This window comes from Liolophura sinensis, chromosome 4 (genome assembly GCF_032854445.1).
Source record: "Liolophura sinensis isolate JHLJ2023 chromosome 4, CUHK_Ljap_v2, whole genome shotgun sequence".
Lineage (NCBI taxonomy): Eukaryota > Metazoa > Mollusca > Polyplacophora > Chitonida > Chitonidae > Liolophura > Liolophura sinensis.
The window spans coordinates 6,860,682-7,004,860 of record NC_088298.1 but is presented as its reverse complement, the minus strand read 5'-3'; the positions used below and the strand labels follow the sequence as shown (position 1 = coordinate 7,004,860).

Here is a 144,179-nt window from a genome sequence, read left to right as displayed (position 1 = left end):
AATCCCAGGGAGAGTTTATATTAATGTCAAATTCGCGAGCGTTCTTGAACAATCGGCAGACTATATTATATCCCTTTGCTAAGTTTCAGTATAACTATTTCACAGCCTGGAATGGTATGGGGGAAGACAAATAGGACCCAGGTCATTTGTTACAGATCTAATGCATATTCACAAAGAAAGTATCACCACCATATAATTGCAGGTCGGTGAAAGTCCATGCTCTTGAAATCCCATAACGTTGAAGTCTTCGTGCAAATGCTGAGAGTAACCTCGGTCGAAATTAGACGTCATTGTACCCGAAGGTACTATTTGTTCACTTGTTTCCAGTATCAATATGTGCTGATGCTGAATGTATTTGCCTCAGGTTTACGGGGCCTATAAAAAGTCTTTCTCTTACCCCTCTATCAGTAACGTGGACACTTGGAGGGACACCATAAAGGAGCAGATGTTTATATGTGCTCTGTTGTTTTCACGGATGTCACATATACCGCATATAAGTTTGAAAGTTTGTTATTAACTTGCCAAATGTCCTTGGCCACTCCGTTATCTGTCATTCATAACACCAACCGCCTTTGTATGAGTAACAAATTCGCGAGTAAGGCGTTAAACTATTGTCAAATTAAGCTACGACATGTAGGTATTTAATGGTATGTAACTAACTCTGGTCGTTAGCGAATCATATACTATAAGTATGAACCACATCATTGTCTGGTTTTGGTTTCCGGTGTATAACTACTCAATTGTTCGTGAGGGACCTCTGTGGCTGAGATCGTTAGCGTGCCCAGAACCCAGAGCGTGCAATGACCCAGGAGTCTCTCACCAACTCGATCGCTGTGAGTTCGTCTAGCTCAAATAGGCTTCCTTTCCGGTGGAAAGACGGCGTAAAACACCAATCAAATAAATAAATAAACACATTAAATGTCCCTATTCTTCTGCATTCACTCCCGTATTCCTGTCAACTGCTTCACAACCCAGTAAGTAGAATGTCACAACGAACGACCAGCTGAAAAGGAGATCGGTAGTTTGTACAAGAGTGCACAAAATGCTTAGTTTAAGCAATTTTTGATTGCAAAAAATCAAAGGAATTCAACATTGTCGACGGGAAACGTTTCCATTTATAAAGAAGGAAATTGGAAGACAAAAATTATATCAAAAATATAGCCTGATGATGGTCTGACATATATATATATATATATATATATATATATATATATATATATATATATATATATATATATATATATATATATATATATATATATGCGCGCACGTTGTTCTGCGATACCTCGGTCGCTGACGCCATGACATCGTCAAGCAAGTTTGCACTGGTGCAGACAGCACGTCAGACGCACTGCACACGGCATGGTGGTGAAATGTACTGTTTATGCCTGAGACGGCAGCGACGTCGGTCCCAAAACGTTGACGTAATGGCTAGAGACAAAACCAGAATCTGGGCTAAGATTCCGAAAGCATTCCTTGGTCGTCGGGTGACTTCAGTGACATGCAGATTCACAGAAACCATAGACACTCGCGGTGGAGACACCCGTTACTGAGCCTGCCAACCTTCATTTTGACCCTTCCTCTGTCAATTGTCAAGGTCATTGGCGGATTGCAGGTTGGCAGGCTTTGTAAGGGGTCCGTCGGCCACGAGCGTGGCACCTGAGACGTCAGTGACGTGATTTGAATAGCCATTTTTTTCTGCTCATTGACAATAGGTTGTTTTTCGACCTCGAATACATATATATAGTTAAGCCAGTATAGTTAAGTACTTTTGTTTAAACATAAGTACAATCCCTAATTTCGTGTCAGCTTTTATACAAGTCATTTCCTCGCGTTAAAGTCTAGGTCACCCTGCTCGACGTATTTATGTATAACTGTATATAGACGCTCCGTTTACTGTCATTACTCCCTCGTCCGCCTCACCTATGTTTTGTGTCATTCCTGTATGATGAACGGCTCTTACTCACCACATAACAACTGGCGTATGTCTGAGCTCAGTATAATTCTGACAAAATAATGACAATGTTTAAACCTCACACGACAAAACACTCAGCCCGGCAATTCTGTCAGCAGATGATTTCATCAGGTGTAGCAGTGTAATACAAATGTAAATGGAATGTTAACCGTACTACTGATTGAGCGAGTGATTTGCGCAAGCGAGTTGTAAAGCAGAACATCCATGCCCAGTACGGAGTTGGGAATGACCTTGGTCACACGATACGTATGTTGTAAATATCAGATTTTTTGTATTAACTCCATCAATCAACAAAGTAACTGTGCACAGACATCATTATACTGTTCTTCCATTTTTAGATACATGCTGTCTTTTTTCACATTCGAGGTCGAAAAACAACCTATTGTCAATGAGCAGACAAAAAATGGCCATTCAAATCACGTCGCTGACGTCTCAGGTGCCACGCTCGTGGCCAACGGACCCCTTACAAAGCTTGCCAACCTGCAATCCGTCAATTACCTTGACAATTGACAGAGGGAGGGTCAAAATGAAGGTTGGCAGGCTCAGTAATGGGTGTCTCCACCACGAGTGTCGATGGTTTCTGTGAATCTGCATCTCACTGAAGTCACCCGACGACCAAGGAATGCTTTCGGAATCTCAGCCCAGATTCTGGTTTTGTCTCTAGCCATTACGCCAACGTTTTGGGAGCGACGTCGCTGCCGTCTCAGGCATAAACAGTACATTTCACGACCATGCAGTGTGCAATGCGTCTGACGTGCTGTCTGCACCACTGCAAACTTGCTTGACGATGTCATGGCGTCAGCGACGGAGGTATCGCAGAACAACGTGCGCGCAACCCAATCCAGCGACGGGCGTATCGCAGAACGACGTGCACGCAACCCCGTCCAGAGACGGATGTTTCGCAGAACGAAGTACACGCAACCCAATACCCCGAGGACAATTTCTTACACTCTGTGGGTTTATGCAACGATTAATCGAGCGGCTTCTACTGCTCGTGTCTCAAATGAATCCACCGATCTTGGGCAGACGTCGCTACCCGTGGACGTCCAGAGCGCTGACGATTTTTCTGGCGTCGGGCGAGCGCTGATATGATGATTGGGTGACAATGCATCCGTCTCGCGACCTCCTATTTGCGTTAATCATGCTGCAAGCATACTAAGCGCCTGGTTACTTCCGTTTAACGTCAGTCATGGCATTAGGACGTATTCCTTTTAGGACTGAATAGCTGAACGTTTCCGATTGTTTAAGTGTGACTATCCAATGACACACAAAACTGGCAAATCATAGCGTGCATAGTCTTTAAATACCCACATCGTGTCAAAAGTGTCACTTGGCCCGTGTGCTTCCTGTAACGCGTAATTAAATCTGTGATTGCGTATTCCAAGGTCGCCAGTAATGAATATTCATGTACGATAAGTACTTGTATAATCTTATTGGCTCAAACAGTTTTAAAATTCTGCAAAGTTTAATGCACATTAACCGAGTATATATTCCTACGTTATTTCTTCTTGGGGCCTAGGTTGATTCATAAATCAAATAAACAAACGATTAGCTGGATTAATTTGAAGACATTAAATTTTACCAGCTGTGTTCCTCTCTGCTTGTTGTTTGCTGCACACATGACAGTAAACCAGGGACTCCACGACTGGCTCTTTGTGATATCACCATGAGTGTGCTGGATGATATTTCTGGTACCGGCGTCACAGGTAAAACGATAACCTACGGCTAACGCTATGTTGATGGCTAATTGGGTTGTTTGCGGGGACATTTTTTCAAAGTGCTCATGAAAAACTTCGGTCACGCAGAGCAGGATATACGCTGGATTAGAGCTGATCTGAAGTGGAAGGAAGAAAGTCGTCTGCCTATATGACAAAAAGAATTTGCATAGGATAGAAAACTCTTTTGTGCAAAGATAAAAATATCACTAGAGAAGTACACAGCTTTGGTATAGGGCCGTTTGTAATCAATTACAGCAGCAAAATTAGAGCTAAGGACTATCTAAACGTATCTCTGATGCTGGGTGAATTAGACGTATGTTCTACCTTATAGCGTAAGCTAGTAATTAGTGGTCTTGTTTCATTTAGAACCGACAAGACGGCTTTTGAAGGAGTTTAGTCCTAGTTTTATCTTCTGAGCCATTCTTGGATTGTTAACAGACTCAAGTTGAGACAAGAAATCTACGCTTAAAAGTTTGGTAAACGTGGCACCTGTGCCGCCATGTGGTGTTCACGAGAGGGTCATCCAAAAAGAGGAACGGATTTGGGAACCGATGGACGGCTGCCGTGGATTTGTTTCCGTGTTGACCACTGGGTAATGGGTAATGTGGAGCACTACAGCCTGTTGGATGGAAGGTGGGGAAATATGAAGGGGGTTGTGTATGAGAGGGCGGGGATGGGGGTGGAAATTCGACGTGTTATAGCCATTTTTTGTTTATTTTGTCCCAGTTAACTCATTCGCGAACCAGCCGCGTTATGTGTTATTCATATTGACCGTGCTGTCAGGATAACATTGCCTGGGCCAGGAACAAGCACAATGGCTCATTGCTGTTACATAGCTTGATATCAAACATCCTCGTTGTGTGTGGCGTGACCTGCTTAAACACGCCGAGGCCTGGCATTACAGGCCTCAAATCGAATAACGTGTTAATATTAATATAATATTGCTGTAAATCCAATCGTTGGTAGTGTGACTTCTTCATACGACTTCCCCACAATTCTTTATGTGCTTTTCTTGACCGAGACAATAAAGTATTTAGGCCCGTCGACCTAAATTTTAGTTATTCATCCGTTTTTATTTAGCAGTTAAAACAGTTAGTTTTTAGAAAAAAAATAAACTATTGGGGAAAATAAATAAGTATATACATAACTGGATTTATTTCTAGTGTTATTAACTTCATAAGTTTGATAACTTACATAAGAGAGAGGTTATGTGCTTGGATGAGTGACCACTTTTCTTATTGAGTGCTTAAATATTCATGTACTTTATTTTCACAATAATTGAAAAACAAACGTGAATAAATAGGCCTACTTAATCAAAATGACCTTGGTTGAGACTTTACATGCCTATTCTGAAGCCTAAAGAACAGACGGATTAATAAATCATTTTTTCTTACAAAAAAGTTGCGAACCTTAGTATTCACATTTTTGGAAATGATTTTTATTACTCTAAAACACTCTCACCCAAAAAAAAGAGGAAAAATTTGTTTGGAGATAATCAGAAAATACTTACAGAGATAATAGAACATAATATACAGAATTAGAACATTGTCATTTATTTTATGGCTGGATGTGTTTACGTTAGTCTTTCATATGTTTTACGTTATCTATGTATAAACCAGTTGATGACATTTTGAGTGTGGAAAAAGCATTAAGCTTATGACTTCGGAACTTCGTATTTTTCACTTCTTCTCCCTGATATACCACTGGCGAGGACGCTAAGTAACAGTACAACCCAGGTTGAGTATATCTATTAACGGTGGCGGTATCATGTCTGGTGTCATTGGCATGGCTTGTGGGTGAGACATTTAGGTGATCCTGTTACAAAGATACACTTTGATAAAAGAGGAATACAATAATAGTTTAACCATTAACATCCTGTGTTCAGCTTATACTTTGCCCAATCTAACGTCTCCAGTTTCCAAACGTACTCATTTATCTTCACACCATAAAAACCAGCAGTATCAAGATCTCAGAAAAACATATGACCACAGTGTAGCTTCTATTCCACCAGGTCTGGGTATAGACTGCTGTCAGCCATAGCTTTGACCTTCCAGGAAGATCAGCATTCATTCGGTAGGGTATTGGCAATTTTCTTCAGCGTCAACGCAACGCCATTACAAGAAATAACTGCAATTAAATATAATAACACATAAAAATGAGAAATCAAAGACAATTAATCTAAAACAAACCTTACGCAAAAGAAGCACACGTTGGAAGAAAAAATGAAAAGAAAACTAACCACTGAGAAAATATTATTGGGTATGGTAAACAAAGCCTAATGAGTGCACATATATCTAGCCTTTGAAAAATTTCGGTTCCAAGATTTTAGAACAGGCCACCCAGTTCTACGTTAGTTTGGCCAGGGCGTGATTTGTACATTCCCAGATTAGGACTGACTGTTGGGAAATTGTAACCGTCCTTACAGGCCACAAAGTGCTAAGGTATACGGCTTCAGTCGGCTACACCACAATTACGTGTCACTGTGAATAGTGTATTTTAGAAAAATTACCACTGTGGACGGCAATATTGACCAAGGAGGCCAGGTGATGCTTTACCTGGAAATGTCGTCGACGTCTTGAAATGATAATTTATGAATCTCTTGGTAGCTTGATTACGTCCACACATGTACGTCTTGTCTGTACTTGAAATAATTACGTTAGCTCCGTACTTGACTCGGACTTCCACACGTATTCCTTAACCTGACCGCCGTCCCACGAGTAGTATTACCTTGAGTAAGGGGTATAAAACAGTGATGAAATGTAGGAAGTAAGAGAAATAAGATAACGGTGGCTATTAGAATTCGGCAGTGGCCAGTTTGACCAGTGAGACTAACAACTGGATTGTGTGTTTCAAGGAAGTGATTGTTGGTTGGATTGTGTTTTTGACTGGAGTGTCCGTTTAAGTGGGATGACTGACTGACCACATGGTAACGAAGTCTTTTTAGACTCACTGTAGTCTTAACTTGTGGTATTATATCTAGACCTGAACTTAAACATAAACTCTCAAGTTTACGATGAAGGATTAAGAACAGTGGCAGCCAGCTCGTGCTTTAATAAACTCTCTGGTCGGGTTGATTATACATCAATGACAGTGACGCAGGATGCAGTTGCAGAAATACGCTCCCAAAACTGCTAACATAAAATTTAACATCAAAAGGAAGAATGTGAACTTTTACTACCTTTACGGGTGAAACACTGCATAATCCGTTTTCGTCCGATTTGGGCACGATCCAGGTTTTATAGATGCTCCTCAAACAGACAAGATTATCTGTGAGACGTTTGTCTTTTATAACGTACAAGTCAATCGTTAAGGTGTGCTGGCCAGCTTGTATGGCAGATTGGGAATCCGGTCTCAAATCCACTGGACAATCATCATGAGGCGTATTTCGCACACGTCACGTGTTTGATGGAAACGATGGTATGATTATGCCAATTACCGTAAGTGGTTTTCAATGTCGTGAATGTAAAATCGGCTGTCAGACACATAAACTGCTAAATACGACCACAAAACAGACACGTTTATCGCATTTATCTCCCATAGCTGCCATCTGTTAACGTCTTACTATAATTTGTCGGCTGTCTAATTTCGAAGCCGTATGCCACTATCTGAGAACGTAAATAAGGAATAAAACAATCATGGGTAAACAGAAAAACATAAAGAGGGGGCTAAGCCACATGGGTAGAGAGCTGTTTGCAGTGAACGTATTTCTGGTGCTGGATGAATTAGAATTATGTTCTAACGTTACAGCGTAAGCTAAAAAAAAGTAGAGGCCTAGATTTGATTGGAAGTGAAAGTGTTAGAAGAACGATTTTGAAGGAGTTTTGTCATATTTTTTTTTATCTTCTGAGCCAGTCTGGGATTGTTAACGGACTCAAGTGGAGAGAAGAACTCCTCTACGATCAAAAATTCCATCCAAAATAATCACGTTGGTAAACATGGCACCATGGTCGCCAAGGAGTATTCACGAGAGGGTAGTCCAAAAAACCTAACTTGTAGAGCGAGCGGAATCGAGAATCGATGGAGGCTTCCGTGGATTTGTTTCTGCGCGGACCATCGGGTAATGTGGGGCATTAATGTGGAGACCTGTTGGATGGAAGATGGGGAAAAGAGGACGAAGGTTGCGTTTTCTGTCAGTTTCTTCCCCTATTGGTTCGAATAATCTCATTATCGGGCAAGTCGCGCGTGTGTTATTCGTATAGACCTTGCCGTCAGGGTAACATTGCCTGAACCAAAATCTAGCACAACTGCTAATTGCTAATACACAGCCCGACAGCAAACAGCATTGTCGAGTGCTGCGTGATCTCACTAACTGCGACAAGGTCTGGAGATACAGGCCTCACATCGAATAACGCGGTAGTACGAGCATATTAATCCTGAAATCCCGATTGTGTCCCGATTTTTTCAAATTATTTCCCGATAATTCATGATGTGCTTTTCTCGAACAAGTTATGAAAAAGAGACAAAAATGTATTTGAGTGACTAAAACGTTATAGATATTCGTCTGTTTTTTCTTCTTCTTTCTAGGCAAAAAGTTTACCTGACATCTGGATGAAATGATTAGGGGCGATTGGTTGTAATCAGTACCCTGTTGACACTTTCGCTCTTTTACATGACGTGTGTAATTCTGTCTGTTTTAGTGTAAGACTGACACTAAACTGACAATCAGCCAGTTTTGGTATGTAGGCGCATGCTTGGTATGAAAAAAATGGAAATTTTCTAAACGGCCGGTATGAGTTTTATTGATGTTTGTCAATATATGTGAAGGCTTTCGTGGCTGTTTTTCCATATGTTCTCCCAGGGCACAAATATGTATTGGTCATGAGTTACATGTGTTTGTTGCTGAGATACAGCGATAAATGTTAACATTACGAGTCATGATTTGGATATACCAAATGATAGATCTTATTGTATGGCGGGTCTCTTGTATCCATTTACTTTGTGTCTGTTGGAATTGACATTCTATAGATTTTCAAACTCTGAGTTGGCTTGCTCTCTGTGACGTCACTGACTGTGGTGAGCGACTTTCATGATACCAGCGACCAAGGTGTATCAATGGATTGCGGCTGACGGCGAGGAGTTGAGGGCTAATGGGGTTGTTTGCGGGAATTTTCAACAGAGAAACAACTGCTTGTGAGGAATTAGTGTCACAGCTGGATAAGAGCTGGTCTGAGCTGCGTTATGTGAACAACTGCCGTTAGCTTCTAAATTTAGCTTGCCACTGTTTACATATGCTGAGTTCAGGGCCTGCTGTCTGCTTCTGCCTTAGAATGTTCCATAATACGCTCAGTTCGGGGCCTGTTTGTTTACAACAAGTGTTCAAGAATTTTCTTATTCTAGAAAAATTCACCAGTCTATATAAGACCTATGAAAGCAGGTCAAAAGGAGAGAACGGAGAGTTATTGAGAGTTTTTGGATGCTTTCGCTGTGTGTTACTTTAGTAGGCCCTTTGTGCTGAATTTTGGTGTCTTTATAGCCCCTGGCTTTGTTATATCATATCTCCACCGAGCACTTGTTCAGTCTGAACTTGTATATTTAATTTGTGCTCTTGTGTACACAGTGCTTATTAGTACACGGACCCTGTCGGTGGAGTTTTGTGTATATTTCGTCATACACTCAGTTATACTGTGGATTTTCCCTCTTGTGAATATTGCCTCTGTGCATTTGTGCCTTTGTGGTTTTCAGCGTTGTGGAATATATGCGTCCGTTTGGACTTGACACCGTTGTGCACGTAAGTACTTTAGTATTTGTATAGATACTGCTATCCTTTCTTGTTAAACTTAAGTACTTTAGTAGTTGTATAAGTCTTGTTATCTGTTCTTGTTAAACCTAATAAATTGTTGAAAAATAAAATCTGCTGGTTTTGGTTACTTTTTTGTGCGGCTAAACTGTCGTGTATTTTGAACAAGCCATCTCTTTATAATACAGACAGTTTGGGTCGTAACAGCTGGCAGGACGAGGTCTTCTACCGAAGTCTACAGTTATAATTATGATCTAACATTACAGCCTAAGCTAAAAAAAAAAATAACGAAAATGGTCTAGACTCGCTTAGAGCCGACAAGAAGGATTTTGAAGGAGTTTATTCATAGTCTTAACTTTTGAGTCAGTTTTGGATTGCTAACTGACTCACGTGGGGAGAGGAACTCCTCTACGTTCAAAATATCCAAATAATCACGTTGGTAAACCCGACACCATGGCCGTCAAAGGAGTATTCACGAGAGGGTACTACAAAAAGCTTAACTTGTAAAGCGGGCTGAATCTGGAATCGATGGAAGGCTACCGTGGACTTCTTTCTCGGCTAACCATCGGGTATTGAGGAGCACTATGACCTCTTGGATAGATTGTAGGGAATTAGTAAGGGGTTGTGTAATGGGCGAAGTCGCCGTTTCTGGCCAATTTTTCTCTCATTTCGTCCCAGTAATCTTGTTATCGGGCCAGTCACGCGTGCCTCATTCGTACGGACCATGCTGTCAGGATAACATTGCCCGGGCCAAAAACTAGCACAACTGCTAATTGCTATTAAATAGCCCGATAGCAAACAGCATCATCGTGTGCTGCGTGAGTTGATTAAACACGCCAAGGCCTGGCATTACAGGCCTCAAATTGAATAACGCGTTAATATTAACATAATAATGTGGAAATCCAATAGTTGGTATTGCGATTTCTTCATATGACTTCCCCATAGATAATTGTGTGCTTTTCATGAATGAGTTATAAACAAAGACAATAAAGTATTTAGGTCCGTCGAGAAAGTTATATATGTTTATCTGTATTTCCTTCAGCATACAAACAGCGTTTTAGAAAAACTGAACTAGTGGGGAAAATACGTAACTATATACATTGAACTGAATTTATTTCCAGTTGCGATGAATTAATGGTTTTGTTAAGTTCAATAAGAGAGAGATTATGTCCTTGCTTGGTTGACCAGTTTTGTTTTTGAATGGTTGAGTATACGTTTACTATATTTTCACAGTTATTGAAAGGACCCGTGAATAAATAGGCCTACTTAATCAAAATGAGCTTGGTTGAGACTTTACATGCCTATTCTATTAGTAACCTGAAAAACACACGGATTAATAACCATTTTTTCTTACAAAAAAGTTGCTAATCCTAGTATGTACATTTTTAAAACTGATTTTAACTTCTAGCTAACAATATTACTTGAAAACATTCCCACCTGACATTTTCTTCTCAAACGGAGGATAAATTTGTTTGGAGAAAATCGGGCAATACTTACAAATGTATCAATGATAAATGTACTGATATCCTGTGTATGGGTGGGTTTGCCTTGGTCTGTCTTATATTTTACGTTATTATCTGTATGTAAGTCAGATGATGACATTTTGACTGTGGGAAAAGCGTTTTTGACATTAACTTTTGAATGGATACAAAATAACAGTACAACCCAAGGTCAGTATATCTGTGAAAGGCAGAGGTGCCATGTCCGTTGCCATCAGCGTGACATATCAGCGAGATGTTTAGATGATCCTATTACAAAGATACACTTTAGGAGAAAAGGAAAAAAAAACAATAGTTTAACCATAAACACACTATGTTGAGCTTATATTTTTCTAGCTCTAAAGTCTGCAATTTCTAAACGTACTGGTTTATGTTAAGATATACAACGGTGTCAACATCTAAGAAAACAACAACATAGCTTCCATTTGATCAACTCCGCCTGCCTCCGTATAGGGTGCTGTCATTCATGGCTTTGGAGAATTTCCAGGAAAATTAGCATTCTACCATTCCGTAGTGTATTGGCAATTCTCTTCAGCGGCAAATCAACGCCATTATAAGACTTCTGTAATTACTGCAATTAATTATAATACCACATAGGAAGGAGGAATCAAAGATAATTAAGATAAAACAAACTGAATGAAGCCTAAAGAAGGGAGTGCATATATTTTCCGTCTTTCAAAAAAAAAACTGGGATAATTGAAAATTTGTTGGCTGTACAATGCTCAGTTTTTTATTATTGTTTCCGAAACCTCCAGCAAAGATACACAAAGAGGCGCCAAGTAGACCACATCAAAATGCGCTGTAAACTGCAAACAACACATCCACAGACAATGTCGCCGTCACAACCAGAAGGCCATGCCCATACAAGACAATTTAATTTTTTTGGCTGCCTTCATGATGAGACACGACTTTGCCATATCATGGAAATTGGTGCTCCTTTCTATCGTTTTTATAGCCAAGGACGTAGGTACTATATATCTTCGCAAAGTCGCCTGAAGTCGTAAGAGAATCGTTTCATCACAAACCTATTGTATTAGGAGTAATTACTTGAACGCACAGGCATAATGCACCCTGAGGGAAACCTTAAGAGCTGACTATGGAGTAAAATTGGGACAAATTATGCTGAGAATCACTTTATTACCTCCTCAGATAAAAGACAGATAACTTCCTGTAGTTCCGCACCAAATAATACCGTGTTCCCTCCATCGCGTGCATTCACATATATGCATTAACTTTCATGTCGGTGGCCAGGCTAAACTTGAAATTTTAAGTTTAAGATCTTTTAAGATACTTCCGTTTAAGAAATAATGTTCGTGATACTGCAAATCTCTCTCCAAACACTTGCAGACAAATGTGATGTAAACTTCGTCAATCCGGCGTCAAATCTACTGAGCAATCATGATAGGGCGTATTTCGCCCACGTCACGTGTGGAAGGGATGGTACGATTATACCAAATACCGTAAGTGGTTTTCAATGTCGTAAATGTAAAATCAAAACAGGGACGTTTATTGTTACTATGCTCCATAGCTGTTATGCGTTAACATCTTCCGATAATTTGTCGGCGAGTAACTAATGACAAACTATGGCCAGTTTGTGTCATCCACTGGCCATCAAGTGTGACGTATGTGAAAACCAATGCAGGATGGAAATTCAAACCTCCGGCGCATGTCTGAGTATCAACCTAATGATCTGTGGACTGAGTGTCACGTGTACTTCCACCTCTTCTTTGAGTGTACCTCAAACAATGTACCTGTTATTAGGATGATGTGATTGGGAATCCAAACCCTATTACCGCTTCCTTTTTATTACCATTACGAGTGTTGGTGAAGTGTTTACGATGTGAAATCTTTTTTCGCTGCCAGCCTGCCAGGTTTGATGCAGAGGTGCATGGCTGGTATGAAAATAATGGAAATTATACGAAATTTGTGAGATGTAAGTCAACCTTGAGATTTTTATGGCTGTTTTCCCGCAGATTCTCAAAAGGCATCAGTGTTTACCAGCCATGCTCCGGGGGGGTTGAATTACTGCGATAAAGGTTAACATTGTGTCTTATGGACGATCAACAGGGGTCTTAGACCTGTACTACACTGGTCTATCTAGACACGTGGTCTTCATCACAGGTGCGCTGAAACAGGGTGTTAGACCTGCACTACATTGGTCTATCTACACACGTGGTCTTCAACATAGGGGCGCTGATACAGGGGTGTTAGACCTGTACTACATATGTCTATCTAGACACGTGGTCTTCAACACAGGGGCGCTGATACAGGGGGGTTAGACCTCTACTACATTTGTCTATCTAGACACGTGGTCTTCAACATAGGGGCGCTGGTGCCCATTTTGCCGGATCTTTTAACACGGTTGATTGCTACATGTTATTTCCAGTGCAAAATTTAATTTATTTATGTCATAATTTTCAGTGAGTTTTAAGTGTTATCATTTGACGGTCCTGCTTTATCCATTTCCCTTGTGTCCTTCTTTTTTCTTCTGGAATCTGGAAATAGATTTCGTTGCTTCAAATCATTTACTGATTGTAGCCGGTAAAATCTGATCTCCACTACCAGAAACAAAATAGGGTACAAGACTTGCATTAAGGAAAAGAAAACATTAAAATGAAGTAGGCATCCCAAAGAAAAAGAAAGAACATTAAGAACTGTACAGAAAATAGTTGAATTTATTTTTTGTTTAACCTTTACAATTTATTTAACCCAGTAAAACGCATTAGAGTAGTTTATCCTGTGGTGGCCTTTTCTGTCCACAATGCTACCAGTGACGTCACATAAGGTTTTTGCTACTTAACACACATTAGACTGACACGTTTCATCGTTCAAAGTGCATATACATGTACATCTATGAATGTATTCGCAGATTTGACCTTGAAACGAATTATTTCAAGCAAAAAGTAAGAAAGTGACGTAACTGATAGCGTACGGATCACAACAGACCGCGTTTTACGTTGCTAGAAAAATTCTAAAAAAATAAATGCCACTATTTTACTGAACAGTTTTAAGTGGTCTTTCATCTGATATATACTTCATTTTATAGTGGTCTTTTTCTTTAACCTGAATATAACATGTACGTATGTTAACAAAATAAAGGATAGGGTGTAAATAAATTTGGTTTGACGTTCAAGAACAATTACGTTATAACTCCTGATTGGGGACAAATATATAAAGTGGTTCCAAAGCAAAGAAAACGAGAACAAGTAGCATACATCTTCGAATTAGATCTGTGCCGTCTTCAGCCGTAACGGAGTAAATGCAAAGACAGCTTCTGATTGGATAATAATAATCCTGAGTACACAACAGTCCTAAGAGCGGCGTGTAAGAGCCAATTTACCGGTCTAACCATTGACAGGTTGACAGGCTCAATGGCTGGTTGTTTCTTCCGACCTCAAATTAGAAGATCTAGCCGACAATCTGTAATTGTCGGAATAAAACCAGTGAGACAGAGTCGTTGCGCGTCTGTGTAAATTGGTCCTTAGTGCATTTTGAGGAATGATGATATTTATATGGACATGTGGATTGTTCCAAAACGCAGATTTCTTTGCCATAAGTCTTCGTGGTGTGTTAACAAAACTTGTTCAACATAAGAATCTGCTGCTTTTGCGTCGTATTTAATTGTAAGACCTGACTACATTTTCAGAAATCTTGGGCGTATTATTTATCAAAGCTCTGGAGATATTTGGGATGTTACCATAAGCAAGTCATTGCCAATGAGCATTGTCCTGAAAAAAGCAGTCACTCCTGTTCAGTCGATGCTGATCAAGAACCCCTTTTATTGGAATGGCCCAATTCCCTGTATGTGGAATCGATACCATTTTGGTGCGTGGATACAAACTAAGCGGATACACCTCACCAATGAATTTAACTCAATGTTACTTTATAGGTGCGGCACCTCAGGGACGACTGTATTTTGCAATGTATTCGCTTGTGTCGTCTCAGTTGAACACGTATTTTGACCAAAATATGATAAAGGTAAATATAAAAAGGAAGAAAATGATGAAGTAAATGACGGTGGCGATAAACAATAAGAATAAGATGACAAAGAAAGAATTTGAAAAACAATATGTTTGGGGACTTAGTGATGATAAGTAAGAATGGAAATGTGGAGAAAGTGGGAAAGTCGTCATCATTTGTTGGAAACTGCTTGTACAAAAATATGAAAATACGGCCACCAGAGTCAATATTGATCAGTTATCTCGATCACCAATACTCAGCTGATCGGGCCATCGCTTTTCTTCAGCAAAACCTCTGACCTTTGGCAAATTACTGATAAACTCTCCCACATGTGACGTACCGACATGTATACCATGTTGGTGAATATGAAGCGGCCTTAAACGAGAGTTAGACTGTGCAAACGACAAGACAGCCATTCCTTACTGTCATGAAGAACTCACGCATCAACACTGTGGGCAGGGAAATCGTGTGTCCTAACGACTGTACGGCATCACCTCATTCGATCATTTGGGGCAGGACTCGCTTTCCCGTCGAATAACGACTGTAAGTCATCACCTCACTCGACCATTTGGGGCAAGGCTCGCTTTCCCGTCAAATAACGACTGTAAGGCATCACCTCACTCGATCATTTGGGGCAAGACTCGCTTTCCCGTCAAATAACGATGGTAAGGCATCACCTCACTCGATCATTTGGGGCAAGACTCGCTTTCCCGTCAAATAACGACTGTAAGGCATCACCTCACTCAATCATTTGGGGCAAGACTCGCTTTCCCGTCAGATAACGATTGTAAGGCATCACCTCACTCGATCATTTGGGGCAAGGCTCGCTTTCCCGTCAGATAACGATGGTAAGCCATCACCTCACTCGATCATTTGGGGCAAGACTCGCTTTCCCGTCAAATAACGATGGTAAGGCATCACCTCGCTCGATCATTTGGGGCAAGACTCGCTTTTCCGTCAAATAACGATGGTAAGGCATCACCTCACTCGATCATTTGGGGCAAGACTCGCTCTCCCGTCAGACAACGAAGGTAAGGCATCACCTCACTCGATCATTTGGGGCAAGACTCGCTTTCCAGTAAAATAACGACTGTAAGACATCACCTCACACGATCATTTGGGGCAGGACTCGCTTTCCCGTCAGATAACGACTGTAAGACGTGGGGCAAGACTCGCTTTCCCGTCAAATAACGATGGTAAGGCATCACCTCACTCAATCGCCTTGTGCACGACCCACTTTCCCAAGCAAATAATCTTAAGGTTTCATGTCACTCGATCACTCGAAGCATGATCGGCTTCCCAGGCAAATAACTATTGTAAGGCATCACCTCACTCGATCACTCGAGGCATGATCCGGTCCCCAATCAAATAAATAAATTAATATATGTTTTTATGTTAATGGTGCAGATAATGACTGGTCTGTAAATGCAAACACTAGTATCTCCCAATTATCTGAAATCTGTTTTCTCATCTATTGACTTATCACATGAAATCTTATCGCTTTTATCTAACCATCCTTGTTAATATTGTATATATTTGTACTTCGGACGTATATTAATGCTATAGAAAACATATTGGTGATATGGACGTGTAAGTTGCTACGATTTAAGCATTTACATAATTTGTTATAATAAAACTCTAACCGAAGTAAATTGCCAGGAGACCGAATTTCATCGTCAACTAAGACACTGTCGTTGTTTCTGTGGTTTTACTCGCCATGCTGTAGTCTACTATATTTGTTGTTGACGAAAGATATAGGGACGAATATAACATTTAGATGCATTGTGTTATTTTATGAATAACAAAAGTGGATTCGCCGTGCTGTATAACTGAAATACTATATATTACTATATATGCCAAGATGGCAGATATGCCATCTTGGCTCTTGAGAGTATACATGTGAAGTTAACGAGAGACAGGAGTTGCAAAGAGGTTTAGATTTAACCACAGTGTTTCTTTTGACATGTGAAACAATTAGATTTATCATGCTGCATAGCTGAAGTCTCATGTTGATGACACGACGATTGGATATGGCATCTTAGCTGTGGAGAACATACTGACACTGAACCGACCAGTCGATTACGGTTGGCGACGACCAGGCCATTACGTCCCATTTTCTCTGGCGTAAATTTGACAGTGGACTTGAAAATAACCCTTAAGTACGTTCTTAACCGTACACGTCTGTCGTTCATAAAATGTAAGAAGTTAGGGAAATATAAGGGTGGCTGGTAGAATCCAGAGGCCAGTTTGACCAGTGTGACTGACTCTATATTTCGTCCTAACTTGTGGTGTTATTCTTGGACATGTATTTGAACTCAAACACAAATTTTCAACTTATTAAGAAAACAATTAGTACTACGTTAAAAAATTCTTAAGGTTAGTGACAATGGGTGCGAACTCATTGTTTCTCTGCCTTATTAACATTCAGATGAAGTCATCAGACCCCGAACAACCGGAGTCAATGTTCTCGGACGGAGCAGTAAATATGGTGTCCTTTCTATGGAGATTTCATGATGACGCACTATGTCACCACTGCGGTAAGTATGGTGTCTTTTGTATGGAGATTTCATGATGACGCACTATGTCACCACTGCGGTGAATACTGTGTCTTTTTGTATGGGGATTTCATGATGACGCACTATGTCACCACTGCGGTGAATATTGTGTATTTTGTATGGGGATTTCATGATGACGCACTATGTCACCACTGCGGTGAATATTGTGTCTTTTGTATGGGGATTTCATGATGACGCACTATGTCACCACTGCGGTAAGTATGGTGTCTTTTGTATGGGGATTTCATGATGACGCACTATGTCACCACTGCGGTAAGTAAGGTGTCTTTTGTATGGGGATTTTATGATGACGCACTATGTCACCACTGCGGTAAGTATGGTGTCTTTTGTATGGGGATTTCATGTTGACGCACTATGTCACCACTGCGGTAAGTATGGTGTCTTTTGTATGGGGATTGCATGATGACGCACTATGTCACCACTGCGGTAAGTATGGTGTCTTTTTGTATGGAGATTTCATGATGACGCACTATGTCACCACTGCGGTAAGTATGGTGTCTTTCGTATGGAGATTTCATGATGACGCGCTATGTCACCACTGCGGTAAGTATGGTGTCTTTTGTATGGGGATTGCATGATGACGCACTATGTCACCACTGCGGTAAGTATGGTGTCTTTTTGTGTGGGGATTTCATGGTGACGCACTATGCCACCACTGCGGTCTTATTGTAAAATACTTGTGCGGCCAACACTGAGTATTGGTGACGTAATAATAAAGATGACAAAGGCTTACTATACAGTAATGAAAAATAATAGATGTGATGGTTGACAAATGGACAGAAAAAATGAGACTGATCGTTAGAAAATGGATAAAATTATAGGAAATCGGCGGTAGTGATAATTTGAAGCGTGTATCAAAGATGACAAATGTGTTCCCCATGGAGCGTCTTATCATCATTCGTTTTGTAACATGTAAGTGTTTCTGGTTTCGTGTGTTAGGTCCCCGGTCTATGGGGTTGCGTGTTCGAAACCTACTGTCACCACAGTTGTTCGATGATTTACTCTGGGAACTCATGTTTCCTTCACCCACAATCCTGACCGCCGTCGTATAATTGAAAAACCCCACGAGCATGGAGTTAAACACCAATCAAATAAATAAACAAATGAATGTCATCCTCTAGAGATTTTCTGGCAGTCTAGCACGTTTTAATGACCTAGATTCGATGATCGCAGGTCAGTTCCCAAAGGGTCCGATCATGTATAGATGACCACCCGGGGACTGGTCAGCGATGTACCTGATAGCATGTGGGCTATCTAGCCTCTCTTAGAAATCACCACTAGCGTGAAAAACACATTCCGGTGTCATCGCATTGGATTTGATTAATTAACATTGTTTGATATCTCGACTGCATCACTAGATCTGACACGTATCGAATGCTGATTATTCTCGTTCTTAATATTCATATAGAAATAACATTACTGAGTTAAATGATATGAGTTTTTTTTAAACCATTATAATTGTTGGTTCATCGATATAGACAATACATGTTTAAATGTGAATGGTGGGTCACTCACATTTAAAGTGAAAGACAGCACCTGGCTAATCTCTATGTCCACTGAAAGACTACTATTCAACGTATCCTAAACCGGCATTAAATATTTCTTAGATTTTTTTCCACCCAGTAAAAGTTTAGTGAAACTTCGTCTTGCCACGGCGTCAGCGCGTCTCCATTATCGACATCAAAGTGACCCCACGTTTACTTTAGGTCTCTAACATGGAAGGTATTTCCCATATACTAATCTAAGCAGTATCCCATGAGAGATTAAAGTTGTGGACTTTGGTGATGAAGGACCAAGTGATAAATAGCTTTCTAGGAAATTGAACACACTACAAGGATACTTCTTCCACTGGTTGAGCTGTTCATACGGCAGGCCTACCATAACATTTATACAGTTTACGAGTAGCCTGCCAATAGGCGGCCGGGGTATTCCCAGCTAAGGTCATAGCCTACGGAGGGTTTGTGCAGGTACCGGTAATTCTGACCCCTATTAAATGTTACAATATTACAATATGATTGTTGTACAGTTGGATTCATGCTCAATTCTGACACAAATGACAATAAATCTAAGCACCACTGAGGCTGATCTAGGCTGGATTTTACGCTTCAGTTTTGTAGTGGTGGCTTCTAAGATGAGAGCACTGCTGACCTAGTTATTTATTATTTGATTTATTTACTTGATTGGTGTTTTACGCCGTACTCAAGAATATTTCGCTTATACGACGGCGGCCAGCATAATGGTGGGAGGAAACCATCCGCAGGTTGCTGGTAGACTTCCCACTTACGGCCGCCTGACCTAGTTAGCGCGGACGTCATAAAAAGCACCTCGGCTTAAGCAAGGCGTTTCAATAATGTTATTTTATTTTATAGAAGAAAACAGAAAAAAGAACCCTCTTGTATACGAGAAAGACAAGGGTCAAAATTTAAATTCTTCACTTTTCATAAATTAAGAGAAAAAATTATAGGATAAGATTTAATTAATTTGAAGCATTGTCCGATGAGATGCTGTTTTCTCATTCCCATAAACCTTCAGCATCTCTAATGAATTTTTCACTGACTGTTACTTGTTATTTAACAACTCCATACTGACTCAACGCTAACATGAACGACAAAAATGTTTTTGTATAATTTGAACAGCGTGTCTAAGTGGGCCTAAGGCCTACTGAGGAGATGAATGCGTTTTGGGCCGAGACGGTAGGCCTATGCTGCTGTCAGACATAGTTTGTGATACCGTAGTGGTAAATTATACGACTTGTAAATCAACTGATTTTACGTCTGTGGTGGTCCATAAATGATGCAGGCCTGTCCCACAACACTGGGACACATAAATAAATCGGTTGCACATACATAAATCATTGTAATCGATCGCAAAAATGGTATGTTATGCAGTAGTTCTATGTGATCAAATGTCACATCATGGACTGAATAGGTAAAGGCTACGTCGCTGCTTAGTCCGCACAATCTGATAGTAACGTGTTTGATTGGATAAAATGTTCAAGGTGGCTACCTCAATTCACACCAGCAATTTGTGCAGTATTGTCTTTTTTCCCTACATGTTATTTGGTGAAATCTCATTAAAATAATAAAGTATGAAACTTTTTCGAAAGCTTGATTATCTTGCTTTGGATGAAAACATGTTTTAGCCCGGTGTTGTCTTGTCCTTTAGACTTGTCTGTTTCTAGATAAGCGACGTCTAGTAAATTGCAATTAACATCACGGTATTTTTTGTACCTAATCAAGTCTAAGTGATGATGATAGGAGGCGTTTATGTTACTTTTTAAACATTTTTATGCACAGTTACAGAAAAAACACATAACTGAGCTAAACTGACAAGAGGCCTTCTTTCACCGACTACGTGTGAGGTATTTGCCAACTATCACACTGTTGTCGCTGCATGCTCTAGATTTCCTTTCCTTGCTGTGGGCTTTCACAAAGTAGAAAGGATGACCAGAAATTTAAAATATTAGACGACAAAGTTGGACTGGTTTCAAGTTACATTTGTAGCATAAACTGAACTTCTAGCCGACTCAAATCCGCAACTGATAGCTTTTGCAAAAGTGTTTTAGCCAATGATTTTGAGTTGGCTTGCACTTAGTATCCCATATGACAACGAAAGCTCCAAGCAGCAGTTGGAATACAACGATGAAGAAAACTGAGAAAGTTTTCTTGTTTTTTTTTCATGTAAAAATATATTTACGTGTCTAGGAACTTTTATATTGTGCACACAGAAGGAATGTATGTATGTATTTATTTCTGCGGAATTTTTCACTTAAGCCTTTGCGGGTAAATGATATTGGTGGAGGAAAACCGGAAGGCCGGGGTAAACCTCCTATCATGGAGTTTGTCAAGCTACAGTTGAAGCAGCATCAGCTGACTAACAAGCGATCTCCTGATATCAACTCCATCTACTGAAATCAACTCGATCTCATAAAGCCAACTAGATCTGATGAAATCAACTCGATCTCATAAAGCCAACTAGATCTGATGAAATCAACTCGATCTCCTGAAATCAACTCGATCCCCTGAAATCAACTCGATCTCCTGAAATCAACTCGATCTCATAAAGCCAACGTCAACGCTTTAATCATCAGAGCCATGGAGGACAGGAATTAACTTACAATTGTCGGATTTTTCGTATTGTTGATAATGTTGATGGGGACACTGATACTAACGAACACATCATCATGCAGACTGGTTAGTTCTTCTCAAAAAGCGCTGGATGTTATGTATGATGTGAAAGGCTTTGCAACTACACGTTGTTGCCGTTATTATGCATCAAGGTTATGCGGTTATCCTCAAATCAACTATACCGGAAATTTTGTACAAGACATCGATCAGCATAAAGCCACTCTAATTTTTGCTATTATCTTAGATTAGCCCAAATAACTGCATATACCTTTCACAGAATATCAAGCTCATCTTCCTACGCATGTAACCGTTCAAAATAGGTAATAAGACTCGTAAAATTTATAATGTTGGTAGCTTTATAACTTTTTGTTTTTAATAGTCATTTATTACTGTAAATATTTCAGGTACGAATTTTGTGACAGGCAATAACTTACACTATTCTTGATAAGTAGAGAAAATTTGATTTGACCAGCATATATGGATTTTTTTTCAAAACTCTCCGGTACCGGTATAGCCTGTCGGATTAAGCTGTATTGAAAGTGATAAATCTTTTATTAGATGCCCACATATTCACTAATACATTGAGTACAAACTGTGTTGTTTTATTATAACAATTTACTTAATCGAATACAACTTTTTTCCACTGAAAGTCGATTTATGTAGGAAAACAGACATGATGTTTTAAACCTTTCTTGTTTTGTGCGCTTGTCGCGGTGTGTTCTGTTTTTATTATTAACAACTTTTTGACATCATGGTGTTCAGCTCTACAAAAATGCCTCGCCTATAAATTCTTCGTCATGAGTGAATGCTACTTCCATTACCTCTGTCCTCCCACATGAAATATTATGAATACAAGGTTTATCTGGTTTGCGCAATGGCCTGTCAACGGCGATGAGGCACGAACTGATACCTTATGGATGTGAGCACCACAATACCGATGTTTCTACTGCAAACACAAGCCCATGTGTCATAGTGTTTATCCTATAGTGGGTTAGCGGTTGGTGTGTGTGTGGAGGGGGGGGGGGGAGGGGGTCGGTAGTTAACGCTGTAGTTAGAGTTGCCGTTATGCGCTGGACGTCTCCTGGGGCACATGCATTAAAGGAATATGCCCGGGGAATAAAATAATAGCCCTCTGTTGATTCGGGTTGTATTGCTGTCCATTGAGCAGCATTAAATCGGCTTGATGGATGGGCAGCTGTCAAAGCGAGCAGAAAAGCAATGACAAAGCCAATGTAATGGGCAACGTAAAACCCGTCCCAGAAATCATTTTGATTTGCTTGCTTACGTCACAAGCCCGACAAACATACAGTCTGTCTTCCCTTGTAGACGCACAAAAAAAATTTGGTATTCTGCCACAAAAAAAAAAGAAACGTACCGATTGATAAGAGCAGTATATCTTAGGGTTGACTTGGAGATGATGAATTATTATACACTGTCTGCATACATATGTCATTTTCTGCAATCGGCAATAACGGCAAATGTGAATAAATAAAAATACATATGTTCTTTTGGGAAGGGGGAAAAGGAGAGTAGGGGTGGGAAGATGTAGAAACAAATAACCTTATAGCATAGCTCAACGATATATACATGTATGTTATCAACAATAAAATATTCTGATCTCTTTATTGCGGATTTACTGTTTCCGGTCTTGACCCACCGGATTAGTCTAAACTTCCGTTTATCTTCAGTAGTAGTTAGTCGTCTCATGTAGGCATAGCAATGGCCATGAGGAGAGTTGTGGGGCATTGACAGCTATGAACATAGCTGAATGGATAAGCAGTAAGGTTCTCCCCATGGCTGATTTGATACCGATTTCCTCCCATCATAATGGTGGCCGCTGTCATAAAATACCAATTAAATATGTAAATAAATTGATGCTGAGGAACGAATGCGTATGTCTCAGGACTGTTACGTACAAATCCTACTCCGAGACCCTAACCACTAAATTCGTGCTCTCGAATCCAGCACCGATCATGCGGTTGTTAACAAATACAAAGGATTGTAGGCGTAAAAACAGGCATTTGTATACCAGTCGCCAACCACAATGAACTCGTTCGGGATCAGTAATCGCAATGCCAATTCCCAATACAAAGTGTAACACAAACCACAAAAGAATGATATATTTATTTATTTGATTGGTGTTTTACGCCGTGCTCTAGAATATTTCACTTATACGACGGCGGCCAGCATTATGGTGGGTGGAAACCGCGCACAGCCCGGAGGAAACCCACGACCATCAGCAGGACTGTTGAAACGTGACTGATCTACCAGCCCATTTAGTACAAATGGATACGACCTTTTATTGGCCACGGGCACCTTCGGTACAGAAGTAATATAATGAAACAAGGCTTGTAGCAAGAGTTACATCACGACCTTAAACGACGAGGTCCGCACGATTCTTGTAAAATAAATAAATAAATAAATAAATAAATAAATAAATAAATAAATAAATAAATAAATAAATAAATAAATAAATAAATAAATAAATAAATTATTAAAGCCACGAGCCTCGAAAAAGACATTCCTATGTACCAGCCGTCAACTATAATGGATGCTCTGGCTCAATGTCCTCAACACCTATTTCAATAAAGCTCGTTCACATTGTGCAACTGTCAACGGATTCGAATCGCCTAGTGAAAATAAAGTTCTATTTTATTCGATTGTGGCATTTGACAAATCGCATCGTGGAAACGCGACTTTGGAATAGGCATGTCCTGTAGTCAATCCAAGTTTTGAATTAGATGAATCATTCTGAATATTTGACTATTGACCACTGAATATTGATACTATATATCGAGCTTTGCTGGTTAATAGTGAGTCTTGACGTACCAGTACGTATACTCACCAACACTGAAGAATAGCCAAGAATATACCCCGTACGTTTTATTACGGTATTTTTATGACGGGAGCTGTAAACCACCATTCGACAATCTTATTAAAAACATTTGTTGCTTATTACGGAATTTTTCCTGTCGTGTAAAACGGAACATTTCCGTTAAAACCACGGGTAGCAACCACTGGAATTCCTTTACTTATTCCAGGTTGTACATGAGATTTTTGCTTCAGTACGCGTGTACTTCACTGCTATGACATGCTCACTTTGATTCCGTTATCCTAGTTATACATCAAGAAGCCTATGAATAAATCAAAATGCAGACAGGAATTAGTTACGAATGGAACGATTTAAGCGTTATCACTATTATTTATAATCAGCATAGCGATGATGTCAACCTTTTTTACCTTTAATAAACCAACAACGTAACATGCCGGGGTAAAAAATATATTGCTGTCATCGTGGCATTTCGTGTAAAATGCAAACGTTGAAAAGAAGTCAAAAGAAGTTAATTCCCAAAGGATGTTGTCGTGCAAATGTCATTTATTTTGGAGCCTGTTGGACAAACTTATATCCTTAAAAATGATCGGCTTATTCTTTATCGACGAAAGATGTGCAAAATGTTAAGTGTCGCCCACATCGCTTCAGTCAATTAAGTCAATCCTATTTTGACCAGTTAGATCCGATTTTGGCACAGTTTTCATCATTTTAGATGAAATGTTATTTAGATTTTCTCGCTAATTCTTACCGTAAAATATCTTGTTTTTTTTTCTTAGCGTGACCCTCAAATATATTACTCAAGCTGATGATACCTATAGAGCAAAATGCGTGGTAAACTTTAAACGTTCTCTCGGGTTTCATCAAGTCTAACGCGGCTGAGACCACTGTGGGTTTCGAACCAGCGTCCTCAGAGTCTGGCACTAAATCGCCAGCAATACATGTTAACCGGCTAGACCACTCGACCAACAGGCGTTCCAAAAAAATAGAAGGTGGTTGACCGGTAGATTTACAGCGAATATGTATTACCCCGCTGATGATCACAAATGAGTGAGTGAGTGAGTGCTTTGGGTTTAACGTCGTACTTAATAATTTTTCAGTCACATGACGACGACGAAATCCTTAGAATGCATGTAATATGCCTCCTTGTCGCAGGGCGGATTTCCACCGCTCCTTTATCTCGTGCTGCTTTACTGAGACGAAAGGAAGTAAAGCGCCCCGCCCGAGCCATTATACTGATACGGGTGAAACAATCAGTGCACTGTCCCCTTCATGCTTAATGCCAAGCGAGGAAGCTGCAACGTCCTCTGTTAAGGTCTTAGGTGTGACTCGACCCAGAACAGACCCTGGATCTGCCGCTCAATTACAAATGACACCACTCCTCAAGGTGAATACATCAGACAGGTTTTAGATGTCATTTTTGAAAGTGGATTAAGTAACTGTATTATCGTTAAAAGGGATTACACTATATTCAGAAAATAGTTAGAATGTACATTTTGTCAGTGAGTTTAAAGGAACTAACTTCTGTATCCTTAAATATTCATCGCAAGCGTCACTCTGGGGATATTATTTCAGTACTATGGGCATTTGTATCACTATATAAAAATAAATGTACCAAGATATATGTGAAACGGCCCCATTTCACAGAGTTTTTGTAAGTTGTTTGATTTTAAATGTCAGGAAAATAGTTCTTAAATTAGTCCATGTTCTCAGTGATTGGAATCTTACAAGAAAACACACAACATGTGTTGCGTTGCTCCCGTATTTCGTTATTCAAGCAACTTATTAAAATCAAGGGGCCTCTGTGGCTCAGTCGGTTAGCGCGCTAGCGCAGCCTAATGACCCGGGAGCCTCTCACCAATGCGGTCGCTGTGAGTTCAAGTCCAGCTCATGCTGGCTTCCTCTCCGGCCGTAAGTGGGAAAGTTTGTCGGCTACCTGCGGATGGTCGTGGGTTCCCCCCGGGCTTTGCCCGGTTTCCACCCACCATAATGCTGGCCGCCGTCGTATAAGTGAAATATTCTTGAGTACGGCGTAAAACACCAATCAAATAAATAAATAAATAAATATTAAAATCAAATCTCAAACAAACACAACACAGCTTCCAGCTCTGAACCACGCTCCCCACTGACACACAGACAGCTCTTTAATGCGCAACTCGTACCTTACATCATAACAGTCATGTGATAGTCATGTGACCTAGTTTCTCTCGGCTCTGTGACAGCTGATACACAACAACATAGAGTGTGCTTTCGTTCACCTATAACACTGACCATCACCATATTAGTGTTAAATTCTTGCGCATGGCGTTATGCAAAAATCAATCAACTTAATATCAGTCAATCCACTTGATGCATGCATGTATAATGGGGTTTTACGTCCTACTCAACAATTTTGCCGCCATATGACGATGAGGAGTCATTAGGTGTGTGTAAATATACTTTGTCTTCTTGAGGCATGACGAGTGCATGCCGTGAAAATGCCACCGCCACCCTGAAGTATCATACCGAAGACACCAGACATGACACCTCACCAAGTCACATTATTTTGACACTGTGTCAACCAGTCCTGTTTTCTTGCTCTAACCTCTCAGTGCTGAGCGCCAAGCGAGGCAGCAAACAGTGCGATTTTAATGTTTGTGTTATGACGGGATCTGGGTTTAATTGATCCCACTTATCCCGACCTCGAGGCGGACGCTCCAACCATTAGGCCATCGAAGCGGTTTCAACCCACATCAGCTGCAACAACGCCATGGCTGTCAACGAATCAGTGGTGGTCCTCATTCTGCTCAGTGCGACAGTCAAAATATTTCATATCATGGCTCAAAATTTTTGGTCCATTTTAATGACGGCATACACGCTAAGGTTTTCCAGATGCACTTTTAAAGGTTGCCCGGCCTTTAAAATAATTAAAATAATAAGACCAGAGCAGCGGCGACAGTGTGATAAATAGCTAAATGGTCACACGTAATTAAAGATGTACAGCGTAGAGAGTAAGACCGGAGCAGCGCTGACAGTGTGATAAATAGCTAAATGGTCACACGTAATTAAAGATGTACAGCGTAGAGAGTAAGACCGGAGCAGCGCTGACAGTGTGATAAATAGCGAAAAGGTCACACGTAATTAAAGATGTACAGCGTAGAGAGTACGACCGGAGCAGCGCCGAGAGTGTGATAAATAGCTAAATGGTCACACGTAATTAAAGATGTACAGCGTAGAGAGTAAGACCGGAGCAGCGCTGACAGTGTGATAAATAGCTAAATGGTCACACGTACTTAAAGATGTACAGCGTAGAGAGTAAGACCGGAGCAGCGCCGACAGTGTGATAAATAGCTAAATGGTCACACGTAATTAAAGATGTACAGCGTAGAGATTAAGACCGGAGCAGCGCCGACAGTGTGATAAATAGTTAAATGGTCACACGTAATTAAATATGTACAGCATAGAGAGTAAGACCGGAGCAGCGCTGACAATGTAATAAATAGCTAAAAGGTCACACGGAATTAAAGATGTACAGCGTAGAGAGTAGGACCGGAGCAGCGCCGACAGTGTGATAAATAGCTAAATGGTCACACGTAATTAAAGATGTACAGCACAGAGAGTAAGACTTCATCAGTGATGACAGTGTGATAGCTGTCAATTTACCCTTTTCATAGAATTGATTAGTCCGGATTGACCTGATGTCCAGACATTAACGCTAAAAGACCATTGTCCAACGTAAGCGACAAGTTCGACTATCCGACCATTCGCAAACCATAAAGTCAAATCTTCCTTCCAAATCGATAATCGCAAGACATTTTCAGAAGACTCCGGTTCATATGAACCTCAAAGAACATTGCAAAGGACATCAGACAGTTTACTCTGCATTTATTAACTGATTTCATTGGCATTTAAAAGAGAAAAAACTTTATACTGATTATACTGATATGGGTCAAGCAGTCGTTGCACTATCCCCTTCATGCTGAACGCCAAGCGAGGAAATTATAATTTCCTCTTTTAATGTCTTAGGTGTGACTCGACCCAGGATTGATCCTGGATCTACCGCTAATAAGCCTTTTTTGAGCCACCCCTTACTATATATCCTATTTGCATTATAATAGTTTAAATAAGGATATTATCAAGTATACCAAAGAGGTAGTCCCAAACACCCATCATACAAAACATTTTTTCAAGTGTCAAGAGATCGAACAAGTTTCAATGATGTCTCAAATACGAAGACGAATCCTCTCTATCTGGCATGCGAAAAAGTTCAAACTTTAAGTGTAGGGTTAGTACAGGCACCCAAACCATATGGATATTAATTTCTCATAAGCGACAATGTTAACGTTTAGTGCTCAGTCCCAAACATTCCGCGGTCAACATTTAGTTATTGATTTATTTGACTGGCGTTTAACGCCGTACTCAAGAATATTTCACTGATACGAGAGCGGACAACATTGTAATTGTAGGAATTCAGCACCAAATGATATAAGCATTGCCCAGCCTGTGAGAGAGCAGATGTAAAAACCCAAGGGCACGTCACTCGCAGCCTCATCACCACCTGTCTCCTTGTGTTATGTCGTCCAGAATGTCAAACATTCATGACAAGAACACATACCCGCCCAAAGTTTTGCATTATTATCATACAAAGCACAGAATTACATTCGTAAACGGAAATGTAAATAGGCCACTGAGTCCATACACAAATAAACGAAGTATTCTAGTCGGACTAATATTGCAACTGTTTATATTAGCATGTTTAACATCTCACGTGACGTCGGTGAATTTCGACCGATGTTGACACTGGACAACGTCTTCAATGGACAATAGCATTAACCCACAACCCTTAAGTCCTCTACGTAATTTCCTTCAGATAGTCTGTCTACAAACTGAATCCCTAAAGACTAGTCTAATTTAAGCCGTCCTTAGATTCAAAGCTAAAACGTCAATCGGGATTGATGTGTCGAGGTCACGTGATCACCTGGGGTAGTCTGACAGAAGCTGTCCTCTCTAAGCTGAAAACTTCCGGTACTTGCGTACGGCGCATGCGTATGCATCAAAATAATCCCAAGGCATTATGCTTGTCAGTAATCGAAGGACATCGACTTTGACCCCGTAGACTGTCCTGTGATTGTTTTTCGCCTCCAAGGATGGGAAAACAAATAAGTAATAGGCCTAAATATCGTAACGCCAGGCAGCGTCTGACAGTCGAAATCATTGCACAGTGAATGAATGACCTCCTCACTCACCATACCTGTCATTTAGTTGGTGATTTGACTAATGTGAATAAGTACATGTGTACTGTTTTGTACAATTGTGTCTGCATAAACAAGGTTTAGTGCACATTGATTTATTTGATTGATGTTTTACTCGGTAATCAAGAAAAAGTTAGCAGGTTGCTGGCTCACCTTACCACGACCGGAGAAAAAGCCAACATGAGCTGGACTTGGACTCAAGACGACCGCATTCTCGATACGTCCCTGAGCCATTGTGCTGCGCTAACACGCTAACCACTTGGTCACAGAGGACCCTGCACACATTCAAAGCACAAAAAAATTTGTACGCAAAAGAACAAGTTAATGCATATACACATACACACACATACATGCATACATACTGACAGACATACTGACAGACATGTATGCATACATCCATACATCCATACATACAGACACACATACATACATACATACACACTTACATACATACATACATACATACATACAGACTTACAGTATCTGAACTGAACATTTTAAGCAGTCTGTTTCACACTAATCTGGTATCACCTTTAGTCATAAAGAAACGTGTATTTAAGCTTTTACGGAAATACATATCATTTAATGGGCGATTTAAGCCACCATGTAAATACACAGTGTAAAACATGCGTTTAAACATTAGCAGTATTTGTTTTGAGATGAACCTGTGGCGATCGAACTTGTCTGTAGCCAGATAACACTCTGATTTCAGTGCTTAAGACAAATTGATCAATTCAGTTACAGGTAAGTAATGGATTCACTCGATTGTGTTGGCTAGAACGTTTCTACATGAAACCACGTGGCCTAGGTTTCTTAATTTTACTTTTCCACAAGCCTCTGATTGCAAATGAAGTAGCGTCCAGCGATCTAGTCACTTAGTCCAATTTTCGGCGTTTCGAAGTCTCAGTGCGCTAATTAGGTTCCTATTTTAGGTGCAGCCGATGGATAGCCATTATCATCCAGTCATGGGTTTATTAATCGGCCTGATTGCTCGCCACGGCCCCGACTTAAGTGCCTCTAGCGAGTCTACCAATTAGCTGATAGAGATGTCGTCCCTCACTACCACATATCTGAGTGACAGTGGCCAACACAAGGGGACTGTATACCTGCATTGGCGGTCACATCCATGTGTAAATGGTTTCCACAGTTCAAGTCCGCGTTCCACAAAATTTGTTCCTGTATCAAAGATAAACAGGCGCAAGAGTTTTATATTTCCAGATCCAAGAAGTATTCACTATATTAGTCTACAAATCATTGTCAAATATAAATAAAAGCCAATACAAGATTTACTTATTTGATTGGTGTTTTACGACGTACATTGGTAAATCAGTGTCTGAAGGCCAGTGAGTGTATCGGTCAGTTAAACAGTGTCAGTCGGCCAATGGATGTGTGAGTAGTCCAATGGGTGTGTCAGTCGTTCGGTCAGCCAACCAGTGTTAGTCGGTCAATAGGTGTGTCAGCCAGCCAATCGCCGTGTGTCGGTCGTTCTGTCGTCAATGGGCCAATGGATGTATCAGTCAGTCAGTGTGTCAGTCGGTCGTTCGACCGGCCTATTAGTCTCAGTCAACCAATACGTGTGTCAGTCAATCAATAGGTGTGTCAGTCAATCAATAGGTGTGTCAGTCAATCAATAGGTGTGTCAGTCAACCAATATATGTCTCCGTCAATCAATAGGTGTGTCAGTCAATCAATATGTGTGTCAGTCAATCAATACGTGTGTCAGTCAATCAATACGTGTGTCAGTCAATCAATACGTGTGTCAGTCAATCAATACGTGTGTTAGTCAATCAATATGTGTGTCAGTCAATCAATAGGTGTGTCAGTCAATCAATAGGTGTGTCAGTCAATCAATAGGTGTGTCAGTCAATCAATAGGTGTCTCCGTCAATCAATAGGTGTGTCAGTCAATCAATAGGTGTGTCAGTCAATCAATAGGTGTGTCAGTCAATCAATAGGTGTGTCAGTGCTACGAGCTACGACAGTGGCAAATTATTAACAGTCAATTTTGGCTCCTTGTAAATTTACCAGAGACTTGGCCTCATTGACTGTTAGCCCACAAGCACAATCCTTTTAAGAAGAATTACAACATAAAAAACTCAAACCAGGAGACTGAGAACAGAGCCTAGATTCTAAAACAACAACTAAATTATTACTTTACCTTAAATTCGACCTTTACAATACGGATATTCAATAATACATTAAATTAACAGAGTAATACATGAAATTAATCCTGTTTAGTGTTTGAGACAAGCTGTAAACGAAGCCAAAATGATACAATATTCTGAAAAATGGGCATAAAAGATGATTGATTACAAATATTTGTGCAGAATCTGTCTGAGTAGCTAATAAGCACAGGCTGCTATTTTAAGTTCCTTAATATATTACTGTCCCATTCCACTAGGGGAACCGTTTGGGTGGGTTATTCTCTTCCCAACCGTGTGTTCCTAAAGATATTATTTACACTTTGGTCCAGTCTTATACGTGTATAGGATTCGCAAAATTTAAAAAAAAAACTTTCTTTAGTCGTTATACCTATTTTTGCCTTTCTTTTCAACATACGTTTAGGGATTCGATCTCTGCCCGTTTCGGCACCAAAACTTCTCAATATGCAAGCCACTTACCGGAGCCAAGAGAGATGGTTACGTAAGTCTCATTGTCGCTTAAATTTTATGAGTGCTTAATATTAATTATATGTTCATCTTATTGTACAATACATCAACAGTCATCCGGAGCTGCTGTGGCCGCGGGGGATAGTACGAGCGCGGCGCAATAGACCAGAAACCTGTCACCAATGCGATCGCTGGTTTCAACTCCGGCCGCACATGGAAAGGTCTGGCAACAACCTGCGGATATCCATGAGTTTCCCCCGGGCTCTGCCCGGTTTTCTCCCACCATAATGTTGGTGGCTGTCGTATACGAGAAATATTCTTGAGTACGAGGTAAAACATTAATCAAATAAATAAATAAATAAATCAACCCGCCATCCAACTGTGCAAAAAACCATCAATACACTGTTTTAACATTGGGTATTATTGCCATGTACCGAGGCTCTACTGGTAGAATATCCCTAATTTATGGTCTATAGTGCTCAGGAAGTTAACCGTGCATATCCGCGAGCCTGGCCTTTAAAGAAATAAAATTCTGAATAACGGCTTAACGCCATGTCCTTGACCTTTACCCTTTGGTTAACCTGAAACGAAACAGACGACGGGCAACAAGATGCATGATGGATATTGCTGTTATCTGTTATTGCTGATGCTGCTCTTGACGCCCTCTCAAAAATGGTGTTTCCTTCCTTTATTTTACTTGACGAGAACAAAAGCAATTGTAATAATAACAACAAAATACTGTTTCGGCCATTGATGCCATTAGCTAATGGTTATGGCTGGCTGATAATCATTGACGGGAGGCAAATGCAAACGCGTAACACTCAACAAAATGACGTTTATGTTGCTACATAATTTACCATGACAGAATTTGAAGTAATCTCTTTTATCTTAGGTCGGGGAGGGGAACAGCATTGTTATTTTGTACAAATAACGGGAGCAGTGATTATTATAGGCCGTTAGTTTTATGGATTGATTCATATCTGTCCATGCTTGGGAAGCTACAGAGCGCCATACCCATAAGTACGTTAACATACATGTGTATCGTAAAGTCTTGTTGACTGTCCTTTAGGGTAGAAATCTATTAGCCAATAACTTGTACTCAGAAACCCATGTAATAACACTTCACATAAAGCTTCACAATTACCCGGTTCTCGTGGAGAAATCTGTTAACCGATTCACGACTGAACCGTCTTAAACGTTGGCCTGTCGAATGTATGAATTAGGCTTTCTCATGTAAACCGATGGGAAGACTTCAGAGACTTTCAAAAAGGCAATGCCACACTCAGGCAATTTAATTTATTTATTTATTTATTTATTTATTTATTTATTTATTTATTTATTTATTTATTTATTTATTTACTGATGTGTTTTGATTTAAGTTTCTTGTGTTTTCCAATGAGGTTTATTCTCTTGTAAAGTAAATATGGACAGAGAATCTCTACTGTATAACTTTGTCTAACTGCGCTCACCCCGTGGGTATATTCCGCTTAGTCGTCGTGTTGAGCTATATCGCCACGTTGGACTTTGTGGCAATCAAAACTCAAATTAGATACAAATTTACATTTTCGACAGTTGATAAACTTGCATAATTCACCATCTGGATACTGATTTTACTCATTCTCCTTAAACATTCCAGGTATCATTCCAGCATAAAGAAAACTGTTTCTTTTTTCTTTTTACACGATTCATGCAAAAAGAAAGAGTAAACTGTTTTGGCGTCTTGATTTCGAACTTCACATACTTTCTTAGTTCTTTAGTCGTTTGATTTGAAAGTTGTACTGAGAATTATCCCAGCGATTATTGACACGGGAAGTCCATTTAGGCTGACGGCTGATATACGAGTTTACCAGTCAATGACATGAACAGTGTTAACAAGCCATAGGCGAATAGCATTACAGAGATTCCGTTTTATCGCGTCTGCTCTCAGATTTTAAACATCGTGATTTCGAAACTTCCTCGTTGAGAACTCAGAACATGGGTATTTGCCAAGATGGGTTGGGGGTGGATAGTTGGTGTTATGTGCGTGAGTGTGTGTGGGGGAAGGGGGTGGGTTGTGCACCCGATGGCACGGTGTCACTACCTTCGCTATCACTAGGGCGGGGCGTCGTGTCTTTGGTGTCTTCGATATTGCATCCTTTACGATAGGGCAAAAATAAATGTATAGATATGTCCTCATGCAGATAAGCTTTTTATAAAGAGACATTGTCGAGGTATTATAGAGGAAAAGGGCGTTAAGCCCTCGGGGAAAAACAAACGAAACAAATCAAATAAGCACTAAGATAAATGTTTCTAGAAAACGACAGACTGCTTGTGCATCTTTTTACAGGCGGATAAAGTCTTTTTGAGCTTCCGAAGGTGGATTCATCTGATTTATTGATCGGTGCATTGTGTAGTCTGCGGCTCAAAAGCCTGTAAAGACATGAGATAGCGAGTGGAAGAGTTGAGGGGGATGTATGTAAAGGTAGCTTTGCCCGAGGTGTCAGATTTCACTGGTGTGGTCATGAATGTGTAGAGCCTGATAATTAGACGTAATATTAGTTTATTCGGCTAACTATAGCAAATATGAAAGTGTCCTATTGCAGGGCGTTGATAAACAGAAAGGCAAACGGTGCAGACGGTGTATTGAGGACTAGGATATGCATATATTACAACCTTCTGCAGTGTTGTTGTTGATTTGCACTGGCAGCTTCCGTCTTTATTGGACGATGCAACTTTCTGTCATTGTTGCTTGCGCAACTAACATATATGGGTGTTGTGTGTGGTCAGAGGAGGACGATTCCCCAGACTTCCGGTCATGCATGTACACGTATAGCGACTTTCCAAGAAGTTGGCCGTGTGTGAGGGGCACGCTGCGTGTGGGTGTTTTTCTTTTCACGGCTCCGTGATGGAGTTGGAAAGGGTAGTGAGGGTGTGAAGGAGGGGAGTAGGGGAAGGGAGTTGTTGCAATGATGTGCAAACGTTACGACTTTGCGAGGTTTGATAGTGGTGATTGTGGATTGGCGATGGATGCTTGGCGAGCGAAGTCGGTGGTAGAAAGAATGGTGGGATACATTTATAGTGCCACAACGTCACATTTTTAGATGTTTTGCGAGTTCGATCGAACGAAACTCCGCTTATGGAACTACGTCAAAAATAAAGACGTCAGTGTAGATGCCTTGGGGATTTATTCTGCCATCATTTCTACAATAATTAATGACCTATCTCATCTAAAAAAATAATTCCTTCCTTAAAGAATAAAATACTTTTGTTCATGACATTAATCGGACGTGTCGGCGCCAACCTAAAGTTTTCCGAACTGAAACCTTTTACGGTGTTCAGGATAAAAAGAAAGGTTTGTTAAAAGCTGACCCATTGACAACCGGGACCGTCTGCCATTAACATTGAATAATCTCTCATCTCGATATGAAAACAACGCAGTGTCATTTTCATTTGGCACAATGAAATATTCATGCGATAACAGGTGATAGTGCTTCAGAGATATGAACGCATCAGCTCTGGAAGGGTGCGAATGCACTTTGACTGACATCTCGCAATATCTCGCGTGATCTAGAAACACAATGCATGGATTTTGGCAGTAATAATATCAAGCACTGTATTAAATATTAACGAATGCCATTTCAAAAACTTTTTATTGTTATCATTATAATTGTTGTATTTTCCGTTTTTTGGATGTGAAATGTATGGCAAGCATTGCTCCCTCATACAGCTTTTTGATGGAATGCGATGCTATTTTATCTGTTTATTTAATGTTTAAGGCCAAATAAAGAATTTTTATTTATACGATGGCGGTCAATTTCATGGTTGAAGGAAAGGGGGAGGGCAGAGGTGGGCGGTTGGCCTGAATAAACCACCTAACTTTTGCAAGCTATTCACGAACTTTCCGACAAGTGACGTACAGATATGCAGACCACATTGGTGGAAGAAAAGTGGTATTCCACGGACGTCAGTCTGCGCAAACGGCCACATCATCGCCGATGACGACTTGTTGCCCATAAGGCCGCACAGGCCTTATGGAAGGAACAAGGCTTAAATTTTCTGTTGATGGCTTGGTACTATTTTCAAAAGACAGACGGAAGTGACAAATCCATTGCTGCAAAACAAAGTTGCAAAGCCGCTGTGGTCACACCTTATACCATTCGTGTTAAAAAGAGATGATAACATGTTATATGCACAGTCAGGATTTATAGTATTGTACAATACGGCCAAAAGGGGACCTCCGTGGCCTATTGGACTAGCGTGCCAACGCGGCACAATGGATCAGAAACCTCTCGCCAATGCCGTCGCTGTGAGTTCAAACCCAGCTCTTTTTGGCTTCCCTTCCGGCCATACTTGGGAGGGTCTGCCAGCAATATTTGGATGGTCGTGCATTTACTCCCTCCATAATGCTGGGCGCGTTATATAAGTGAAATATTCTTAAGTACGGCGTAAAACATCAATCAAATAAATAAATACACGGCCAACACTTTAGACATCTGATCTGTCAGGTTTAATCAATGAGACAAAATAACCTATTACAAAGAATGATTCTTAAGTAAGGCGTGGGAAACTAAATGAAATGTAGAAATATGTTTGATTTGATTGGTGTTTTTCTCCACACCAAAGAATATTTCATTTAACCTCGGCGGGGAAGAGAACAGATAACAGAATGGGGTGAAGATATGCCTGATTCTATATGATAACAATAATAAATTATCACATATCCCTATTACTAACCTACAGTTTTGATGGTGAACGCATATGACGGAGATGAGTTATTTCGTCCTTAATTATAGCTATACTTTTGTAACTCTGTTGATTTTGTCCAAGAACATCAATGGCTTACTCATAAACTGAGAGCAGCTCACACTGTTTGTGGGGCTTTTGTGCAATTCAATAAATGGTCTACTAGCCGTTTGCGCCGTGTTCAACCAGTATGGTGTGTTGTATCTGTGCACCTCACGTAGGAAAGTTCGCCCATAGCTCTCCAAAGGCCAGTGGTTTAACATGAGAACTCCAGCTTCCTCCACCCGTAAAACGGACAGGCGTAAGGCAACAATGAAATAAGCAAATACAATAAAATCTTAATGTATTCTAAATAATGAAAGGACGAATGTTTTAACCTGTTGTCAGAACCAGAACACACATTTCTGAACCCTTGATCAGTGCGGTATAATCCTGTCTGGGGACATATAGATGTTAAAACATTTTCAGCTGAGCACCAAATCAAATAATACAGCCTTAAATCAAACAATACGACCTCGTATTACAAATATGTTACACTGGAAACTGTTAATTAATTCTACTTTCAGGTAAATATCTCCTGTTAAAATTGTCAGTAAAAATTTAACATTGTTGTGCAAATTTTATCAATAAAACTGGTGTTTGAAAATTTGATTTTGAATATTCTGTTACCAGTTGGCGGTTTGAACCGAAATTTGAATACTTGGCTTACTATTTAACTTTAAAAAAAACTGTTTAACTGTTAAATAAAATTAAGGCACCAATCAAATCTTTGTAACATAGAAATGTTTGCTTTGTTCTTGGCGGGGAGTCAATGTTTCCAGGCGTACTGTTATGGAAAATAGAAACATGTTTGGATATGATGCTTCCTCGTTTGAGCACTTTGACAAATTATTCATCAATGTGCGTCAATATAGACCTTTAGCAACATGTTTTTAGGAGATCATTCTATACGTTTTAGTGAAACGTAAAACTATACAGACTCTTATTAAGACTGTGTGTTAATGAAGCTGGCAAAGTGCTGACAAGAAATGAGGTGCCATCGTTAATATTTGATATCAGCGCACGAGGTGACCTGCGTGTCAAATGTCCTCCCTGCTTTGTTTCACCAGACTCCATTGGCGTCTGTTTAAAACTAGTCACATGACGTCAGCGACACGAAGATTATCCGATGACAGGTCAAGTGACAAGTGAATTGCAATCTACTCGTTCGTCGCAAGACGTGTTTATTGTTTTCTTATGTTTAGTCTTGTAGGCAAGCCCATCCTAACAAACGACCCAGTTAGAATATCCCTTGAAAACATTCTTAAAGGAACTGGTGCCAATTTCACGACACGAGCTAAAATTATTTCCAGGAATGACTAAATCTATCTGACAACGCCTAGATTAATACTAATGGTGTATTTCTTCCAATGCCATATTTGTCTGGCATTTCTACTGGCATGTTTACACGTGATGTTTTTCTACCAGGTTTTGAGATGCTTTAGTACAATGACTTTCCAAGAAATCAGATTTTTTCTAGCTAGAGTTCTGAAAATATTTTTACACATTGGGATAAAAAAATGAATATTTTGTTTTTCTGTAAAATTTTCTGAATAATCATAAAAATTGCGTGGTGCGGGCAGCATTTCAAGGGAAAACATTATAAATGTCTTTGAAAATGCGGACGATTATTTCTGGCCGATAGCTATGCCGCTCTGGCCAGCCGAGATAACGCGCAATGTAGCTTCTTTTTCATATTTAGGGGCCATTAATAATTGACAGGTTCATTTCAATGTCAATCTAAAATGAACTTATGAACAACCCATGGCGATAGTAAAAGTCTTTAAGCTTCCCTCCGTGGACTGCATATCCTATTGATCTTTTAACTGATGGCTTTCAGCTTCATATTTGTCTCCATTATTCTTTTCAAGACACGACATTTTCAGTTATCCCCGGTTAAACAAACACATCCTATAAAGTGTGTGAATTTAAAGGGAAAATGACTGTGGTATAAAAGCATTAAATACTGATATTTTTAATATAATAATATATTTTATCACATTAACTTTGTATTCAATATACTTCTATATGACGTCATATTCCGTTGTTGTATCGGTGTTTTATTTGTAAGCTTCTTAAGTTGCTTATTATTAAAGGGATGTCGAATCGACGCTAATTGGCTGACAGTGGAGATAGGGTTTCCTGAGTTAAACCCTACGGTCACGCTTGAATAAATCTGCCATTCCAAAAATTCAGCTTAGACTAGATATATCTCGCCTATCTATCACACCAGCCAATCAGAATTGATTCTGCATCCCTTCAAGACAATGCGATTAACTAGGTGGTGAGTTGATTAAGCAGAACATGTGATGACATCTCGAATGATAAAAGAGATATATACCCCTTTAAGCAACTTGTGATACGAAAACAAACCAATTAAACCAAATTCACACTAAACGAACTTAGGCGAGCACTTCATATCATCTTTGGTCACATCCTTGCAGCACTTGGGTAGCTGTCTACGTTCGTTTTACGACAAGACAAGCTTGCCCTTTGGGACCCGTATGTTACACGTGGGCCTGTTTAAGCTTAGCCTGACCAGTAATGTTCTTGTGCGAAACTATAAACAGGATTTTGCAATGAGACTGTTTCATGTTGTGCATACTTAAAGAAAAGATATGAAAAGAAGGCGTATGTATCAAATATTAATAGAACTAAAGGTTGAGAGTGATGTAAAATGAGCGCAGAGAGAGACGCATGCGCTGTAAGGAGGGTGAACTTCGGTAGCACTGCAGCTTTGCAAGTTATTTGTATTGGAGGGTTTGTAGGTTTACTTGTGTGTCCCCAATGAGCGGCCAACAACGCTCGTGTTCCAATTTACCCAGTTTTAACGTTCGCTGAAAACCATTTGTCTTTCGACAATATGGCGCCCATATCTGTAAGCCACTTGTCTGACAGTTAATTCATAAGCAACTTGCCAAAGGTTTTTGGCTTGCCTGAGAACTCCACCTATACAACTGACCGTCGTCATCTAGTTCTTCGAGTATGACGTTAAGCAACCTGGTAAATGAAAAAATATTTATTTATATTTTTGATAAATGGGCTCTTGCTCAAAATATGATATATGCTAAACGCTTTGCCTCACCAAAGCACTTTGTCATAATTGTAAGTATGAACGTGGACCTCTGTGGCCGAGGTGGTTAGCTTTGCCAGTGCGGACAATGTGTAAAACACCAATAAAATAAATGAATAAATTAATTAATTATGAACGAGAGCTGCGGCGAAGCCAAAGCATGTTCCCTGCATTATATTTGGCGTAAGATTAGTCACGGTTAGTGCAAATGTATATGCTTTGGTAAAACGGTATTGCTAGGCCTCCAAACGAAATCCTTGTCATATTTTTCTCAGCATCAGTAGAGTGGAAATGGGAATTATTTCCATTTCGTTAAGCGCAGCTCAAATATGGGGAGGAGGCTTAAGTAGGAGGGGAAGTTGTTAAGTTATCTGCCCTTACGTTATCACCCACAGTGGTAACTTTGATGGGCTGACAGGCTTTAGGCGATAACGTCATGCGTTAACCTAGTATTGAGTTAGAGAGTAATTTACTGGGATGATCGATCGGCGGTTATTACCTCCCATTTTGACTTCCTCCCCCCCAGGGGGCGCTTCGCCTTGAACCGTCACGTGCTAAAACTTTCTGTGCATCTGCACATTTGTTGTCGTTACGGGTATTTTTCTGCCCCCACATCTATTCATCATGACACTTGTGTGTCTTTTGAGCGATCGTCTCTATCACAGTTGTTCTACATGTTCCATGAGCAAACACTGGCAATTGTTGGTACCACACATATTAGTTCATATATAAACATTTTTAAACTGTGCCCTTTATGGCACGCACTAGTCAGTTGGTTAGCTCTCTAGCGCAGCGGAATGAACCAGGAGCATCACACTAGTGCGGTCGCTGTGAGTTCATGATGCTGGCTTCTTCTCCGGCCGTAAGTGGGAAGGTATGGTAGCGACCTGCGGATGGTCGTGGGTTTCCCCAGGCCTTGCCCGGTTTCTTCCCACCATAATGCTGGCCGACGTCGTATAAGTGAAATATTATTGATGGGCTTTTGCCTAATATAAAACACCAATCAATTACATAAATAAATCATAGCACGTACTAGGCGGATCGACTCGGGCTCGTGGAAAAGGAGGCATCGACTATTAACAATTTTATTGAAACAATGATGGAGTAACGCAACAAGAAATAAATTCTAAAATAAATACCGAATCAGGGGAGTTTATTTTCAACAACTGCATTGCTTTACACCGCGATTCCATCCAAAGTCAATTGTTGCATTGCTTTTTACTTTACAGAATATTTCTTATGTCCTTTCCGAGGAGAGGATAAAAATGATGATAAACATGAATGATAAAACTAATAAAAGTAATAATGATGACTGAAAATAGCACTGATATATTTTTCTTTCAAAAGAAAAAAAGAAAAAAACGAACTGAAAGGAAGTAGGGAACTTTCAAGTTTAAATGATATGATATCATGGTTACGTCCCTCTTTTTTACGGTGAAGTCACCGCCTTATGGGACTGTGTGTAAAATTAACAATGGTGTGCTTTAGCGTCGGAGAATATTTAATAATGCAAATTATCCTCAAAAGAATAATTTACCTGACATATCTTGCGAATCTTCTAAGATAAATGTTTCAGGAAATAAACTCATTTATGTGTTTTTTTTTTTAATTTTTTGTATCTCCTGGCCAAGGGTTAAAACTATGTGGTGAAACCCGTAAACTGTATTATAAAACACAGATGTGTAACGGGTGTTCCTGCGCTCACATCGCTGTCATATACCGCAATGTCTAGAGAGTGGCGGAACAGCCAGCGGCTGTTATCAGACTGTCTCTACCCGTTGGGTCAATGAGCAACGATTCTTCCACAACTGCCCTACCAATCGACCGCGTAGAGTTTGACTCCGTAACGATTTCCGCTCCGCCGGAAATTCCCGAAGATGAACGAGCTCCGGGTGACAAGGGTCACGTGACTTCATCCGTATAACCGATGGCGTAGTGGCACCTCGTAGCGGTCTTGTGGGTCGATAAGAGGAAGCTGTTTAGTTGTAGGTAGACGGGAGAAGGTATCTACCGCAGGGAAGAGCTCATGTACAGTCGTGACAGAACCGAACTAAGGCACCGCACCGATTTCGATTCCAACAGTCAAAGCCGTTGATTACTTACACAGACGGGGATGACGTTAACAACAGGTACGGGGTAGAGCACATCAAAAAGGACCGAAGCAAAAAAAGACAAAAAAAAGAAGAAACTTTTCACCCTTCTTCCACTTACTAAGATAAAAAAAATTGGAGAGAAAATCCGGTTGAGGAAAGAATTTGTGGATACATTAAGCTTCTTGGATACCCGTCAGTTAAGAGTCACCAATCGCTTCCTGAGAGCGGAAAGTTAAACGGGCAGCAAAGAAAGTCATACCTTAGGAACGATTTAGGAATCGGATATCCTCTTCAACGCATTTTGGTAAGTAGTTCATCATTTTAGTAAAAGTTATTAACACTTTCTGGAAATGTGACCACTACCTTTTTATTTACAGTGACAATAAATTTAGCTGTACACTTTTATCGATAAATAATTTCATTTCAGTGTTTTTTGGGGGGAAACACAAAATGTTAAATAAAATTCACCTGCTTTTCGTCAATTTACATTGAACACCCGGGCTTTAGTGTAACTTTGACACTGTCATATCCATAACTGTCATATCACCATGGTATGGCTGCAAGACAATGGAAATGGCGTTTAAAGCAATAATCATTTAGTTCGCCTATCTCTATGAAAACGTCAAGTCAACTTTAGAGACCAATTAGTCGGCGTTCATTCAGAATTCCATCGAGTCCAATTTTTGTGATTTTTCAACATATTTGCGCGAAAAACGTGGGGATATTTTAACCCTTGCTGGTTTTGAGCTTAATAGTGATAATGCCAAAAGCATGGTGAGCACTCGTCTCATCCTCTTTACAATTCATTGTAAGCCAGAAGATTCCAGGAAATTCCAGAAATTAGAAATTCACAGCCATATACAGGCGTATATGGCGAATTTTACGTATTGCGGTGTTATATAGACGTACATAGTTTTGTACGTACCATAGCATTTGTATAAGGAAAGACATGAGTTAATTTCACTTCAAGAGAAGTTATCAAGTTTTACAGCGTACAAAACAAATGCCAGTAGTTTATTCTTAGGCTTTGTCCATATGTCATGTTTTCGTAGGCCAACGCTGGAAATATTGAAAATGTTGGAATGTTTCCTACTCTGAATATCTGACTTCCGTGTCAACTCTTGGCTTGATTAAACTAATCTCTTATTTCTTTGGGCGTGTGTAATTGGCATAAACATCAAATAGTATTATTCCTAAAAATCCGAATAACAGAACTTGTTTTTTATATGAAAATTATGAGTGGAACTTTTGTATAACTTTTGGCTATCGAAACACATGACGCTGAATTCAGGAGAAGAAAGAGCGGTGACACTTTATTCCTGTGCTAACTATTCTGTTGGCATGTCCATGCTAGTTGATTACTATTACCATTAGTAATGTAGACAAGATGTAAATTATAAATGAAACGTATGTCATACAAGATAGCCAGTCCCTGTCTAAAGCAAACCAAAGCCAAAAACACGCGCGTTGTAACGTGAGCTGGTTAATTAACGTTTGGTGAGCATTAAAAAGTACTCTTAAGTGCGGCGTAAAACTCCAATCAAATAAAATCGACTTACACGTACATGCGTGTTTGTTCTGAATTTCTATCATAAATAAATAAATAAATAAATAAATAAATATAAAGACCTGTCACGGCTTTCTGTCAGTAACGCGATACCACTGATGGCCTTATAACGCAATCATGTGGGCTTATCCAAAACTGGGAAACCTGTGTCTGTTAGGAAATCCCCCCTGGACCTACATGAAAACGCGAAGTTAAAAATTAGTCCGATGTTGGTTCGAACTAACGGCGTCATGATTAATAGACCACATTACCACATTACCGACAAGGTTCGCACTTTGATCGTGATATTAACAAGACACCTTGTTTCAAACAGAGGAGTCTCATTTTAAGAAGCCTTCTGTTTTCAAGAAAAATTCTGTTTTCAAGTGAAAAAACTTTCTTTATATTTGGAATCTGCAAACTCATCCACCCTCACATTTACTGGGCGTGGGTGCCAACAAATAATATTGTTTTGGCACGATCGCAAAAGTTTACTGACGTCATCATGACGTAGATTCTGGCGGAAGAAATTAGATGTGATTTTACCTTGTCATCTCACTCATAGTTTCACTCATACTCCGCACTATTTTGAGGTATTCACCACATTAGCAGACGCCAGTAATACACTATACGGCCACCATTGTGGGACACCTAATCTACCCTAAGACAATTACGTGGCCACATATCATCCTGGGCTTGTATGGGTATATTTAACTGTAACAAAAATGATTTTCTTGGCCCACATAGCGCAATTGGAGTTTTAACGGAAACTAAAAGGGAGTAACTCCTAGATTTTGTTTTCGCTCTTCTGTCTCATTTACGGTTATTTTCAAAACACCTCATTTATATAAGTTTTGCCGGTAAGCTCTCACCTAAGCCAGTTTCTCAAAAGCGCCATAATGCCATCATCATGAGGCCTGACTCCAAACGCCGCATTGTTACTGGTGACCGGCGTAACTTTACGACCTTTTTGTGAAACAACCGAGCAACTGAAACGTACATCATTCTTGAAAGAATATTCTTTAAAAGAAGCTGTGTATAAAAACATATACAAGGTGTACCACAGGCATGATTTCTTTGTAACAAATATGCGCATAAACATTCATGTGTAACGTGCATATATCATTTTTCTGTACCTACACGTTTAGTGTGTACCAAAGTGTGTACCTGTGATGCATAGCTTGGTTACATCGCGGGCCACACAAACAAATGTGTAAAAAAAACGGTACACATTTCCTGTTGAGAGTAACAAAAAATACGCGTACGTCGCGTGTGTACATCCTAGATCCATGTTTAGTACTTTAATTGATGGGCTGTTCACTCAACAATACAAGGATGAGTTTCTCACGGATTTTAGTCAGAAACTTTGTAGATTACCCTTCATTAAATGTTTACCGGGCATTGGTAGCTATAAGTGGTTTATCCTATACTTACCTGGCAGTTGTGTCCACTGATATAATGGGGAATAACTATAAATCACGTGTGGGAAAGTTCATCTGTTAATAGCCAGATGTTTGTGGTTTTCCACAGCACTATGGTTGCCTCAGCACTTAAACTGCCAATCGTCTTTTAAGTTAAACATATGTAAGCGTTGCACAATAATCAAATGAAATTTAATAAGTGCTTTATTATGTTTAATAAGTCGTGACCTCCCACCATAACACCTGCCGCCGTCGTATACGTGAAATATTCTTGAGTACGGCGTAAATCATCAAATAAATAAATAAATAAATAAATAAATAAATAAGTTGTGAATGAAAACAATACCCAGGGCGTACCACAAATGTTCTGTGTTTAATTTATGGACATGATGAATACTTCCTGAGCCCTTTCGTCTGCCATACCTGATTTGAGTATTGTCCCTCTGAGGGAAAGTTTAATTATTGACATGAAACCAGTTCGAATGATAATTTTAGATTCATTATAAACAGGTTTGCTTGGGAACAATGGTTATGAGTTACCTGACTTTGACAAGGAGTCTCGCCTAGATTATATCATACAATAACATGTTTACTACTTAAGGCGTCCACTTCGGTGGTATACTGGTTGGACCATCCGCCTCAAAACCGGGAGACCCGGGATCAAACCTGTGTCGAGCCATACCAAAGATTTTTAAAAAATCTTACTTGTTCCTTCCTCACTTGGCGCTCGTCACTAAGGGTGAGAGTAAGGAAACATGACTGGTTGGAGCGGTGTCAGTATAATATGAGTAGGTGAGGTGTCACGACTGGTGTCTTCGGCATGATACTTCATTGGCGGCAGCACTTTGGTGGCATGGACTCGCCCTGCCACTGTAAGACACTGAATGTGTACACACAGCTAATGACTCCTCGTTGTCGTATGTTTGAAAATTTGTCAAGTACGACATACTGCACTGTTATTTACTAATTAGCTGAATTAAAAATAGACTTTTCAGTCATCTATATCCACAGTTTGCTTTTTATTTTAACGTTTTCCTATATATGAACTTATTATATTAAATTTTTAACAATCTAAATATCGGCACAATTTTCAGCCTTGTTTAACAAATGACATAAGTTTGGGAGCTTTATTAGTGTTTCTGTAGATATTGCAATTTAAAATCTAAATATCAGCACTACATATTTCAGCCTTCTTTAACGAGCCACACAAATATCGATAGCTTGTAGGAAATAGTTCTTGTGAATATCGACTCGGTTAATAAGTGTTATAAGAATGTTCTACTTAGGTGCTTAGATTTTAACCGTAGTCTGTGTACAGGTTAATAGTTATACTACAAGGTCTGATATTTCAATTCGTTTCCGGTTTTCTATGGTTGGGTTTACGTAATGCTGTGGATATTACCCGCGTTTTGGATCATGGAACGCGCCGTGAACGTTTTCAGTTTTTTTTATAGTTCAAACTCGGCGTTTTTCTGCGTCAGTATTTTTGGAATTATTCTCAATTATCCGTGGGTTCTGCCTGATAACATAAAGCCTTTACATAATCAAAGACTCTCCACCTTCCCTGTGGCTTAAAACTGACATTTGTTCGACGTTTCCTCAGCATCTCCAAGAGTTTCCTGTGGGGTTTCCCTGTCTGCTGAGCCTCTTTGTCTGGCTAGGAGGAAACTTTTGTCTTATCACGGAGACTAAGATAGTCAATCAGAATGAGCAACATGGGTATGTCCGCCCACTACCACCCCGGCGATGAATCAACAACGTCACGCACCAGATTGGGTGCAAGGTGTTGAACCCGTTCTGCGACAGTCGCAGTATGCTTCAGTGATAGTTGGCTAAGGTCATTCTAAACATACCGTTACCTCGTCTGAGAATCATCTTAGTGAAGATAAAGGCCGGAAATGAAAGTACAATCCGATTTCGAGTCAAATACAGACGCAGTTTTATCTTTCCCAAGTTCCACGCCATAAACGGCCTGATCTTCAAGACTGTTGTGGATGTTCCACGAGACCCTTTGTCTCTTCGCATATGTACGCTGACTTGTTTTGACTTATTAAGGCAGTGGTAACGTAATTACGGGGACAGTGATGAACGACGCGTGTGGTCACAAACCGTTAGTGTAGCGTCAAGTCTCTTGCAAGCGATTATCGCCGGCGTGAGACATTCACAAACAATAACCGCACATATAAGTGCTGGTCATATCTCAGTTTGCCGAAGACTAATGCGATTTCTCATTAACGACGAAACATAAAACCCCTTGTGCGTCGCCTGGACATTTCGGCAAAGTATACATAACAGATAACGCTAAGCTTTATATCTTTGACTTTGGTCACTGTTTAGTGAATGATTGTTAGTGTGATACTCAAAGTATGCTGCCAGTGATGTATGGTCAACGACCTATAGATCCATGGAGTTCCCTCTAATAAAGGTGACCGCCCTCCGTATTTAGTTCAATGTATATACTATCTAATCATCTTTGCAAACTTCCGACAGGTACTACTATTATTTCAATTTTTATGCTCGTGATTTAGACAATACTCTCCCCCCCCACCACACACACACACTTTTCCTCTCACGTTAATACTGGCCGTAGTCGTACGCCAAAGAAATGTTCTTGAGAACGGCATCAAACACCAATAAAGTAAGAAGAACTTTTCTTTGTGTTCCAACAACCGTTTCGAACATTTGATCTCATCAGGGATATTGTGTGCTAGTGGTGTAAAACCACGATTATACACGGTGCATCAGTGTTTACTTTGACAAAAGCGGTCACTTAATAAGCGGTGGGTTCTGCATCGAATAGGCTTATAACACTTTACGCCGTAGACATTGGAGAGGTCAGATCGTAGTAAATTTAGATATATGTGTGAATATATATTTATGGTGCTGCCTCAATGAAAGACTATTCTGAAGACACCAGGCGATTAGTCAACTCACAGAATATTGACACCAGATAGATCCATTCTTCGCAAAATCTTATTTTGCTGGCCATTTAGCGAGAAAACACCAACTAAACATTTCGAATCTGTCCGGAATCGTACCTGAACCCGGATTTTCCGTATACGAGTTTTTCGATCTCATTTATGTGCCCTCTCAATGCAGTAGGGCCTGTTACAAGCTAGTAAAGGTTCCATCTAAAGCGAACCATTACAGTTTGCTATGTGTATCGGTGTACCTGAACCAATCTATAATCAAACGGCCTGATGTAAGAGGATCGCAATCAAGGCTTGTAGTAGAGCTTTCTAGGCATGTCAGCGAATACCCAGAAGACCACTTATTGGAATGTTTGCCTTGTGGAGTTGTGTCTGCCTATGCCTGCTATGCCCATAGCTCGGTTGTAACACGACTCATTTGATCAGTATATTTCCACGCTTTTCACGATCCTACAAGCCTGTGTACAGACGTAGTGTTATATACGAGAAATACAAATAGTCATCTTGTCTCGATGTATCTGGTTGTTAAAGATTTGAAAATATTATTTATCATCTTTAATTTCAGTTAGAGTGTGTAGAATTAAAATCACTCATAGATTACGCGAAGCAAATTCTCTATGCACAACATCATGTATGAGAGGTATTTTGGAGAATCGTTTAGAATGTATATTTTGAGGGATTTCTGGTTGAAATGTGTTGTGTATACCCCCCATAGCTCTTCTCATAGGCAGACAGTATTTACCTTATCCTCCTTTCTGATAGCAGTTATCTATCCGCTTTCTTAGTTACACTAATTTTCACCCATTTAAATACATGGGACGCAACACACTGTTACACGCTTGTCTTCAAAAATGTCAACCAAAATGGACATTCCAGGTCAGTAATGAGAAGACCACTTGCCAAAACAACGTTGAACACAAACCATCATACAACTAACAATATATATATATATATATATAAAAATGGAATATTTTACGGGCATAAATTTCATCAGTATACAAGTCCTGTACCATCGTAGTGGAAAAGTGGCTTCCTCCCCATGCGTATATGGGAAGGTCTGGAGCCGGTCCTGTGTGTCCGGCTTTCTACCTCCATAATACTAGCCGCCATCGTATAAGTGAAATATTCTTGAGTACGGTGTAAAACACTATGAATGGATAGTGCAAAAGTTGTTAGTTGTTGTGAAAAAATATGTGTGTGTCAGTTGCATTTGGATAGCAACTGTTCATATACGCAAACAGCCTATTTTATTCAACACGAAAGAACAGCTGGCCGTTGCTTCATATATCCTGTTTCCTTGGGCATTTGTCGCGTGTTTCCCTTTTTCTAGACAAATTTCTCCGCCCACTTACGTAGTATTAACAGTGTTACGCATGCGTGTAATGTTTCAACTTGTCCACTATATGTTATGCTGATGTTATTGATGAAACAAGTCGTCGCTAATTTACCGTTTGACCATTCTTTTCCGGACCAAATCAAAACCGAATTATGATTTGGAAAGTTTTCCCCAGTTTTGGATTAGACGCTGGCGTAAATACTCTTCCAATTTCTAATATAAACTTTCCAGAAACAATTACTTCTTTCGCGCACGGCATTGCAGTCGAATTTGTTACGATTCAGTTGTTTACAGATTTCTTTGGTCTACCGCAGAATCTCCGTTTCTGTGATGGATGTTTGATAAGATTCCGACTTTCAGGTGTATTACTCACTGTGTCATTCCGCCAGATTACTGCACTGGTATACCGTATGTGGTCAGCAGACAGCGTGAAACAATTATACGCCACATATGGCGTTTGTGTGTGGGTCGATGGCTCTAGCCAGACATGCCTTGTCATATGACAAATGTGCGGGTATTTGTAGATTCACGTGGGGCATGTATCATTTACAGTACAGAAACTTAATAGTAATGTTTTCGGATAATGCACATATGCTAAACGTGTTGTTAAGTCCCTTTTTGCTGATATCATTCCAATATCACACTGACCACTTACATCATTTCCTTATGTTCGCCGAAACAAGTTCTTGTTTCCGATCGAAACCTCATACTGTACATCGATGGATTTAGACCAGGAAATGGTCGATATAATTCCTTATTCTTCAGGATTAAAACACAAAATTCCGTCTTCTTTGCGGGGCATAAAATACAAATCCGTCTTGTTCATAGAGCATAAATCACAAATCCGTCCATGAGACAGTTTGTACATTTATTTTTTTATTTATTTGATTGGTGTTTTACGCCGTACTCAAGAATATTTCACTTATACGACGGCGGCCAGCATTATGGTGGGTGGAAACCGGGCACAGCCCGGGGGAAACCCACGACTATCCGCAGGCTGCTGCAAGACCTTCCCACGTACGGCCAGCATGAGCTGATCTTGAACTCACAGCGACCGCTTTGGTGAGAGGCTTCTGGGTCACTACGCTGCGCTAGCGCGCTAACCGACTGAGCCACGGAGGCCCCCAGTTTGTACATAACTTATACAGTATCATTGTGCTATGTGTGCGATTATCGTACAAGTACGACATCTTTGTTAAAGTGGGCCCAGTATATTTAGGGTGGAAGGAACCAGAGTGCAGCTTTTACTGAGTAAAGGCACAGAATATCACACATTATACACCAGCGAACGTGTGATATATTGTGATATTGGTGAAAGTCAAATAATCTACACTTAACTTCATGTAAGTCTACACAAAACATCACCCTCGGACTCCCATTTCCTCTAAGGCCCCAAGAACATTGCCCATTTCTGACGCTCAATTAAATTTTCACAATAAAACGCAAACCGGGCACAAAATAAAGCTGTTAACATACAGAAAAGCAGATGTCGTTGATCTCATAGAACTTTGTATCTACCTAAATCCCTTTTGGGATTTGTCAGAAAACAAATGGACTGTAAACATGAACGGACAGAATCATGGTTAACGCAGTCTACATGGGTAGAGATATCTACCTGCGCCAAGACTTCATTAATGGTTACTGTATGCGCGCATGAAATTGTGCTTTCTCGCGATAACTAACCCATAACATCTGTTACTTAATCATGGAACGGCTCATGCGAGTCATTGAATTATACATCAAGTGCGGCAGGCCTTCCATTACTAGCCCATTAACGAACCGCAGCTGTTCAGGGCCATGTAGTTGTACACAAGACAAGAGACTTCGTATATCAGTCTAATAAAAAGCCGACCGGCCTCCAGGCCAATGATATTCCATGCCGCTCTTGCCAGTGCGCCTGCATGCATGCTGCTTTAAGTCAGAAGGTTTGAAAGACTACACAATCTCGAGCGTCATCGACCGCTTATTGGTACGAAGGCCTCACGGGCAGTGAGTGGTGGGAATGCCCTTATTGGTTCCAAGGCCCCACGGGCCGTGAATGGTAGGAATGTTCAGTCCAAGGCAGAGATGCACGGCATTTTCTCTGTGCTAGTCGTTGATATACTAGCTATGTATATGTGTTACCAGCTATGAGTTATTATGACCATGCTTGCATTAACTGACAATTCATACGCTAGCTATGTGTCATGTTTGCATTTAACTGATAAATCTTTAATTTTCAGTAATTAAACTGATATGGATAATCACATTTCTAACGAAAATCAGCTGCTTTCTTAATGTTCTAAGTATTAATCTCCTTAATAACTCTACATCCGTGTCCAGTATATATTCTCTGTAACAGACCATTAGCTCTTATATCTCGCTTGCAGACTTTTTTTCATCTAATTCTGTTTAAGTCATGGGGATAACGCGTGTGTAATTTGCTATTATTTAAGAATATACATGAACAGTTAGAATAAAACCCTCACTGAGGTAAACTGACAAGAGGCTGTACCTGTGACCATTTGCCAACTTAGACATTTACTTTCACAAATTTATCGCTGGCAAATTCATGACGTGGTGCTTAGGTCCTTTCTCTCACAAATGTACCGCTGCCAAATTCATGACGTGAATGGACGTACATGTATATGCTTAGATCTTTCCTCTCACAAATGTACCCGTGCCAAGTTCATGACGTGCTTGTATCTACATATATGTGCTGGAAATGTTTATTTCCACACACGTATCGCTTTGACACGAGGCTTGATAATGAATCCGCCAATCGCTAACATGCATGTATGGGTTGTTACAAGAAATTACCTACCTAGACTAATCACGAAAACAGCAAACATCCATATATAAAATGCATTTGTTCTTAAATCGAACCGTCCCTAATTGCTTATGAAGAGGATGTCGTCTCGATTGTTTCCCCGCACTCATCAGAAGTCGACGGTCTGTTTGAAATAAGAGAGCTAGACAGAAACTTTGTCTCCGTATCACACGGAAACATAGATAAATACTATGGATGCCTCTAATATGGCCGACTCCGCATGCTGAGCAAGTAAAATAACATTGGACAACCTGTGTAAATATCGCAGGACAAAAACACATGGTGGCAGCGGTCGGAAGCAAAAGAAGCACGTGTCACGAGACAACTGCTTTAGAATATTTCATTAATAGTTAGAATGTTGATATGACAAAAACTTCTCCACTGTCCAAATGTATGCATGATCAGACGAGGAAGCGTGTAAACAACTGCGTAAGACGATATTATTGATAAGGTATGGGTTATTTCAACAACGTCTGTGCCATTTGAAACGTCGCAAAAGTTAATGACTGGAGGGTAATGTGGCTGTAATCATGTAACCTTCCAACAGGTTCAGTTTAAAACCATACATTGTGAAGATCTCGAAGCACGAAACCACGAAAAGCATGACGTACTGCGCTAACCGCCAATATAACCTATAAAATGGAATTGTATACCACTGCTGACTTAAATGACATAAGTTATTTTAAAGTTTGCAGTAATGTTCTGTAGCATCCAGGGTTATTGAATATATATTGTCTCGAAAGTTAGTGACGTCCTTTTAGGATAATTATTGCTCTATAGTTCCATCTTACAGCGCGCGGACTTGGTTCCGCGTGACGGTTAGTGATAACCTTTCTTCATACTGACGTTGTTGTCTGTTCTCATGGTATTAAAACTTGGGAACGCGATGCTAGGAACAAGAATAGTGCTGTTCGACTTTTTCAGAGGTTTGTCGTCGATTTCATTATTATTTGGGTCATATCACAACAATGTCGTTCCCCAATATCTCATTCCACAAATATTCTGTTGGTACAGTACCATTTACAGCATTTCCGCACTTGAACGCCACACTTCAACTGTCTTTCCCAAAGCAATGCTGCCTCAGAAGAATGTCACGCCTCAGACATCAAACATGATGCCTTACCCAGTACTCACACAGTTCCACCATCACATGGCCCGTCAGCTGATAACCAAGATTAACGATTAAAAAAAAATATTAGCTATGGCCAGTATTGTTTTAAACCCATCATCATTTGTGCACTTTGACTGCAATTTCTCCATGTTTAACAAAAAAGGACAACGCTGTCTAGATAGGCGATCAAATTTCTCCCGAGAAAAAAAAGTCGCACAGTTTGAGACAATTTCGGGTGATACGGGTCGATTCGATATTGAAAAAAAAAAAACAAACAAACATTTTACCGTTATCTTCAGCGACAGTGATCTGAACTTTTATCCATTTCCATTAGGACTGGACGGCATTTTTTGTTTGACAAAAAGTAACTCGGTGGTTCCAGATGGATGAACTTTATCAATGCCTCATGATTACATTCTTTGCTCCGTAACTGGGTTTGACCCGCAGTCCCAAAGGTCACCACGCACGTGAAGCAACAAATACTATTTTCTTTCGAAACGAAGTTTTGTTCCGTCCGTTATGGTGACTTAAAACGTACTCATGGAATCCTCTATCCACTCCATCATTTCCACATAAGGGATACATACCATGTGACAACAATGTACCAGCTAAATCAGTGATTATACAAGAAGCAGCTAGTCGGAAATTGCAATGAGCTGAGCTGGTGGAGAGCCAGATTTCGGACCACACACCCTCGCCAATAGCATCATGGATATATATATATCTGGAAATGCAGATTGAAAAACACTTTCGCCCCTCCGTATGCTAGCGCAGGAAGCAATGACTCTTTTGTTTTGTATTTTTTTTACCCATACAAAAAATATCCATTATTGTGACACATATCGCTCCTTTTCGAGGCGCAACAACGCTTGTTTTAAATGGAAATTAGATCCACGTCGAAAGCGGTAATTTTAATTTAACCTGAACAGTCCAGAATCTATACGTCAAAGAGACGTTCGTATACCAACCGTCAACGTTCCAGGTCAATAATCGCAAGGCCAATTCGTGCCCGTTTGCGCTGCTAAGTGGGAAGCCCATCGGTGTGAAGCTTTGGACAGCGCAGTCTCGTTTTCCTCCAGGATGGTGTGTATATCTGCACGTCACACGTGGGAAGTTCGTCAGTATCTCGCCCAAGGCCGGTGGTTTATCCCAAACACTCCAGCTTTCTCCACCTATTAACCTGAAAAAAAAATTCAGGACGGCATTAAACAAAAAACACTTTAGATAAAAATTTTCAATATAACGTTGAATCGCCCGTGTGAGCTAGATCAGAATTAGGCCTATTTCATTTACTTCCTGGGCTCAGGTAAAAACTATCACAGTTTTACATCAATAAAAAACGAACAGCTATCAATTGCTTAAAACTGAATAGAAATGGCTACAAGTTCAGTAAAAAGTGCGCTTTGCGAAAATTAATTTTAGCGATTTTCAGAATGGAGTTTGCGCTAGTGCAATGGTTCAAGAATGTTGTTTTGACAGAAAAAGTGCAAAATGTTCTTCCTCTTTGCAAAATAGCAGTGTACGTCAAAAAGTTGCATTTGTAAGAAATAATAACAGAAGGGGGGCCTCGGGGGCCTCGGTGGTCTCCGTGGTCTCGGTGGCCACGGTTGTCTCAGTCGTTAGCATGTCAGCGCGATATAATTACCCGTAAGTCCCGCTCATGCTGGCTTCCTCTCCAGCTGTACTTGGCAAGGTCTGTCATCAACTTGCGGCTGGTCGTTTACTAAAATATTCTTCAGTTCGGCGTAAAACACCAATCAGATAAATAAACAAATAACAAATAAAGTGAAAATTCTCACGATCCCCTTGCAGTGGTTAGATGGACCAACATTACCACACCAGAAATCCAGATATACACAGTTGACTCTGCTTTGTTCTCATGATCCCCACCTTATCGCTGGCTGCCGTCGCATAAGTGGAATATTCTTGAGGACGGCGTATAACGTCAATCAAATAAATAAATGCATTCCTCAGCACTTGCTCAGTTACTCTTATATTAAGCGCAAAGTGGCGCAGAGCTAAGGATACCAATGTTACAGTCTCAGATGGGACTCGATTCGGGTTTGAACCTCAGATATATATAGACATTCCATCAACTATGTCAGAGCAGCCGGTAAATACATTTGTACTTCCTCTGTTGACGAGGGGTCATTTTATTGTTAACTGATGCAAAGCCGTTTCGGTTATTAGAAAGCATTCCAATCCGGCGGCATTATGAACACTTAGACTTTGAACCTTAGTGAGCATAGGCTGTCGACAACGCTGATATAGCCATTTTCGCAGTCTAAAGTTTGTCCAAGATTACTTGTCTTCCTCAGCTATGGTATGCATACCTGTACGTCACAAGTAGAAATGTGCGTCAATAACTTGCCCAAGGTCACTGGTTTACCTCGAGTAATCTGGTTTTCTTCACCCATAAGAGTGACCGCCATCGTAGGTTTGAAAACTTCTTAAATGTGTCGTAAAACAATCAATCAGCTAATGAATTCTGTCAATTATTTATTTATTTATTTATTCATTTGATTGGTGTTTTACGCCGTACTCAAGAATATTTCACTTATACGACGGCGGCCAGCTTCTTGGTGGGTGGAAACCGGGCACAGCCCGGGGGAAACCCACGACCACCCGCAGGTTGCTGCAAACCTTCCCACGTACGGCCGGAAAGGAAGCCAGCATGAGCTGGACCTGGACTCACGGCGACCGCACTGTTCTGTCAATTATAGATATATTCGACAGAAACAAAACCGGTCAGCTTCATCACCCAATCACTCCATCGTCATCAGCCGATGACCTGCGCAAATTAAAAAATGCTCTTTGATTTCCTGAAACAATCCTTTGATTTATATGAATGCTCCATGGTCTAATTATGACATGAATTTCAAAAATACAGTTAAAAACCGTGTAGGATGTTTTACATCGTCAGTAAATCTGTCTTCTTTTTCTTTGCTCCCTACGGCGTGCTCAGACTCTGCGATTAATCATTTTAAAAGATTTTCAATTCAACTTGACAGTTAATGTCTCCTTCCAAAATTATATTGAAGACCGCAAAAACTAAACCCCATAAAACGCTCCGCAAAGCAGGCTTAACACAATAATAAGAATGAAACAGTCGTTTAACCAAGCACCCACTTTCAATCTGTTTCTAATTAATTAGGAATGTAAAGGATCGCTTGAACGGCTTTTATTTCGGGTGGTTGACCAATAGTTCGAATTCACAATAACAAAAAGAATTTCATATCATTAAATTAGAAATAGGAAGGACACCTTTACTGTACATTGTCTACTGTACATGCAATTAACCGGATGGTATGTACCTATTTACTGTTTACCTGAAATGGAAATTAAAAGTGGAAAGTAGCCCGATGCATTTAGCTGTGCGTAAATCAGAGCATATAGCATGACTTGGTTAGTTAAGCCGTTCTAATGGGGGGAGAGGGAGTATCAACTACGGGCGGTCGGTCTAATTTACTCGCAGTCATGTTGTCCACCATGGACGGATGGTTCGCGGTCTGCTAGGTAGAGGTGATTTCAAGCGGTGTTTACTGTTCGTTTTAGCCAGAATGCAAGTTAAGTCATTGATGAGAAAAATCGAAGTTAATACATCAGTGTACACAAATTCGTTTTACTTAACAATTGTTTTTCCAGCCGTACAGTTTGGGCAAATTGGGCTGAGGTATTCAATTAAGGGGTTTCTCTAAGGATTTTAACCAGCAAAAATCGCAAATAGAGATCATTATCACAATTTCAAGCCCATCAGCAGATGTGTTTACCTTGTAGCTCCGCCGACATTTTTCCGCTCTGCGCGTGAACAATAGTCACGTGCTAAACTAATAGGATTTCGCTGATTGGTTAATAATCGCCCCGCGTGCCCGATAAGTATGTTGTTATGTTTGATGCAAGCGATAAGCTTATAGATATCATATCTGATGGTGAAATCAAAAATACTTTGGGAATAGAGATAATTTACACTCAACATAGCCCCAGCGAAGCCTGCTAACGCTTTGTGTAGGGTTACAATGGCTTTTCTTTATTCCGTTAACAATGACCATTTTAGAAAGATACTATACACTATGCCGGGTTCGATATCCGCTGTGATAAGCAAATGCGCTCTTAGCGAGCCTCGCCAGACGGCGGCCCCTCAGAGTGGTGATTGTAAGCTCTTTTCTAGTCCTTTAATACAACCATCCGGCGGAGATAAGTGGACAGATAGACTTGCCAATATGATTAAGTCTAATGTCCCCCTATAAACCGCAGAACAGACTGAAGGTGACTGCCCTGACCAACCTTTGCAAAGACTGTGCCTTGGGTTAAGTTGTGTCTATACAACACCTCATGTTACTAACAAATATCCCACTGCCCATACTTGTAGTAACCAGCGGTATTATCAGCACTACAATGACTAGAACTGCAAGAACAACAGACAATAGTGATAGTGCAACTAGTATCACAGGGGGCATCCATGATCTCGTGATTAACGTGTTAGCGCAACAGTGACCCAGGAAGCTTTCCCCACAAGCGGTCGAACCGGTCGAACATGGAAAGGTCTCGTATACGTTAAACAACCTTGAATAGACCTAGGGCAAATCACACCAACCGAATAAATAAAGAAATAAATACCATTGTCATTTTTATTGCTCCGACCTTAACTACAACAATTACTACTACTGAACTACTGCTAATACTAATACCGTCAATACTACTTCTAGTACTAATACTGTTACTACTACTGCTAGCATTAATACTGCTAATACTAATACCGTTAATACTACTGCTAGTAGTAATACTGCTACTTCTAGTACTAATACTGTTACTACTACCGCTAGCATTAATACTGCTAACACTAATACTATTACTGCTATTGCTAGTAGTAATACTGCTACTGCTAGAACTAATACTGCTACTGCTAGTACTAATACTGCTACTGCTAGAACTAATACTGTTACTGCTATTGCTAGTAGTAATACTGCTACTGGTAGAACTAATACTGCTACTGCTAGTAGTAATACTGCTACTGCTAGAACTAATACTGTTACTGTTACTGCTACTGAGAGTCCTAGTACTGTTTCTACTACTGATAGTACTAATACAGCTACTGCTAGTATTGCTACTGCTAGTACTAATACTGTTATAGCTACTGCTAGTACTAATACTGCTACTACTACTTCTAGTACTGATACTACAACTGCTACTACTACTCCTGCTTTTACCACTGTCACTTCCACCATTGCTGCTACGGATAGGAGGGTAATGCTACCATTGCTACTACCGCTGTTACTATTGTTACTTCTACTGCTATTACTTCCATAACAATACCAACACCTACCACAACTACATGTACTACTATTTCTACAGCTACATTCACTGGTATATTTGTTTACTACAACTTATGTTACTACCACTTCTCCCATATTGACGTCACGTTACTATAGAAGGTTATGTCATTAGAATTGCAAGACAAACCACATGGAACTTCCATTCAGGGAGTTGATTTTTGGACCAGTAGCTGGAGACAAGGGTCAACCGATTGAAACTATCTGCATAACTCGAAAACAAAAATATTTGTTAAAAAGTTTACGGGAAACAAAACTCTTCGCTTCTCCGATACATTTACCTTATCACAAATATATTTACCGTATCACAAATACATTTAGTGTATCACAAATATATTTACCTTATCACAAATACATTTACCGTCTCACAAATAACTTTACCTCAAAATTGTTGACAAAGAAAATGAAGGCATAAATACACGAAAACGAAAATATACAAAACAAGGATATAGGCTACACAACGACTGGAATATGAGTCACTTGGATAACCTTGTCTCGGAGGCTTTTTCATTCAACGCTCAAGAGGGGGTTAAATATTATATGGCGTGGGTGCAGAATTTCCTCAGACAGCAGGGAATTTTAGAGTTCGAACTCTTTTACCTCTAAAGGTAAAAGAACGTCCTAATGTATCATGGGACCTGTCAAATATGTTAGGCAATCATTGCGCATTTACTATAACATAGGCGTCTGAAAAAAAGTTTCACTAAAAGTTATTTAGAGCAGACAAATGACGGAAAAAAATTGAGGAGCTGCACGTTCGTAAACTTGAAGTTTCTAAAGGAAAGAGGAGTCATTTGTGCCTCTGTAACACAGTATACAAGTGATTGGTAAATTAATGTCTACAAAGGTTGCCTAACATTTTTCACATGTTACAGGAGGACTATTTATGCTTTCAGCGACAAAAGAGTTCGAACTCGAAACTAGCATTTAATGCACCACCGTTCCTTCAGTGCTATAGAGTAATACAAGCCGTGATCTCCAGATAAGCTAACAAATGCGTTATTTACGGTTGATTAATAATTCTGTAGTAGCTAATTACCTTTTGTTAATTATGTTATGACTTATTATAACGTTTTGTGGTTACCCACCTTTATTAGATGTGCATTCATTTTAAACAAATTGAAAGAAGTACACCTGTCAGATACTCTGAACGAAGAATTTATTTATTTATTTGATTGGTGTTTTCCGCCCTACTCAAGAATATTTCACTTATACGACAGCGACCAGCACTGTTGTGGGAGGAATCCGGGCAGAGACGGGGAAAACCCACGACCGTCCCCGGGTTGCTGCCAGACCTCCCCACGTACGGCCGGAGATGAAGCCAGCATGAGCTGGACTTGAACTCACAGCGAATGCATTTGTGAGAGGCTCCCAGGTGAATGCACCGTGCTGGCGAGCTAACCTCGTCGACTATGGAGGCTCCTCTCTAGACGAAGAAAGCCGTTAAATCATGTGGTAGTAAGCTAGGCGTGCCTAAAGGAAAACTAAAGCGGATGAATTCAAACTAAAATGACGAATGTGTGACGATTGGTTACTGATACAAAGGTAGACACCGCGCCAAATGTTTCATGCCGCCAATGAGTCATGTAATGAGTCTATACAGACAGTAAGTGATGAATGATAAAGTCAAGCGGTCATGACAATACCGCCAATGAGTCAGATGTTCAAAATGAATGATACTCGACTCTAAGTCAGACGGCCATGACTGGTATCTGACATCCCATAAGTCAATCAGTCATGTGTAATATTCTACTAGTAAAGCATGTACATGAACAGCTGGAACAAAACTTTTAACTGAGGTAAACTGACAAGAACCTGAAAAGGGGGTTACAACCGCAAGGTATATTGCAAAAACAACTTAAAACTGCACACCACTTCCCAAGGGGATATGTAACATTAAATAAATATTAAATAAAGCAAGTAAGGCCTAAGAGTAAAGCTGTCAGCAAGGAAAACAGCTTATTCTTGGCATGACATCCAAGGCAAATTTCAAACTGGTAACCCATGAAAAAATTCTAGGTCGCCGAAAAATACGGCCATAATTGGTATCGGACTACTCTAAATCAATCAATCATGTGATCTGACTACTCCAAATCAATCAGTCATTTGCAATTTGCTACTGCTGAAGCATTTACATACACAGAATAAAGTCCTAGCAAAGGTAAATTGATAAGAGGCCGTGTTTCACTGGCTACGTGTTACAATTTGCCAACAATCAAGCTTTGGTCGCTGCTCTAGTTTTGTCCTGTATTCTGTAAGTCTTATTATCTTGTAAGACTTATTAGGCCTATGTGACTAACAGAGAAACGAGTCAGTTTATCATGACTGGTATATGGTCACTCATGCTGACGGCGATGGGCAGTATACAGTCATTTGCCAGGACAATGAGTCTGATGTTCCAAGGGTTAAATGGTAAATTGTGTACTCTTCGTGCCAGTTAGTTAAGTGCTCTGTTGGTCAGTCGGTCAGTCAGTCTACAACTCTGTCAGTCAGTAAGTGAACCAACGCACTGACAAAACCAAAAATCTCCTTTTGACTTCAAATCAATGAACCAATATCGCAGTTAATCGGACCACGTGACAATTTCATATCCGGGGTACAGTCCAATAGGTTTGTCGCTCTTCAGGTGCTTAGACTTGTTCCTGTTCACCTATTAGCATAGATTACTTTCTCAATCAACATCACTTTGGCATATTAACTGCGGGGGTTGGCCGCCGGAAATAACTTGGTATACAACAACGCCACTCCGGTATAATGTTTGGAGAACATGATTATACCATCCGTAATCATGTTTCTAAAGTCAACACTCATTCGAAAGCGGAACACACAAGGGTGTGTAAAGTGAAACTATGAGGATTGTGCGAAAAATATTCTGGAGTGACCTTAACGTAAAACCACACCCCGTGCAAAGGTTCGTTAACTTTGGGATGGGGTAAAATAAAAAACAGTCATTTTATTTTTGTAAGTAGACAGCTCATTTGAAGAAAAGAATTGGAGCAAAATGCCTTGTTTCGGGAACTGGTGGACAACAAAACACTCGTCGGGCGGCTGAATCCTGGCATGTTCACATTGATTGAAAACAGCCCCTTAAATATTTTTACATATTCTCCCTTAATGCATTATATTGATTGGAGTGGACTTTTCCCTTTGCAACGCCCCTCGTCAAGGACGCCATCGGGGGATGAAAGTGTCCTTTGCAAACACGCCTTTCGCAATGCCGCTTCGTTTCCGGTGACAATTCTCCCTCCGTTTTATAGGGACGAGTGCATACCCAATAACGACTCATATCTGGAAGTGCCCCGTCGGTGTAGTGGGTATTGCCGGCTCAATACGGGCCGGAGTCAACACCGCAGTCACTGACCCGCTTTTGAAGAAGAAGATGATAGGTATCACCAAACACGCCCACTATTAAGTCGGTTTGTTTCTCTTCCCCTGGTACAATAGCTATATCAAGACCTTGATCTAACCGCTGTCCAAACGAGATGGCGGTTCTCTTCCAATCTTCATGAACACAAAGACTGTGAAAAGAGATTTATACTCGCCCTAATGTCATACTACTGAGATTGTCTCTCAGCAAAAAAAGATACAAACTAAGTGCCTTTCTATATAAAAAGGCATTATTTCGAAACCTTATTTCAACTGTGTTGTGTACTGTTTGCTTAGCAACGTAGAGCATTAGGAAATCAGTTTGCATGTGGTTTAATCCAAAAAGGAGCATAATATGGCCGATTGTACAGTGAAAATGGATTTCGCCTTAAGCGATGATGAAAAACATATTCCCTACTTTCTGGAAAGAACACGTCGCATATAATTTTGCTAAATAACTCCGTAATTTGATGAAGAATTTTCCATTAAAGGCATTGTGTTTAGCCAAAATTTACAAGTGTGAAGGTTTGTTAAGTGTAAATCTCTGGATGGACCTAAGCATTGTTGTGGTAACATTTTCCAAAGATTTTAACGCCTGGGTTGAATTCGTTTATTTTAATTTCAAATCATTTCATTGCATGTTAAAAGGTTTTGTTTTGTTTTGTAAAATAAATTGGAGAATAGTTTGGTGAGTTTCCCCAGAGCTTCTTACTCTCTAAAGTGACATCCGTCACAAAAGTTAAAGATTTTAAGCATATCGAAAACACCAATCACTATAAAAATGTGTACGACAAAAGAATTTATTTATTTGATTGGTGTTTTACGCCGTACTCAAGAATATTTCACTTATACGACGGCGGGCAGCATTATGGTGGGTGGAAACCGGGCACAGCCCGGGGGAAACCCACGACCATCCGCAGGGTTGCTGGCAGACCTTCCCACGTACGGCCGGAGAGGAAGCCAGCAGGAACTGGACTTGAACTCACAGCGACCGCATTGGTGAGAGACTCCTGGGTCATTAAGCTGCGCTAGCGCGCTAACCAACTGAGCCACGGAGGCCCCCTAACGAAAGAATTAAATTCTAACTAACGAAACGCACCCACAAAACTGACCCCTATTTATTCCTGAGTATTGCATTGAACGGCAATCAAATAAATAAATAATAAATTGGCAGTACAACGTGCTAAAAATAAATGTATGTCTGGCCAATGTTCTCTCGAAATAAAAATAAATATATATTTGTATTCGAATTATGACATTTAACTTGCACAGTATTAATCATTTACGGGTGTGGGAGGAGGGGAGGGGGATCGGGCTCTGACGCAGGGGGAGTTAGTGCACCGGCGCGGCACATTGACCCAGGAGCCTCTCACGAGTGCGGTCACTGAGAGTTCAAGTCCAGCGCAGGCCGTCTTCCTCTCCTGCCGCACGTGGGAAACTCTTCCAGCAACCTCCGGATGGTCGTGGGTTTCACTCGGTCTCTTCCTTGTTTCTTGCCACAATAATGCTGACCGCCGTCGTATAAGTAAAATATTCTTGAGCAGGGCGTAAAACATCGATTAAATAAATAAATAAATTAACCATTTGCGTTGATGTTTAACATGTATTGTTAATGTCTTCGAATTGTTGTTCTTTATCTCAACAGATAATGATGAAAGTATGTGCTGTTTGTAAGGAAACTGACATTTTACATATACTTACGTATTGCCTATTTGATTGATGTAATACTACTGTTGTGAGATTTATGGGTGAAGTAAATCGGACTAAACCCCTTGAAATTCCGACCAAATCAATCCGGAAGAACCTGGATTCAAACTCACAGCATAGTTCGTTGTACATGTATAGCACCGCAGTGTGAAACTTTACACCTGTCCATTTCTTTTCTTGGGAGTGTGCAAAGCTTTTTCCAGCAAACAACTTTATGAAATGAAAAGCAAAGCGAATTACGTGAAAAGTTCATCATGAGATTGAATGAAAGTAGAACCATAATTAAAGGGAAAAAACTTAATTTGTAATAACATTGGCCTGCTTTATGACCCCCAAAATTTTTCAGGAGGGCTTAATCTTCCTTTGACCGACCTACACAGTGATACTTAAAAGAAATAATTCCAAATAATTGACAGTTTTTAAAACAAATTATTTCTTCTTTAATGCCCCCAAAACTAAACATTACCCGCTGAGAAATAACATAGTAAAAGTCGGCGATTAAAACGTTTACTTCTTATTTCATGTTTGATTGCTAGTTTCTTTCATGAATTTTGTCCAACTCAACATTTCAAGATAAAACTGCACCCCCCCCCCCCAAAAAAAAAACAAACAAAACAAAAGCCGTTCTGAGAGGGTAGCTGAGCGTAGTCCTTTGGAATAGCTATATGTATGCAAAACAAAGTTCTTAAGATCACAAAGAGATATACTATTTTAAGTAACTCTCTTCAGTCAAAACATACCGGCCCCGATAGCACAGTTTGTAAAGCGTCCGCTTCGGGAGTGGTAGATCCAGGGTCGAGTCACACCTAACACCTTACAAGACGAAGTTGAATCTTCCTCGCTTGTCGTTCAGCATTAAGGGGATAGTGCAACGACTGGTTTACCCTTACCAGTATAACGGTTCGGGCGGGGCGGCTTACTTAACTTTCTGTAAGGCACCTCATTGAAGCTGCACTAGATAAAAGATTGTTGGAAATCCGTCCTGCAAAAAGGAGTCACGTTACATGGATTACATTGTCGTCATATGACTGAAAAATTGTTAAATATGACGTTAACCCTAAGCAGTCACTCACTCAATCAAAATAGAAGCGATGCATATATGAGTTCTTGCCAGACGATGTGTTTTCAAATGATTTCACTGTAGTTCTTAAAGAAGAGTGAAGTAAAAAATTTTAAATATATCCAATCATGCTTACAAACGCACAGCAGTTTTAATGAAATGCTCACATGCAATGTATCAGCATATGCAAGACAATGTTATGCCTTACGAAGAACCTTGCATTGCCATAAAGAAGGTCCAAATGTAATATATATCAGCATATGCAAGACAATGTTATAGCTTCCCAAAAGAACCTAGCATTGTCATAAAGAAGGTGCAAATGTAATATATCAACAGATGCAAGACGATGTTTCGTCTATATTATATATTATCATATGCAATCTATATATCCATATATCAGCAGAAACAATACCATGTCCAAAGACCCCCAAAAGAATCCTATACAATGCTCTGAAGGAAAAGCCATATGTAACACAGACCAGCATATGCAAGACTGTTGTAGACTGCTCACGTAAACTGACAACGACTATCTCACTAAGTCGAGAGCGAATGGAGACGTTTCAATTCTGCAGCTAGATGCTTATCTACACGTAATTCCCCTTTATGGTTTAGTGTCCAATAATCGACAACCAATAGCAAAGGTCAGAATGTAGGCGTTTAATTGAACTGTCAACTGCCTGCTCTGTGCGAGCTGATGTTGAATTGTTTTTGTGACGGCAGGATCCACGCTCGATTGTAGATGCGACGAACAGACGCTGCAGATAAGATTGGCAGAGAAACCCAATGAGGATACAAAGCTAGAAATCTATACGTCGAAACAGCCACTCGTATACCAGCCGTCAACCAATAAGGACGTTCCGGGGTCAATAATCGCGAGGCCAACTTCCAAAAAGTCGTTTGACACAAATTACCAAAGAACTAAAAAAGTATATAAAGTAAGAAAATAGGATGGAATCATACAAAGAGAAGGCGTCAACAGTTTCAATGACGCGGGAAAGCCGCGTTTTATGTTCTGGGCGGCTGAGTGAAACCAGTGTTCAAGCCATGTACCATATTAGAATATAAATATGTATCTTAGTTGCAATTTGATTGCAACTGTTCATTTATTCAATGTGGCGATCCAATTGAATAGTATAAATATACAAAGCCTCTAGCCTTGGGTTAAGCGGAATTAGACATAATCATGAAGTAGAGTGCCAGATTTTCTGTACACTCTGTCCATATTAACTTACAAGAGAATTATACTCATTGGACATAGAAATTTTGTGTCCATTCCAAAAATTACTTGGAAAAAGTTGATAGTTGTCAGATACTCAAGGAACCGAGAAAGGAGGAAGCTACGATACACAAAAATACTTCACTACGGAGAATAGTGTATAAACAGTGATAAGACTCGTAGTTTGCACAAATGGTTTTGTTGTTAAAAAAAAAAACGAAACAAAACAAAAACACACCTGACTTGACCTGACGCCTCGCCCCCCTTAGGGTCTACTGGTTTGTAATGATACTATACGTACGGGTAATACAACGGAAATCAGCATGGAGTATGGAACTAGGGTTAAATTAGCGACGATAGCAGTTGATGAATGATCACATGCTTCAGGTTAAGTCCTTTTCATAGCTTTAATGTCCCACGAACAGTGAAAACCGAAAAATATACAAATTCACTGTCCAATGAAAATGTATTGAGTCTACACCTGGTTGGGAGTTATGCATTGTAACTGGTCTACGCCTTTTCTACCTAGAGCTATATTACTGAAAAACATGCTTGTGTTGTTGTCAGAACTTTATAGCAAGTCTGATGTGGTGGGCGATAAACACGGTGCTCACACAAGATATGTGCAACATTGCTAAGCTGTGAAGTGTGTGAATAGCAACGTCTTCGTGCCATGGAGTCGATGTTTGACAAAACATAACCTCGATGAAATAAGCAGCAATATGGTCAGGGCATCGCATGTCGATATGTCTGACAGTGGTTTTCTGATCTTAACGAGCATGGTACAGAAATGAACGTTTAATTCATATTTCAAGTTGTTATATAAATCGAAAATTTCTTTGTATAGCCTTGCCCATGTTACATTGTTACATACACGGCCAATTGAATGTAGCAGTTTGATAACAGACTCACAGTGCGATAAAGGGAGAATCGAGGACGACCTATACAAACGGTCCAAATGACAGCAGAACGTATCGTTTCCTTGCACGAAAAACCAAGATTTAGAGTTTACTCGGACAGCTTGTTGAGGAAAGACGTGGGCGAAAGAGAGGAAGCTGTTTACAGATAGGCTCGGTCTCAGACTGTCTGGTTTCTTGTGACGGTTTATTGAACTTGTCATCTACAGAAAATGAAAAAGTTAAGCAATTTCACTGAAGTATATCGCTGAAATATAAACGGTCAAATTAGGTACTTCCGTAAAAACAACTCCAAACCAGAAACCAGTTAATGGTGTAGCTGTTGGCGTGTACCACATGTACGCTCCAGGGAATACATGTCATACACATGTATGTTGAGAGCAGCGAAGGCAGAGTGACAATAGTCACACGTAGCCTGTGAAATGCAGCCTCTGGTGTATTTACCTCAGCGAAAGGGTTTTTATTCTAACTGTTCATGTAAATGCTTAAGAAGTAGCAAATCACATGACCCCTAGCACCAAGTTTTAAGCAGAATCAGTTTTAAAAAATGCGGGAATATTACTTGAAATTTATTAACTATGAAATATTCAAATACCCTCTTTTATACACTGTACATCAGAATAGCGTGCAAATCCAAAACTTCTTACTACTGATGGCCTTGTTAAAGGGGCCTTTGTCAAATTTTATATCGATTTGTCACATGCATGAAGTCTACAGGTTTACAATGAGTATAATTCTCTCGTATGTAAATATGGACGGAGCATCCAGAATCTGTTGAACTCATAATGCTTGATAACTGTGCAAAGCTGCTAATTCCGCCTAACCCTGCATTGCTAGGGATTACGTTCATCATTACGAGCTAGATCGCCACGTTGGATATTGCTGTAATTAAAGCGCTGTTGAGATATATATTTTGATTATCGAAAACTTACATACTTGCAGGGTACGTGATTTGAATACCTATTTGATTCATTCATCTAGAACATGCCTTGCGTCTTTTTAACGTCACTGAAACCTGTTGACTGCTTGTCTCTTATTCCATAGTAATTTCGTACGTATATACTTTATTAGTTCTTTGGTGGTGTGCGTTAAAGAGTCGCTTTGGGAAATGGCCTTGCGCTTATTGGTACGTAATGTCTGTTTTGGTTGACTGCTGGAATGCGAATGTCTGTTTTGGTTGACGGCTGGAATGCAAATGTCTGTTCTGGTTGACGGCTGGAATGCGAATATCTGTTTTGGTTGACGGCTGGAATGCGAACGTCCTTTTGGTTAACGGCTGGCATGCGAATATCTGTTTTGGTTGACGGCTTGAATGCGAACGTCCTTTTGGTTAACGGCTGGAATGCGAATGCCTGTGTTGGTTGACGTCTGGAATGCAAATGCCTGTTTTGGTTCACGGCTGGAATGCGAATAAAGTGTTTTGACGCCTATATTCACAGAGGTCAGTGCTATGGCAGATGGCCCAGCAAACAGTGATGTCGGGCCCAAGGGGTATCATTCAGATAAATTGGTCACATTAAAGGAATGGCCTGGATTTCTATAGTCGTCATTCTCACGTACTAAACTCAGATTTACGAGGCGTATGACAGACACCGGTATTCTATCTCTCTCCCTATTCTATCGAATGTATTTGGCGATATTCTACCTCTTATTGATCAATATGTACACTTTAGATGAGTTATGAAAACCCAACCAGCCAGTTTTCCAATGATCCGAAAGTCAATGTGCAGACTTTATAGCCGTGCCTGTGGATTTACTTGATTATTGTGTATAACGCGTTTATATATTTATGCATATGGTGGCATTTAACGCCGCACTCCAGAATTGTTCAATTAAGACACGTTGGTCAGTTTTTGCTGTGTAAGGAAACACCAGGCTTGTATGGAATGAATCACCACTTTTCTCTGGACACCCGCCAGGAGTCGTATTAGCCGTTCATATAACAGTCCTTATGCATGACAATGTTTAGTTTCATGTCAATATTCGCAAGACCAATTTCCAAAAACAACGTTCCACACAAACCACCAAATAACCGAAGAAATATATGAAATAAAAAATATGATATTTATTTATTTTATTGGTTGGTATTTCACGGCGGCTAGCATTATGGTGAGACGAAATCGGGCAGAGCCCGGTAGAAATCCACGACCATCCGCATGTTGCTGTCAGGCCTTCCCACGTATAGCCCGATATTTAGCATTATTGCAGTTATATATAGCATTTCAGTTTTAATGATCAGGGTGGCAACATTGTCATTTATTTATTTATTTATTTCATTCGTGCTTTACTCCGAAGTCAAGAATATTTCACTTATACGACGGCGAACAGCATTATGTTTGCCGGAAACCGGGAAGAGCCCTCGGGAACATTTCAGTTTTAGTACTCTAGCCTGGCCCACCATAGAAAACAATTTACTTATTCAGATTTTTATCTATTTACTCCTATGCCCCCCCTTGAAAGTGTGACTGTGGTCTGAACGTCTTAGTTGTCACGTTTAGCACTCAATATTGTCCATGGAAGTTTTATTTCTACACCACTTATGCCGAAAAGCCATCTATGAAGGGAGTTAATGTCACCAGCTGCTAGCCCGAAAAGCACTTTATGGAGACATTTGAGACAGGTCGCATAGGCGAATAGTTGGCCAATTTGAAAATGTTTTGATAAGTGTGCAAATCTCTTGTAGGTAAATGTGGTTAGAGCGTCAATTCTCTGGCAATCTGATTAAGAAATGGGTCACTTGATGCTTAACTCGAGGCTGGGGGATGTATATTCATCGTCTTGAATTACATTGCCAGTGTTGGATATATGAGATACACACTTTGATCAACTTATGGTACACGATTTGGATATCGATTTCATTCACTCGCGTATAATATTCCTTGCGTTTTTCCATCATCATTGAAGATGTTCCCTTCTTCTCTTTGCATGATTCCGTCCCAGTTTCGTATTTTATAGCCTTTCTTATTTTTTTGATGGTTTCTTTTAAACGTTGTTTTGAGAACTGGCCTTGGGATTATCGACCCGAAACGTCCATTACGGTTACAAATGTCTATCTCTGCAAGATATTGATATTAATTACAAGTAGGGCGCAATGTTTTAAGTCGCCCACTATTCTTATGTAATGGCGGTATCTATGAAAATTGCCAGCATCTTTTGATGACGTTATGGTGTACCGCTGGTGTTATGGGAAATTTTGCATGATGGAGTCATTTGCAAAAGTTGTGGGAAGTGGGCCGTGGTCTAGCAATTAAAGATGCTTGTTTTTTAATGGCTGTAACACACGAGGTTTGGGTTGAAAAACCGACGTGGTAGGTAATTCGTAGATTACTTCGCTCTCACTGATTGTAGGGCATTGGTGACAATAAACTGACGACGACGCTCCTTCTGTGCACTTTAAAGTTAATTTTTATTCATTTATTTATTTGAGTGGTGTTTTACACCGTACTCAAGAATGTTTCATTTTTACGATGGCAAGCCAGCATTACGGTGGGGGTGGTGTTGGGGGAGTGAAGAGGGGAACCGAGCAGACCACGGGAAAACCCACGACCACCCGTCGCGACCTCATCGGTAAGGCTCGTCCTGGGATGTTAACTACCTCGGCCACGGAGGCACCACTTAAAAGTTAATTGAAGATCACTTGCCCTTCGTGAATAATAATATATGCCATCGTGCGTTATGTGGACAAATCGTGAGTATGGCATTAAGCTAACAAATCATATAAAAGTATAAATAAATAAAAGCATAAACAATAAATACATTTTAAACTGTCTGCTTTGTTTACTAGATGGTGTCCTCTATGAAAGTTGCCCCCTTAGAATTCATCACGTGTTCACTGTCTCATATAATGAAGGTCTGTAGGTAGTTCACCGATTCCACACAATGCCATGCACTCAGAACGCGAATCAGCCATACAACCTGCGGATTGTCTTCGTAGAATGGAGTCTAAATTTCGTGCACGTTTCGTACTCAATTAAACTAATCAGGTCATTCAACGACTCAGTGGACCATATGCATAAAATCCATCATTTAAAACTGAAATGAAAGGAATTACTATTCTGTATTCCATTCTTACCAGATCCAACACAGGTAAAAACCTACTGGTATGGAAAAAATATATTTTGATTTTCCTTTGTCATTACAATTCAGGCAAAAAACCTTGCGAGAAAACAAAAAAGCCTCAACAGACAGTCATTTGCGTGTGCATTTTCCACGAATAGAGCACAATAGTTGACGCTGTTAATGCAAATTTAGTTGTAGCCAAGAAATTGCATTGATTCAGTTGATTATGAATGAACAAATATTTATATGAACTCAAAATACAGTAAATATTGTATTATCGCTTTTTGTACTACACAACGCATTCAAGCCATTTAGCTTCTTATTGACAGTCAGGTACGCATTGTGGTTATTGTTTGTCTCAGTTCTATATTATTTGTCTCAGTTGTATGTAAATACGATAGCTTTTACTGAATCAATAACATGCATATCATAGACATATTCAATGCCCGTCAGTCGCACATATAGCTTAACTAGAACAACAAAACAAAGTCTACAAACAAAGCTCTATACTCGCTTTCGCGAAACGATCGTTAAGTAACTTTCCAGTTACTAGTATGTCTTTTATATCAGCGCTTGCACTTTTTACAGTCCGGTGCTCTAAACACCTTTACCTCCTAAACACTATACACTGTCCACATTTTTAGTCAACGCTCAGCGATTACTAATTATGTTTCACACATATTGTGTAAATGTTTACAGTTTACAGTAAACATTCCACATTTGTAAGATGAATTATAAGGTATTTTTATTTGAGATAGTAATAAAGTATTGGTGCTTGAAGTACTAATCTTGCAAATTGCGTATGTACATGTTTAGGTAATGATATATCCCACTCTCCACCCTACTACATGTTCAGGTACTGATATATCCCACTCTCCACCTTACTACATGTTCAGGTACTGATATATCCCACTCTCCACCCTACCACATGTTCAGGCACGGGTATATCCCACTCTCCACCCTACCACATGTTCAGGTACGGATATATCCCACTCTCCACCCTACTACATGCTCAGGTACTGATATATCCCACTCTCCACCCTACCACATGTTCAGGTACTGATATATCCCACTCTTCACCCTACCACATGTTCAGGTACGGATATATCCCACTCTCCACCTTACTACATGTTCAGGTACTGATATATCCCACTCTCCACCTTACTACATGTCCAGGTACTGATATATCCCACTCTCCACCCTACCACATGTTCAGGCACGGGTATATCCCACTCTCCACTCTACCACATGTTCAGGTACTGATATATCCCACTCTCCACCTTACTCCATTTCCAGGTACTGATATATCCCACTCTCCACCCTACCACATGTTCAGGTACTGATATATCCCACTCTCCACCCTACCACATGTTTAGGCACGGGTATATCCCACTCTCCACCCTACCACATGTTCAGGTACTGATATATCCCACTCTCCACCCTACCACATGTTCAGGTACTGATATATCCCACTCTCCACCCTACCACATGTTCAGGTACGGATATATCCCACTCTCCACCCTACTACATGTTCAGGTACTGATATATCCCACTCTCCACCTTACTACATGTTCAGGTACTGATATATCCCACTCTCCAGCCTACCACATGTTCAGGTACTGATATATCCCACTCTCCACCTTACTACATGTTCAGGTACTGATATATCCCACTCTCCACCCTACCACATGTTCAGGCACGGGTATATCCCACTCTCCACCCCTACCACATGTTCAGGTACGGATATATCCCACTCTCCACCCTACTACATGCTCAGGTACTGATATATCCCACTCTCCACCCTACCACATGTTCAGGTACTGATATATCCCACTCTTCACCCTACCACATGTTCAGGTACGGATATATCCCACTCTCCACCCTACTACATGTTCAGGTACTGATATATCCCACTCTCCACCTTACTACATGTCCAGGTACTGATATATCCCACTCTCCACCCTACCACATGTTCAGGCACGGGTATATCCCACTCTCCACTCTACCACATGTTCAGGTACTGATATATCCCACTCTCCACCTTACTCCATTTCCAGGTACTGATATATCCCACTCTCCACCCTACCACATGTACAGGTACTGATATATCCCACTCTCCACCCTACCACATGTTTAGGCACGGGTATATCCCACTCTCCACCCTACCACATGTTCAGGTACTGATATATCCCACTCTCCACCCTACCACATGTTCAGGTACTGATATATCCCACTCTCCACCCTACCACATGTTCAGGTACGGATATATCCCCACTCTCCACCCTACTACATGTTCAGGTACTGATATATCCCACTCTCCACCTACTACATGTTCAGGTACTGATATATCCCACTCTCCACCCTACCACATGTTCAGGTACGGATATATCCCACTCTCCACCCTACTACATGTTCAGGTACTGATATATCCCACTCTCCACCCTACCACATGTTCAGTCACGGGTATATCCCACTACCCACCCTACCCACATGTTCAGGTACGGATATATCCCACTCTCACCCTACTACATGTTCAGGTACTGATATATCCCACTCTCCACCTTACTACATGTCCAGGTACTGATATATCCCACTCTCCACCCTACCACATGTCAGGCACGGGTATATCCCACTCTCCAGCCTACCAACATGTTCAGGTACTGATATATCCCACTCTCTCCATCTTACTCCCATTTCCAGGTACTGATATATCCCACTCTCTCCACCCTACCACATGTTCAGGTACTGATATATCCCACTCTCCACCCTACCACATGTTCAGGCACGGGTATATCCCACTCCTCCCACCCTACCAGATGTTCAGGTACGGATATATCCCACTCTCCACCCTACCACATGTTCAGGTACTGATATATCCCACTCTCCATCCTACCACAGTTTCAGGTACTGATATATCCCACTCTCCACCTTACTACATGTTCAGGTACTGATATATCCCACTCTCCACCCTACCACATGTTCAGGTACTGATATATCCCACTCTCCACCCTACTACATGTCCAGGTACTGATATATCCCACTCTCCACCCTACCACATGTTCATGTACTGATATATCCCACTCTCCACCCTACCACATGTTCAGGCACGGGTATATCCCACTCTCCACCCTACCACATGTTCAGGTACGGATATATCCCACTCTCCACCCTACTACATGTCCAGGTACTGATATATCCCACTCTCCACCTTACTACATGTCCAGGTACTGATATATCCCACTCTCCACCCTACCACATGTTCAGGCACGGGTATATCCCACTCTCCACCCTACCCCATGTTCAGGTACTGATATATCCCACTCTCCACCTTACTACATGTCCAGGTACTGATATATCCCACTCTCCACCCTACCACATGTTTAGGCACGGGTATATCCCACTCTCCACCCTACTACATGTTCAGCTACTGATATATCCCACTCTCCCACCCTACCACATGTTCAGGTGCAGATATATCCCACTCTCCACCCTACCACATGTTCAGGTATTGATATATCCCACTCTCCAACCCTACCACATGTTCAGGTACGGGTATATCCCACTCTCCACCCTACTACATGTTCAGCTACTGATATATCCCACTCTCCACCCTATCACATGTTCAGGTGCAGGTATATCCCACTCTCCATCCTACCATATGTTCAGGCACTGATATATTCCACTCTCCACCCTACCACATGTTCAGGTACTGATATATCCCACTCTCCACCTTACTGCATGTTCAGATATTGATATATCCCACTCTCCATCTACCAGGTGAACGTTTATATTTGACCCTGTCAGACGCTTATGTTTTTTCTCCTAAGTTTTTGTATATTAATACCCTACTTTCCTAAAGCTAATTGGTCAGTTGGTCAGCGCGCTAGCGCAACGTAATGACCCCGGAGCCTATCACCAATGTGGTCGCTCTTAGTTCAAGTTGCAGCGCATGCTGGCTTGCTGTCCGGAAAACAGTTTACTTCAACAGTTAGAATAAAGCCTAAACTGAGATAACTTGACAGGAGGTCGCATTTCACCGGTTACGTTTGACCATTGCTCGGATATCAGACTGTCGTCGCTGCTCTGGTTTTTCTCTCTATGCTGTAGTCGTATTTCACCGGTTACGTGTGACCATACTACGATATTATTCTGTGGTCGCTGCCCTGGTTTTACTTTCATTATATTAATGGTATTTAATTAACAATTAACAGCATCTTGTCAGAGACAATATCATCAACGGCCACCATATCTCTAGCATACGCGGCAGCTACTAAATCTAACATTATTGGCACTGAATTAACATCGTTTTGTCTCAGTCAGCATCGGAAGGGGCTGTTCTAAAGTTGATATTAGGAATGAATGAAGACTATCTCGATGAAGTCGTCGTACATGGGAAGTCGTCGTTCTCTAGAAACATGCGGATGGTCATGGGTTTTCCCAGGGCTCTGTCCGGTTTCCTCCCACAATAATGCTAGGGCTGGTTAACTATGTTTGTTCTTAACTACCATGGCGACGTATGTTGTAGAGATATAAAACGCACTTAGCTAGGGGCTACTTGAAACCGGCCCCAGGCCGCCGTCATATAAGTGAAATATTCATGAGTACAGCGTGAAACACCATTCAAATAAACAAATAAATCTTGCCACAACCAGTAATTGGAGAAGCTACTACATCAGATATTATCGATATTGAATAAACATCATCTTGCCAGCCAGTATGAGACGCGACAACTATACCTGACATTACGTGTATGAAATAAACACCATCTTGACAGCCAGTATGAGACGCGACTACTATACCTGACATTACGTGTATATATATACACCATCTTGCCAGCCAGTATGAGATGCGACAACTATACCTGACATTATGTGTATGAAATAAACACCATCTTGCCAGCCAGTATGTAACGCGACTACTATACCTGACATTACGTGTATGAAATAAACACCATCTTGCCAGCCAGTATGAGATGCGACTACTATACCTGACATTACGCGTATGAAATAAACACCATCTTGCCAGCCAGTATGAGACGCGACTACTATACCTGACATTACGCGTATGAAATAAACACCATCTTGTAAGCCAGTATGAGACGCGACTACTATACCTGACATTACGTGTATGAAATAAACACCATCTTGCCAGCCAGTATGTAACGCGACTACTATACCTGACATTACTTGTATGAAATAAACACCATCTTGCCATTCTGTGAATTCACATACCATTCTGTGAATTCACATATCATTGTGTAAATTCATATACCATTCTGTGAATTCACATACCATTGTGTAAATTCATATACCATTCTGTGAATTCACATACCATTGTGTAAATTCATATACCATTCTGTGAATTCACATACCATTGTGTAAATTCATATACCATTCTGTGAATTCACATACCATTGTGTAAATTCATATACCATTGTGTACATTCACATAAGACTGTGTAAATTCCCATACCATTCTGTGAATTCACATACCATTGTGTAAATTCATGTACCATTCTGTGAATTCATATACCATTGTGTAAATTCATATACCATTGTGTACATTCACATAAGACTGTGTAAATTCACACACCATTTCTGTGAATTCACATACCATTGTGTAAATTCACATACCATTGTATTAATTCCAAATTACTCGGGTCAATAATCAAAATGCCAATTCCCAATGTAACGTCCAACACAAGCCTAATCGGACTGATTCTGTAAATTAACAGACCAGTCTGTAAATTGACACACCATCCTGTAAATTGAAACACCATTCTGTACATTCACATGTCATTCTATTAATTTACATACCACTCAATAGCTTTACATACCATTAAAATGTCTAAGTTACTCAATAAATTGTTCGCTTTCAATGTTAGTCAGCATCTACTTCGTTTTATGACTTAAACCAGTGTAGATTCGTAACACGTTTTAAACCAAGTTTAACACCAGTGTAAACGTTTTCTAAGACATGTATACCTGCAGATCAGCGATTTTCTGACCGTCGCTTTACCAGTTGGCAAGTTTGGTGAATTCGATAAATCTTAACCCATTTGCTCATTGGGTGTACATTACGGAACATGGGGAAATTTGAACGGCAGTTGATACGCGTCCAACGTTCTTTCTCAAGGCCTTGCGTTACGAATGATGAAACTCTTCCGAATCAATGCTATTCATTTCCTCGTGACATATTGATGTCAGCTAATGAGAGAACAAGTCAAACAAAGCGTGCTCTGGAATACGGTGAAACAACACAATGAAGCTCATGCCCCTATCTAATCTAACATCATCACACGACTTGTCTTCTATACCAAACAAAAATACAACCCTGTCAGGCATGGAACGTTAAAGGATCCTTAATACATGCAGTGATTACCACGATATCTTTAATTCTTACTTCACAGTATAAACATTTATTTATTTAATTTAACTCCATACTCATTACTATTTTGAAAACGAGAGCCCAAGCGTGGGAAGGTCTGTCATTAATCTGCGAATAGTCGTGGGTTTCCCCTGTGTTGTGCCCTGTTTCCTACCACCACAATGCTGGACACCGTTGTATAAGTGAAATATTCTTGAGTACGGTGTAAAACACTAGTCAAATAAATAAATAAATAAATATATAAATAAAACGATATCAGCTAGTTTTATAGGTGTTATGAAACCTACAACATTTAGACACATTTGTTTATTAGAATATTTATAATGTTTGTATTTATAATAAGAAATATTTATTTATTTATTTACCAGTTTATATATTTATCTGGATTTACATCGAAGTCTTAAGATGTGGTGCTAGGGGTAGTGTAAAAAAGTACTATTTAAGCAATTATATGAAGAGTTAGAATAAAACCATAACTGAGGTAAATTGAAGAGGCCGTATTTCACCGATTACGTGTGACCGTTTGCCAACAGTCGTCACTCTGGTTTAACTCCCCATGTACTGGGGTTTCATATATACACAATATTATCATTGCAAGGTGCGGTTGACTAACACGATACGTGTATGCACCAGGTATCACTATGTTAGCCTTAACTTACAAACCCCATCTTCCAGGAAGGAATAGTAAGCTGCAAAATCCTAACGTACAGTCAAAAGTTACTATCATGTGGACGCTTGGCGCTCATCATTGAGAATGGTTGGCCTGGTGTACGTATGATGCGATTGGGTTGGGTGTCATGTCTGGTGTTTACGGTCAGCGTGAATCACAATAAAGGACAAAAGTGTTCTTGTACAGTGCTTTGTAACTATTACACTTAAACCAGGGCACAATATAACGTTCTTTGCACTATCATAGATGTATGTATAGATGTATGTGACTGGGTGTTAAGTCAGGCAGTTTGTCAGGTTAATTAACTAAAACAGTTGTTTGTTTGGTTTCCTCCAGCCCTAACTCTGATCAGTGCCATAAGTGAAAAGCTCTTATAACACTGCCAACGTGCGGATGATCGTGGGTTTCCCCCGGGCTCTGCCCGGTTTCCTCCCACCAAAATGCTGGCCGCCGTCGTATAAGAGAAATATTCTTGAGTACGGCGTAAAACACCAATCAAATAAATAAATAAATAAATAAATAAATAAATAAATAAATAAATATTACGGCTGCTTTATCTAAGGCTTAACTGTTTTCGTTTTGTAAAATGTCTCTACATGATTTTTTCACAATTGCTCTTCAATGCCAATTTCAGTAACAAGGCTATAAATTGGATACCTAGGCGATTGGAAGCAATTGCCTTTGAGTAAGCTTTAATGTGTATTTGACGGTTTCTGACTCTACAGGTTAGCCACGTCCAAATCATGTGGGAGGCCTGTAAGCCGAATAGTCTGGACGGTTTACGTGTATTGCTGGCGATTAGACGCTACTGGCGATCAGACAGTTTACCTGTGGTATACGAATGCCGGACTGTTTGTCGGACGTCTGGTTTTTGCTCTCCCTATTGCATAAACCGGTAATTTACCGGACAATGCATTCCCTATCCTGACCCCTTTGCATTGTCTTAATGTGTTTGTATATATGGCAATAATAGCATTTTGAGTACTTTTACATTTGGGACGTCCAATATACTGTAATTATCATCACTACACATTTGTTTTACATAATTCGCCCTAAGCCAGTTGGTGCTAGGTTGTGTGCGACTTGCTACCATTTAGACATTACTTGATCAGTAAGAATAAAACTCTATCTGAGCTAAATTATCAGTTAAAAGTTATTCCACGTTAAAAGTTAACTCCTCACCAGCGATAAGCTACTTATCTGACATGGAACAACATGTTGAGTATATCTCTTAGCTTTAAAGGTAAACAACTAAAGGTTATTTCATAACTTGTACAGTATTTTTTTTACATATTTTCAGTCTTTAGAACTTACCTCGATGACCTACTCCCCCGGTGCAATTCATGGCAATATGCTACTACGTTTTTAATTATTTTATCTGCTTAGGAACAGCGTTTTGCTTATATCTCTTAGGTTTAAAGCTAAGCGATCAAAGGATACATCAATACTCGTACAGCTGTGGTTATCACTGACATTTACCGGCTCCGATGGCTCAATTGGTAGGGCGTCCGCTTCGGGGATGGTAGATCCAGGGTGAATCCTGGGTCGGGTCACATCTAAGACTTTAAAAGAGGAAGTTGTAGCTACCTTGCTTAGTGTTCAGCATTAATGGGATAGTGTAACGAATGGTTGACCCGTGTCAGTATAATAGCTTGGGCGAGACGCCTTACTTGCCTTCGGCAGGTCTTCTCACTGAAGCAGCACTAGATAAAAGAGCGGTGGAAATCCGCCCTGCAACAAGAGGGCACATTACACGCACTCTTAGGACTCGTTCGTAGTTCTATGGCTGAAAAATTGATAAGTAAGCGCTCACACACTCAACTGATATCTTAAGAGCTTAGCTCCATGTACATTTGCGAAAGTTATTGGAAGCCACCATATCTCCAAGCCCACAAAGGAAACCAATAAACCTTTACCGAGAGAAAATAAGGATGAATTTAAAGTGACGAGAATGTTGTTTAGGTCTTACAGCTCGCTGTGAACTTAAACACACGTTTCCACAAAAACGAATGAAAGCTAGTGGCGTGAAAAGGTTTGCCTTGCATAAATTAAGTTCCGAAAGAAATGTTGGTGTGTTATATATTTGACTAAAATCATGAAAAATTGCAGTAAAATAGTGATCAATAAAATCGACAATGTAACCAACAAGATCATTATCATCTAAGTTTAGCATTTGTGACTTTATGTCTATGGCAGACATCTTGAACTGGTGAGGAGCAATTCCGCCTCCCCCACCCGTAATACTGACCACCACTATACGTCCTTGAGTATCGGGTTAAACGTCAATGAAACAAAAATATTACACAGTAAGGGTTGAATACCATAAATATTGCTCGAGCGAGGGAAGTGGAATTGATAAACCAGGATTGAGGAATCATAAAGAGGGTTATCATCCCACCTTTGCACGAGAGCAATAGTAAGGTATTTAATCTGCACTGTGCAATATTCTATTTATTATCTATATTTTGATAATATGAATCATTTTGTGTAGTTTAGCTGCAGAATTTGTATACAGAGTGACGTCGTACGTTACGTCTTGTATGGCGTCGTGTCTTGTTGCATGATGGACGAATGTTAAAGTTTCCTAAACTTGTATGTTGACGCCATCCCACTTATATCAACCTGGAACGCTCTAAAGCAAATGTTTCTTTTTTTGACGAGTTTTTTTTGCAACCTGTCCTGAGTGTGTTGCTAAATCTCGTAGGAGACCCTTTAACATACTGAGAAGACTTCAATGGCGAGTGGGTTTACTACACGCAGCGTTGTCGTATTGACCGGTTACGGGCTGCTCGGCGTTGAACAAGAGTCGTATTGTCGCTAATGGAATTAGGTGAGGAGAAGTACTTAGAAACTCGACTAAATCTCTCCAGACAAATATTGACACATACTGAACAGTTACGCGTCCCTTAGTTAGTGCGACGTGAAGCGCAAAGAATGGGTTGTGCCGAAAAGTGAGAGGATGGACAGTTCAGATGTCAGAACAGGTAGGTTTCATGATGCTTTCAGCTGAGTGACTGATTTTAGGAATGTCTGCTTTTACCAAGTGATTGATGTCATCAAGTCACTGATTTCACCAAATGACTAATGTAACCGAGTCAGTGATTTTCACCGACTAATGTGACTTAATGACTAATTCGGGGGAATGGCAGTTTTAACAATCAGTAACCCGTTTCACTGAATTACTGAACTCACTGAATGGCCAATTTCACTGAGAGTCTAATTTTTGCAGACAAGGGATTTGGCTCAGAGACTAATTTGATTGAATAACTGTTTTCAGTGAATGACTCGGCCCAGCCAGAAGCTAATTTCAATGAATGGCTGATTTCACTGTCATTTCATTAAATTACTGATTGACTAATATCACTGAATGACAAACTGAGTGGCTACCAGCAATCTGCGGATGGCCGTGGGTTTCGCGTAGGCTCTTCCCGGTTTCCTCCCGCCATAATACTGACCGGCCGCTGTCGTTTAATTGAATATATCTTTAAATAACAATGAAATGAATAAATAAAAGAACACCAAGCGACTACTTCCACTGTCTTGCTGTTTGACGGTTTTCAGTGAGTGACTGAATTCATTTGGTCACTGATTTTACCTAGTTACTGATTTCATGGCGTGACCAATTTTCTATAATGCGACTTATACTGCTGAGTAACTGTGTGTACATCTAGGCGACAATTCATGACCTGGAAAACTAACGGTTGTCTCGATTTCTACATGTATGCACATGGCCCACATCATTACGTGAACTTTGCGTCTTAGAGTTTCATATTAAATAGCACGCTAAAGGCGTGAGTGTGAACAGTTGCAATGAGAACAAACTCGCAAGGGACTGGCATCATGGTGACTAACACGGCAAAGCTATGTATTTTAAAAGAAAAGAGAATAAATAAATTACTTAAGGTAAGAAAAAGAATGTGACAAACTTAAACGACCACTGACAATTTTTTAGAGCATCTGGAAACACTATGTCGCGTCATCAAAACCCCTGTATCACTTAAAAACAGTTACTACTCGTCTCTTAGATGATTTCAGCTTTATCTTCTATTTCTATTATTTCTTTTTTATTTCTTTGTAAAACTGAACTTGGTTAATTTTGTCAGTAGTATTGTTATGTGTGACCTGGTATTTCTTTTGTGTCGTTGATCGTCTCACTAATTAATTGTTGAGAAATTGGCAACCGTAATTGTTAAACCGCCGACATCTGGAATGGTTAAACCAATTACAGCTGGAATTGTTAACTGGCAGCCGTAACAGTTAACCACTGGAATTGAAATGGTCAAACAACTGAGAGCAGAAATGGTCAAACCACTGGCAGACGGAATGGTGAAAACACTGGAAGATGGAATGGTGAAAACACTGGCAGCCTGAATGGTGAAAGCACTAGCAGTCGCAAAGGTTAAGCCACGGTGAAACCAGTGGCAGTGGAAATGGTTAAACCACTGGCTGACGGAATGGTTAAACCACCGGCAACCGGAATGGTTAAACCACTGGCAGCCGGAATGGTTAAACCACTGAGTGCTACCATTTTCTCTTCTGGCCGTCGACTTGATAAGTTACTGACTGACGAAATTGAGTTCATGCAAGATATATGACATAGTTATATGACATTTAACCTATTTGCTGCCAAAGCTATCTGGATGACTTACTACCTACCATGCGCTCTGGGCAAATGACTTATTGTCCTTCACTAAGTCTCTGTAGTATATGGTTCTATTTTGTTTTGTACTTCTCTACCTGCTTGACTTACTAAGTGTAATCGAGGAAAGCACACTGTAAGGCTGTCCACTTAGAAAACAATACAACTCATGCCTTGAGCTTCCATCTTTATATGGTGAAATAATTTTCTGTAACGATACAGAGTCATTTTTTCAGGTTTCGAACAATAAATGAGTTACAATGAAATTAATTAGTAAGAACATCTTTCAGTTGTTATTACCACTTGGATACTAGCAGGTAAATATATTAAAACTGCTATACAAGCTACACATTCAATTACTGATGTTACATAAATGCACTAGAGGCAGCATAGGGAAATGTCGCACCCTCTTCACCTATAATGTTACAGTTACATTTACACAACACCAACGTGTTAAAGACTCTGGCTAGGGGGTAACCCAATTTGCTCTTTCATTTTACAAATGGAACTGTGTAACTCCATGAAAACTGAACAGTTTTAAAATGCTTAATTTTAATACCAACATAGCCAAATGAGCAGTTAGTTGAATACAAACGACAAATGAGTTGCATGAACCTACCCGCTGGTACTGCCGGAGTCGGTACCGTACCACACCAACTAAGGTTCACAGGGCTCACAGTGCGTCACTGAATAGTCCGAAACGTCGACGGTCACTGTGTACATTAATGATTCATGTCTACAACCTTATGAAATTACCCTAATACAATAATGTGACCCAGAAAGCACATTATATACTACTAATTATGAAAACAATGAAAATAGTGCTAACTTCAACATATCTGCAAAATACTGTTTTATCTAGAATCCCGATACATGAAAATTATAACATCATGCGATATGAAAAACATTTTCATTCCATTAACTTTAACTTCACGCTTACGGGTGATTATAACCGTAACACAACAATACTGGCTCGATCGTCGATTTTGACAAAAGAAAACAGTGTATCGTGACTTGTACGAAATATCACCCAAAAAACTGGTGTTACCAACTAAATATACTCTTCATTCAACAAACTGATCTCATTATGATGTGGCAAAGAAGAAAAAAATAACTGTGCCGGTAACAGCAATTTCTGTACCAGTAACATCAACAACCTTTAAATTATCGTCAAAATTTACTGTTGCAGGGCTAGCATGCATCTAAATGCCACTAAGCTACACAACGAGACATTCACAAAGATCTGTAGATATGGCGACAAACTTCTTACTTACATGAGAAATCCGTAAACTTGACAAAGAGAATTGGTTCGATCGCCGCTGACCTGACTGTCAGACAGTGAGTTCGCAGACCATCACACTTCGGATGATTCCGGTTAACTTCGGGAATAGTATTTGTTTATTTATTTGATTGGTGTTTTACGCCGTACTCAAGAATATTTCACTTATGTGACGCCGGCCAGCATTATGGTGGGAGGTATCCGGGCAGAGCCCGGGGGACGGGAATAGTAACCTCGGGTACTACATAACTATTCACACACGGATGTGAAAAAATAAGGAACCAGTGAATGTGCATTTGTCTTGTTAAATTGCGCAGCAATTCAGGCTACTTGACTAACATAATTCAAGCTGCTTTACTGGCATAACGCACTTAAAGAATAACTTCCTTGATAAGACTTACAGCATCGAGAGTAAAAGGAGAGTAGCGACAGCCGTTAGACCGTTAGGCAAATGATCACGCGTAAACGGTGAAATCCGGCGTCTGGTCAATTTACCTCAATTAGGTTTTTATTCTAACTGTTTTATGTAAATACTTAAATGAGCTTAACCCACTATCTTTCTTTCACCGATTCTTGGTAGTGTTCATTGACTGAGATAGCCAAGCTGGTCAACCCACTAAATTACAAACTCACTGACAGATTTACTGACTCTCTGTAGTGCTCACTAACAGAAAAATTAGCTGACAAACTCACTGATAAAATGACTCATGTCCTTTTATTGGCTCTTTGTAGTGCTCACTAACTGATAGAAAGCCGAGCAGCTGAACTCACTGACAAACTCACTGATAGAATGGCTTATGCTCTTTCACTGACTCTCTGTCGTGCTCACTAACTGATAGAAAGCCGAGGAACTGGACTCACTAGCTGACAAACTAGTTGGTAGAATGGCTTATGTTCTTGCATTGACTGTCTGTAGTGCTCACTAACTGAGAGGCAAGATTATTAACAGCAACCCGAATGACAGTCAAAGGCTTGCTGACTGAAAAAATGACTAATTCTATGACTGAATGTTATATTGCGAACAAACGACAATTTCTGTAATCGAATTACGAATTATGAAATTAGAGCGATGCGTATGCTTCAGTATTCAAACTGATTCAGTGACTCATGACAACAGACTCACCTCATTTTTTAAATGGTTCGACTCAAATGCGTCCCAGGCAATTGGTGACTGAACATTAATTACTGACTGTAAAAGCTTTGACGTCCTCAGTAGGGTTTTACGAAGATATTCAGTGTTATATATGATTGGTACTTAAGGCTAATGCTTGACGTCAGTGATGCATTATGTGTGCGGTGCTATTACTTTCGCTTCTGAACTTTTATTTATAATGATTTAAAATAACACTTCTTTAAAACAGCTTTCGCGGGACTACTGACCACTGACTTCCATTAGCCCTTTCTCTTAACATTTGCAATAGGCGTCCCCCGTCTTCAACGCTGACATACATGTATCTTGAGTATGAGTGACACTCTGGTGTATTTCACTATCTTCCATTTGTCGTTTTAATTTCTTAAAACGAGACCAGCTACACCGGGGATGGAAGACTTTTAGTCGGTCAAGTGGCCTGATTTCAACGCCATCAATCCTGCTTTGGCCGTCAAGGCTTCACGCGCAAAGACGAACAGCGCCCCCTCGTGTCAACAAAGAGTAAATAACGGCATTACGCATCTGCTGCACGAACTCTGTTACCTGGTTAATTGGACTTAAACTGCTTCACCCGCTCTCGCATTAGGTGTCGGAAAGCCGTTGCACGGCGAATATGAAGATTGACGACTCTGTTTTCCTACCTTGCCAAGTCTCCGAGAGGAAAAACCTAACAGGTCGTCGCGTTCATTCCTCAGTGATCCAAACCGTGACATTGTTTTCCCTCTGACGTATTTTCCACTAGATCTGTTAATGTTACACCCATCAGGTGGAAATACAATAAACGCTGACGTATTCGTGAAAGTTACAGAGACTTCTGTTTTCAGTTGCTCCGGCTTTCTTTTCACTCCAGTGGAATAATTCAGCCTGATGGAACCTTAAAACTGTAGAGTTTTCATGGTTCCACCACAACCAAAAAGAACTGTAAAGCTTTAATTCAGAGCCCGTGACTCATTGCCTATGTTCAAAGGAAAGCACAGCGTCACAAACAGATAAAATGATTCTCCTGTATAATAAACCTTAATAATTAGAAATATAATACCCATGATGCCCTTGGAGTTTAATACTTAGATTATTGACCCAGAACGTCCATTTTGGTTGACGGCTGGAACGTGAATATCTGTTTGGCAGCTTAAATTCACACTTCTTTATGTTAGTCATTAAGTATCGACAGGTGTCCAGAGTCTTTGTCTAATTGTCCAATTTAAGCGGGTTTAGGCGCCATACAGTCATTATTTTGAGCTAGTTGTCCTCGTTTGCATGTATGACCAAATTCCACGAAAAATCATCTGACATTTGATTTTTGGATTGTCCACGGTTTACATACTAGAATGATACTGATTTCATTCATTGGCCGTGAACTTTTACTGTACCTTTCCATCATCATTCTCTTTGCGTGTATCTGTCCTAATGTCTTAATTTATATACTGTCTTTGTCATTTTTGTAGTTTATGTTGAATGTTGTTTTGGGAAATGGCTAAATGCTTATTGATCCGCAATGTCCGTAATGATTGAGGGCTCATATACGCATGCCTGTTTCGACGGGTATGACATCTGATCGGCGCAGGTCTGGATATAGGTGTATGCTTTTTCTACATCTCTACATTTGCATCCTCAGGTGTTTCACCTGTGGATTATGAATGCGTCCATGACCATATGACTCATGGTATACTTTTAATACCAAAGCTAACACTTATACCAAACTGATCCACCATTTTTATTTTGGTTGAATTATTATTAAATAGGTCACATCATATATTCCATGAAGATGAATTTTAGTCACGCAATGAGGTCTCTCAACATCTACCGACGCTCGGTTTGCACGGTTTCATGGTAGTATTACAGGGGCAAAGAAGTAACCAGTGCACATCATCAACAATGTTATTCTTTGATCATAGGGAATCATATTGGAGACAAAACCTTGTCAGATCATGAATTAGTTTTCTAAACGTCACCTTGCAGGGGTCGCAGTAAGTTTTTGGATGTACTCATCAATACTTTCCAAATTTCCAAATTATCGATTTTTAATGGGAGAACTTTAATGTCTAAAGTTATTCGCAGGTATGCTGTAAACAGTCTTTTGTTCATTGCTGTCCTTGATGACGTTTTGCGAGCAGCTTGGTGACGCAGCCCGATGACGTAGCCCGATGACGTAGCCCAGTGATGTAGCCTGGTGACGTAATATATATTTAGGTTTTACATCGGACTTATATTCATCGTGTTGAATTAGATCACCACGTTGGATATATGAACAGCTGCAATCAAAGCGCAACTGAGACATCTTTTAATATACTTCATATACCAACGTGGTACCCGATTTGTACAATGATTCCATTTATACGCCCAGATCATACCTTGCGTCTTTCCAACATTTTTGAAAACTGTTGACTGCTTTACTTTGAATGATTCAGCCCTAGTTTCTTACTTTAAAGACTTTCTGCGTAATTTGGTAATTCGTTTTAAGCGTCTTTTTGGGAATTAGCCCTGCGATCATTGACCCGGAACGTTCATCTTGGTTGACGGCTGGTATACGAATGTCTGTTTCTACGCATAGAGTTATCATATTCCATTGTATTCTTGCATAAACCAAGATTCTGCTTGAGGTTTCCAAGTCCCCCCCTCCCCTCCCCCCTCCCCCCTATACCATATCACAGCATTTTAAATAATTCTACACCAGGAATGTATATTAACATAGCCGCATATTTTTTTTATCTAATTCTGTTTGAACCATGTTGCTAAAGGCGCATAAGTTGTTACTTTTTAAGTATATACATGTACATGAAATTTGGAATAAAGTCCTGACAGATAAATTGACAAGAGGCTATATTTCACAGGTTACGTGTGACCATTTGCCAAGTATCACACTGTCGTCGCCGCAACTGAGATACATATTTTGTTATCGAGAACTGATATTCTAACATGGTACACGTTTTGAATACTGATTTCATTCAGTCGCCTAGAACATACCTTGCGTCTTTCTAACATCATTGAAACTGTTGACTGCTTCTTTTTGCATGATTCCGTCCTATTTACGTACTTCATATACTTTCTCAGTTCTTGGGAGGTTTGTGTTAAACGTCGTGTTCGGAATTGGCCATGCGATTGTTGGTTGACGGCTCGTATACGGATGTCTGCCTCGACGTATAGATTAACAATTTTGCAGTCATATGACGACAATTGTGACGTAATATTCATTCAGTGTGGGAGAGTAATGGTAAACATTCAACTTGGAAACCCGTCGCTATAGCGCTGGAAGAGGTGTCCCATTAAAAAAGCCGTGTTCAAATTTTTTTAAAACGTGTTTGTAATCATATTTTAAAAGAGTTGTTCGAGTTGAAAATGACTAAAGTCAAATTAATTGGCACATCAGTTCGAAGAAAAACAGGGTAAAGATTCCCGCTGAGAGGAAGTTTATGACATTACCCATGGTTTGTTTAACAGCTCGGGCAATATTCATGACCTAGCCTCATGCGTGAAAAAGATATATAATTTCACCCACTCGATGCAGTCACACGCGTTTTTTTCGCGTTTAATTTATAACATGCTGACAACGGCGAACGGCTTTTTTACTTGAAAATAAAAGCGCAAGAACAGTGGAATTAAGACAAATGTTCTTGTAGAGATTATTTCTTTATACCGTTTAGCTACCGAACTTTCCACGATTAGCGCAGTCGTTGAGCAGATGAAAACAGATGTGTTAAGATGTGACGAAATTTCTTTTAAAATATAACGGCCCCTCCAACGCCTGTCCGTGCCGGGTCTCTGGGGTAAAAAAATAGGACCTCAACCCTCTAGACAAGTTTGTTGACAAAGGTAAAAGCTAGAACTCTTTAGTGTAGGCCAGGTGGGCAAAACAGTTCACAACGTTTAGAAGAAAATTTTGTTCAGTATTGTATTTTTTGTTACATTTGACAGTATTGCTGGCAATGATTATATTTAATGGCATTTAAAGTCATCGAATAAGAACTATATGGAATGTGATCTTCAAGTTTCAGCTGTTTTTGTTATTTATTAGGTTGACGATGAGCCTGTTTCCTGTTTGATCTGATTTTTGGTGTTATTACTCTCATGTTGAGAGACAACTTTTCCTGGTTCATGTTTTCGTCAGTAACACTTCCTAATCACTGATTCACTCTTTATTCTGTCCAGTCTTTTCAAATGTAAACATATGCCTATGTCAAAAACACCACACATAAGGTTTAAATTTATTTATTTATTTGATTGGTGATTTACAATGCATTGAAGAATATTTCACTTATATGATGGCGGCCAGCATTATGGTGGCAGACCTTCCCACAAACGGACAGATAGGAAGCCATCATGAGCTAAACCAGCTCGCAACTTCTGAGGACGTCAAGAACGCGTAATATCATACAATATGATCATCATATGTACAAGTATACTTGAATTTATGATGAACCATATATTTATGAACTGATTTCACAAATGTTGTTTAGAACTAGATCATACATTTGATTTAATATATGTATTTATTTACATTTTATTTCTATGAGTTACAGTTGTGCTAAAATATCTACGATTAATTTGAATTTCCTCATTTGTACCTTGTGTGTTATAATCATGATTTAAACTTTGATTTACGTTTAATCATCGAAAACAGAGACGCCATTGGGTGCATGTATGTACCACTATAAAGAACAAAAATGAAGATGAATAGAAAAAGGTTTCTGGATATGTATCACTATCCCTGGCCGAGACAATAAAAGCATTTTGAAGTAATCCAAGCAACAAACACACGAATAAAAGACATGTCTTCATACATAGTCGTCGGGGCATGCATTAGCGCTGCACTGTGCCCCTTTACACCACTGATGTAGACTGAGTATAGGAGGCATCCGTGGTCAAGTGGGCTTCCTGTGTGAAGCCTGTTAGAAAGCTGTTGATGGTCGTGGGTTTTCAGCCCGTTTTTCTCATCAAATACTCATCAAATCAATCAATAAATAAATACAATGAATATATGAAATTGTTTGCCGTTTACGTAGAGTTTTGAATCTTGACTGTAACACTGTAACAAACGGCTTGATCAAAATGAAAATTGTTTATTTATTTGTTTATTATAGTTTATCGTACTACATAATTTATTTTTACTCACATAATAGCAATCACGTTAAGGTGTTCAATCTTTGCGTCCATACAAATATAACCAAGATGAACGTCCTAGGTCAATAATCGCAAGGCCCAATTCAATCTGAGGCAATTTGAGCACTCGAAATAAATGTAAATACGTAAAGAAATAATCAGTTGTAGATAATACTTTCGTCAGAGAAAGCTAAGTGCTACATCTATAATCTGCTGTGTCAAAAATTATAAAAGTGACGCATATAAAACACCAAAGCCTCAAGCGATATCGTTTAGATGAGTTTCGTAACGGTAGTGTGGTAATTGTTATTTGGTAGCGATGTCCGCCATAGCCATCTAACGGTTAGGCACGCATATTACACAGATAAGACCAGAACTCGGTTTGTATTACAACTGGGGATTTGCGTCACTAAAAACTCCCCAAAAGTGACAATTTCCGAGCTGCATGTTTGTTAGGCCTTTTCCAGTGGGTCGTGACGAATGAAATGTAGAAGGATTCCGGACAAAAGGGAACTGGGAGCACGGGGATGAGATGAAAGCGGAAAGAAAACCGAGTTAGTGTCTGGGGAAAACAATACCATCAATGACTAGCAGGTTACGGAAGGTTGTAATGATCACATTTTGCAAACTTTGCTTGCCGTCCACATTGTTCCATAATGTTGAAGGTCGGAAATGCGTTGTTTTACAACGTTGAAATAGATGTGTCGTCTGGGGAAAAACAATGACAAAGAAAAAGTGTGATATGGCTGTCCATAACATCCACATTTCTCATACCACTGATTTGTGGGAAATGTTCTAATGATACAAGTATTAATGATATGTTATGTATAATAGCACAGAAGCTGAATAATAAGAAAAAAGCGTAAATCTTGATAATAAGAGCTGTATTAAGATTGGCTAACCCAAGAAAACCCCGAAATAAACCAGTAACGTCTAATAAATTGCAATTAACATCGCTGCATGTGTTTGCCTAATTCTACTTAAACCAAGGTGCTGGAGGGCGTGCAAATTGCTACTATTTATCTGTCTACATCAACAGTTAAAATAAAACCCTGACAGGTAAACTGACAAGAGACCGTATTTCACCGGTTACGTGTGGCCATCTGCCAGCTATTACACTGTCGTCGCTGCTCTGGTCATACTCTCTACGTTGTTCGTCTTTAATTATATTATACGAAAATCGGATGTAAACTTTTGGTCTCTTTGCATTGCTTTCATCTGATTATTTATAATCAGCATAATATTTGGAGTATTTCTAGATCATTTCATTGTAATTAACATCACTCCACTTTTTTACATAATAGCGCTTCAGCCATGGTTCAATAGGTTGTTTAAATTACTAGTTTTATTAAACATTTATATATACTGTAAGAATAAAACCCTAACTCGGGACAAATGTCAAGAATCCATATTTCATCATTTACGTATGACCATCAACCAACTATTACACTGTCGTCGCTGCTCTGGCTTTCCTCTCTGAGGTGTAGTTGTTTATATTAACACTTACATTACCCATACATGGTGTTATGTGGAGGTGTGGCTGTTTATATTAACACTTACATTACTCATACATGGTGTTATGTGGAGGTGTAGTTGTTTATATTAACGCTTACATTACCCATACACGGTGTTACGTGGAGGTGTAGTTGTTTATATTAACGCTTACATTACCCGTACATGGTGTTATGTGGAGGTGTAGTTGTTTATATTAAAGCTTACATTACCCATACACGGTGTTACGTGGAGGTGTAGTTGTTTATATTAACGCTTACATTACCCATACACGGTGTTATGTGGAGGTGTAGTTGTTTATATTAACGCTTACATTACCCATACATGGTGTTATGTGGAGGTGTAGTTGTTTATATTAACACTTACATTACCCATACATGGTGTTATGTGGAGGTGTAGTTGTTTATATTAACACTTACATTACCCATACATGGTGTTATGTGGAGGTGTAGTTGTTTATATTAACACTTACATTACCCATACATGGTGTTATGTGGAGGTGTAGTTGTTTATATTAACACTTACATTACCCATACACGGTGTTATGTGGAGGTGTAGTTGTTTATATTAACACTTACATTACCCATACATGGTGCTATATGGACAACAATAAAATCGAATAATCACCACAATTAAATAATTTTCTTTGCAAATGACAAAGTTCAAAGCACGGACTTCGTTGCCCGAAATCAGTGTTCTTGCCTGTGTGTGGCATATGAAGGGGGTGACAATTTAATGGGAATTCCCCTCTGTTGTCCATAACGTTATTCTCAAGTCTGTCGGGCAACCCAATAACGCTGAGGTCGCTGTTTCTGCTGAGGTTTATAGCCACAAAATTTGTAACGTTCTTGAGGCTGGTCAGTGGATTATACTCTGTAGAATTCGGCTTTCACCACTTATTTAACTGACCCTCGTTGAGGTAGAAAATAAGTATGCCTACACAGTTGTTCCAACTGAGATGTCATAGCAAAAGGAAACGAAATAATTCATAACATATATAATTCAGAATTTTCAGCCTTACTTATTTTTTTCAACATTTTTTTTACGTTGAGGCTTCCCGGCTTAGCATACACTCACACCTTTTACAACAAAAAATCCTGGTAAAGTGGAAAAATAAGATGTCTTCTGAAGATCCACGGATGTTAATATACGTGCAGGGGATCTTTTTTAGACGTCTTGCCAGTGGGTTTTAACATGTCTTAAGGCCAAAATGGATGTAAAATTATGTTGGAAAACAATTAGGCTCACCTGATCTTGACGAAGACTTTTTCTGCTTTGTATGTTTTTATTTATCAGGTTGTGCACACTTTAGATACGTGAGTATGAATTATTAGCCAGCCAGCAGATTCAGGCATACCATTGTTCTTTACAACACAAACTCTAAAAGGCCTAAAGGCCTTTACTGTGGTTCTGAGACACCCTTGTTTGAAAGTAATTTTCAAATGGGACATAAAAAAAGAGATATAACTAAATTTGGCCAGAATCAATGACGTACGTGTGTGTCAACAAAGTTTTCAAAAACCGGGATAATTCGCCTGTTGGAGTAGTTTCTGAATTATTGGGGGGGGGGGGGGGGGGGCGTAATCATCAGATTTATTCGTCTCCTGTCGATATCCGAAAGAACCACAAGTTTACAACTCGTCAGTCCGGCGATCTGTCGGTACGTTAATCCGTCGATCTGTCGGTACGTTAGTTCGTCGATCTGTCAGTACGTCAGTCCGCTATTTATATGAACAGTTTGAATAAAATCCTAACTCCCGTAAGTTGACACAGAGACTCTATTACACCTGTCAGGTGTGGCCATTTGCCAATTATATTTTCATCGCTGCTGTGATTTTACTCTCTATGCTTTAGGTCTTTTTATTATATTCAAAACCATCCTGCCTTAGTTTCTCGTTTCCATGTCTTTCAGAATCAGCCACCATTAGGTGTGATCAGAAGTCGGGACAGTCACAGTATGAAGTTTACACCATGTGTTCTCGTGTTTCTCGCGTGGCTTTGCGTGGACTGTCTTTCAGCGTCGTTAGATCGCGACAGGAGGCGGTTCAAATCTTCAGTAGCTGACAGAATAGGGCACGGGTTCGGCAAAAGACAGGATGTAAATCTGCGCAGGTTTTATCCCTCAGATAATTCAAGGTAAGGAATTAGATAGACATAACTTTCTATAATAACTTGATTTTCGTGATTTTCGGTGGTTTGTGGTTAACGTTATTCTCGAAAATGATTTTGGGAATTTACAACTGGAGCGACCATTATGGCTGACGGCTAGTGTACAAAATTTCTATTTAGATGATTGTTAGATGAAAGTTATTGTTCGGCTGGGATTTATGTATACCGCTCGTAATCCATGAAGGTCCCAATGTCGATACTAAGATCCACTTTCAAAACAATGTAAAACACCGATCAACATTTACATATGAGTGAAACACTCATTTACTGACGGACGGAATGACGCACTGATTGACCAACGGACGGATCGACACACTGATTGACCGACGGACGGACCGACGGAGTGATTGACCAGCGGACGGACTGACACACTGATTGACCGACGGACGGATCAACGGAGTGATTGACCGACGGACGGAGTGACAGTCTGATTGACCGACTGACGGATCGAAACACTGATTGACCGACAGACGGATCGACACACTGATTGGCCGACGGACGGATCGACGGAGTGATTGACCAACGAACGGATCGACACACTGATTGGCCGACGGACAGACCAACGGAGTGATTGACCAGCGGACGGACTGACAAACTGATTGACCAACGGACGGATCAACGAAGCGATTGACCGACGGACGGACTGACAGTCTGATTGACCAACGGACGGATCGACACACTGATTGACCGACAGGCGGATCGACACACGGATTGACCGAAGGACGGATCGACACACGGATTGGCCCACGGACGGATCGATACACATCGACACACTAATTGACCAACGGACGGATAGACACACTGATTGACCAACGGACGGATCGACACACTGATTGACCAACGGACGGACCGACACACTGATTGACCGAAGGACGGATCGACACACTGATTGAACAACGGACGGACTGACACACTGACTGACTGACGGACAGACTGAAATATTGATTGATCGACGGACTGACCGACGGATTGATTGACCGACGGACGCACTGACAGACTGATTGACCGACAGACGGGTCGAGGTACGGACCGAGGGACGGACTGACAGACTGACTGATGGACTGATTGACCGACACACTGATTGACCGACGGACTGACCGACGCACTGATTGACCAGCGTGCGGATAAACAGACTGATTGACCGACGGACGGATTAACAGACTAATTGACCGACGGACGTAACGACAGATCGATTGACTGACGGACAGACCGATACATTGATTGACCGACGAACGGACGGATGGACACACTGATTGACTGACGGACGGACTGAAATATTGATTGACCGACGGATGGACTGACAGACTGATTGACCAACAGACGGATCCAATGGACGGATCGACACACTGATTGACCAACGTACAGATCGACACACTGACTGACTGACGGACGGACTGAAATATTTATTGACCGACGGATGGACTGACAGGCTGATTGACCAACAGACGGATCGAAACACTGATTTGCCCACGGACGGATCGATACACATCGACACACTGATTGACCAACGGGCGGATAGACACACTGATTGACCAACGGACGGATCGACACACTGATTAAACAACGGACGGATCGACACACTGATTGACCGAAGGACGGATCGACACACTGACTGACCGACGGACAGACTGAAATATTGATTGACCGACGGACTGACCGATGGATTGATTGACCGACGGACGCACTGACAGACTGATTGACCGACAAACGGATCGAGGGACGGACCGAGGGACGGACTGACAGACTGATTGACTGATGGACTGATTGACCGACACACTGATTGACCGACGGACTGATCGACGCACTGATTGACCAGCGGGCGGACGGATCGACACATTGATTGACCGACAGACGGATCGATAGACTGATTGACAGACGGACGGATCGACACACTGATTGACCGACGGACGGATCGACACACTTATTGGCCGACGGACGGATCGACAGACTGATTGACCGACGGACGGACCGACATAGTGATTGACCGACGGACGTAACGACGGATCGATTGACTGACGGACGTACCGACATATTGACTGACCGAAGGACGGAACGACGGACGGATTGACCGACTGACGGATCGACACACTGATTGACTGACTGACGGATTGACATACTGATTTACCAACAGACAGAGCGACACACTAATTGACCGACGGACGGATCGACACACTGATTGACCAACCGACGGGTCGAAACACTGATTGACCCACGGGCGGGTCGATACATATCGACACACTGATTGACCCACGGACGGATAGACTCACTGATTGACCAACCGACGGATCCAAACACTGATTGACCGACGGGCGGATCGATACACATCGACACACTGATTGACCGACGGACGGATCGACACACTGATTGACCCACGGACGGACCGTTGGACTGATTGACCGATGGACGGACTGACACACTGATTGACCGACGGACAGATCGACACACTGATTGACCAACAGACGGATCGACACACTGATTGACCGACGGACGGATCGACACAGTGATTTACTGACGGATGGACTGACAGACGCACTGTAAATCTATAGGCTATTGCGATATTCCTAGATGACTAAGAAACCATTAATCATCTCAGAAATCTGTTCAACCAAGCGGTACTGTCTGAAGGGGCTTAGTTGCGGTACTCTACTGTTATATGCACTGTCATGTTCCGCTTTTCAAAGTGCCTTAGCGCGATTCCTGTTATTTTCTTTAGCTTTGAAAACACCATCAAATCGATGGACATAACCTTTGGTACTAAAATTCCCGAATGTTGACAAGGTATCTTTTCATAGGCCATTAATGCCATCTGTATGTCATTGCGAATGGCCATGCAGAATCGTCACGACAGCGTTAAGCCTGGAGCAATATTTAACGAGTGTCAAAATATTTACACTGCCTCTGCGATAAAAACCATCATGTTGGTTATTAGCTTAGAGAAGCCTTTTCCACCTTAGCAGAAGTTTGCTTTCTTCAAAATGGCACCCGATTGACACTGGTCGTTTGAAGACGATCATTTGTCATTTTTTTACTTTCGACCCTTGGGATCTGTCAAGTTCTCGCCAAAAGCCGCGGGCGTTGTGTGCAAACCCGGGCAACGCGGCTTCGGACAAGATTCAATAATTTTATCAAGTTGATATCGAAAGCGGTATCGATCCAGGCTTCGGTATAACGGGAGCACAAACCCGCGAAGTCAGCGAGGAAAGTACCGGGGAATTTTATATTGAAGGGCCATGAGGAGAGCGGTAAACTAAGGACTGTCTGAACGACCGAATAACGGACTCTGTTTAATCAGCCGTGAATCTCTCGCCACTTAGACCCGAGCTATAAAAATTGAAGAGCAAAGATTTCTTTCTATGCGACTTCACCTTGAAATAGTCAGAAATGGTTAGTGCAGTGCGGGTAAAGTTACTCTCTGTTTCCGTCGTTTGATATTTACTCAATGTAAAAAATGTATATGTTTAAAAAGACAACACGTCATTAAGCAATTAGTTACAATCATATCATCAATGAAAACAATGTTAGAGCGGTTAATTTCACGCATTACATTAACAGAATGCTTGTATCGGGTTGGCCAGAAAAAGGAAACAACAATTTTTTTAAAATGTTTTTTTAAAGTGTTACATTTCACACGCATTATTTAATGAACAATAGAAACCTTTCTGGAAAATCTCTGAAAAATATATGAAATAATATTAGACAACACATTTAAAAAAAACTATGCTTGAAATTCACAATGATGGAGCGTCCAGAATCGAACACTCTGCTTCATAATTGGGTAACATGGGCCTAGGGGATATATATTCAGCGTGTTCAAGTTAGATCGCCGCTTTGGATGTATGAGCTGGAACCAAAGTGCAACCGAGGTACATATTTTAATTACCGACAACTTAGATACTAGCGTGGTATACGATTTGAACACTGCTTTCACTCAGGCGCCTAGAACATACCTTGCGTCTTTCCAGGATCAATGTCCTCCAATCTTAAGGGTGGCAGCCGTCGTACAAGTGAAATATTCTTGAATACGGCGTAAAACGCCAAATGAAATAAATAAATGAATTCCAACATCAATCAAAACATTTAACCCTTTTTATTTGAGTGATTTTGTCGTAAAATCCTACTTTATACACTTTTTTAGTTTGTGGTTTGTGTGAAACGCCCTTTTGGGAAATGACCTTCCGATTATTGACCCGCAACGTTTTCAGTGGTTTATGGCTATGGATTAAAATGTATGAAACTATACATCCAAACAGACATTCGTATACCAGCCGTCAACCAAGATCCAATTTCCGGTTCAATAATCGCAAGGCCATTTTCCAAAACGACGTTTAACACAGACTACCAAGGAACTAAGAAAGTATATGAAGTAAAAATAGGACCGAATCATGCAAAGAGAAGCGGTCAACAATTCTCCATGATGTAGGAAAGACGCAAGGTATGTTTTAGGCGACTGAGTGAAAATTAGTATTCAAATCGGGAAAGTGTAACCTTTAAAAAACCCTCTTTATGTTTCTAGCCTGCTCAACATGTGAGCATATCAGTTCAACAGAGCTCTTTATAAAGCTAGTTGATCACGGAGGAGTAGTATTCCTTCATATTGCAGCACACAGCATCATACTGTGTTAAGACTGTAACACAGCATCATACTGTGTCCAAACTGTAACATACAGTGAGCACAGCACATGGGGTGGACTAAGCATTCCCGAGGCCTCGTCCCTTGGAATTGTTTTAATGTGATTGTATGTTAAATGTGATGACAACACAACATTTTTCTAGTCCAGTGAGGTCTATTAAATTGCAATTAATATCACTGCATTTTGTTTTACCTAATTCTGCTTAAACCATGGAGTATGTAATTTGTTACTATTTAAGCATTTACATGAACAATTAGAATAAAACCCTAACAAGGGTAAATTGATAAGAGATCGTGTTTCACCGGTTACGTGTGACCATTTATCGGCTATCACACAGTCATCACCACTCTGGTTTTATTCTCGATGCTGTACGTCTTTAATTATACCGCACATAGTTAAAACAAATGTTTTCCTAACGGTATCGTTGGGCAAACACACAACGGTCTTTAGTAGCGGTCAGTGTTTAATAGAGTTATAGTTTTCGGGACCCGACCAGCAAACAGGACAATCGTGAGGTAATATATGAAGGGTATTGTCATGAGAGTATTTCCAGCAGGTGTGCAAGAAATATATGGGAGGTCAAGTTTGCCATGTCACATTGGAGACTCGATAACCAGTTAAAAAGGCCCCTGTCGTCTACCATAAAGTAAACGGTCGTTGTCGTGTCACGGAAATGTGCTGCAAGGCTGACTGAGAACTCTTCTTTGTCTCGGACCATCATAACTAATGGTAACAGCCTGTTTGGTTTTGTCGGGTCGTACTATCCAGCTTAGACAGTTCAAGAAAAACGACTGTCCAGAAGTGGTGATGATCCCAAACTTCTAGACTGATAGGCAAGCACTGGTCCTCGACGTCGCAGACAGCCTATGTCTGGCATATCTTTTATCACGCCTGATTTATCGGTTTAAAATTTGATGTATTTTATTCCACTTGCTGTGTTCCATCAGTGTCAGTGCTTCCGCTATTAGGCAATGGATACATAGTGCAATCCATTTTGGTATCATCAGGAGTATTTGAGACGTCATTTCGTTTTCCTTCGGAGAGTGAGCCCGGTATCTGACACTGAACAAAGAAAGAGGAAGTAACCTTGACTTGTTTCTCCCTGTGTCACATCGGAAGTGTGAATCATTACAACTTCACATATAAATCTTTCTTGTCAAAATAATAGAAGATTACAGCAGGGGGACTAAACCGAGAGCAGCGAGATAAGTGCGATATTTGGCAAACGCTCACATGTAACCGGTGAAGTACGGCATCTCGTCAATTTAATCACTTTATCATGTATGAGAACATATACAGATCATTGGCAACAACAGGAATCGATTTTTGCTGAAAACGATGTGAAAACTGAATTCGGCTGAATTTCAGTTATTTTTACACAGAATACACATTTCATTTTTTGTCAAGACTTTTTACTCATTGCTCAAATATGTTTTGCCGATTAAGCAATTGTTTATTGGTGAAGGAAATCGATGGTGGAAATGCATCGCCTTGTACAACGAACTTGGAACGGCCCATCAGATATTGAAAGTATATTCCAGTGAGTGGATCTTTTCACAAATCTAAGAATTATATACATAATTCTAGTGACTCTTTTGGCGGATATAGTAGATTTGTGAGTCAGGTCAAATGCTAGGGCTAAGCAACCCCCAAACACTCACACACTCGAATATTGAAACGGAACCGCGATAATTCCAGGAATTCTAGTCTTAGGAAGAAAACAGAAATACGCATTACTAACATTAGAATTCTAGTCTTGGAAACATCGCGGATATACGCACTGGGCCACTAATATTTGAAATCTAGTCCTGGGAATAACACAGAAACACGCACTGGGTTACGTATATAGGAATTCTAGCCTTGGAAACATCGTACCGGGTTCCTGATATTGGAATTCTAGTCTTAGGAACCGTACAGAAATGCGCATTGTTAGTTCCTAGAAATTAAGAGAAAATATGCCCTTCTCTCATGTTTTAAACTTTCTCTCCCGTCTGTTTTAAAATCTGTTTAATGCATTTGTATACTGAATCCAATGACAATACAGCCTTCTGAGTAATTCTAGATCATTGGGGTCTAATATATTGCATTCAACATAGAAACATATTTTTTTTTACCTAATTCTGCTTACGTCATGATGCTAGGGGGCGTGTAGTTTGTTACTATTTAAGGAGAACAGAAAACAGTTAGAATAAAACCCTAATGGAGGTAAATGGATAAAAGGCGGTTTTTCACCGGTTAAGTGTGATCCTTTGCCAACTACACACTGTTGTAGCTACTCTGTTTTTACTCTCTGTGCTGTGGTCTTTTTTAAATTTTTTTTTATTGGGGCCCCCGTGGCTCAGTTGGTTAGTGCGCTAGCGCAGCGTAGTGACCCAAGTGTCTCTCAACAATGCGGTCGCTGTGTGTTCAAGACCAGCTCATTCTGGCTTCCTCTCCGGCCGTTTGCGGGAAGGTCTGTCAGCAACATGCGGATGGTCGTGAGTTTCCCCGGCTCTGCCCGGTTTCCACCCACCATAATGCTGATCGACGTCGCATAAGTGAAATATTCTTGAGAACGGCGTAAAACACCAATCAAATAAACAAATAAATCTTTTTATTTTATTTTATAGAATAAAATGCATTTATATATTTGAATTCTAAGCCGGACGATCTAAGGCTCCATTGATGTCAGAGAATATCCATATTTGTTGGAAACCATGTTTACAGCCAAAATAGTTTTTGCAAACTTGCACATTACTCAAAGCACTTTAAGGAGTTCTGCTAACAGTCAAACGTAAAGATGCTAAGAAAAGTACATGTGGTATGCTCGACGTTAAAGCTATAAATATTGTTCATAAAACCCACCTTATATTCCACATACTTAAATGTTTTAACGTGTACGTAATGTTTTTCTATAGTTATATTTATATCTACTCAAGAAAATTGTCAAATTCACTAGGGTATATTTGGATACAGTTTTGAGTGATGTTTCGTACCATCTTAGCGACATTGTTTCGCTGTCGTCTTTTCCTTGTTCTGCTCGATATGACCGCCAGTGTGACGTTAAGTCAGAATTGTTCATTCTTTTCCTCGAAATCCTTATCCGGCTGTTAATAAAACCTATACTCGAACACCAGGAGGCTGTGACACAACTCACAGAAATAAAGATTCACTCCACAACACTCGGAAATGAAGATATAATTTCAGAATATGTGTTTGCCGAATAGAGGCACGGACGAATTGACAGAGGAAATAGTTGACTTTTATTTTATTTTTACTTCTTATTTTTTACTCCCTGATGTTCATTAAATATGTTCTTTGCCACTTTTACATGTAAGAATTCTGATCTTCTATTTACCATATTCTATCTATTTCGGTATTTCAGAAATGTCTTGACAACACATCGGCTGGCAAATCTTCTGTCGGAAAACAACTTATTGGCTTACGCCATTGTAGAAAAATTCATCGATTCAAATGGTAAGCATAATGCTAATACATTAAACAGAATCACGCAATCAAAAGTTATCGCTTATTTTTATCTTTTATAGATTGTATATTTTATAGTTTTCCTAGCAACTTTTTCGCCTGGGTGACGGACTTTCTACCGCATCTTCTTCGATAACGGAGGAACATCAAGTGGCTTCCTTCCAGCCATATGTGGGAAGGTCTGCCAGCAGCCTATAAACGGTCGTGGGTTTACCTGTTTCCTACCATCATAATGCTGGCCACCGTCGCTGGCTAGCTGTTCCGACTTTCAGGCCTTTCTGGCGAAGTCCGTTGTCTTACTCAGTGTACTACGGTTTCTGCTCCCCATAAACCTACACGAGCGCCGTTGTAATATACGTGAAAAATTACGGCATTATCCGCCAATCAGTCAAGTAATCAATCAGTGAGTGGAGGTAAATACAATTAAGACAACCTGCGGAGGGTCGTGGGTTTCCGCATTCTGAAACCCCAATCAAATCAGTACATTAACCCTAGCCATACGACAAGAGCCCATTGACGACAGTGTGATAGCTGGAAAATGGTCACTCTAGAAAACTCAGATTACACTATTTGCCGTATTTTCTTTCATAAGCAATTAGAATAGTTTTACTGATTTGATTGGTGTTTCACGCCGTACTCAAGATTTTTTCACTGATACGATGGTGGCCAGCATTATGGAGAGAGGAAACCGAAGGAAACCCACGAACATCCTCATGTTAGTTACAATGGAAACCCTAAGAGTTTTAACAACTCAGCCATTGGCAATGTATGTGACGCACTTTAGCTTTTCAAATTCACATCCGCCAAAGATACAGTAAACATTTCTTTCTATGTGTTTTTTTTGCAGGGGATGGTGTGATAAGCACGGATGAGCTACTCTACGACCAGGAAGATGACTCGTAGGGGTCAGAGTTCAGGAGTTACGTCATTGGGTTATCAGTGACGTCATCTGAACAGGTTGCTTCTTATGACGAAAACTTGAATCTTCAGGTCCGAAAGCAACTGCGTCGTATTTTCTGCTTGGAGACTACGTTGCTGTGTACAATGTTTAGCCATAACAACAACAACAAAGATATATACTATATTTCGGTAAATATTTTTAGACTGAATCGTGGGAAACCGTGCTATTGATAACACGTGATACTCCATGTATTGCTTCCTGTGTTTTACATTTATGGAAACTTAACGTTCGAAGCCCTCTTCAAAAGCCAGATTCAAACGCTTACCAACGTACTTAGCCGCTTTCGATTCAAATGTTGTAAATTTATGTTAACTTATTCACCCGGCAGTCCTAATCCCTTGTCCTTACTTGCTTATGTAAAAGAAAGCTTTAAGGCGTGTGAAACGTATACGTTATGCATACTTTCTTCCTGTGTAAGGAAATTATCTAAAATGGTAATATGAACTGATTTTGTTTTTATAGACTCACTTATGGATGTTCACTTAAGTGGATAACTTCTTTAACTATCATATTTCTTAGATATCGCACGTATTTTTGTTTCAAACCACGCTCATGGATATCAGCAATACAGAGCTATAAATTGTGTTTCCAAGAGAAAATACAACAGTAAAATGAAAGTGTCATGTTCACGTTATTCAGTTTATCCATTATAAGTTTCTTGGGGCCGAGGTGGTTGAGGTGATTAGCGTGTCAGCGCTGCGCAATAGCTCAGAAACATCTCACCACTGCGGCTTCTGTGAGATGTCTTCCTCTATGGCCGTACGTGCGAAGGCCTACAAGCAGCCTGCGGATGGTCGTGGGTTCCTCCCGGGCTTTGCCCGGGTTCCTCCCACCATACATCATGCTCACCGCCGTCGTATAATTGACATATTTCTGAATACGGCGTAAAACACAAATCAAATAAATAAATACATGTTTCTTTCATTTCGCATGTCTGTTAGACTTCATCTCCAGGAACTCCCTGGACTCTCATGGTCAGTCCCGGTTTTGAGATCCTTATGGGGAAAGCTCGTCTGTTTTGAGGTATAGCTCTTCATTCGATAATGGCAGAAAACGGCATGCTTTTTCAAGATAAAATTATGAGAATTCTACGTTCAAAACAAAAATGTCGCATTTTTTTTTTGTTTCTTGACCAATGCGAAAACTGTAGATGGACAGCGTCACATAGATATAACACGGACCCCGATTGCTCACTTGGTAGAGCGAACGCTTCAGGGGCAATCCTGGGTCAAACCTAACACCTTAAAAGAGGGAGTTGTAGCTGTTCTCGCTTGGCTTTCAGCATCAAGGGGATAGTGCAACGACTGTTTGACCCGTATCAGTATAATGCCTCGGGCAGAATGGCTTACTTGCCTTCGGTAAGGCGTCTCAGTGCAGCCTGCACTATATAAAAGAGTGGTGGAAATTCATCCCGCGCCAAGAACGCACATTACATGGTCTCTAAGCACTCCTTTGTCGTCATACACGTGAAAAATTGCTACGTGTGACGTTAAACTCTGCGCACTCCACAGTCACATAGATATAAAACTCAAATGAAAAAATTTGTTTGCATTGCGATCTAACCCTGTACTCAGACATATTCGAATCTTATTTAAAGAGACTGCTTCGGTGGCTTATTGAAGTCGGGAGACTCGCGATCAAAGCCGGGTCGGGTCATACCAAAGACTTTCAAAATCGTACTTGTTCCTGCCTCACGTGGTGCTCAGCATTGAGAGGTTAGATCAAGTAAACATGACTGTCTGGCTCGGGTGTCAGTTTAATGTGACTTGGAGAAGTAGCATGTCTGGTGTCTTCGCCATGATACTTCAATGGCAGCAGCATTTCGGCGGCATGGATTCGCCCTACCACAAGAAGACACAGTATATGTACACACCATACTGCTGACCACCATCGTTTAAATGGAACATTCCTGAGTACGGCGTAAAACATCAATCAAATAAACAAACAAGTTTAAACACGACCAGTACGACCCTGAAAACACAGCTGATAACAATGGTGCCATTGAAATCTCCAGGACTAACCTCGTGTATCCTAGCGATTGTTGATTTTTCTCAATTTATCTGGAGTTTTACCCTAACACTGATTAAGTTATACATTTTTCATATACCAGTAATACCAGGGAGTACTATATATATGATACAGTGATGTAAGACAATATGGGCGGGAATAAAACTCCACAGAGAAGTTCATTCATGATAATGGCGGTAATGGTCAATGATGTACAGATGATAAACGACGTTTCTCTGGCTTTAAAAAAATATGAAACAAAACGAAATGCACGAGCTCAGACTTTGATTTAAAAAGCCTTGATTTAAACAAAGATGTAGAAGTCACATACGACGGCGAGCAGCGGTATGGTGGGACAAAGAGAAAGCGGGCTGAGTGGTCTCACCACTAGCCCATGGACGCCTCTACTAGCGATTGAAACACCATTGATTTTATCACTCTGGCATATACCGTCTGTTAATAAATTATTAATAGGCCTATCAATAACAGTGCCATTTGATCAATAGATTTATATATTTATTTGATTGGTGTTTTGCGCCGTACTGGATAATTTCACACATGCGACTGCGGTCAGCGTTACGGTGGGAAGAAACCGGGTTTGACCAACAGAGCCGAGCGCAATTTTAAGACAATTTTTAACGGTGGTAAAGGTCATCTTTTTATATGTTGTGGATAAAAGTAGAATCTGCAAGTGGTCGTATGGCATTATGCCACACAAAAGTTAGGGGATATACTTTTGAGGTTGAAGCTGACAAATTTCCTAAATAAATAGTAAGGAAAAATCAATGCGCTGGTGTAAACCTTACTCTGTATTAAGGACAAGAATATGCTTGTAATGTAGCGATATGGAGTAAACCCTAAGCATTTCTTCTGAACTTGTCTTCACTTTGTAAGCAGACAAGTGCCGTCCAAATACGTTAGAATGCCTTACACTAATGACTATCTGAAGCTCGGCGTCCTAAGTACCTTAACACAATCCTTGGCTGGCACGTGTGGAACTCTTGGAGAGCGACTTTTTTATTCTTGGGGAATCATATGCATGTTTTACAAACCACAAGTATCATCCGCATGTTTTACAAACCACAAGTATCATCCGCATGTTTTACAAACCACAAGTATCATCCGCATGTTTTACAAACCACAAGTATCATCCGCATGTTTTACAACCACAAGTATCATCCGCATGTTTTACAGCCACAAGTATCATCCGCATGTTTTACAACCACAAGTATCATCCGCATGTTTTACAACCACAAGTATCATCCGCATGTTTTACAACCACAAGTACATCTGTGCGTTTTAATACTCTCTCGTGGCTCAGTTGGTTAGCGCGCTAGCGCAGCGTAATGACCCAGGAGTCTCTCACCAATGCGGCTGCTGTCAGTTCAAGTCCAGCTCATGCTGGCTTCCTCTCCGGCCGTACGTGGGAAGGTCTGTCAGCAGCCTGCGGATGGTCGTGGTTTTCCCCCTGGCTGTGCCCGGTTTCCACCCACCATAATGCTGGCCGCCGTCGTATAAGTGAAATATTCTTGAGTACGGCGTAAAATACCAATCAAATAAAATAAATAAATTAATAAATAATACTCTCTCTGTTACACTTTCGCTAATATTTAAAGGAAAGGGGCTATTCGGCACACTTTAATGTTTCTATCTCAAGTAGAATCCTGGACAGAGCGAATCACTAGTACTCTGCAAATATTAATCTGTTAATTTAAACAGAAAGATTGTTGTCTGAGAGATGATAGAATGTATTTTGTAACTATAACATAATATTCTATCATATTCGATATAATATCCTGTTAGTCTAATAAATCTTAATGTTGAATTAATAGAATATGTATGTTATATTTGACAGAAAAATCTGCTACAAAAGCAGAATACATTCTACGATCACTCACACAACCGACTTTGTGTTAAAAGTAACAGATTTTTTTATGAGGATGCCTATAGTCACCGATATTTTGAGCAGGCCCTTCATATGCTTAAAGAAGGGTTAACTAAGAGAATAACGCTTCGTAAATTATCACTTATCTCAAGAATTTTCTCTGGCATGGAGTGGTTTCTCACAAATAGAACTGAATTAATGATTTCCTGAGCCTTGCGTTTTCATGAAAGTGCCACTATCAAAAATTTTGTGGTCGTGGGGTGCAATGGGCTCTTCTTGGTTTTCTCGCACCATAATGCTGCCGTTGTCGTAGAAGTTAAATATTCTGGAGCACGGCGTAAACCATCAATCAAAGAAATCAAAGACACGAAATATTTCCGGTCATTTCCAATTTTTGCTGACGTTACACACACAGAAACCCATTGCATCACATTGCGCTGATACATGGTCACAACTGACGCTGTGCTAAAGTCGTTGACAGCAAACTTAGACCAGTCTTTTCTGATGCCTGAAGCCTCATGCAGCGTACCAGCCTCATTCAGTGTACTGGCCTCATGCAGCGTACCAGCCTCATTCAGCGTACCACTGTCATGCAGCGTACCAGCCTCATTCAGCGTACCAGCTTCATTCAGCGTACCAGCCTCATTCAGCGTACCAGCTTCATTCAGCGTACCAGCCTCATTCAGCGTGCCAGCCTCATTCAGCGTACCAGCCTCATTCAGCGTACCAGCCTCATTCAGCGTACCAGCTTCATTCAGCGTACCAGCCTCATTCAGCGTACCAGCTTCATTCAGCGTGCCAGCCTCATTCAGCGTGCCAGCCTCATTCAGCGTACCAGCTTCATTCAACGTACCAGCTTCATTCAGCGTGCCAGCCTCATTCAGCGTACCAGCTTCATTCAGCGTGCCAGCCTCATTCAGCGTACCAGCCTCATTCAGCGTACCTGCCTCATTCAGCGTACCACTGTCATGCAGCGTACCAGCCTCATTCAGCGTACCAGCTTCATTCAGCGTACCAGCCTCATTCAGCGTGCCAGCCTCATTCAGCGTGCCAGCCTCATTCAGCGTACCAGCCTCATTCAGCGTACCAGCTTCATTCAACGTACCAGCCTCATTCAGCGTAGCGTCATAAATACATTTCAATTACAACACAAGACTAGACCAGAGATTTTTGGTTCAAAGTTCACGTTATCGAATCAGATCAAGCTCGATGAAGTTGGCACAATATCGCAACACAACGTTCAACCCAGCTGCAGGAGCTGAATATAGTGTTAAATGATGTGTTGAAATCTTGTGCCAACTTCACCGAGCTATCACATGAAATGATATAGTCTTTGATTTCTTAGAATACAGCTCACATTGTTGCCCTTTTGTGTAGTATGTAGTCAAAAGAAATCTCCCACAGCTTATACCATGGTATCGATTCTTCCTCCCACAACGAAGCATAATCAATACGTTACTTTTATATACTATTGGCCCAGCTTTTAAAATAACCAACGCAACTCTTTAATGTGGCAAAGTCGAACTCCTACTTCTTTTATAGCGCTTTTCGTCTTGATTTACTCCACATTTCTTTTGTATTTCGCTCATTACTTTCCCGCTAAGTGTAATTTATGATAGGTTGTATATGTACCAAAATATCGCGGTGTGTATTAGGGTGTATTAATAAATACACCCACTTAATTCTAAGAAATGAAATATTTATCACAAAAGACAGATCAATACAAGATCAGTTTAGCAACACCAAATTACACATTTCTTTTCTACGTACTTGTACCCTGAAATTTACTACCTCTTTCTTTTAATCAATTATTGTTCGACGGAGTGTAAAATTCTTTTCACGGAAAAGCTGATCGGAGGTAATTTTGAGATCTTCTATCTAGCTACCCTCAACTACCCGCTGTATTTGGCTTCACCTAATTAAGAAATAGAGGTTTGTTTTTTTTTTGGTTTTTTTTTGGACAAAAAATGTCTTCGTCCACTGTTTGAGGACTCCGCCTACATTTCCATTTTAGTTTAAACTTCATGTTTGAGATATTCCCATGCTAAGTCTGTCACTAAAACGAGTGTTTAAAATGCCAATTCAAACACGGTCTTTTTGTATTTGTTTGGGTTACAAACCATGTCAAGGAATATTCAAGATCTACGGGTCAACATTCGCTTTTGATTACGTGCCATGCTTGGGATAATCTTATGCTAAGCATGTCACTGTTACAAGTGCTCAATACGTCATTCAATGCTCGGTGTTTTTCGTATCTGTCATAACCAAATTAGCGGTAAATCGGTCAATGAATCAGTCGATCAACCAATCTTCGTCAAACAGAATAACCCTTGATATTTGGAAGGGTGTCGCTTCGAGGCTTCCGTAAACTTACTGTGTACAGTACACCAAATCAATGACTAATTCCATGCTTGTATTACAAAGAAGCTATAATGTAGCTTTCCACTCGACTGCTGTAATGAAATCTTGCACTGCCAATCGAAGACGTGGAAAGGCACCACCATGAGACGTAAGAGAAATATAAGATAGCATGTCTTAAGATCATCTTCAGACATAATAATCCGTGTCATCCACTTGAATGAATGACTGAATGATTATTGGTTAAGGCCAATTTTTTAGCCACATCGTGACCATCACCAAAAGGAAATCTGATCTCTGTCATTTAAGTTTAAACTTGTTACTTATGCCGTTAAAACCAAATACTACACGATGCAATTCGATAGTGAACTGGTTCGTGTTTTCCCACGATATTGCAGAGAGCATCGGTAAGTTCTGTTATTTTGACCTGTACTTCCGGTTAGGTCGTGCAAAAAAAATTAGCATACAGTTTAAAAGTAGATATGAATCTTCCTGCAATGTGGTTTTATGTACCTTGCACACATCTGACTTTTTCAACACGTCGATCAGGCCTCTTAGATAACTGGCAAAACACTTTCTATCGCTAGTTCATTTCATTTTTTCTGTTAATTTGTGATCTGGACCACTCAGTCTGCTTGCTGGCCTAGAATTACTCAAAATACTGTGTTGGCATCACACGTACTTAATGTACAAACACATTAAAAATTCAAAGGGACTATAGGTCCAGGGAATGCTCATTCCACCAGGGGAATCTTAGTCCCGGTTTATGCAGGTATACAATATACTTAAAGACGTACAGCAGAGCCCCGGATAATCGCCTTCCCTGATAAGCTTGCTGTCAAGAATCAAAACCGGACTAGCACCATGCATCTGAATCGGAATTTGCTATCTCATTGCCACTGGGATGCCATTACTACACCCAGTTCCTTATCGACACATCTGACTATCAAATGAAAGCAAACCAAGTGACAGCAGTCGGCATGCAGGAAATTATTTTATATTTCAAGGCGTCACGCTAGTACTTTTTTCCTTTACATTGATACATTAAAAAGATTTTCGTTGGACCGCCGCACTCAAGAACTGGTAATTGTCATGTTTATTTGTGAAAGACAAAAACGAATAGAGACGAAACCGTCCAACACATTTTATCAGGGTCCCCTAAAAGATCACGGCAATAGGCCGCAAAACTTGAACTTGAACGCCAGACCCCTTTAACCCGTTTGAGAAAGCGGTTTTGGTTTATAATTATATATCCATATTAAACTGTAAAATGTGTACACGAAATCTATACGCTGTGAAAGGGCAATTTCCGTCATGGTCGAGCACACTGTTTCCGTCAAAGTCGAACACACTGTTTCCGTCAAGGTCGAACACACTGTTTCAAATCGATACGCTGCGATAGTACAATTTCCGTCCAGGTCCAGCACACTGTTTTAATTTATTTATTTATTTATTTATTTGATTGGTGTTTTACGCCGTACTCAAGAATATTTCTCTTTTACGACGGCGGCCAGCATTATGGTCGGTGGAAACCGGTCACAGCCCGGAGGAAACCCACGATCATCCGCAGGTTGCTGGCAGACCTACTGTTTTAAATATTATGCTTTGTGAAGAAGGGGAACATTTTGCACCTTATGGCCCAAAATGGCTTTTTGAAACTTACAGGCTAGTACTAGTGACCATTTATTTGTTTATTTGATTGGATCTTTTTTTTATTGATTAGTGTTTTATGCCGAACTCAAGAATATTTCACTTTAACGTTTTATTTATTTATTTATTTATTTCATTGGTGTTCTACGCGGTACACAAGAATATTTCATTTAATAGACGGTGACCAGCAATGTTGTAGGGGAAAACTGGACAGAGCCCAGGGCAAACACACAACTATTCGTGTGTTGATGGCAAAATTTCCCAGTTGAACTTTCACGACGGCGGCCAGAGTTATAGTGAGAGGGCACAACCCAGAGCCCAGAGAAACCCACGACCATACCCAGCATGCTGGAAGACCTGTTAGTGGCCATACGGCTTAATAGTGCAAAGTTCAAAAGAAAGGGAAAAGTACACTGGACTGCATCATGGCTTGGCAGTGAATTGCTGCAGGTAGGAAGTGCATTTCATATGTTTAATTCGGAATTCTTATTGGCGGTAAGGGAAACACGTACATAGATAATTATTTGAGTAAATTCCTTGTAAAGCCTGGAGATTAAAAAATAGACTGTCTTAACAATCGTTTGAATCAGTCTGCGCCCTCTAATTCGTCTGTGTCGTGACACGGCGACTGGAGAAAGACAATCAGCTATCGTGTCCAGAATAACTCTGCCGTTTGTCTCGAGGAACAGTCTTTCGGATCGCTATCGCCTTCCACTAATTTCGCTCTGAGATGACTCTGTGGCCCGGCATTGTTATAAGATTGTCTTACCCTCTACGCATTAACGGCCTTTAATGCAATTGACTGCATAAAACCTGTCAGACGCTGCTGGTTTCTGTAAGATGATATTGACCAGAAGACGTCAAATCTACGGAAACCTTGTGCGACCACACTGCAATCCTAACATCTCTCCTGGGACGAAAATCGAATCAGGGCCGTCTGATTGAAACACAGCATTAACGGGCTTCCATAACCAGAACTCTGATCTAAGGCCATTGCAGAACTGGGTCTTAACCCAAACAGGTTTTATTCAATAGCTAGTGTTCATTTCAACTGAATTTCTTGCACGGATTTTTGTCAGTATTAAGATTTTATGAGGTGGTATCTGCAATGATAATTTGTCAGATAAGTTTGGCAGTGTTGGCCTGGTGAAGGCCTAATGATACATCCAAGTCAACAAAAACCCAACGAAATTAACCAGCCAGAATATTACATAACACAAGATCTTGGGGATACCAAAACTGAGTCTGATCATTCATTTGATTCCTATATACCATTATGTCGCGAATGTCTAATTTAGAATTTCTTTGAAACCCAGCGAAGAGCATGTCTACAGACAGAGGTGGCTGTTGCTTTTAGCGGCCTTCCAAAATGTTACCAAGGCCCAACAAACTGTGAAAGTAGAGGAATCTACAAGTTTTCTGTCCAAGGGTTGTTTTAAACCCGTACCTTGTGTGTCTTAGAGAATGAAAAGCAAGTATCTTTAACAACTAGACCATTGCACGCTTTGTACGCCAAGCGTAAGTAAAATGTATGTAGCCACACTGGATGTAGTTTGCAGTGGCAATCATGCTGATATCGAGCCAGAGTCAGAATCTTGCTGGATCGAACTGATACAATCCAATTATCAAACTTTATTGGTGTTATTTCCGTTTTGCAATTGCACGCAAGGCATACAACCGACTACGTCCATGGCTCTGTCCCAGTAATATCTCTGTACTATCTATTACTGTCTTATAAACCGCCTTTTAATCAATCGAATTCTCCTACCACTTCAGCATTCACACCCCCACCCCCCAATCATATCATCCTAACGTATTGGTCAAGAGAAGAAAATGCTACAAGAAAATTTAGTATCCCTGTTACAAAAGATGCAGTAACCTTGTTACAAGAAGATGTAGTATCCTTGTTACCTGAAAATGTAATTCCTTATTACAAGACAATTTGGTAGCCGTGGTACAACAAAACGATGTTATATCCTTGCTACAAGAAGATGTAGTATCTTTGTTACATGAAAATGTAATATTCTTCTTACAAGAGGACGCAGGAAACGTAAATATTATAATCTGGTTGAAAACTGGATTAAACCTCGCTCAGATACGCAAACAATATAATCCTCGTCAAGATCAACGTTACAGCACCACGTTACAGCGCAACGTTGGGCTGGAATGCTTGCTACTTTTTGGGGTACAAAATAAACAAAGGTTTGTTAGGTACATGACGAGAGGCGGAGTAACGATACACCTGCCCCTTTTGTTTAAAAAGTGAAATAAATAGGTGTTACAAAAAGAGTGAACACACCACATATATAATCAGATTAATTGATCAATACGTTAGGATGATATGGGGCGGGGTGGGGATGGGGTTGAATGCTGAAGTCAGTAGGAGAATTCGATTGATTTAAGGTGTTTTATAAGACAGTAATAGATAGTATAACACACTGGTTTCCGAGTTGCTGTCAATGTGTTCTAAGGGACACAATAATGAGCATTAAACAATCATCAAAACGGCTTATAACACTGATTAGGTATCACTAATCATTATTAGGTATAAAATAATATATTTTATACCTAATGGGAAAAGCAGTGTAGTTATCACGCTAAAGAATAAATTCTATAAATTCAGCTAGACTAATTTCATGAATGTGAGAGACAACAGCAAGAGAATAAGGCCAGACCAGCCTTGGCAGTGTGATAGTTGCCAAATGTTCACATGTAACCGTTGAAATCCGACTTATCAAACTTACCTCAGAGTTTTATTTCAGTTATTCACAGAAGTACCTAAATATCAATAACATATATTTCCCCGTCATCATGAATTAAACAGAATTGGGTAAAAGTCTAATGTCCACTATTCAATCTTGCTGTGTTAGGGAAGGACTTGACACAAACAAACGTTGGTACAGAACAGTTAACCTGTGGTACGTGGTACGTCAACAGCGAGATTTAAACAGAACTTGAAAGGTGCACCTGGGCCCAGTTTCACAAAGATGTCGTAGATGTACGAAAATTGCACACATTTTCAACGGTATAGTAAGAAAGACAAAAGTATTGCACGACAAATGTACGATAATGAATTGTCGTACGGGGCTTTGCGAAATTACACCCTGTTGCACCAACCAGACAACACATTCTCACCTGGAGAAGCCTGCAAATTCTCAATGCTAGAAACTAAGATTGCAAAGTGTTTAAATCTTCGTCACAACTTTCTGACTTTTCTGGGCACACTAATGCCTTCCACTACACTGAGGTTTACTGTACATCAAGGTCACAGTAACGCCTTCCACTACGGTGAGCTTTACTGTACAGCAAGGTCACAGTAACGCTTTCCATTACAGTGAGGTTTACTGTACATCAAGGTCATAACAATGCCTTCTACTACAGTGAGGTTTACTGTACAGCAACGTCACAGTAATGCCTTCCACTACAGTGAGCTTTACTGTACAGCAACGTCACAATAACGCCGTCCACTAGAGTGAGGGTTAATGTACAGCAGGGTCACAGTAACGAATTCCACCACAGTGAGGTTTAATGTACAGCAAGGTCATAGTAACGCCTTCTACTACAGTGAGGTTTACTGTACAGCAACGTCACAGTAATGCCTTCCACTACAGTGAGCTTTACTGTACAGCAACGTCACCGTAACGCCTTCCACTAGAGTGAGGGTTAATGTACATAAGGGTCACAGTAATGCCTTCTACTACAGTGAGGTTTACTGTACAGCAACGTCACAGTAACGCCTTTCACCACAGTGAGGTTTAATGTACAGCAAGGTCATAGTAACGCCTTCCATAACAGTGAGGTTTACTGTACTGCAAGCAAAATATGAATCTGGTTCTGTGACTAGGGGGAAAGACAATATTCGATCAAATGCATGGATGTGCCTATAAAGTATACCACAACAAAGAATATCAGTTGTCGATGACATCTGCAATACCGCGGATATGGAGGAAATCGAAAGCGCCGCCATGTTAACAATCTTAACCGACCATGTTCCAGTTATTTTCAGCTTTTAGCTTTCATACTCCTTACAGTGCATGCGCTGCTAGAGAGGTTGTTGAGTGTACTGGAGTCACCCTGTCTGTCTGTGTGTCGGCGCATCTCCTCCCAAACTAATGCGCCGATTTCCATGAAACTTATCATACATATTGCCTATTATCTGACCTTTGTGCATGCAACGTTCGACGTTTATTGGCAATACTCATAATTACGCTCATTTACGGCTTTGAGTGCTTATACTTGCCATGCCTGTATTCAGATTTTGCGCCAACGATGAGGTTTCGTAGCTCCATCGTACTGATGAAAAATCTGCAAATATGTCGACAAAATATGGCCCAATGGTGCCGCAATAAGCACATGTCAAAACAGCATGCACGTTTCGGTAATCCTCTACGGAAATTGGATGATTCGTCGATGTTTGCTCTGGACATCCAAATTAAAGATGATTAAGTGTGGAATTAAAAAATTAAAAATATCCAATGGCAAAACACCGTCTGTTTTTTAACCATTTCAAATCCATTACTATGGCATCAAATAGTCATACTGCACCATCGGTTAAAGGGAAACAACTTTTCTCTGCTAAACACGGAAATAAATATTCATGAAAATACTGTAAATGGCTAATTTCACATCACAGACGTGTCTAAACTGACAGCTTTTGAGGGCATATTTGATGTTATTTTCATTGCGTGCTGTTCTGGGAGATACTCGTACAAACACTGTACAAACGTGAGGACTTATGAGGTGTCGTTTCTAACATGCTTGTGACAAATCGTATTTTTATGCTTTTATTTTGTCTGCTGTATTTATCTCTATAAATCGCTCTATGGCTCTGTCTGCCTTTTTTGATATCTTGTCTTTATACGTGGGCCGGTTTGCCTCATTTGGATATTCTCTCTAGATTTGAAAATATTGTCTTGATTTTACTTTTATTTTTATTTTTGGATTTTTTGAAAGATGCATTGATAATAAATTTATGCCAACGTAAATTTGCTGTACATATCCAAAAGCATGTGTTCAGTCTAAATTATGATAATACATATGAGAATTAGAAAAGTATAAATATGATTAAAATCCTGGTTTAAGACATTTGTAAGGTGAACCAGGTAAGTGGGAATCTTAAATACCCGTCATACAAACCATTTTCAATGTCCTTTTCTTCTTAAAGAAAAATCGAAACAAATGTTGATACCATACTTGCATATAACTTTGAATCAATGCGTCCAAACAGACATTCGTATACCAACCGTTAGCCAGATATAGTTGTTCCGGGTCAATTATCGCAAGGCCAATGATCAAAACCACGTTTAGCACAAACCACCAAAGAAATAAGAAAGTATATAAAAAGTACGAAATAGGACGGAATCATAAGCAGTCAACACTTTCCAATGATGTTGCAAAGATGCAAGGAATGTTCTAGGCCAATGAAACTCTTTCATCTGGTGTTGAACGTTGTTTTGGAAATTGGTCGTGTGTAGATAACTGGATCCTTTCTCAGAAAAGGGAGGTAAGACTTATCAACAAATGTTAATATTTCCATACTTGTTTAACACTATGCTAAAACTAACCAGTTAAAACCGACCTCTTGACAGTTTACCTCAGCTAAGATTTTATTCTAACTGTTGATGTAAATGGTTAAAGGGGGCTCCCGTGGCCGAGATAGCTTGCGCTAACCCTCTCACCAATGCGACTGCTGTGAGTTCAAGTCCAGCTCATGTTGACTTTTTATCCGGCCGTACGTGGGGAGGTCTGCCAACAACCTGCGGATGAACAAATAAATGCTTACACGCCCATTGGAATGCACATCATATGAAATTCACCAAATGGTAAATGAAGGCGATTTATGAAATATTGAGAGTGTAATTTTGTAACAGTCTAATTGGATGACTTGATTGGACCGCGTGAACGTAGCTTAAATAACAGCAACTTATCCCTACCCTTCGTCTGCATGCGAGATATTGAGAGAGTAAAGGGACGCAACTTTGTCGTGCACAATGGCACCAGAGTTTAGGTATATCACGCCTCATGAAAACTTTGTGTTTAGTTATTGCTTGGTGGCGAACAATATGGAGTTTGGAGTTAAAACTCTTTTGTGGCTAAGGCGATAACAGCCCTCCTGTATATCTTGTGAAAGATGATAGTCATCTTTTGTCTAACATGAATTTAACGATCACTTATCCCTGAGTGTTCCAGAGGCGCAAATGGTACCTGCCTCATTAAGCACGTCCGTCATGAATCAGTGAAGAATGAATGAATGAATGATTATGGCGGAACGCCACATCGGGAATCAATGAAGAGATGCTGCATCACCGGAATGTCAGGCTGAAGACACCAAACATAATACATATTCAACCACAATGCAGTAACACCAGGTCAGCAAATATTTGGATTAAAAAGGGGTACAGAACAAAGATTGCAAATTTTACGAGCGGAGTTCTAGCTCAATTACAAATTAAACTGAGTTCTCATGCTCAACGGCAAACTATATAATATACAGGCATACAGCATAGAGAGAGAAATCAGAGCAGCGGCGACAGTGTGACAGCTGGCATAAAAAGTTCCACGTAACCGGTGAAATAGCAAACTGCACGCCCCATAGCATCATGGCTAAATCAGAATTAGGTAAAAAACAATGTGGCGATGTTTATTACAACTTCATAAACGTCACCGCTCTATTACAAAACAAGAGGAAAAATCAAATCCTAACAACCCATCTCGAGTCAAAGCCCTGACCCGTTTCTCTGTTAGTAAATATATAATATTGTTTGTTCCTCCGATTGTTCCTCCGCATCTCAGGTCAAAGACCTGACCCGTTTCTCTGTTAGTAAATATATAATATTGTTTGTTCCTCCCATTGTTCCTCCGCATCTCAGGTCAAGGCCCTGACCCGTTTCTCTGTTAGTAAATATATAATATTGTTTGTTCCTCCGATTGTTCCTCCGCATCTCAGGTCAAAGACCTGACCCGTTTCTCTGTTAGTAAATATATAATATTGTTTGTTCCTCCGATTGTTCCTCCGCATCTCAGGTCAAAGACCTGACCCGTTTCTCTGTTAGTAAATATATAATATTGTTTGTTCCTCCCATTGTTCCTCCGCATATCAGGTCAAAGCCCTGACCCGTTTCTCTGTTAGTAAATATATAATATTGTTTGTTCCTCCCATTGTTCCTCCGCATATCAGGTCAAAGCCCTGACCCGTTTCTCTGTTAGTAAATATATAATATTGTTTGTTCCTCCCATTGTTCCTCCGCATCTTAGGTCAAAGCCCTGACCTGTTTCTCTGTTAGTAAATATATAATATTGTTTGTTCCTCCCATTGTTCCTCCGCATCTCAGGTCAAAGACCCGACCCGTTTCTCTGTTAGTAAATATATAATATTGTTTGTTCCTCCCATTGTTCCTCCGCATCTCAGGTCAAAGCCCTGACCCGTTTCTCTGTTAGTAAATATTTAATATTGTTTGTTCCTCGCATTGTTCCTCCGCATCTCAGGTCAAAGCCCTGACCTGTTTCTCTGTTAGTAAATATATAATATTGTTTGTTCCTCCGATTGTTCCTCCGCATATCAGGTCAAAGGCCTGACCCGTTTCTCTGTTAGTAAATATATAATATTGTTTGTTCCTCCCATTGTTCCTCCGCATCTCAGGTCAAAGACCTGACCCGTTTCTCTGTTAGTAAATATATAATATTGTTTGTTCCTCCGATTGTTCCTCCGCATCTCAGGTCAAAGACATGACCCGTTTCTCTGTTAGTAAATATATAATATTGTTTGTTCCTCCCATTGTTCCTCCGCATCTCAGGTCAAAGCCCTGACCCGTTTCTCTGTTAGTAAATATATAATATTGTTTGTTCCTCCGATTGTTCCTCCGCATCTCAGGTCAAAGACCTGACTCGTTTCTCTGTTAGTAAATATATAATATTGTTTGTTCCTCCGATTGTTCCTCCGCATCTCAGCTCAAAGCCCTGACCCGTTTCTCTGTTAGTAAATATATAATATTGTTTGTTCCTCCGATTGTTCCTCCGCATATCAGGTCAAAGACCTGACCCGTTTCTCTGTTAGTAAATATATAATATTGTTTGTTCCTCCGATTGTTCCTCCACATCTCAGGTCAAAGACCTGACCCGTTTCTCTGTTAGTAAATATATAATATTGTTTGTTCCTCCGATTGTTCCTCCGCATCTCAGGTCAAAGACCTGACCCGTTTCTCTGTTAGTAAATATATAATATTGTTTGTTCCTCCGATTGTTCCTCCGCATCTCATGTCAAAGCCCTGACCCGTTTCTCTGTTAGTAAATATATAATATTGTTTGTTCCTCAGATTGTTCCTCCGCATATCAGGTCAAAGACCTGACCCGTTTCTCTGTTAGTAAATATATAATATTGTTTGTTCCTCCCATTGTTCCTCCGCATCTCAGGTCAAAGACCTGACCCGTTTCTCTGTTAGTAAATATATAATATTGTTTATTCCTCCGATTGTTCCTCCGCATCTCAGGTCAAAGACCCGACCCGTTTCTCTGTTAGTAAATATATAATATTGTTTGTTCCTCCCATTGTTCTTCCGCATCTCAGGTCAAAGACCTGACCCGTTTCTCTGTTAGTAAATATATAATATTGTTTGTTCCTCCCATTGTTCCTCCGCATCTCAGGTCAAAGCTCTGACCCGTTTCTCTGTTAGTAAATATATAATATTGTTTGTTCCTCCGATTGTTCCTCCGCATATCAGGTCAAAGACCTGACCCGTTTCTCTGTTAGTAAATATATAATATTGTTTGTTCCTCCGATTGTTCCTCCGCATCTCAGGTCAAAGACCTGACCCGTTTCTCTGTTAGTAAATATATAATATTGTTTGTTCCTCCGATTGTTCCTCCGCATCTCAGGTCAAAGCCCTGACCCGTTTCTCTGTTAGTAAATATATAATATTGTTTGTTCCTCCCATTGTTCCTCCGCATCTCAGGTCAAAGCCCTGACCCGTTTCTCTGTTAGTAAATATATAATATTGTTTGTTCCTCCCATTGTTCCTCCGCATCTCAGGTCAAAGCCCTGACCCGTTTCTCTGTTAGTAAATATATAATATTGTTTGTTCCTCCCATTGTTCCTCCGCATCTTAGGTCAAAGCCCTGACCTGTTTCTCTGTTAGTAAATATATAATATTGTTTGTTCCTCCCATTGTTCCTCCGCATCTCAGGTCAAAGACCCGACCCGTTTCTCTGTTAGTAAATATATAATATTGTTTGTTCCTCCCATTGTTCCTCCGCATCTCAGGTCAAAGCCCTGACCCGTTTCTCTGTTAGTAAATATATAATATTGTTTGTTCCTCCCATTGTTCCTCCGAATCTCAGGTCAAAGCCCTGACCCGTTTCTCTGTTAGTAAATATTTAATATTGTTTGTTCCTCCCATTGTTCCTCCGCATCTCAGGTCAAAGCCCTGACCTGTTTCTCTGTTAGTAAATATATAATATTGTTTGTTCCTCCCATTGTTCCTCCGCATCTCAGATCAAAGACCCGACCCGTTTCTCTGTTAGTAAATATATAATATTGTTTGTTCCTCCCATTGTTCCTCCGCATCTCAGGTCAAAGCCCTGACCCGTTTCTCTGTTAGTAAATATATAATATTGTTTGTTCCTCCGATTGTTCCTCCGCATCTCAGGTCAAAGACCTGACCCGTTTCTCTGTTAGTAAATATATAATATTGTTTGTTCCTCCGATTGTTCCTCCGCATCTCAGGTCAAAGCCCTGACCCGTTTCTCTGTTAGTAAATATATAATATTGTTTGTTCCTCCCATTGTTCCTCCGCATCTCAGGTCAAAGACCCGACCCGTTTCTCTGTTAGTAAATATATAATATTGTTTGTTCCTCCGATTGTTCCTCCGCATCACAGGTCAAAGACCTGACCCGTTTCTCTGTTAGTAAATATATAATATTGTTTGTTCCTCCGATTGTTCCTCCGCATCTCAGGTCAAAGACCTGACCTGTTTCTCTGTTAGTAAATATATAATATTGTTTGTTCCTCGCATTGTTCCTCCGCATCTCAGGTCAAAGACCTGACCCGTTTCTCTGTTAGTAAATATATAATATTGTTTGTTCCTCCCATTGTTCCTCCGCATCTCATGTCAAAGCCCTGACCCGTTTCTCTGTTAGTAAATATATAATATTGTTTGTTCCTCCGATTGTTCCTCCGCATCTCAGGTCAAAGACCCTACCTGTTTCTCTGTTAGTAAATATATAATATTGTTTGTTCCTCCGATTGTTCCTCCGCATCTCAAGTCAAAGACCTGACCCGTTTCTCTGTTAGTAAATATATAATATTGTTTGTTCCTCCGATTGTTCCTCCGCATCTCAGGTCAAAGACCTGGTCCGTTTCTCTGTTAGTAAATATATAATATTGTTTGTTCCTCCGATTGTTCCTCCACATCTCAGGTCAAAGACCTGACCCGTTTCTCTGTTAGTAAATATATAATATTGTTTGTTCCTCCGATTGTTCCTCCACATCTCAGGTCAAAGACCTGACCCGTTTCTCTGTTAGTAAATATATAATATTGTTTGTTCCTCCGATTGTTCCTCCGCATCTCAGGTCAAAGCCCTGACCCGTTTCTCTGTTAGTAAATATATAATATTGTTTGTTCCTCCGATTGTTGTTGTACTTTTCGTCTGTAACAAAAAATATTAATTGACTTTTCTACTTACCTTTATTTAAACCAAACGCGTTTAATTAAGCATTAGAAGAAATCAACGTTGGAAGAAAATTTATTTTGTGGACGCTTGGTTCAAGAGTAAGTATTAAAGTGGAGTCAAATGTTAAGTGAACTGTATGCACTAAAATGCCGATATGTGAATCCTAAAATCAGATTTGGTGTTTCTCAAATAAATATGGCAAAACTGAGTGGTACAATTAAGCCCGCTGAGCAATGGACGTCGCAAATAATTTGTCAGCCAAGAGACTACACCATTTTTTAGAACAGCATTTCCTAATACTTCCTAACTCTCATGCCATACTCTCGCAAGGTCATATTGGTACGATGCAAAGAATTACATTTCATCTATTAAGCTTATAGCTCAGTTGGTTAGCGCGCTAGCGCAGTGTAATGACCCAGGAGTCTGTCACCAATGCGGTCGCTGTGAGTTCAAGTCCAGCTCATGCTGGCTTCTCCTCCGGCCGTACGTGGGAAGGTCCTCCAGCAACCTGGTGATGGTCGTGGGTTTTCCCCGGGCTGTGCCCGGTTTCCACCCACCATAATGCTGGCCGCCGTCGTATAATTGAAATATTCTTGAGTATGGCGTAAAACACCAATCAAATAAATAAATAAATTAAGCTTATATTGTACTAAAACTTGACAGTAATTCCAAATATGGCGGCCTCGGAAACAGTGTTAGGAGTAAAGACGGTCACAGTTTAGGTGACATGTGTCGCTCTCCGTCAAGATATGCCTCGAAACAGACATTCGTATACCAGCCGTCAACCGTTAAGGACGTTCCAGGTCAATAATTGCAAGGCCAATTTCCAAAAATGAGGTATAACACAAACCACTAAAAATATATAAACTACGAAAATAGAACAGAATCATGCAAAGAGAAGCGTCACCAGTTTTCAACGATGTTGGAAAGACGCAAGGTATGTTCTGGTCGACTGACTGAAATTAGTATTCGAATTGTGTACTATGCTCGAGTGTTCTCCTTAGAATCAGTTGTCGATAACAGAGTATCTCAGTTGCGCTTTAATTGCAACTGCTCATACATGTATATCCAACGTGGCGATCTCAACACGATGAATCCATAAGCCCTAGCCTCGGGTTAAGCGGAATAAGCCACAATCATGAAGTAAAGCGCCAGAGAGCCAGGGGCTTGCAATTATTGACCTGGAACGTCGTTATTGGTTGAACGACTGGTATACGGATGTCTGTTTCGATGCATACATTCATTCGAGACAATAATCCCTCAACTTGAAAAACATGCTTGTCTAGTTTAACGGTATGAACTAGAAACAGTATTCTAACAGCATTTTAAACAAATCAATGTGTAGAATTAGTGTTGTTACGTGTCACGGGCTAAAGACAATTTTCGTAGTGCGTATGAGTGATTGAATAGAGAGCTGAAGATAGGCCACAGGTGAAAAAGAGTTTCTAGCTTGTAGATCTAGTGGTGTTTTGCGTCATGGACTAAAATTTTCGTAGTGCGTATGACTGAAGAGAGTTGAAGATAGGCGACAAATGACAAAGACCGGCTGTAATGAGTAGTGTCGTTTCTAATACATAGTCGCAAAGTATCTGATATGTGTAAATAATATTAATTTTTATTTGTAAATAATATCCACAGATGCCAGTGTCAATGTGCAGCAGGTCATACCCCGCAGAAATCATCCTTATGCTGGTTTCTATATACTGAATTGTTCAGACATTGGCAACTCAGTCGTTTGAATAAAATGTTCACGTCTAAATCCGCATTAAAACTGTCCGATATTTGCATTTCATGACAGTATAAATCGACCATTATTGTCTACCGAATCAAAACTTGCTTCTAAACCACCCAACTCGACCGAGCCGCAAACAGATATTTTACGCAGACATCACCATATACATTAAGATACCTCCAACGAAAAGAATTGTTTCATTGTTTTTTTGTATTCCTTGAATCGTGATTTTCTGGACACGGTTTAATTTCCACTGCGGAATTTCGTTTTGTTCTTTCTGTATAATTGACATATAAATTTAAGGAATGAAGCATGCAGTGACAGACTGGGTGATAATATGAATAAACGATTATGGTTTTCCACAAATTGGCAGCATTTTTGCATATTTACCGAGGACACATACTTAAACCTAAACTATGCGGCCTTTTGAAGAAAAGGTGTAAAACATCAAAAATCGTAAAATGTTCCTTTTCGACTGATTGATATTTACCGAGAGATATTGGAGAGACATATGTGTGTAATATTAGAATAGGAACAGGGAGATCGAGTCTCAGTTCGTTACCGGGTTGGTCATTTCTGTGAAAATTGGTTTGTGTTTCAAAAGCAAAATACCAAACATTTGAAAATTGTGTATTTACGGTTCATGAAGAATTCCGTGTATATTTGTGGCAGGATGTTAGAACGTCTATTAAAAGTTAAGCTGGGCTTAAATCTTATTTGAACATACACAAAACTTTGGGGTCTGAAGTGGCAATATGCAATGTATAACCGCCATGATGACACTGTATAACCGCCATGATTACACTGTATAACCATAATCACATTGTATAACGATGATGACACTGTATAACCGCCATGATTACACTGTATAACCAAGATGACACTGTATAACCGCCATAATGACACTGAATAACCGCCATGATGACACTTTATAACCAGGATGACACTATATAACCGCCATGACGGCACTGTATAACCGCCATGGTTATACTGTATAACCCCCATGATGACACTGTACATTCGCCATGATGACACTGTATATCCGCCATGATGACACTGTATATCCGCCATGATGACACTGTATAACTGCCATGATTACACTGTATAATCATGACACTCTATTACCAGGATGACACTGTATAACCACCATGTTGACACGGTATAACCGTCATAATGACGCTGTATAACCACCACGATTACACTGTATATCCGCCATGATTTCACTGTATAACTGCCATGATGATACTGTATAACCGCCATGATTACACTGTATAACTGCCATGATTACAGTGTATAACTGCCATGTTTACAGTGTATAACCGCCATAATTACACTGTATAACCACCATAATTACACTTTATAACCGCCATGATTACACTATATAACCGCCATGATTACAGTGTATAACCGCCATGGCTACACTGTATAACCGCCATGATGACACTGTATAACTGTCATAATAACACCGTACAACCGCCATGATGACACTGTATAACCACCACGATTACACTGTTTAACCGCCATAATTACAGTGTATAACTGCCATAATTACACTGTATAACCGCCATGATTACACTGTATAACCGCCATGATGACACTGAATAACCGCCATTATTACACTGTTTAACTGCCATAATTATACGGTATAACCACCATGATTACACTGTATAACTGCCATAATTACACTGTATAACCGCCATGATTACACTGTATAACCGTCATGATGACACTGTATATCCGCCATGATGACATTGTATACCCACCATGATTACAGTGTATAACAATAGCGAAAACAGTGAATAGGATTGAACTGACCTTATGTCAGAATAATATGATCATTGGATCCGTAGACACGGACATCTGTATGCCGGCGGTCAACCAAAATGGACTTTCTGTAGTCGTCTAAGGTCTGTTAGTAGGATAAATGTCTTTCATAAGAGTTTGACATACTGGGCCGGCCTAGTAGTTCTTACTTTCCAACTCAACCGTATACATTAAGACTGGGCGGGATATAATATTTTACCATGGGTAGGTCTGACTGAAAATGAACTGCAGCTGTATGTATTATATAAAGACGACAACCAAGCTGTCTTTGACTGTCACCAGTCAGGGCCGCCGTGGAGGTGTGGCTGCCATAGCTGCCGTTCTGTCGGGAGGAGCTGGGGCTGCCCGTGTACATCTACGCGAAAAGGACGGGACTGCCGTGTGGCTGCTGGATAACAGTCGAGAAGGGGGTGCGGTACTACAACAGCTGGAACGAACCCAGAGCAGTACGGCGGGCTGCAGTACTGTGTAACACTTAGAGTAGGGGGAATAATGGTAAATGAAAGCATTTACCACGGGTTAGAGACGGGATTCTTTTTCAGAGTTTATACGCGGAAATGGTTTCTTTACATTCTGAGTAAACCATTCCGATTTGTTCTTTATGCATCTTTATTGCATTACTGTTGGTCATTTCAGCGTTCTCCCCCCAACCCCTTGACCACACCAGGTCAAGTTGAATAATGATTCCGTGGTGGCTAGGCCAGTGCCTAGTGCGACCAATTGCCGAGAAGGTAACCTGGTTCCACTGATATGCTACCAAACATACAGACACACTCGAAAAAAAATAAACACAACACTTTTAAAATTTGCTGTCACTTAGCCACCGCCTGAATTTGCTAGGGAGTTTGGGTTAACTTTCAAATCTAAGACAAATAGCTGTAGCCGGTAGCCAAATATTTACTTTTGTGAAAGGGGTTAGACAAAATTGTTAGTCGACTAACTGGTTTAACCGTCTAAGCTTAGCCTTTAGACCTTTTGAGAAACGGGCCCCTCTGCTTCAGCCATCTAAGCCAGCGAGGACCACTTAACTAGTGTAGTGTCTGGTTCCCTAAATTTCGATGTCTATAAATCCCAGCGAATCTCGCAGGAGATAATTTACTTATCATTCACATATGTTGACAACTCACGCACGTGTCACGTATGAAGCACGCGTGTTTTACGAGAAAATTTCACCACGTACGATTCACACAAATTGCAAATGTTCCTGAGTTGGTAAAGAATGACAGTTTGGCCGCATAGATTTAATAGCTTGCGGCCTTGTTTTCATTTTGTAAATATGCATATTTCCCACAAAACCGACGGTTTTGAGTCGACTGTTCCCCATTTTTCATATTACATTTATATAATTCTTAATTTCTTTGTTGCCTAGAAACTCAAAATAAACATTGGCACCATTCAATTTAAATCAAAATAAACATGAGAAAAGCCTAAGTTGATTACGCTTTGCCGCTACAAAACGAAATCCGATTCCGCAAAACCCTTTCTGACTTGAAATTTAAGAACTCTGTACGATGCTTAGTTATTGGTACTGGATGTTGAATTTTGGACACATTTGTCTTCAGATAACAGAAGGGGGGGGCCATGGCTAGGAGGAAGGGTGGGGCAAACGATAGCATTTCTAGTTCTGACTGAAATTAGAAACGGCTTCGTGGAATCGGCGCTTGGTAACTCTTAAATCATAATGTTTTATATTACATTTGTATAACGGAAGTTTAATCCTCTTTCTAACCATAATAAAAATAAACATTTTAATCAAAATATATGGATTATTATAGGTAGAAAAACGAAAACCGACATGATATGACTGTTTACATTTGCCACGGGGAACCCTCGCATATCACAATCATAGTATACAATCGTCTCTTAGACTGATTTCCGATGAGGTTCTGAATGCCTTTACTCTAGACCCTTAGATACCCCACTTAAGCCTTACCCGTGGTATTTCTGTATAACTGATAGCTTTTAGCGCTACGTTTATGGATCACAGCATTAGTGGAAATCCATAAACAATACATCATAAATAGATCAGCAATATTTATATATATGGTGCTATATCTGTATGTACAGTATGCTATTGATATGCTTTATGACAAAAAAAATAGAAACCCAAATGAAAAAATAAGAGCGTTATATTAGGCTATCGTCTGTTTTTTTTCTCCACCAGTCGCCTATATTCAGTTATCTGTAAAATCAGCTATACTCCCTACCAAAACTGCCTTTAGTCAATAACACGTAACAACAAGAGCGCTACACATAGATATGTTGGAAGTTCATAATTTTGCATAGAAAATGAAGTGAAAACACTTTTTCTAAGTCATAATGTTAAGCCGCATAAGCTGATTTTCGATGGCAAGAAATTATTGCTTGGGGTGGTGTCATAATTATTGAAAAAAAAAAACAAACAAACAGTGGCATGTTAGAGCTCAATATATTTGAAGGTGGGAGACACCAGTTACCTAAACAGTTATCGACATCACTGTATACTGCAATTTTTGAAATAATTTCGTTTGTTTTAGTAAAATATAAAAAAACTTTATTTTATCCCTCGTAGTATATGATCTCAAAGCAGTATGGCTTTAGACTTGGGTGTTAGGAAATTTCTGGTATGAAAACAATGCAATCTGTACGTGGAAACACAAGTGTAGGTTATGTTACAGCGTGGGATTTGTTCTGACTGTATGTTGGTGCAGTCATTGCGAAACAAATCACTCTTCACCCTCACTGTCCAGCATTCCACTTGTTTTTGAATAATTATGACGTCACCCCAAGCAATGGGTTCTTGGTGTCGAAGCCAGGCTTATGGAGTTTAACATCATGAATGAGAAAAAGGGTTCTAACTGCATTTTCTTTGTAATAATTTGAACATCCAGCATATTAATGTGTACAGCGTGTCGTGGTTTCACGTGTCCCTAAAGAAAGGCAATTTTGGTAGTGAGTGTGACTAATTTTACAGATAGCTGAATATAGGTGACTGGTTAGAACCAGCCGACTGTAGTGAGGAGAGTTTGATAATACTGCACTTTTCAGTTTTAAAGTCGCTGGGACAACGCTTCGTGGTATGTAGTCCAATCCTACTTTAGCGATGGCCTTCTATGGGCAAACTGGTCACCCAAGGATTCCACAAGAGTACTGGTCAATCCGGCTTGGATCAGAGCCGCTATTGCACCGGAAATATTTAATACCATAAATACACTGCACTGTTTACTTTAATCACAGAATTTGCTAAAAGCGACCACTGAAACCATATTGTCGTGAAAACATATAGATATATATGGTAAAATGGACTGATTTATTAATGTTATATTATATGCAACCTGCAGATGGTCGTAGGTTTCCCCAGGGCCCTACCCGGTTTCCTCCCACCATAATGGTGGTCGCCGTCGTATAAGCAAAATACTCTTGAGTACGACGTAAAAACCACTCAAATAAATAAATAAATATATTATATACTAAAACTTGAAAACAATTTCAAATATGGCGACGACAGAAACAGTATTCGGGGTAAAGACGACCACAGTTTAGGTAACTGGTGTCGCGCTATGTAGAAATATACTTGACTCCTCCCATTATACTGGACTCCTCCCCTTATGCTGGACTCCTCCCATTATACCGGTCTCCTCACATCATACTGGACTCCTCCCATTATCCGGCATGCCACTTGTTTTTAATAATTATTACATCAAAGATGCCATAAAGGAATTAGAAAAGTATTCTAACTACATTTTTCTTGCATTAAAATATGGACCTCCAACACAGGCTGCCTGAAGATGTTTTGGTTTCGCTGACAAGTGGCGATTTCGTTGGTGAGTATGAATGATTTTACAGAGAGCTGATGTAGGTATAGTAACCATTCTAACCATTCATGACAATTTCTACAATCTCTGTACTGTTTCTTTTAGTTTTAACACGTATATAGTTATACAAAGTCCAGCTCATTTCTGGCTTCCTCTCCGGCCGTACGTGGGAAGGTCTGTCAGCAACCTGCGGATGGTCGTGGGTTTCCCCCAGGTTGTGCTCGGTTTCCTCCCACCTTAATGCTGACCACCGTCGTATAAGTGAAATATTCTTAAGTACGGCGTAAAACACCAATTAAATAAATAAATAAATAAATATAGTTATACATAGCAGTATGTAAAATCACTCATGTTAAAAAAAACTACAATTTGTCAATGACATACTGAACATCTATATTATTGCAAACAAAGTGCGGTGTGAGCACTTCTAATTCACAATGCTAAACCTGATTTTTAGCTAGTTTTAGAGAGTAACACAGATATTCATTGCAAGTCGGTACGTCCTAATTATTCAAAGGCAAGTTTCACGAATGATTCTTTTTTTATTTATGGTTTGAAGTAAACATTGGTGATAAGACGGTAACAGTTCCACTCGAACCACCAGGCAAAATCTTCCCTTAAATTCATTTTTTTTTCGAATTTTTCTACGTCATATAAAGTATTTAAATCCTACTAGATTACAGTGCCCTGTTTAGACCCCAGTTAAGTAATGCGGCGTCAGCTTTTGATTTCTTCACAGACATTTGCCTTATTTTGTAAACAATTAATTCTCTGCCAGAAGATATGTAATGAATAAGATTAGCATTATTCAAATAAGTTTTAGTGGATTTTTAGTGCTTATAATAATGGTCTGAAAACCCAACCTTACAAAATCATTTCTACTGTTCTACTGTGTCTGGTTACAACAATGTCTAAGAAAAAGTCATTTATAAAGTAGGTGGATACTGTCATTTGAGGCACACATTGCTTTTTACTTTTTGTACATTTTGCCCTTAATCGTCACATTATTCCAACATGCCTACACAACGTACTAATCGTATTCTAATACCTGGTCAACCATACCTTTATCGACAACCTACCATGAATGTTTACCAGCTTTAAATTCAGTTGTGTACTGTTCGCTGAAATTTACAGAAATTTACATGGCTATGCGTGTGTTAAAGCATTGTGGGCTAATCTTCGGAAGCATGAGTTATCGCCAAAGCTATATTTATGTGGGCATAATTGTAGGCAAAAACCATTATAAAATGAAGTATATATCAGATGATATAACATTAAAAACTGTCGAGGAAAATAATTGGATTTATATTTCCAGAATGTTTTTAACCAAGTAAAATTGTGAAAAGGTCAGATTTTACGACGGTCTCATGTGACCCAGAAGATATCTGTAAGTCACATCTATACTTTTTGCCTAAAATAATTCGTTTTAAGATCAGATCAGCGAATGCATTCATAGGTCTATATGTGTATGAATTTTGAACAATGAAATGTGGCAGTCTAATATGTGTTGTTACGTGCACAACTGCCGTCAGCTTCTAATTTTAGCTTGCCACGGTTTACATATGCTGAGTTCAGGGCCTGCTGTCTGCCTCTGCCTTAGAATGTTCCAGAATACGCTCAGTTCCGGGCCTGTTTGTTTACAACAAGTGTTCAGAAGTTTTCTTATTCTAGACAATTCCACCAGTCTATATAAGACCTATGAAAGCTGGCCAAGGAGAAGAAAGGAGAATTATTTTGGATGCTTTCGCTGTGTATTACTTTAATAGGCTTTTGTGCTGAATTTTTGTGTCTTTATAGCCTCTGGCTTTGTTATATCTTATCTCCACCGAGCACTTGTTCAGTCTGAACTTGTATATTTAATTTGTGCTCTTGTGTACACAGTGTTTATTAGTACACGGATCCTGTCTGTGGAATTTTGTGTATATTTCGTAATACACTCAGTTATACTGTGGACTTTCTCTCTTATGAATATTGCCTCTGTGCATTTATGCCTGCATGGTTTTCATCATTGTGGAGTATATGCGTCCGTTTGGACTTGACACCGTTGTACATGTAAGTACTTTAGTATCTGTATAGATACTGCTATCCTTTCTTGTTAAACTTAAGTACTTTAGTATTTGTAAAAGTCTTGTTATCTGTTCTTGTTAAACCTAATAAATTGTTGTAAAATAAAATCTGCTGGTATTGGCTACTTTTTTGTGCGGCTAAACTGTCGTGTATTTCGAACAAGTCATCTCTTTATAATACAGACAGTTTGGGTCGTAACAGTGTTAAGTAGCAAAATCTTATATGACATCACTAGTCCCATTGAGGTCAGAAAAGGCCACTATAGAATAAAATATTCAAATGCATTTTATTAGGTTGAATAAAGTGTAAAGAAAATAGATCCAACTAATTTCCTGGACAGTGTTTAATGGTCTTTCATCTGACACAAACTTCATTTTAATGTTTTATTTGCCTTTAATGGCGTGGTCTTGTTTATAACTTGTTTGACTCTGTGGACACTAATACATTACTGGAACCAGTTGTAAGTGCCTACAATTCGAACAAGTCTCCTGTAGATACAGTGTGCATGTATGTACACCAGTCGTTGGGAAGTTCGTCAGTAACTTACCAGAGGTTGGTGGTTTACATCATGCACAACGCTGTTGTTCAACAAGTCTTTTGCTTGTTGCAGCAAAGTAAAACACATCTAAACGCTTAAATTTAACAACAGATTACAACCCATCTTTGTGAAATAGATGAATAAGTATGCTCAAGATGGTGGTAGGGGGCCTCCGTGGCCGAAGGGGTTGGCACTCGGTCATTGGCGCAATGACCGAGGAGCCTTTCACCAATGCGAGCGCTGTGAGTTCAAGTTCAGGTCATGCTGGCTTCCTCTCCGGCTGAACATGGGAAAGTTTGTCAGCAACCTGCTGATTGATAAATAAATCTAGGTGGCGGTCCGTCTTACGGGTAGTGGTGTTATAAACCACCCAGTTTTAATAAGCTGCCCACAAACTTTCTTACGTGTGGCGTACAGGTATGCACATCATGGGAGTGGAGGACAAGTGACGTTAAATGAATATTATGAGCCAAAGTGCAACTTATTTATAATCCAAACACTACAGGTTTTTGTTGATATCACGTCCTTGATGTAGTGTCAAAGTCAACAAGAGAGTTATTAAAAAAAACATGTAAGACATTTTTTTCACTGCGTATCCTGATGCTGACACACCTTATCCTGATGCTGACACGCCTTATCCTGATGCTGACACACCTTTTCTTGATGTTGACACACCTTATCCTGATGCTGACACACATTATCCTGATGCTCACACACCTTTTCTTGATGCTGACACACATTACCCTGATGCTGACACACCTTATCCTGATGCCGACATACCTTATCCTGATGCTGACACACCTTATCCTGATGCTGACACACATTATCCTGATGCTGACACGCCTTATCCTGATGCTGACACACCTTATCCTGATGCTGACACACCTTTTCTTGATGTTGACACACCTTATCCTGATGCTGACACACCTTATCCTGATGCTGACACACCTTTTCTTGATGCTGACACACATTATCCTGATGCTGACACACCTTATCCTGATGCTGACACACCTTATCCTGATGCTGACGCACCTTTTCTTGATGTTGACACACCTTATCCTGATGCTGACACACATCATCCTGATGCTGACACACATTATCCTGATGTTGACACACCTTATCCTGATGCTGGCACACATTATCCTGATGCTGACACACATTATCCTGATGCTGACACACCTTTTCTTGATGCTGACACACATTATCCTGATGCTGACACACCTTATCCTAATGCTGACACACCTTATCCTGATGCTGACACACCTTTTCTTGATGTTGACACACCTTATCCTGATGCTGACACACATTATCCTGATGCTGACACACCTTATCCTGATGTTGACACACCTTATCCTGATGCTGACACACCTTATCCTGATGCTGACACACTTTATCCTGATGCTGACACACCTTATCCTGATGCTGACACACCTTATCCTGATGCTGACACACCTTATCCTGATGCTGACACACCTTTTCTTGATGTTGACACACCTTATCCTGATGCTGACACACCTTATCCTGATGCTGAATCAATTTTTATAACCGTATACATTCGTGTTTTTTTTTAATTACAGGATGTCAATAGCAATTTACTTTTTGAGTAAGCATGATTTCCTATAGGTCTTATTAATTTTATTTATTTGAGTGGTGTTTTACGCCGTACTCAAGAATATTCCACTTATACGACGGCGGGTAGAGCCCGGGGAAACCCACAAACATCCGCTGGTTGCTGGCACGTACGGCTGGAGAGGAAGCCAGCATGAGCTGGACTTGAATTCACAGCGACCGCATTGGTGAGACGCTCCAGGGTAATTACGCTGCGATAGCGCGCTAACCAACTGAGCTATGGAGGCCCCCTCTTACACTTTTAAATGAAGATTAGCGAAAATGCTGGCTCAGGTGGGACTGGATGTCGTGGCCCAGATTCACAAAGATGTCGTACATGTACGATAATGGTCCATAAGGGCAATAATACAGTAATAGTGACGTGCAAAATATCGTAGAACAAATGTGCGATAAAAAATGTCGTACGCCAGTTCGTGAAACTCAGCCCATATCTATGTATTCCTTGACACGAACACGCGAACTTTAAATGCAGACTAAATATTTGTGACGCCACTCAGCAGTGATTCTATAATCCCGGGTTTGAACCCTCTGTTTTCAACTGATTTATTGAAGATTTATTGGAATTCTACTATACAGCTGCATATCTATAATCACATTTGCTGTCATCCAGGCTGTTGTTTCATGTGTGCTGATAACATTGCTTGAGTTTCAGTATTTATCACGGAATACAGCATCCAGGCCTCTGTATAAAGCAGCCTCTATGAAGTACATCCTTTCACCTTGAGTTAAGTCAAGTCCCTTTGAAGTGTCCCTGTAGTCAACACGCAGTAGAGAGGTTTGACCTTGACATTGATTTGTTGCGTAAACATAGCGTGAGGCGAATATAGATCACCATGTCCACATCAATGGGAGGGCTCATGCTTGTTTATTTCTTAAATAATGATAAGCAGTTTGACTGTTTTATTTTCTTTGTGTATTTTTGTCCAGGATTATTTCAGAAAAAAAAATCCACAGCTTTCAGACAAAGCCCATTTTTATGAAGGAGTGTTACATAAATGTTAAGAATCGAAGGCTTTTACTGTATAACTTTAACAACTGCTAAAAACATTTTTTTATATAATGGTGGAAATATGACTGAACGCCACATCAGTAATGGCGGAAATATGACTGAACCCCACATCACTAATGGTGGAAGTGTGACTAAACTCAACATCAGTAATGGCGGAAATATGACTGAACCCCACATCACAAATGGTGGAAGTATGACTAAACTCCACATCAGTAATGGCGGAAGTATGACGGAACCCCACATCACTAATGGCGGAAGTATGATTGAACCCCACATCAGTAATGGCGGAAGTATGACTGAACCCCACATCACTAATGGTAGAAGTATGACTAAACTCCACATCAGTAATGGTGGAAATATGACTGAACCCCACATCAGTAATGGTGGACATATGACTGAGCTCCATATCAGTAATGGTGGAAACATGACTGAACCCCACATCAGTAATGGTGAAAATATGACTGAACTCCATATCAGTAATGGTGGAAATATGACTGAACTCCATATCAGTAATGGTGGAAATATGACTGAACCCCACATCAGTAATGGCGGAAATATGACTGAACACCACATCACTAATGGTGGAAATATGGCTAAACCCCACATCACTAATGGTGGACATATGACTGAACCCCACATCACTAATGGTGGACATATGACTGAACCCCACATAACTAATGGTGGAAATATGACTAAACCCCACATCAGTAATGGTGGAAATATGACTGAACCCCACATCACTAATGGTGGACATATGACTGAACCCCACATAACTAATGGTGGAAATATGACTAAACCCCACATCAGTAATGGTGGAAATATGACTGAACTCCACATCACTAATGGTGGAAGTATGACTGAACCCCACATCACCAATGGAGGAAATATCACTAAACTCACCATCAGTAATGGCGGAAATATGACTGAACCCCACATCAGTAATGGTGGAAATATGACTGAGCTCCACATCAGTAATGGTGGAAATATGACTGAACTCCACATCAGTAATGGTGGAAATATGACTCAACCCCACATCACTAATGGTGGACATATGACTGAACCCCACATCACTAATGGTGGACATATGACTAAACCCCACATCAGTAATGGTGGAAATATGACTGAACTCCACATCAGTAATGGCGGAAGTATGACTAAACTCCACATCACTAATGGCGGAAATATGACTGAACCCCACATCACTAATGGTGGACATATGACTGAACTCCACATCAGTAATGGCGGAAGTATGACTAAACTCCACATCACTAATGGTGGAAATATGACTAAACTCAACATCAGTAATGGCGGAAGTATGACTGAACCCCACATCACTAATGGTGGAAATATGACTGAACTCCACATCAGTAATGGTGGACATATGACTGAACCCCACATCACTAATGGTAGAAGTATGACTAAACTCAGCATGAGTAATGGTGGAAATATGACTGAACCCCACATCAGTAATGGTGGAAGTATGACTAAACTCCACATCAGTAATGGCGGAAATATGACGGAACCCCACATCACTAATGGTGGAAGTATGACTAAACTCAACATCAGTAATGGCGGAAATATGACTGAACCCCACATCACAAATGGTAGAAGTATGACTAACTCCACATCAGTAATAGGCGAAGTATGACTGAACACCACATCAGTTATGGTGGAAATATGACTGAACACCACATCAGTAATGGCGGAAGTATGATTGAACCCCACATCAGTAATGGCGGAAGTATGACTAAACTGAACATCAGTAATGGCGGAAGTATGACTGAACCCCACATCACTTAATGGTGGAAATATGACTGAACACCACATCACTAATGGTGGAAAATATGGCTAAACCCCACATCACTAATGGTGGAATATGACTGAACCCCACATCACTAATGGTGGACATATGACTGAACCCACATAACTAATGGTGGAAATATGACTAAACCCCACATCAGTAATGGTGGAAATATGACTGAACTCCACATTACTAATGGTGGAAGTATGACTGAACCCCACATCACCAATGGAGGAAATATCACTAAACTCACCATCAGTAATGGCGGAAATATGACTGAACCCCACATCAGTAATGGTGGAAATATGACTGAGCTCCACATCAGTAATGGTGGAAATATGACTGAACTCCACATCAGTAATGGTGGAAATATGACTCAACCCCACATCACTAATGGTGGACATATGACTGAACCCCACATCACTAATGGTGGACATATGACTAAACCCCACATCAGTAATGGTGGAAATATGACTGAACTCCACATCAGTAATGGCGAAGTATGACTAAACTCCACATCACTAATGGTGGAAGTATGACTGAACCCCACATCACTAATGGCGGAAATATGACTGAACCCCACATCACTAATGGTGGAAATATGACTGAACTCCACATCAGTAATGGCGGAAGTATGACTAAACTCCACATCACTAATGGTGGAAGTATGACTAAACTCAACATCAGTAATGGCGGAAGTATGACTGAACCCCACATCACTAATGGTGGAAATATGACTGAACTCCACATCAGTAATGGTGGACATATGACTGAACCCCACATCACTAATGGTAGAAGTATGACTAAACTCAGCATGAGTAATGGTGGAAATATGACTGAACCCCACATCAGTAATGGTGGAAGTATGACTAAACTCCACATCAGTAATGGCGGAAATATGACGGAACCCCACATCACTAATGGTGGAAGTATGACTAAACTCAACATCAGTAATGGCGGAAATATGACTGAACCCCACATCACAAATGGTAGAAGTATGACTAAACTCCACATCAGTAATGGCGGAAGTATGACTGAACACCACATCAGTTATGGTGGAAACATGACTGAACCCCACATCAGTAATGGTGAAAATATGACTGAACTCCATATCAGTAATGGTGGAAATATTACTGAACTCCACATCAGTAATGATGGAAATATGACTGAGCTCCATATCAGTAATGGTGGAAATATGACTGAACCCCACATCATTAATGGTGGAAATATGACTGAACCCCACATCAGTAATGGTGGGAATATGACTAAACGCCACATCACTAATGGTGGAAGTATGACTGAACCCCACATCACTAATGGAGGAAATATGACTAAACTCACCATCAGTAATGGTGGAAATATGACTGAACCCCACATCAGTAATGGTGGAAATATGACTGAGCTCCACATCAGTAATGGTGGAAATATGACTGAACCCCACATCAGTAATGGTGAAAATATGACTGAGCTCCATATCAGTAATGGTGGAAATATGACTGAACCCCACATCAGTAATGGTGGAAATATGACTGAACCCCACATCAGTAATGCTGGAAATATGACTGAACCCCTCATTAGTAATGGTGTAAATATGACTGAGCTCCATATCAGTAACGGTGGAAATATGATTGAACCCCACATCAGTAGTGGTGGAAATATGACTGAACCCCACATCAGTAATGGTGGAAATATAACTGAACACCACATCAGTAATATTTCGGCCATATAGTGGCGAGAACTAGAAAAATTGTGTCATATATTGAAGCAGAGATGTGTACCACGGCATATTGACATAAAACGTTAGAGTCTCCACGAAAATGTGTCTTAACACCCTTATCCATACATTTTCAAAGTGCATACCAGCCACTAGATCTGATCAAACCATCAACAACCACTCCTTCTCAGATGAGTCCATTACATTTGGAATGGTTTCTCGTATTTACCCATTTTGCCTGCGTTTATACCGTATTCGTGTAAAAAGCAAGAAAAACAAAATGGTCGGTGTGCAACGAGAAACAGCGACGTGTATTGCATGAATGACTGGTTTGAATAACCCAGACCGGAAAATGCTGTAGCAGGCGCATGCGTGTTTCCACAATGCAAAAATAACATAAACAATAACAACACTGATCAAGTTTTTTTTTGACTGAAGAAACCAAGCTGTGAAAAAGCCGTCTCAGTTAGCACCTTAAGTAAAGCGAACCAAGGCTGTGAAGAATTTGGTTTAATGGTGCCTTAGTTTTAATGCTGTTTTCATGCCATTGTATATTACATGTGATGACAACACAGCATTTTGAGTAATTCTAGACCAGTGACGTCTAATAAATTGTAATTAAAACCACTGCATTTTTCATAACTAATTCTGCTTAAGCCATGGTGCTAGAGGAGTGTCTAAATGGCTGTGTTTTATACATTTACCTGAGTACTCAGAACAAAACCCTGAGGTAAAAGAGGGCGTATTTCACCGGTTGCGTGTGACTATTTGCCAGCATTTGACCGCCGTCGTATAAGGGAAATATTCCTGAGTATAGGTACGGCGTCCGACTCCAGTCAAACAATAAATCTCATGCCTGGGGTAAAGACAATATTTCTAAAGTGGTAGTTATGAACATAACTGGTAACAAATCCGGGCGTGAATGTTAAGACTGGGCCTTCACTGGGTCATGAACACGTGGCCCTTCATGGGGTCATGGACATGGACTCATCTCTGTGCCTTAGTGACAACATGCTATCGACAGCGCTCGCATGGACCTTCATGAGGTCATGGACATGGACTCATCTCTGTGCCTTAGTGACAGCATGCTTTCGACAGCGCTCACATGGACCTTCATGAGGTCATGGACATGGACTCATCTCTGTGCCTTAGTGACAACATGCTATCGACAGCGCCCACATGGACCTTTATGGGGTCATGGACATGGACTCATCTCTGTGCCTCAGTGACAACATACTATCGACAGCGCTCACGTGGCACTTCATGGAGCCTTACATGAACTTCGTTTGCGATCACTTGTTTTTCACCAAATACACCGTACCCACTAGCTGTGCACTTTGTTTCTTCACGCTTGCCAAAATTTAGCAGTTAGTTGCCAAAGGTGGGTGGTTTATTTCTGACATTAGTGTGTTTTTGGCAATCCTATAAGTTCTACCACAGTAGTAGACGTAATAATAATTTTGGGGACAACATTCCCCCAAATTTGACTAAAAAAACATGTTTGCATCAATTATTGACTTTGTATTGAATTTTTGTTTTTATATCAGTAATATGAGAAATTATATATAGCAAAATTTGGCGTAAACATGGGGGCCTTGTCACATTTCTTAGATCCTTTGTGTCTTTTTCAATCTATATATACATGTACATACGACAACAGATATTGATTAGTAAACCACTGTCAAGGACATGCCATTAGCTTATCCCTTTCAGCTGTTTTCTTTTTCAATTAATTCAGCCATGCATTATACATCAGAATTATGAGTTCGGATTTCTTCGTTAACAAACGTGTTTATTGTCATGGAAATGAAATATTCCTTAGTACGACCTGAAACACCAGTAAAATAACATAAAATAAATAAATAAGTAAATAAACACTATCCCGCGTGGTCAAAATGCCAATTTAGACTTTTGTAGAATTAGTTCAATATAATCAATAGGGTGCAACACTGAGCGAAAAAATACTTAGGTTGTATCAAAATAGTGTCCTCATATTTATGTACTCACTCAAAAGAGTAACTGTGCATGGACATAGATATATTGTTCTTCCATTATCGAATACATACTGTCTTTTTGCTATCCATGGTCGAAGGACAACATATTGTGAATGAACAGACAAAAAATGGCTGTACAAATCACGTCTCCAACGTGTTTATAAGGTCACTGACGGAAGAAGGGCAAGGTTGACAAGCTGCGTGCACCTTATGGTTAGGGCGTCCGCCTTGAAGTCGGGAGGCACAAAATCAATCCCGGACCGAGTCAATTCAAAGATTTTAAAACTGGTACTTGTTGCTTCGTCACTTGCTGCTCAGCACTTAGAGGTTAGACAGGAAATAGGACTGGTTGGTCCAGTGTTCTAATGTACACGGTACATTCCAGGGTACTCGGTTTGAATACTGATTTCACTTAGTCGCCAAGAATATGCCTTGCGTCTTTCCAACAGTTAAAAAAGTTGACTTCCCTTTCATGAATCTGCCTATTTTCGTACTTTATATACTTTCTTTGTGGTTTGTGTTATACGTCGTTTTGGGAACTGGCCTTGCGATTATTGACCTAGAACGCCCTTATGGGCTGACGGCTGGTATACGAATGTCGGTTTCGACGCACAGATTCAGTATAATTTGATTGTGTGGGGCATTATGCTTCATTGCCGGCAGCACTCCTCGTCGTCGTGTGACAGAAGAAAATGTTAACTACGACCTAGAACCCCAAGCATACATACATCCATACCACGAGTGTCAATGGTTTCTCTGTATCTCAGTCCCATTTAAGTGACTGGACGAGCGAAGAATTCTTGCGGAATCCCCGCCCAGATCCTGGTTAGGACTGTAGCCATTGCGTCAACGTTTTAGGGCTGGCGGCGCTGCCATCCAAGCGTCGGTACATTTCGTCCCAAACGTGCTCAATAGGTGAATTTTCAGGCCAAGGATCCACATGAAAATCCTGCTGAAATGTCATCCCGGGGCCGTGACCTTGTAGGAAATGGACGACAGTGGGCTGAAGGATCTGGTCTCTGTAGCCGGTAGTATTCAATTTACAGTCAACAACAACAACAGGAATACAGTGACAAAATGTTAAACCTCCCCACACCTTCGCTGACCTGCCGCCATAAAGGTTTCTCTCGACAATACAGGCGTCAAAGTAACGCTCACCCCGACGACGATACAAGGGTTGACATCCATCTGAATGGGATAGGAGGAAATTTGACTTGTCCGTAAACAGTACATTTCGTCACCAGTGTGAAGGGTGTCTGGCGAGCTGTCCGCGTCCCTGCAACCTTGATTGACAATGTTGTGGCGTCAACGACAGACGTATCGCTGGACGACGTTTGCGCAACCCAGCCAAGGCGCAGACGATTTCTTGCGGTTTGTGGGTTTATGCGACGATGGCCTGGAATGATTGGAGCGATTTCCATGGCTGTCAGCAACCTGGCAGGGGATGGTCGGATATTTACTGACAATAGAACACAAGACCATCCCCAGGGCTCTGCGCGGTTTCCCATCACTATAATACTGGCCGCTGTCGTATAGGTGAAATATTTTTGAATGCGACCTAAAACAACAAGCAGAAAAAAATAAATAAATCCTCCGGATTCTGCCCGGTTTCCTCCCAGTAAATGCTTAATAGTGGCAAATTGCATGCCCCCTAGCACCGTGGCATATGCGGGAATAGGTAAATAAAATGCAGTGATATTTTATTTGAAATTGCAATTTATTAGACGTTAATGGTCTAGAATTACTGAAAATGATTTGCTGTTATGTCATCTAACATTCAATAACATTAAAACAATGTGACACCTTGTAAAATCCGTTAGTAACCGTGATCTCCACTTGTCACTCATGCCCCCATAAAACTTACCGCCTATGTACAAGTCAAAACAATCTTCGTTATGGCGTTATATAAATAACTCCGACTACTGTAGTATAAGGGGGAAAATTTTGAGTTTTGACTTAAACTTTAGGATAAAGAGAAATGTAACGCTTGTAGTCCAAAGGCAACAAGCGGATGGTGGTGACTTTCAGAGCCCGGTTTCCTCCTACCATAATGCTGGCCGCCGTCGTTTAAGTGAAATATACTTGAGCACTGCCTGAAACACTATTCAAATAAATAAATAAATAAATAAATATATAATGTATTCCAGCGATGTTACTTTCATGTTATTAATGACACGTGTTTCTAGAGCGACGAACACTGCCCACGTTTTCATGTTGGATTTGCATTTGTCTTCGACGGGATGACGGGATAATTCTTAATAAATTTGTGAAAGTAATACGTGGAACTGTCTCAGAATAAAGATTAATTTGCCAAAATGATTTATCACGCATTTTCTCCTTACCCATAAAAAAACCGACTTTTCGCTGAATTGTTTCTTTCGGGGATTAATGATCTTTTAGCAACTGGCAATATTGCCAGAAGCGAACTCAATAAGACAATAATAAGACAAGAATTTTCCTTTCTTATGTAAATTCAACATTTCGCTTAAAATCCTTGCCTATTTTCAACAAACAACTCTAAACTAATTAACACAACATGCCTATGATGTACCAGGTTCTTCATACTATGTTGACTCATCATTCTTCGACATACAAATGTTCAGAGTACAGAGTACTTTGGTCCTAATCAATTTTTTTTTTGCTTTGTTGGATAGAGATTTTAACTCGTTTTCAAGACCTTTGAACAATGATCAGTGGTGTGTTTCAGGGATGTCATTCCTTCTACCACCTTAATTGCTGCCCCCACTCTAGATCTACCTCGAAGGGTCTCTCTTAGTAAGACGTCATTTCCCTCGCACGAGCACATTATAACGCCATTCATAACACATAGCTTGCAAAAAAATCGAAAACAACTAGTCATCGTGCAAAAAAAAAAAAAAAAAAAAATTTGCCTGGCAGCGAACGGTCCCTTTGGAGGGTGCGTCGCTTTAGATGAATTTATATAAGTTGACATTTTCCACGTAAGCGGGACCGAAAGAAAAATCTAGTGTATAACATTCTCAAATTAATATTATAATAAGCGCGATAATTATGATTAAATCAGCAACAAAACATATGACTTATGTAACGAAGGTTAATTCACTGAAGTAAATTAATTCACTGTCAGCAAATTAAAACAAAACACTGCGTCATATTTGTTATGCATTTATTTCTTTATTTATTTAATCGATTTTTGTTTAACGCCCTAATGATTTTTAGCGGTCTTCTCAGAATTTTTCTCCTATACTATAGTGGTAGCTTTTATGGGTGAAGGATATAATAGCGCCCGGGGTAAAGGACTTGCCTTTGGCAAGGAACTGATGAACTTTCACATGTGTGACATACAAATATGCACACCATATTGGTGGAGACAGGTGATTTTCCACCAATCCAGTATGGTTTTCAAACTGTAATTTATCAAAGGACAAGTTAAGTATGAAAACCTTTAATATTTAAACCCGATCTTATCATTGTTGAATGGTATACTCGTAGAGCCTGAAGGCAGAACGTTAAAATATAATAATGTGCCGTAAAAAATAAAGATTCCAAATCACAGTTCAGGCCATCATCTGATACAACAGCATTTAACTGTCAAATTTTGCATATTTATATTTTGGGGTGGTTAATATCACTGATGAAACTGGTCTTTGGGACTTCTTGATACATAACCACTAACGGACAGTTGCTTGGACGAAGAAGTACTCAGCTGTTTCCATAGATGTCGGAAAGACATAAGCGTGTAAAATAACATATGTGTCAAATACAGTTCGCAGTTTACAGCAATTCATGTTTAAACATTGAAAGGTCTGTAGTTATTTGCAATATATAAAATTTCATGTTATAATTTCAGCAATGTTGTACAGCAATAAAAGATATAAAAGCATTTCGTCTTCACTTTTATATAATCTTCATATAAACTTGTATTTCTTGGAGAAAGAAAAGAATTTGTACTAAGAGCATCTCAAATTTTTTTTTTTACTGGAAATATAATTTACGCCATGTTGAGCTGTCCATATAATAATATAAAAATATTCAAATAATTGGATGGCAAAATTGGTCACTGTGAAAAGCAGATGTCGTGTATGGAGGCAAGTCATCAAAAATGTTGTTATTGACTTATTTTACAATTTAGAAAAACACGATGAAGTGTGCACGACATCTTCAAATCACAATGAAAACTGAACAGAACTGAAATTTACTAACATACCCCAGTTCTAACCAGAAACAATAACAAAGCTTTATACGAATATTATAGCATGTGTTGCATGAAGTGGTGTTTTCTTATACTTAATACTCTGACTCTCGATTCGTTATTGCCTTAGGTAGAAATTCCAACATAAAACCATAGCTAAGCTATCGGAAATGTTTGATACACATGACTAAGAATAGATACCGATGCTTTATCAATACTTTAATGTACGTTCAGTACATAATAAAACATATATATTTGTACTGAAAACAAGAAGAGGGGCTGTGAATATAAAGATCTTAAAAATTATTCAATTGAAAAGATTTGATATCCTGTCTAGACAAGAATAATCTGGTTTACAGGTAAGAGATCTGTTTTTCTTCCGATT

At 40.1% G+C, this 144,179-nt stretch overlaps 1 protein-coding gene across 1 annotated transcript; it reads left to right on the top strand.

Moving 5' to 3' along the window:
- The first annotated feature begins 42,064 nt into the window (after positions 1-42,064).
- LOC135464912 (uncharacterized) lies at positions 42,065-102,981 on the top strand. Its single transcript, XM_064742485.1, has 4 exons — positions 42,065-42,492; positions 93,642-93,865; positions 101,894-101,985; positions 102,842-102,981. Exons 2-4 carry the CDS (start codon positions 93,687-93,689, stop codon positions 102,895-102,897), a joined length of 327 nt encoding a protein of 108 aa, XP_064598555.1. The 5' UTR covers positions 42,065-42,492; positions 93,642-93,686; the 3' UTR covers positions 102,898-102,981.
- Positions 102,982-144,179: the final 41,198 nt, after the last annotated feature.

Bases quoted from the DNA above. Each gene is read 5' to 3' on its own strand.
- LOC135464912 (XM_064742485.1), top strand. From the start codon at position 93,687: ATGAAGTTTACACCATGTGTTCTCGTGTTTCTCGCGTGGCTTTGCGTG. The intron at 93,866-101,893 runs GTAAGGAATTAG...TCGGTATTTCAG, and splicing joins TATCCCTCAGATAATTCAAG to AAATGTCTTGACAACACATC. The intron at 101,986-102,841 runs GTAAGCATAATG...TTTTTTTTGCAG, and splicing joins AAAATTCATCGATTCAAATG to GGGATGGTGTGATAAGCACG.